This window comes from Homalodisca vitripennis, chromosome 3 (genome assembly GCF_021130785.1).
Source record: "Homalodisca vitripennis isolate AUS2020 chromosome 3, UT_GWSS_2.1, whole genome shotgun sequence".
Classification (NCBI taxonomy): Eukaryota; Metazoa; Arthropoda; class Insecta; order Hemiptera; family Cicadellidae; genus Homalodisca; species Homalodisca vitripennis.
Window position 1 is genome coordinate 205,534,680 of NC_060209.1, and position 144,179 is coordinate 205,678,858.

Consider the following 144,179-nt stretch of genomic DNA (forward strand, 5'->3'; position numbering starts at 1 on the left):
ACGCACCACTGCTACACGCACCACTGATACACGCACCACTGCTACAACGCACCACTGCTACACGCACCACTGCTACACGCATCACTGCTACACGCACCACTGCTACACGCACCACTGATACACGCACCACTGATACACGCACCACTGCTACACGCACCACTGCTACACGCATCACTGCTACACACGCACCACTGATACACGCACCACTGATACACGCACCACTGATACACGCACCACTGCTACACCACTACACGCACCACTGCTACAACGCATCACTGCTACACGCACCACTGGTACACACGCCGCTGGTACACACGCCGCTGGTACACGCGCCGTTGCTACACGCACCACTGCTACACGCACCACTGCTACACGCACCACTGATACACGCACCACTGGTACACGCGCCGCTGGTACACACGCCGCTGGTACACAGCCGCTGCTACACACACTACTACATTCTCGCCTAGGTGATTTCGTCAAGACATCAACCGATACAGATTACTATGACATTATACGCATAATACATTATTGATTATATAAGTAATCTTGAATATAGGAAATCCTTTATATCCCAAATTACAGTTCAGATCATATTATTGTATATTGACCGCATTATTATTTTGCTTATTATTAATTATTTCCTCATTAAAATTTTTTTTAGCCTCTTATCTGCACGATTCCCACCACCCTGTTGCTTGCTCTCTCTGCAATTGCTTTTATTTATTTGTTTTTGCTTGCATTTTAAGTGAAATTTTGATTTGTCTATATATTTTCCTTTAAATTAAGAGATTCTCAAAGTTAAAGACTTTTCCACATACATTTGGATGCACAATGTAAGACATATGTATTATTAGTAAAATAAAATTCATAGAATAGATGTACAGATAGTTGCTGGAAAGGAAGTCTCGTATTGCAATTCGAGACAAACAATCCTCCGGATGTAAGTAGATACGCACATCCGCCCAGACGCCGATGGTGAACAAACAGGAAATGCTTATTTGTAAAAACCGTTGCGACAATGTAAGGGACAGCCATGCTGATATGGAAAAATTGTTACTCACCAATTATGATGGAGAGATTTGGCAGAGGCGTGGTCAATGAGCTGGCGGGAGAAGAACATCAAAACTGAAGAACAAGGAGGAGAGGTGGAAGTGGAGGACGGGAATTCGTAAAGTGAAGTTCGGGAGTGTTTGTGTTCGTGTGCGGAAAAATATCTCTAGGCGTAATAAGTGTGAAGTGGAATAAAATGTAAGTAATTTTAAGAAACTTAGTATATTTTAGGGTTCATTTAATCATTTTCAATTCCATATCTATTTAAATGTTCACAATTTTCGAAAATATAAATTCATGTAAATGTTTAGCTATTTTAAAGAAAGTTTCTCATGTTAGTCCATGAACTCATTATTATTGCAACACTACAAAATTACTAGTAAATGTTATAATGAATTAAATTCAAAATAAATTGTAATGAATAATTTAATATTAAATATGTCTTCAAAGTATTAAGACATTAAGTTTTGTGCTTAATATGTCGATTGACCGCAATCAATAATCAAATTTAATGAAATGTTGTCACAAATAAATGTGTTGGTTCATTTGAGGGTATTTGTACTGCCAATCTAACCTATTATTAAATACTCTCACAGCAAACCCTTGCTCAAAATATGTCACAACCTTAATCTTAAACTAAAACCAACCCTACAAAACCTTACATGGTGGAGGCGCTAAAACTCGATTGGCATTCAAATTCCTCACATGGGGCGAGCACATAGTTTCATAGGGCTAGGTTATTAAATTAGAACTAAATAAATATTTATAAGAAAGTATTTAACTAAAATAGCCTACTTCAGTGGACAAACCACTCATTTACCTAAAAGATAAATTAAATTTCCAATAACTCAAAAATATTTTCAAACCCTTAATTAGAGTAACGCCAAGTAAACTAACGAGGTACGTCAATAGACATGTATAATTAAATGGAAAACCATACTACATGAAGATTTAATACCATTAGACACATATAGGACTTCCAAAAGTGACATAGTAAAAATATTAAATAAAAATGGAATACAATCTAGAGACACAGACACTGTAGCGGACCTCAGACCTATCCTAGCGGCACTTAAAAAACTTAACACGTATAAGCGCAAGTCACCCTAATATTAAAACCATCTTTAATAATTTAACTACACGAAAAGACTCACCTTAGTGAAGAGGACAGGGAAAATTATAAGGATCTTGCTACAATCGAGGATTTTCTAGCACAGAGAACAAATTTATACGATATAGTACATCATAACCCTGAGGCGGACATCAAGACACAAGCACCCCCAAACCTTAGCACAACATTACGAGCCACTCACACTACCTGACAGACCTAACACAGCAACCATGGGGGAAAACATACCGCTAATATCAGCTGGGACTTACACAGGTCTCCAGAGCGAAAATCCACAAGATTTTTTAGACAAATTCTTAGTTTGCAGCAGCTTCAAACAGAATGGACAGATAACACTAAAGTTAATTTATTCCCAGCGCATTTATCAGGCACAGCACTAACTTGGTTCAAATATTATAAGCAAAAACAACTAGGGGAAGCCATACAATGGATCAACTTGCTAAAAGTTTCATAGAGGCTTTCACTCCATTAGCACAAAACCCAGAGTCTACAAAATGATTTTAGAACACAAAATACAGGGAGAGAACGAGCCAACACTAACCTATTTTTTAGATATATTAACAACATGCCGAAGATATGACCCTACAATACAGGACAAGCAAATTATACATTTCATCATACAGGGACTAAAACCAGAAATCTGTGAACGAGTTATAGGCCTGAAAAACGACACCTTAAGTGATCTAGAGACTAATTTAAAAATTACAGAAACAGCTAGTTCTAACACAAATGAAAAACAAAGAAAAGATACAATAGGGTTGCAGCAAACAGACCCTATAGTACACCCTCATATGAACAAAACATCATCCATAAACTACAAACAGAAGTTAACACCCTAACCAATTTAGTAGCTACCCTAACTACAAACCAAATTTCAAATCATAACCACAGGTACGAAAGGTCTCCATCCCCGTATGAAAACTCAAAATATAAGCCAAGATATGATAGAACACCTAGTCCTCACCAGAATAGACATATGGAAAGCCCAAACTACCCCAAACAAACCCAAAGGCCACCTATGATGATTAAACACGTTACTTTCAGTGATAGGAGAAGACAAAACCATTCCCAAATACAACCTGCTAGACAAAATAGGTATTGCACTATTTGCCGTAAAGACAACCATAATACTGAACAATGTTGGTTCAAGCAACGTTCATTAACTTCTCAACCCCAAAGTAACCGCTTGGCACCTAAAACCAACACCAACAGCTGTTCTGCCAGGTACTGCAAGCGAACAAACCACAATATCGAATCATGTTACAAGTCTAATTATTATAAACAAAATCAACAAAAAAAAACGGGAAATAGGGGGAGGTTTATACTAACCCTTACCGAACTTCCCCCTTACTAAAAGCGAAAACAAATAACACTACAGATTTTAACCAAAGGAATCGACAAACTTACAAATGTATAAGGTCTATGACATTTACTCCAACTAACCCCAAAGTAATACCACTATCAACCCCTGGAAAGACCAGTTTCAGAAGTGATATTTTAAAGCCATAGATTATAATCAAGAATTCCCACCCTTAAAGAAGATGGAAGAAATTGAACAACCTATTATGCAAAAGCCTATACACACCATAAAACTTCAATCTGTGTTCAATCCAAACCCCAACCCTAAGCGAACCAAACCCCTCGGGGACAACAAATATAAATAAACCCAGCTTTACAAAAAACCTTGCAGTCTCAGAAAATTTTCACACGACAGACAACACCTAGCGTATTAAAGGGGGTAGCGCACGTAAAACAGGACCCAGATTGTAGTATGGGGGAGGTAAACACACATACTTGGATTGGAAGAAACCATTGACATAGACACTATACAGATTTTAAATCACATAGAGCAACAGAAGAAACAGAATATGATAGATTGTACTAACTTGCAAGAAATAACGCAAGACAGGATACACAGACCGAGGAAAAATAAAACATTATTATTAGAGGATATTTATGAACTCATATTTAATTGCGAAAAATAAAACCAAGAAGAAGATACCTGTCCTAACAATAGACGTAGCCTTGACCACAAACCCCTCGACATCCAGTACCCTGCATTATAGATACAGGATGTAACATAAACATTATTAGAGCAGACCTAGTTTGTGAAACAAAATTAAATACTAGCAACATACCCTCGTTGATATCGGCTAACGGTATACCATTAACAGTTTTGGGTTCAACAAAGATCGCCATATAAAAATTGGCAAAGTAATACTTGAAGACACGTTTTATGTGACACCTGATCTAAAACAGCCCTATATTGGTAGGAAACATATTCCTATTTCAGAACTGCGTGGAGTTAAACTATAAAAAATAAAACAATAAAAATTACCAAATATCAGATTGAACATATAATACCTATGAATGAACAGTGGCAGTTAGACATCAAGAATTTTTAAAAACACACAGGAATTAGAAGTACAGCAAGTAACAGAGGTAACAGCCCCACAAGACATAATTATAGCACCACATCAGCACACATTAGGATTAGCTCTTTAAAAGGTATAGAGTCTCGAACAGCCATCGAAACAGATAGGAATCTAAGAATAAAAAAGAAATGTCATGCATATCTTACAGAAGGGGAAGATGGTACAGATACAATTGTAAATATTTATAACGCATCAAATTTCCCAAAAAGGATACCCGCACATACTACGATAGGACATATACATTACCCAACTCTCGAAGCACAGCCTACCCTGGAACACCATACCACTACAACTGACACAGGAAAAACAATATTGACAGATAAGGACGGCATAGTATTTGATATCTCACCACATTTAACCCTCCAAGAACACAAACAAGTCCTTGACGTTTTACAAAAATACAGACACATATTTACAACAAAGGTAATCGATTTAACTCCTGCAAACATACCTCCTGTTCAACTCGAATTAAAACCAAATACGAAACCTGTAAACTCACCACCGTATAGGCAGAGTAAAAACAGAAAGGGAAAAATTAAACAAATTATTGGACGATTTAGTACAAGCAAAAATATTAGAGGAATGTCAGGATTACACAGAATATGCAAGCCCAGTATTTTTAGTGAAAAATAAAGATGGAAGCGACAGAATGGTAGCTGATCTCAGGAAGGTTAATGCACAGTTGAAACAGATGCCCACCCCATTCCTTCAGTAAACCTGGTTTTAAGCTCTTTGAACAAAGCGCACACATTTACAAAATTAGACCTTAAAAATGCATTTTATTCCATGGAGGTTAGGAAAGAAGATAGCACATCCTAGCCATAAAAACACCTGATAGACTTCTACAGTTTTGCCGACTGCCGATGGGAACTTTCAACTTCAACCACATTATTTAGTAAAGCCTTGTAATGCGATATTAAACCGTCACCTTTATAATAAAGTCATCTGTTACGTGGATGACCTAATTTGTTATGGGTGACTCATTTGAAAATGACTTACATAATCTAGAAACTATATTAGAAGAACTAGAAAAAGCTAATTTTTGAAACTAAATACAAAAAAGTGTAAATTTCTCTACAAAAGTGTAAACATTTTAGGACACGAGGTATCACGGGAAGGCATTTTACCCCAAAAACAGTCAGTAAGCTATCACCGCGAATTTTAAAAGAACTATCTTAAGGCAAAGTGAGACAATTTTTAGGATGTACAGGATTCTTGTCTCGCAGATTCATTCCAAAATTATGCCAAAATAGCACAACCCCTTACTGAGATAATAAAAGATTCAAATAAAAACATGGCATTTAAATGGACGGATCTATGTGAACAGGCTTTTATAAAAATCAAACAAATTTTGACAAACCCACCATTACTATCAACATTGGAAGGACAACAGGGAAGCACACATTTATGTAGATAGCAGTTTGATTGATGCGGATGCGGAGTACAGCGTTAGATTACAAGAATGAAGAAAAATAATAGAATGAACCCAATTTATTACATGTCAAAAAAATAATTCAAATACCCAAATGCGTTACAGCAATGCTGAACGTGAAATGCTAGCGCTAACCTATGCTGTGAACTACTTCAGAGAATTCATGCTTGGTAGACAAACAACAATATACGGACTGTGCCGCATTACAGTTTTATAAAAATTTTAAGCACACTTCCACTAGATTTAAACAGATTAGCACTGTCATTAACAGACTACACATTGTAGTAAAACATAAACGTGGTGCTACAAACGTGTTTAGCAGACGCCTTAAGCAGAAATCCTTTAGAACAACCTTTGGATGAAGAATTTACGGACGTGTGTTTAACTGTCAATACTTTAATACAGACAAATCTACCCCTACTACAAGCTCAAGACAGTTATTTTAAAAACAAATACGCCTTGCGATGACCTCACCTGTGGCGGTAAATAAAAAAATCAGACGGGCTTCAAGACATTACGAAGAAATAGATGGATTGTTATATTTCAAAACCTTCAACGGACAAAAACTAGAAACTTATTGGCTATACCCCCAAAAACAAACACAAGAAATATTAAAAATATTCCATGACAACCCCTACACGGTGGACACTTATCACATTACAAAACAGCTTCAAAAATAAAATTACGATATCACTGGCCGAATATGTACCGTGATATCCTCCAATATACAAAATCTTGTGAAGAATGTCAACTACGTAGGCCAAAAACGAACAAAAAATTACGGCCTACTACAAACCTATTCCACCCTCCATAAAACCCTTTGACAGAATAACAATAGACTTTGTAGGTAATATTTTACACAAAGTAATGGTTACAAATTATATCCTAGTTGCAACCGATGCCTGCACTAGAATGGCATTTGCAACCCCTTGTAGAAATGCAGATGCGAACACAGTAGCGCAAAAAATTATTAAATCTATTCTGCACATTTGGATTTCCTAGAATTATTAATCATGACAGAGGAACGCACTTATGAATTCTGTAATTTCACAGTTTACTAAATGCACTCGGGATTGAACAAAGGCCAGGCGCTGCTTATATGTCACAAGTACAAGGTGCGGTTGAAAAATACAACCACACGCTAATCAAGGCAATATCTCATTACGTTGTGGAAAAACCCCAAACTTGGTCAAAATACGTACAAATAGTTACCTTTGCCTACAACACGTCTGTAAACATTTCAACAGGCTACACACCGCACTACCTCATGTTTGGTTACGAAGCTAACTTACCGTCTGATTGTTATATATTTACAGGTTAATCCCGAAAAAAAAATGGTGTTGGAAAATATAGAAATTTTAGAGCAAATACGCAAAGATATGCCGAAAATCATGAAAAAAGCCCAGGAAGCGCAAAAGAAATACTTTGGACCGTGACAAAACTCATTTGGATTTAAACCCCGGCGATGAAGTTTAATTGGTCTTGTTTGTGGTGGTAAGTTTTAGAATTATGACACCAGAAAAACCAACCACAACCTGAGAAACCAGTCTACAAGACACCAATCTACAAGACACCAGTCTACAGCACTCTAACCGATCCCGACCACCCACGAGACAAATGAAGTCTTCACAGCACTTCCTTCTACTACCTCACAGCACTTGCCATGCCTCTCTCGACCACCTCTGCCAGGCACATCAACCCCAACATAGGAGAACCCAATAAGCCTCTAGTACAAATCTTCACAGGAGCGTACTTTACTCCAATGCCTCAGACACTACCTTATATCAGTTCCATACCTATCATATACAAAATTCCTTTCAACACACAGCAAAATTTACCTAAAAAACGAACCCTCTTTAAATTTCTGCCCTAAAAACCTCAACAACTCCCAAACCTATTGCAAGATACAGAACAACCTTTCCACATTACAAACCCCTCATACATCAACAAATGGTAGCAGAACACCTCCCATTCATCCAAAGACAGCAACCAGATAGAAACAGAAGATCGCTCACGTTCGTCGGGAGATTTCTTCGAATGGTGTTGTGACATTGCGACATAACACCAAATACATGACTTGGGCAGACAACCAGGAAGATGTCTACACAGCATTCTCAACACAACAACACTACCTACTCTCCGAGCTACCTGCGCATTCACCTGCTTTGTTCACAATCTACAAAGACAACACCACTTCCAGCTAAAACACGACGACAAAAACATAGTAAACAACATGGAACTCATTTTGTACATTTTATTAGCCTGGACTTCTATAATAACACTACTTCTTTTTATAGCCCTCTACTTCATCCACATTAATAACATCAAAATAAAAATTTCTGAAGCCTACAGTACATGAACGTGACTACCCAATGGATAACCTTAATTAGACTATAAGTACGATTCGTAGGTAGAATCGTCATTAAGCCAGGGGAATGTAAGACATATGTATTATTAGTAAAAATAAAATTCATAGAATAGATTGTACAGATAGTTGCTGGAAAGGAAGTCTCGTATTGCAATTCGAGACAAACATCCTCCCGGATGTAAGTAGATAACGCACATCCGCCCAGAACTGACGCCGATGGTGAACAAACAGGAAATGCTTATTTGTAAAAACCGGTGCGACAATGTAAGGGACAGCCATGCTGATATGGAAAATTGTTACTCACCAATTATGATGGAGAGATTTGGCAGAGGCGTGGTCAATGAGCTGGCGGGAGAAGAACATCAAAACTGAAGAACAAGGAGGAGAGGTGGAAGTGGAGGACGGGAATTCGTAAAGTGAAGTTCGGGAGTGTTTGTGTTCGTGTGCGGAAAAATATCTCTAGGCGTAATAAGTGTGATGTGAAATAAAAATGTAAGTAATTTTAAGAACTTAGTATATTTTAGGGTTCATTAATCATTTTCAATTTCCATATCTATTTAAAATGTTCACAATTTCGAAAATATAAATTCATGTAAATGTTTAGCTATTTTAAAGAAAGTTTCTCATGTTAGTCCATGAACTCATTATTATTGCAACACTACAAAATTACTAGTAAATGTTATAATGAATTAAATTCAAAATAAATTGTAATGAATAATTTAATATTAAATATGTCTTCAAAGTATTAAGACATTAAGTTTTGTGCTTAATATGTCGATTGACGCAATCAATTAATCAATTTAATGAAATGTTGTCACAAATAAATGTGTTGGTTCATTTGAGGGTATTTGTACTGCCAATCTAACCTATTATTAAATACTCTCACAGCAACCCTTGCTCAAAATTATGTCACAACCTTAATCTTAAACTAAACCAACCCTACAAAACCTTACAACAATAATAAACATTTTCCACAATTAATATCAGAATTTAAAAATGTTTTCTACTACATGGAAGGGGTAGTAGTTGTAATTGTTAACCCACTTTTGAATTTACCATTGATATTTATTATATTATAATTTTGTAAGTGCAGATGAGGAAGGCTTGAAAGATTACAACACAGCATCTGTAGTGTACAAGCTGTCTGATGAGGAGTACTTTGTGCCTTTCCAAGCTCTCCGAGTGTCCAAGATCACAGGATGGCTCCCTGTCCGTTATCCACAGGTATATAAATGAGCATCACAATCCAACATTGTTATGAAGCCAAATGGAGTAAGTTTTTGTTGGTTTTTATATGTGTATATTTAACAACTCAGCATTTCAATTACATCAAAATTAATCTTAATTTTTTAGTCAAATAATTACTTATAGAAAGTAGTTATAGTTCTTCTTTGAACTGGTCTTTCAATCTCAGACAACTCAAATTAAAAGAATCTTGTTGCACTAAGTGCGAAATGCCTCACCGCAACAAAATAGTGTGCAATATTTTGTCCTATGCTTGTGCACGAGGAACTCATTATGTCAGTGACCAGCTGTAACCGAACTGTGTTGCCAGAACGACAAGGAAGGACTGCTGCTGCTGGGGGCTACTGAGGAAGGTGTCATCAGCTACCAGTACGACGGATGGCGGTTTGTGGCCACAGGAGTATATTACGATAGGTCTGCCTTTGGGCCAGGACTGAAATCCATCAGAGCTTTCTACTACAACAACCGGACCCTCATCAGTCAGTATTCTTTCTAATTATTGATTAAACATAGTTTAATTCGTGTTTGGTTGGATAAGAACAACGTTATAAGTGTGATTGTATTCTGAAGATACCTCACGTGTATAATATTGATACATTGTGTCGCGTGACATGCTTCACTGAGATTGTATGCAACATTTCAAGTATATAACTCATCTCATTCTCGAGCTGACTTATGTACAGATATTGTGTCATCCTACTGAGTTATAGGCTTCACTAATGCTCAGCCACAAATATGGTTAATGGTATTCAAATTAGCACATCTGTAGCACATGTTAATGAAATACTAGAATCCTTAAAATACAATTTTCAAAATATGTGGAATTTTACCAATATTATACTAACTTGATGTAGCGGACACCTTTGTGACTGGGGATACCTTTTGTGTATCCACATAAAATAGCTGTGGTGGGAAGGGTTAATTTGATGTGAATGTTGAGTTTAGATTCCAGTCACTAACAGGGAGGTGAAATAGAGCTTGTATAATATTATAGTCAACTATTAATAAATATACAGGTGTCCCAGAACTCTTTTCCAATATTTTCCTGGACCAAAGACAAACAAAAATTTCATATTCAGACTTTCGGAAACTCAGTAATTACCCAAATAGCCGCCATTTTGTTTTTTCATTTAACTACTTTTTATTTGAGAACTGCTTGTTGTAATGAGTTGAAATTTAGTATGTAGCTTTATAATCTAACGGCCTAATTAATTAACATTTTAATTTTGTAAAAATTTATTTTCAAAATAGCGACTTCCTAAAAAGTTTATTGCATAAATATCTTAAAATTGCATATATTAAAAGTCACCATTATTACATTTTATTTTGAAAATGTTATTAGAAATCCAACGATACTAAGTTTAAGAAAATCGGATTATAAGTAAGGAAGCTAATGTGTTTTTACAAACCCCATTACTAAACTATATAAACTCTGACTTTGTGACATTAACGTGCAGGTGCTGCCAATAAGCAGAGTGGAAGGTACGAGTACAACGTGTTTAGTCCTGTGCTGAGGCACCATTCACTGATGGGAGAGCTGCAGAAGGAAGTGTCAGCCTGGGAGGAACAGATGAGGAGACAGGTGGCTGATGCACACTCCAGAGTGGCTGCCTTGCTGGAGATCGCTCTGGCCGCTCCCACTGTAAACGATCCTGTTGTACAGCTGGGTGACCGAGTCGTCTTCCATGACGTGGAAGTAGAAAATTTGATCACTCACAAGGTAGTGTCATAATAGTATCCGAGACTCGCATACGCTCTTTCAGAACACAGCTACAATGACAATTTTCACCTTAACCTCATTTGTGGTCATAGCCGAACACAATAATTGAAAAAGGTTCCGCCTTGAATGTTCTGATTTGATTCACTAATGGTTCAAAACATATTGGTGTGATGGGTCTCCCACAAGTAAAGAAACCCGACATTAAATCCCATACTTATCCTTGATATATTTAAATTATATTAGATTCTAAACAACTAATTTTCTGGCCAAATTTCTAGCCATACATATTTATATTCCTGAGACCACCACTGAAAAAGAACAAAAGATGTAAATGACATGTCAGAGCAGTTCTCCCATTTACTAAAGAAGGTCTTTAGACTTGATCTCCTGGATCTCATTAACACAATCCCACAGTTATGCTTCATCCCTATTTCTCTCACTACATAATAATTTTACAAATCCCTTTCATTCACAAATACTTTGGTTTTGTGAATTCCTCCCGCAGGTCGGCATTATTTTCACATTCACGTTCCTCTCAGCTCGGATGGCCAGTAGTATTGGTCGCAACCATTTCTCCAGCAGGTCGGCATTATTTTCACACTTACGTTCCTCTCAGCTCGGATGGCCAGTAGTATTGGTCGCAGCCATTTCTCCAGCAGGTCGGCATTATTTTCACATTCACGTTCCTCTCAGCTCGGATGGCCAGTAGTATTGGTCGCAGCCATTTCTCCGGCAGGTCAGCATTATTATCACACTTACGTTCCTCTCAGCTCGGGTGGCCAGTAGTATTGGTCGCAACCATTTCTCCAGCAGGTCGGCATTATTTTCACACTCACGTTTCTCTCAACTCGGATGGCCAGTAGGACTAGCCGCAGCTATTTCTCTGGCGTGTCGGCACTGTTTTACATTCCCGTTTCTCTCAGCTCGGATGGTCAGTAGTATTGGCCGCAGCCATTCCTCCGGTAGGTCGGCATTATTTTCACTCTTACGTTTCTCTCAGCTCGGATGGTCAGTAGTATTGGCCACTCAAAGATGTTTATTTTTGAATACCTAATTTGTTTTATGTTGTCCGTTTTGTGCTGCAGGCAGCCTTTCGGACAAGCATTTAACTACTTCTAACCTAGATTTTGACTATAATAATGCGTGATGTTGGTAATCCTGTTACAGCTGTATCTTTGTATTAGAGCGGCGTTTGTCACTACTAGTGAAGTGCATTATCTATTTATATAGTGTTTTTATTTGTGTTTTAATTCATTGCAGTGTTTTATCTGGCTTTTAATATTAAAATAATGAGTCATATTTTTTTAACATCTAATGAGTTGAGCGTATTGTTGCGTGAGGGCCATAATTCCGACAGGGACAATTCAGAACATGAAAGTGATGTTGATTTTTGCGGAAGAACAGTTGGACCAATTTCTTGTTAACTATGAAGGGGGGGGAAATTGAAATATGAGATGTATATGAGCAGAATGGAAATGAGCAAGTGGAGTAACTCTCGGACGTGTATGAGGCAGAAGTTGATGAGAATAACGAAGATTGCTGGTTTGGATGAAGAAGCAGGTGACGTAAACTTCACTTAATTTGTATAGAAAAAACATCAGCGGTTATAAACGTCCAGCGAATCAAATCCCTGTTTCTACTTTGGACTATTTTCAACTCTTTTTCACTGATAAGCAATTGTCTGAAGTAGTTAAGGAAACAAACCAGTACGCTCATGAAAAAAATTAAAAATGCACGCCACTCAGAATAAAATTTATGTGGTGGTTATGGAATGAGGTTTTCCAATGACTGGATTGATTATCGACCATTATTTAAAGATGGTTTCAACAGAAAGATTTTTACAAATGTTTTGGAATCTGCATGCCAGCCTCCTCCCACTGGACCAGTCTTAGGAACTCTGTCTCGTTCAGGAAAAATTACGAAACATTGTTTTGTAACTGGACAGAAATGTCAAAGACTACTATTTACCTGGGAACAAAGTGAGGGTTGGTGAAAGCACTATAGGGTTTAAAGGGTTAAAGTATACAACACGGATATGTCTACCAAATGGGGGATCAAAGTTTTTGTGTTATCTGAGTCTATCACAGGATATATTTGTGCTTTGGAGCCCTATTTTGACAAGGCTACAACTGATCGGATGGGTCGGCATGATTTAAGCATCACAAGTGTGAATAAGTTGAAACAAGCCTTCATTGATATGCCTTGGTCTGCACCGACCAGGAACTGTATGATATGAAAGTGCACTCGGCAGGGACTATAATGAGAAGTAGAACGGGGTTACCAGAACAGGTGCTACCAAAGAGGAATTGTAGAGGGATCAAGAATTTTAGTAAAAATTAAATCGAGGTGACATTTAGCAAAGAGGATAAGTTAATCCTTGGTATTATGGAAGGACACAAATGAAATAACAATTCTGAGTATGCTGTATGACAACTCTACCAAAACTGTTAGCATACAATAAAAAAGGTAGTTGAAGAAGAGGTGATAAAACCGTCACGTTATGTGTCGTGTGCCAACATATAACGAGTCTGAGTCTAAGGGTGGTGTAGATTTCTGATCAATAAATTTCTTCAAACTCGTTTACCAGAAAATCATTGAAATGGTGGGGCAAAATCTATTTCTGGCTTCTCGAGATTGAAATCTTTAAATCTTTCTTGTTGTACAAAATCAGTCAACATGAAAGAAAAATTAGACAGAACAAGTGTAGAAACGTGTTGGTGAAAGAACTGATAAAAATGTGAGAAATAATAAGAAACGTGGGAGACCATCACATTTGGAAGAAAATGAAGGAGTGAATAGGAAGTTGCATCTGCCCTATCTTTTAGAAGGGGATAAACAAAAGACTGAATTCAGTTAGTTGGGTCTGATGGTGTGTTCCTTGAACACGAAAGGCCTAAAAATAAAAAAGTATATTATTGGAGTGTTTGTTTTAAAATGTATAGAGAATTCCAATAAGAAAGAGTTTCTATAATATATTCACTAGTATTATTTATTAGTATATCTTCACAGTCAGTATCTATGTTGTCAGGCAATACACTTGAAAATGATGCATTCAGTACGCCTGTCAGAAAGTTATCAAAGTTTCGGTCATCAGGATATTCCATTTCGATAAAAACTATTGTGATACAAATTGGTATGCATTGTTATAGAGGGTATATTTACTACTACACAACTACAACTGTATTTATGTATACAACTACACAAATTTTGAGAAATGAAATTAGTAATTGCTTTTTTTTACCACGGCCGAGCAGTTGACGTAAACTATGTGCATTGCACATAGACGCAGCAGACACTTAACGATATTTCGTTACTTTGGTTGTGCGATGATCGATTTTCATACACAAAGTGTGACAGAATCACGTTATAGCAATCGGTAAATAATCATCGTAACATATGAACGTACACGAATATAAATCGACGAAAAATAAATCTTTTTTTTGCGATTTTAATGTCATCATACTATTGATAACAAGACTCTATTGCCATATTAGACATTCTTCAGGGTTACAATTTTAGACAAACTATTACAGGCATCAACCTGAGATGTGACAACGCACGGCACGGTATAGAAAACATTTTTGTTTCACATAACAAATTAGCCTTTTATTTAGCAGTTTCTTAGAAGCAAGTCCACTGAAATTTAAAAAATAAAACTATTAACTTTAGTAAGAAAGGTATTGAGAAACATTGCAACATGACAAATTGAATAAACTATTCAGTGATAAATCATTAATTTTGTATAGCCAAAGTTTTTTAATCGTAATATTAGAAATTAACTGACGAAAACTCCAAGATGCTTATACTTTACATATCAATGCCAAACAGAATTAATAATAATTATTATAAATTGAAAATGTTTGAACATAAAATTTATTGCTAGAGTAAAATTTGACCATGCTAGGGGCTTGATTGTTGCTGTGGGCAACCCTTAGAGGGTAATCTAGAAAACTATCACAAATCTATTTTATTTATTTATATTTTATTCCTAAAATATATGCAAACAAAACATTCTAGTGGGTAAAATAAAGGATTAAATTATTAAAAACTTCAAGTAAAATATTACTTAAATTACCTCAATATTTATTTTCTCTGATTGTGGACTTTCAGTTTTTGTAAATATTTGATTAAAATATGTTATAAACAAATTAAATGGGTTATTCCATAACCTCCTCCGTGAACCAGTAGTGTCGGTTCCATAGACTAATTGTTTGACAACAACCGGTTGCAGACAAGAATCAGAGAATCAGCCCAAGATACAAACCAGAAGCTGCGAACTCTTGAAACTCAGTTGATCCAGTTACACCAGAATCTGAAGGGTTTAAAAGCCAAAATTGATGAAAGCACTGTTCACTACAGAACAGTCTATGACGAAGGTAAATATATTCGTCCTTTTAATTATAGATCCATATTTAACCCTGAAACTGAAATGTTTAAGTTTAAACATTTCTTGACTGAAGATTGGCTCTTCACAATGAGGCCAACACATTTCAAGAATGTAATATTTCAATTTTGTATGAACTGGAAAACTTATTTGTTAGTAATAACAAACAACAATAAACAATTTTTCAGAGTTATTAATTTTATGGGGTGGTGACCCCATAAAATTAATAACTCTGAAAAATTGTTTATTTTTTATGTCAATCCAAATACAATTCTTTGCCTGTTTTGCTTATTTTTCCTTCTAATTTTGCTTATTTTTTCCTTCTACATTTTTCTAAATATACTTGAGTGATTCTCTTGGGTAAATATACTATTATTTGTGGGCTGATAAGATTTTTATTCTAAAGGAAAAGTATTTATTGTGAAGATATTTTTACCCTCTCTTCTTATATAATTTTAATACCATGATCATCTTTTATCATTGAATCAATAAACAGAATTTTTTTATTACAGTGTGACCTATGTTTTCTATCATGTAAGGGTTTAGAAACTGCAAAGTGATATTTAACAAATATGATATCAATTATTTCTTGCAATACAATTTACATAATTTCCCGAACTGTACACTTTTGTGAGATTTAGATACACACCGTAGCATTCAGAGAATTTTTATATTTTATTAGAGTTTATCTGGAACAGAAAATTTTCTGCAAGACACAGTGGATGTTAGAGGTTAAGTTTGATAAAACTGTTCTGGCTATGTTTTGTGTCTTGCAGTTGCAAAGGAGGCTAGTGCGGACATACTTTGTACTTCTCCTTGCCAAGAAGAACAGTTGATTGTGAGTAAGGTAAACGGCAAAGGATATGAGCAAGTACCTGGTAGACACAGTGGATGTTAGACATTAAGTTTGATAAAACTGTTCTCGTCATGTTTTGTGTCTTTAGTTGCAGAGGAGCCTAGTGCGGACATACTTTGTACTTCTCCTTGCCAAGCAGAACAGTTGATTGTGAGTATGGTAAACGGCAAGGATATGAGCAAGGTACCTGGTAGACACAGTGGATGTTAGACATTAAGTTTGATAAAACTGTTCTCGTCATGTTTTGTGTCTTTAGTTGCAGAGGAGCCTAGTTGCGGACATACTTTGTACTTCTCCTTGCCAAGAGAACAGTTGATTGTGAGTAAGGTAAACGGCAAGGATATGAGCAAGTACCTGGTAGACACAGTGGATGTTAGACATTAAGTTTGATAAAAACTGTTCTCGTCATGTTTTGTGTCTTTAGTTGCAGAGGAGCCTAGTGCGGACATACTTTGTACTTCTCCTTTGCCAAGCAGAACAGTTGATTGTGAGTAAGGTAAACGGCAAGGATATGAGCAAGTACCTGGTAGACACAGTGGATGTTAGACATTAAGTTTGATAAAACTGTTCTCGTCATGTTTTGTGTCTTTAGTTGCAGAGGAGCCTAGTGCGGACATACTTTTGTACTTCTCCTTGCCAAGCAGAACAGTTGATTGTGAGTATGGTAAACGGCAAGGATATGAGCAAGTACCTGGTAGACACAGTGGATGGTTAGACATTAAGTTTGATAAAACTGTTCTCGTCATGTTTTGTGTCTTTAGTTGCAGAGGAGCCTAGTGCGGACATACTTTGTACTTCTCCTTGCCAAGCAGAACAGTTGATTGTGAGTAAGGTAAACGGCAAGGATATGAGCAAGTACCTGGTAGACACAGTGGATGTTAGACATTAAGTTTGATAAAACTGTTCTCGTCATGTTTTGTGTCTTTAGTTGCAGAGGAGCCTAGTGCGGACATACTTTGTACTTCTCCTTGCCAAGCAGAACAGTTGATTGTGAGTATGGTAAACGGCAAGGATATGAGCAAGTACCTGGTTAGACACAGTGGATGTTAGACATTAAGTTTGATAAAACTGTTCTCGTCATGTTTTGTGTCTTTAGTTGCAGAGGAGCCTAGTGCGGACATACTTTGTACTTCTCCTTGCCAAGCAGAAACAGTTGATTGTGAGTATGGTAAACGGCAAGGATATGAGCAAGTACCTGGTAGACACAGTGGATGTTAGACATTAAGTTTGATAAAACTGTTCTCGTCATGTTTTGTGTCTTTAGTTGCAGAGGAGCCTAGTGCGGACATACTTTGTACTTCTCCTTGCCAAGCAGAACAGTTGATTGTGAGTATGGTAAACGGCAAGGATATGAGCAAGTACCTGGTAGAACAGTATATGTTAGACATTAAGTTTGATATAAAACTGTTCTCGTCATGTTTTGTGTCTTTAGTTGCAGAGGAGGCTAGTGCGGACATACTTTGTACTTCTCCTTGCCAAGCAGAACAGTTGATTGTGAGTATGGTAAACGGCAAGGAATTTGAGCAAGTACCTGGTAGAAACAGTGGATGTTAGACATTAAGTTTGATAAAAACTGTTCTCGTCATGTTTTGTGTCTTTAGTTGCAGAGGAGGCTAGTGCGGACATACTTTGTACTTCTCCTTGCCAAGCAGAACAGTTGATTGTGAGTAAGGTAAACGGCAAGGATATGAGCAAGTACTGGTAGACACAGTGGATGTTAGACATTAAGTTTGATAAAACTGTTCTCGTCATGTTTTGTGTCTTTAGTTGCAGAGGAGCCTAGTGCGGACATACTTTGTACTTCTCCTTGCCAAGCAGAACAGTTGATTGTGAGTATGGTAAACGGCAAGATGATATGAGCAAGTACCTGGTAGACACAGTATATGTTAGACATTAAGTTTGATAAAAACTGTTCTCGTCATGTTTTGTGTCTTTAGTTGCAGAGGAGCCTAGTGCGGACATACTTGTACTTCTTCCTTGCCAAGCAGAACAGTTGATTGTGAGTATGGTAAACGGCAAGGATATGAGCAAGTACCTGGTAGACACAGTGGATGTTAGACATTAAGTTTGATAAAAACTGTTTGTTCTCGTCATGTTTTGTGTCTTTAGTTGCAGAGGAGCCTAGTGCGGACATACTTTGTACTTCTCCTTGCCAAGCAGAACAGTTGATTGTGAGTATGGTAAACGGCAAGGATATGAGCAAGTACTGGTAGACACAGTGGATGTTAGACATTAAGTTTGATAAAACTGTTCTCGTCATGTTTTGTGTTCTTTAGTTGCAGAGGAGCCTAGTGCGGACATACTTTGTACTTCTCCTTGCCAAGCAGAACAGTTGATTGTGAGTATGGTAAACGGCAAGGATATGAGCAAGTACCTGGTAGACACAGTGGATGTTAGACATTAAGTTTGATAAAACTGTTCTCGTCATGTTTTGTGTCTTTAGTTGCAGAGGAGCCTAGTGCGGACATACTTTGTAACTTCTCCTTGCCAAGCAGAACAGTTGATTGTGAGTAAGGTAAATGGTGAGGAAATGAGCAAGTTTTTGGTCGACACAGTGGATGTTAGACATTAAGTTTGATAAAACTGTTCTCGTCATGTTTTGTGTCTTTAGTTGCAGAGGAGCCTAGTGCGGACATACTTTGTACTTCTCCTTGCCAAGCAGAACAGTTGATTGTGAGTAAGGTAAATGGTGAGGAAATGAGCAAGTTTTTGGTCGACACAGTGGATGTCAGGGAGCCGGTGGAGATTGATGAGTTAACATTTGAGAAGTTGGCACTGATCGATCCTCTGGATACAAGAATGATCAATGGGCATCCTGTCGACAATGTGATTGACTGGTCCAGGGAGGTGGTCTTGGATCATGGCCTGAAGGTTTGTTTTTTATTCATATTCTGGGGTTATGATTTTTATTGGACCTTCATTTATTATAGGAATCTGTGTGCTTGGTTTAATTTAAGTTTGACCATAATGTGTTTTAAGATTTTTGAAGAAGGAATATTTTACATTAATTTGTGTTCTGTTTTACCGTGTATTTTCAAACGTGCAACATTGGTAACTGTGGTCTTTTTTATTTGAAAAATTTGAGTCTTTTCATAAAAATCAAAAATTTCTGTTGGGGTGTTGTATTTAACTGTGATAGAAAACGTTTGTAGTAAGACGTAGGTAGGTTGACTTCGTATTGAAAATAAAACATTTATAACAAGAAATGACAAACAAAGTAAGTATTTTGATTTTTTTTCTACGACATTTGTATTGATAAATTTCCGTTTGAGACTTAAAGGCCCTTCTATGTGGAATTGTTCCAGAAGAGGAATGAAATGATTTTATGTTACTCTGAGTTGAAGTATTTACATAGAAACTTCCAGAAAAGTGTTACAATCGTTCAGTAACAATATATAATCAATGACTATCAATATGCTTTATTGTAAAGTACAGATGAAGTACATGTATCTCAAGTATTAACAATGTAAAAAAGTTCAACTAAGAAAACTGTTACATTTACTTTATATTTCAAGAACTTTCTATTTGAAATTGTAATAAGAATATATAATTTCTCAGTTTTTCTGGTTATATAAGTACATGGAATTTTAGTTTTACTGTTTCAAAAATAAATTTGATGTTGCTGATTATTTTTGGTACTGTTATTTGTAATTTGTTAATGCAAAGATTTGTATTACAGATAGAAGGAACATTGATATTAAACAACAACCTCACTGTTGGAGGTACAGTGGACGGAGTGTCTTTGAATAAAATTGTAGAGGAAGACGAAGATTCGCTTAAAGAAGGTAATTCCAGTTTACAAAGGGATATTGGTAGATGTAACTTTTCTTTGTGGTAGCTAGTATTAATTTGTGATCTCATGAAAGTACAAAATATAGTATAAAACATACTAACAGTGTGATTGTTCACCAGTGGTCGATACGTTCAACAAGACTCTAAACACAGTAAGGGCCTCTCAGTTGGTGCTCTTGGATGGCAAACTCTCTGAAGTGGATTTTCAAGAGTTTGTCAAGTCCACTCTCAAAACACAGGGAGACCAGCTTATCACAGGTGAGGTCTTGAGCACTTAAATTTTCTGTGCAAATTTCAATTGATTTAACTTGAAAGAACTTAGCTTACGGGGTGATTTGCTTCCCAAAAACATTTCATGTGAAGCTTCAACTTTCTCAGTTCCAACATTACTCAAAATTTAAGATTTTGGGATAAGTATAAATCAAACTTTAGTTCATCAAATTTTGGGTATTGATAACCGTTACTTTGGTTTCTTAACCTTTCTAAAAGTAGTAATAATTTATAACATCATTAGGTAGTGTTCTCTATAAATAACCTTAAGGAGTTACAAAATATATTTTTATGTTTAAAAATTATGGATTTTTTATAGTTTAAATTACACAAACAGTGAAGATTTTAAAATTTAAAGATTTCAAATTAATTTCAAATAGTTTTCTGTGAAAGAGCTCAACAGTAAAAAAACCTTTTAAGTAATTCCAAGAAGACATTTTTGAATCTATTTGATGTTTGTCTTTGTAAATAGTTAAGATTTAATTGGTAAATAAAATATTGCTTCATAAAATTCAAAACATAGACATTTCAAGAGAATTTGAAATTTAACTGAAGACTATTCACACTATTTTTGTATTAAAATATGTTAAGATGTATTCAAATTACAAATCTTATTCATTTATGCATGAATTATTACAAAAGCCTTTATGAAATATTTCAAGAATAAAAGTTTTGAAGATATATTTGTTTAACCCTATGCACGAAGGCAGTATTTATAATTTGTCCTCATAGCTCGTAAGGCCAGCACCACTGGCCACTAAACATAACACTTATTTTCCAATATTCTCTTAGTTTTATAATGACTGGTGAGTGCTGAAACCTATCGAGCAGCTTTATTTTAAAGTAATTTGTAAGTAAAGCAGCCAATTTTAAATTGGCCCATAATTCTTCTCTAAACATTGACTGTGCAAATAATATGAATGACACGTAGTGGTCTTATACACTGAAGTGATAGAAGCAATAGAAACCTAGAAAACTTTACTAGAAGATATGTGCTAACTATTTTTGACTACACATACGTACGAGGTGTGTTCAAAAGTATCGCGAATTTTGAATTTTCGCGGGTTATGTATATTCGAATTTCGATTTTTTTGTGGCGTTATGTTGGTACATATGTCTCTCACTTATGTTGACAATTTCGGCCATTTTAAATGTTCAGTTAATAGTTGACAGCTGCTTTGCTTGCACGTGTTTTGGTTCGTCTTCGATTTTTACTTAGTCAAAAAAATGGAACAAAGAACCTGTATCAAATTTTGTGTGAAAAATGAAATTAAGTGCGCGGATGCATTCCGAATGTTGTCTGTGGCATACGGAGAAGCTGTGTTTTCAGAAGGCCGAGAAGATGTGAACGACGAAGAGCATGCCGGACGCCCGAGCACTTCAACAACAGACGAAAAAATTGATGAAGTGAAGAAAATGGTATTGGCCAATCGTTGAATCACCGTTAGAGAAATTACCGAGGACCTAGGCATATCGATTGGCTCGTGCCATTCGATTTTAATCGATAATTTGGGCATCAAGTTCAAAAATGCTTTATTCACAAAATTTGATCGATAATTTGGGCATGAGACGGGTTGCCGCAAAATTCGTACCAAAATTGCTCAATTTCGATCAAAAACAGTATCGCATGAACATTGCTAATGAGATGTTGGAATCTGTCCGCGACGACCCGAATTTGCCCCATAGGGTCATAACTGGTGACAAATCGTGGGTTATAACATGGAATCCAAAGCTCAATCATCTCAATGGAAGCTGCCGCACGAACCAAGACCGAAAAAAGCACGCCAAGTTCGGTCGAATGTGAAAGTTTTGCTTACAGTTTTCTTCGATTGCAGGGGCATGGTGCATCATGAGTTCTTGCCACAAAGTAGAACGGTGAATAAGGAATATTACCTGCAAGTTATGCGTAATTTGCGTGAAGCAATCCGCCAGAAACGCCCAAATTTGTGGAAAAACAAAAATTGGCTTTTGCACCACGATAACGCCCCTGCTTACACATCCCTGCTTGTACGCGACTTCTTGGCCAAAAACAACACACTAATGATACCGCAGCCACCGTATTCCCCAGATCTGGCCCCCTGTGACTTTTTCTTGTTCCCGAAACTGAAGAGGCCCATGAGAGGACGACACTACGCCACGATTGACGAGATAGAGACGGCATCGAAGGAGGAGCTGAACAAGATACAAAAAATTGATTTTTTGAAGTGCTTCGAAGATTGGAAAAATCGTTGGCACAAGTGTATAATATCCCAGGGGGATTACTTTGAAGGGGACAAAATAGATATTCACGAATAAATAAATAATTTTTGAAAATACACAAAATTCGCTATACTTTTTGTGCACACCTCGTATGTATTTTTTAAAAGTTTTAATCCTTAAAAAAATGTAAAGAATGAGAAAAATGTAAAATTGTTCATGTCAGTATAAAACTATAAAGGCCTACTTTACTTTATAACATTTTATTTACATATCTTTATGAACAATATAAAGCGTCTGCAAGATGGTGGCAGGTGAAAAGTGTATATGTGGTGGCTCGTGCTCAAAAGCAGTGTTAGATAGGCATAATGCGATAATGTGTTATGGAATCTGTAAAAAATGGTGGCATATTGCTTGTGCAAGTATTTCAAAGCCTCAATACGAACCATTTTAAAAACATTTCAAGTATGCCAGGAATAAAATGGTACTGTGTTTCTTGCCTTCCAAATGCTGTTATCAAACAAAGTACCGAGTCTGCGTCGGGAACTGATCTGCATCCGTCGAACGAATCTGACTGCTCCGCGATTCTTAACGTTGTAGTGACAGAATTGGAAGAAATAACCAAAAATAACCTAAGTTTGTCTAAAAGGTTAAGTGAACTTGAAAATGAAAATAATGTGTTTTAGGACACAGCTAAATGAAATTATGCCGACATTTCCATGCCAACTCAAAAATTGAAACATCCACAAACGAATCCAAAGAACCGAATCGTTCTGAGAACGGTTTCAGGGAAAGAGAGAGTTGTTCCAATACATCGAACAGCGTAATAAATCCAGAAATAGGAATGGAACCTAATCTTAGTGAATATGTAAAATGAAATTACCGATGACAAAATTAAAACCCCATCTTATGTAGATATTGTTAAAAACCCGAACTTCTAAACGGCTTACAAATAGAATATGCCAAGATGTAAATAACAAAAATGTTGAAGTAAGTCTAGGCTCAAATAGTGACTCGGACACTACTCGGACTGAAACCTCTTTGGTTGCAAGTAACGATGTTTTTCTCCTTCTAAGACAGAAAATATGTTAAATAAAGATTGGCAAGCTGTTGGGCCTAGAAGGAAAAATGTGAGAAATAAAATAGGAAAGCTGGACAGTGAGGTTAGGAATGGACTTTGGCAAGGCTAATCTAGGCCTAAGCAAAAATAGGGTAAGCCCATACCCAGAGTCATCCAAATACAAAAAGAAACACTCTATTATAATCGGTACAGGTGATAGTGTCTCATCAAGCCTTCTCGGTGCTAAGAAGGCTTGGTTTTCATTTGGGAAAAGTCGCTATGGGAACGAGTGAAGAGGATGTTCAATGTTTTGTAAGTAAAGCCTTTCCTAATATTAGTTTTAGTGTTGAAAAACTTGAAAACAAGGGAGTAAACAAGAGCTTCAAGCTAGGAGTAGATTTTTTACATAAAGATAAGGTTATGGATTGTACCCGCTGGCCTAGAAATGTAACACTGAAGCGTTTTTTATTCAGAAACACACAAACTCTCAGTGTAACTTAGTTTCTCATTTGTCTAACATTCAGTCTAGTGATATTATTCTTCCTAGCTTAAACTCCCAAACAACTAGACATAGGCCTAAGTTAAAAAAAGCCTATGAAAAATTATAGCTCAGACAAGGTAATAGCCTCAATAAATGTTCAATGTTTAAGGACAAAAATGGAGGTTCTATCTTTCTTTATATTGGAAACTAGACCAAATATACTGTGCATTTCAGAGCATTGGCTAGTTAAAGATGAAATTGATGTGTACACCCAAATTGAAGATTTAATTTTGGCGGATGCCTATTGTAGACAGGAACATAAAAATGGAGGCACAGCAGTTTATGTTAAAAATAATCTTAGATATAAAAAAACTTAACCTTGAACAATTTTTTGTAAAGAACTAACTTTAGAAATTTGCCGCTACTGAGCTCTTGGACTCTTTAATGATCATCATGTCGATTTACCGCTCTCCTGATGGTGATTTTGATGAGTTTATTCAACTTCTGGACAAATGTTTTTACTTTTCTTTCTCGAAATAAGAAAAAACTTGTGGTCTGTGGTGACTTTAATGTACACCTGGAAGAAAAATCACGGGAAGAGAACATTTTTTTACAACATGCTCATTAGTCATGGCCTATACATTTCAAAAACAGACTACCCACAAGAGGCACAGCGTGCCTAGATTCCATGGCTACAAATTTTGATTCTTGGGATTATAAGGTGGAAGTCATTGAACCTATGATTGCGGACCATAGTGCAGTTATTATGACAATAAAGTCAAGTTTGGGAAATGGTAAACACAAAGAAGTTTCATGGCATGATAAGTATAGTTTTACAAAGCGCGTCATCAAGGATGAGCAGCTGCCTTTACTAAGGAGGGCTCTAAAAAACGTAAACTGGCCAATTGAATTGGGTGATCACTATTTATCTGAGCACTCCTTTGATAGATTTCTTCAAACCTTTAATTACAATTTTGATATATTTTTTCCATTAAAACCTTTAAAAAAAAATCCAGAAAACGGAACTAATGTCATTTTTAAAGATAAATCTTGGTATACAGCAGACTTGCGCAGACTTAAAAACTTAGTAGTTCTTCTAAATGATCATTATAAATCAGCAGTCTCACCAAAAGACCGTGATGAAGTACTATGCATTATATTGTAAAACAAATAAACAATACAGACTGGAAGTAACAGAAAGCTAAGAAGGCCTTCAACGTCCACACCATCAGGTCATCCTCCAACATGTGTAAAGCGGCCTGGGATATTATAAACTCACACAGACCTAAGAAGCCATATGCTTCCTGCTCAGAAAGTCCTGACAACATAAACAATTTCTTCATAGAGGCTGTTGAAGAGATAGTGACAAACCTTCCGGAGATGGACTTTAACCCTCTGTATATTGCAAAATAGGCCTAAGCCTATATTAGACCATGGTTAGAGGTGCGACCACTAGATATTATAAAAATAGTAAATAGGCTAAAGAACTCTAGAAGCCCGGATATCTATGGTGTTCCTTGCTTTGTTTTGAAAGCGGTGATCCATGAAGTAGCAAACCCTCTATCAGTAGTAATAAACAAGTGTCTTAGTCGAGGTAATCTTTCCAGATGCTTTGAAGATTGCACGCACAGTCCCCATCTACAAGAAAGGAAATCCTGAGGAACTGGCGAATTACAGGCCAGTTTCAGTTCTGCCAGTGGTGTCTAAGGTCAATGGAGTCAATAATGAAAAAACAGTTGGTTGATTTTTTTGAGTCCAACAATCTGCTCAGCAACACCCAACATGGCTTCAGAAGTGGAAACGTTCTACAACCACTGCCTTATTATCCATAGCATCAAAGATAATGGAAGCTTTCGAGGCTGGCGAATCAATGGCTCTTGCGCTCTGTGATCTGAGCCGAGCATTCGATTGTGTGCCGCATAAGATACTACTTAGCAAGCTAAATTCCTATGGGATCGAAGGAACAGTTCACAAAACTATTTCCAGCTATCTCGAAAATAGACAACAGAGGGTATCGCTTGGTGGGGCTACTTCAGGAAGTAGAGAAGTCATGCATGGAGTGCCACAAGGTTCCATCCTGGGACCTTTGCTCTTCTTAATTCTTGTGAATGATTTAAGACTGGGAGGCAGGGCAGTGCTGTTTGCAGATGACACTACGCTCCTGTCCAGAGGAAAAGCTGATACACTCCGTGCTTCAGGAAGCCGAGGACTTGTTAGCAGATGCCAAGAGGTGGTTCACCACAAACAAACTAAAATTAAACGAAGAAAAAACACAACTGATATTCTGTACTCTAAAAAAATGGAGATGTCATAGAGGACTGTGATGAGGCCGTTAAATTACTCGGTTTCTGGCTGGACCCGAAGTTAAATTGGAATTGCCACATAGAGACAAAGTCTGCACAAAACTCTCCAGGGTTATCTTCTTGCTGAGAAAACTGAGAAACGTGGTACAGAGCGGTGCCTGGTAACGGTGTACCACGCACTTTTTCACAGCCACCTAGCCTATGGTAATTCTGCTCTGGGGCCATGCATCAGCATGCAGCAGAATACTTGTTCTCCAAAAGAAGGCGCTACGCATCATTACATCTTCAGACCATCTGGAGCATTGTAGGCCTATTTTCAAACGCCTCAGGGTATTAACGGTTCAAGGCCAATATTGTAATGAACTCGCTTATATACGTAAAGGAGAATGAATCTCTGTTTGGGAGAAGACAAGATGTCCATGGCTACAACACCCGCCATGCAAAAGACCTAAACACCCTAAAATGTAGACTCAAAATCGTTGAACAGTTTTCCAATAGCACAGCGGTTCAAACTATACAACAGCCTACCGGAAAGCATCAGAAATATGAACACTATTAAGTTCAAGGAAGCCATATGGTCCGGACTTACAAGTAGGCCCTATCTATGCACTCAAGGAACTTGAAGATGACCCACTGTTCTAGTCCCTGCCACCATAAACCTTTGTAAATAGTGTATATAGTTTTTAAATACTTGACAAAATTGTTCTGAACAAATTGCAAACAGTTTTTAAACAAAATTGACACAGTCTATCTGGTTTTATCAGTCAAAGACGAAGACATTCAAGTATCAAGTAAGTTAAGTATACTTATAAGAGGTATGTATGTTTATATTTGTATTAGAAAGATTTACTAAAACCCAATTTAAAATTATTTTTCATTTCTTCTTTACATTTTAAATTATATACAAATAACGCAGATGAAATTGAAAAATAATTCCGATCTGGGAAAACAAACTCCCAGAATATGGCCACCGAGCTGGCAATTAAAGTAGCGTGGCCATCTGTACTAGCCATAATTTTAAATAATTAGAGAGAAAGAAAAAACAATTCAGTTGTGTCACATTAGGTTTATGTCAAGTTCTCCAAGATAACATTTCATTTATTGAATAATTGGCTGTTTCACCCACAAAAATAGCTGCCAAACCAATCCGCTGACATTTCAGAAATTCCAAACGCATCCAGTTTTTTTGGAGTTATGGTCAAGGCTGCCAAATGCTTTACTAAAGTCTAATAATACTGATGCACAGGTATTGCCATCTTAAATTTGATTCTTGATAAAGCCATGTAAATTATTTTCCAGGAAGTGAACGATAAGACAAGTCAGGACTTTTTCAAAAACTTTCAAAATTTTTAATACTGATATTGGCCTGTAATTACTAGCATCAGAGGTGCTACCCTGCTTAAAGAGGGGAATAACTTTTGCAAATTTCAGTTGTGTCGGAAACTTCTGAAAATGATCGGTTGATTAGGAGAGTTAGGGGTTCTGTCAGTTTATTAACATAGAATTTCAGTAGCTTTGAAGGTACTAGGTCGATTCCATAAGATTTTGATTTTAAAGAAGAAACAATCTTCTTTACTTTGTCTGATGTAGTAGGATAAAATGTCAAGGGTGGAACATTATGCTGGACAGGTACAAGGAGGGGTGGTTTTGGATTAGCTTCAAGAGCCTTGTTAGCAGCTGTCACAAATACAGAATTTAGATAGTCAGCAATTTGAGTAGGGTTAGTAATTTTCCCTAATCCTGAATCCTCTAATTCTTTCAGGTTATGTGGAGTTTTTGTTTTTCTTTCTCTATTTACTACTATATATATAATAATAATAATAATAATAAATTCGTTTATTTGTCGTAAAACATGTTACATGCATTCAAATTCAAATTCAAATTCAAAATTTCCTTTATTCAGCCATGTAACAGATTACAAGAATAGCGTCACAATAAAATCTCAATATAAATTTATAATTGCTATATTAAAACATAAAAATCAGTTTGACACTCACTGAAAAAGTAAGATTTGGCTATGTAGCCTTCTACAGAGTAAGTTAAAACAATTTTTAAATCAAGACAGTTATTAGTTAAGGTTAATTATTAGGTAATTTAAGGGGATTTTATACATTTCTAAACATACCCAACAATACTTAAATGTTACTTACATATTGAAACAAAAAAAGTCTTCAAAAGAATACAAGGATAATGTTAATAAATAATTTTTAAGTAGTTTTTTGAATTTTTCATAATTTTGCTCATTTTGAATATTGAGAGGAAGGTTAAACAAAAATTTTGTGCCAATGAAACCTAGTTTTCTTTTTCATAAAACTTCAGCCTATGTTGTTCCACATATCTGCTACGTCTTAAATTATGATCATGATGATTTAAAATACTAATTGGGTTGTTGTATTTTTTTACGTATAAAACAGTTTCATAAATGTATAGATCATAAACAGTTAAAATTTGAAGTTGAGTAAAGTATGGTTTCACTGTATCTCTTTGTTTTAGGTTAAAAATTATTCTTAGAGCTTTTTTTTGTTGTAATAAGATTCTGTCCAGATTTCTTTTAGTTGTGGCTCCGTATATTCCTATATTGTAAGACATATGGGAATTTACCATAGCAAAGTAGATGGCTTTCAATGTCTCAATGCTACACACCCTTGACATTTGGCGTAAAGCAAATAGACCGGAGGACATTTTTTTTACCACATAATCAACATGTTTCTCCCAACCCAAATTCCGATCTAATATTATTCCAAGAAACTTTGTATTGTCTACTTGATTCAATTTTGAATTTTCTAAATATATGTTAGGCTCAAATTGTAATCTTGATTGTTTAGTACTGAACGATACAAAATTTGATTTATTTGGGTTTTAGCAAGAGATTCTTGGAACTCAGGAAATCTTTAACAGTTAAAAGGTTTAAAAAAAAGACAAAAGCTCAATGTCTTCCTGTATTATTACCTGAAACCGTAATACTTGCATCATCAGCATAAAGGCATATTGAGCCTCCACCTGGAACCGTCCCAGGGAGCCCCTTTAAATAACAGAGAAATAAAAGAGGGCCCAGGATAGAACCTTGAGGAACGCCATGTTTAACTATTTTAAATTTTGAAAAATAGGTTTCTAATGTAATTATATTGACTTCCAGCATAGTTTAAAATGTGTTGGATTTGAGTACACTGCTGTCTATTCTTCAAATATGACCTAAACCAATTGTATTCCTTGCCTTTTATATTAAAATCACTAAGGACATTAAGCAACCCATCATGTGACACACTGTCGAATGCTTTGGTAAGATCAAGAAAAATTCCAATAACTTTTTCATTTCTGTCAATTGAGTTCTATAATCGATTCAATAAATTTAACACTTGCTGTAGCTGTGGATCTGCCTGGTCGAAAACCATGTTGCTCGTTATCAAGTAACTGATTTAGTTCCAAATATTTCATAAGCTGGTTATAAACTACTTTTTCATAAACCTTTGAGAATACAGGTAACAATGATATAGGTACTGAAACTTGATGGGTCATTTGTGTTTCCTTTTTTATGAAGAGGTATTACCTTAGCAATTTTTAATTGACATGGGAAAAAAACCAGAAATTAATGATGAATTAATAATGTGCGTGAGTGGCCTGGAGATGAGCGGGAACGATTGTTTTTACCAAAGCATTGGAATATCATCAATACCAGTTGAAAAATTTATTTTTAAAAGTCATAACAATTTTTTTTTACTGCATCTTCATTAACAGATTCAAAAGTGAATTTTCTTGAACTTTGTGTTTTAAAGGACAACTCACTAACAATTTTAGGTTGGATGTTTGGAATTACTAAATTATCTACAGCATTTACAAAATAATCATTAAAAAATATTGCTGACAAGGTTTGGCTCTGATACAGTTTTGCCCTCTACAACAATATGTATATTTTCATTTGTTTTAGTAGTGTTGTCAACTTCAGATTTTATAATTTGCCATGTTAGATTTTGATTTATTTGTAGAATTCATTATTTTATTATCCAAAAAACTGTTTTTTTTTCATTATCAATTTGCAATTTAACTTCTCTTTTTAACTGTTTAATTTTCTGTTTTAAAAATTCGGTTTTCAGCAATCTATACTCTTTTTCAAGTTTCACAATTTCATCATTTTTAATTTTTACATCATTTGAAATCCATTTAACATTGTTATTTTTTTCTATTGTTAGTAGTTTGGGAAAGCTAGTTTCAAAGGCATAAGCAAATTTACAATAAAAAACATTGTATTTAGTTTTCAACAGTAGCTTGATAAACATCTAACCAATTTTTCGTGTGCCAGAAGTTTAAAAAATAAATCTGTGTTAGCCTTCGTAAATTTCCTACAGTAATTTTTTTAGTTTTATGACCAAACTCATTTTCCAAACCATAAATTTCCAACAACTGTCCATCATGGTCTGATAAGTGTGTTATTATACCCGATATTTTTAACTTTTTACATTTAATGTTAGTGATAAAGTTATCTATTGCAGTTTCAGATTCTGATGTAACTCGGGTAGGAAAATCTACTTTATACTCGAGATCATAAGAACACAAAATATTAACAAAGGCATTATAAGTTTTATCCTTATTCAAAACATTTATGTTTAAGTCACCTGCAATAAGGATATTTTTGTATTTTTTGCACAATAAATCACAAAGGAAATCAAATTTATAAAAAAAAAAGATTCAAGTAAGCATTGTTGGGGGATCTGTATATACATACCAAGATAAATGAAAATGTGTTTTACAGTTATTTCTGATAAACAGCATTCAAATTCTTTCTCTACCAAAAGATTTTGTATGGCAGGAATTGATACTTTTTTACTCTTGATGCAATTTTTAACTAATATCAATACACCACCGCCCAAATGAATGACATCTACTAAAAAAGGAACACTTTTTGTAATTTTTTGTACATTTAAATAAGTAATTTCTGTAAATAAGTAATAAGTAAATTGACAAAGTCTAATTCAGCTACAGACTAAGTAGCATTGTCTCTAAATAATATTTAATAAGTATAATACATAAATATTATATATATATATATATATATATATATATATATATATATAAAACAATATAAGACATTAATTGTCTAGTTGATAATTATACTAGTTATATTATGAGTTTATCTTAAAACAATCATTAAAAGTCTATTTTGTTAATAGAAAAAAACTCATCAATATTATATAAAGGGTTTTTAACAGCCATTCATAAAGTTTATTTTTATAAAAAAATAATTCTAGATAATTTAGTAGACAGAAAATCAATGTGAGGTCCCCATGAAAGATTATTATCAATATGAATTCCTAAAATTTTGATTACACTACTTGATTCAAAATTAAAACTATTTTCAGGAATTGATTTTAAAGTAAACAAAATGTTTTGAGTTTAGTTTCATTCATTAAAAAACTGTTTTCTTTAAACCATATTGATGCCTTGTTTATTGTGGTGTCGGTTAATTTCTTTAGTTCATTCAGGTTATTACTACTATTGAAAAAAGTTGTGTCATCAGCGTAGAGAAGCGTATTAGCATCAACAGCCAATGTTATATCATTTATATATAGGATAAAAAGTAAGGGTCCAAGTACAGATCCCTGAGGGACACCGTACTCTATTTTGACTTCCTGTGACCAACTTCCTTTGATGTATACTTTTTGTGTTCTATTGATGAGGTATGATTTTATAAAATCAAGGGCACTCCATATATACGAGATATATCCATAAGGTCTTTGACTTATTTTCTAAGTAAAAGAATTTTGTCAGATATTACTTTATGCCTTAACTCTTTAAGTCATAAATAATAGGTTTTCTTTTTAGAGGCAGTGTCTTGCTTATGAGTTAACAAGCCATTTATGTTATACATAAACTGTGCTTGCAAAAAAACTTACGTAATCTTTCGGCTTCTGCATCAGTTATTTTATTTATTCTCTTTTCCTTCACTCTGCATTTTTTTAATGGACATGCGGAATTTATTACCATTCCTAAAGTGTTACTGATAAAATTGTAAGCTGTGTCTGCATTTATAACAGAAGTCAGATCTTTCCAAGACGCTTGTTGTCTTATTTTAATGTCATCCGGGCTATTGTTTTTACTTGCTGGTGGTGTAGCGCACAAAGCTGAGCTGTATGGTCAGAGATCCCTCGTCTAAAACTTTCACTGTCATATTTCCATCTTCTACATTAGTACACACGCAGTCTATTGATGATTGTGAAAAGGAGTGTTATGCGAGTGAATAGAAGAAGAACTCTGAACATGTTGTAAGTTTCTCAATATATCCTCTAACAGCATATTGTCCCAATTGACACTTAGAGAATCTATGTTGATGTCCCCCATAACAATTATTGGACACTTCTGTGTTAGTACCACTTGTATAGATTGTGACATAATTAAGAGTCCTCTTTTGTTTTTTATTACATTATATGGCTAGAAGCACTAAATAATACGGTGATAACCTGTTGTATCAGCCAACCATTTTCATCCACCAAGAAACATAAAATACTATAACCAAGTCAAAATTTTTACTTCAGTTTTTCATCTTTGTAGAAATAAGCAAAAGGTGGTTAAAGAAAGCCCAACATACAATTTAGCATTACCAAAACCATAAAGTAATGATGATTGATTTGTTTTTTTAGAGTTCCAGGACTTCAATAGGATTGAAGCAGATGAAGTAATAGCTAAAAGCGGATTATACAAGATTGTGACAGATCCATACTTGGGAGAAACTCCCTGCAAAGGGAAGGTAATTATAGATTTATTGTTAAAGTAATAAGTTGTACGGTTATTTTTTCCAAAAGGATTGAAATCGTTGTTTGTAGAGCATGAGACTGTGAAGGCTGTACAATTAGTGGTAGCATTTGATTTTAATTAATAGGTCACAAATACTAGTGAGGGAGGGAAAGAAAGTTTATACTAATTTTTTTAAGTGAAAAGTTTAATTTTCAATTTGTGTAAAATATATAACAGTCCCATGTTTATTAAAATTGGTTCATAATTAAAAGGGAGTTGGTTAGTTTTGTCTGGGCTTTTTATTATTAGCATATTGAAACATAATGTGTCATTGTAAAAATAAAAATAGTTAAAATTATTTTAGTTTGTTGTTTACTCAATACTTTGTAAGTCTCTTGAAACCATTATCATTAAAGTCTGCAACACGAGAAGATAGTCTGCTGTCATAACCATAAATTATTACTTTTTGAGGAAACTACATCCTTTAACATATCCTCAACTAAGTACAGCTTCTTCACAATTTGAACTGATAGGAGATCTTAGGATGGGCCCATTTTAGAAAACTAATTAATTACTTAAACATAACATTTTAATTACTAGCCCTATCTTGTCTTTATTAAAGATTTTTTGTTATCAATTATTTTTAAATAAGTAGTAGTAATATTCTATTATTTTTTTAATCAAAATTAAAGTTCTGTACACAAATAATGCTGTCAAATAACAATGTCATTATTACTGATCTAGTCTAATGTAAATAAAAAATTAAATAAATATTTATGGGAAATTTTGCAAAGAATTCTAAAAATATGTACTTTAATATTTCAAGACCCACTACTATGTTGTTAAGTCAAAATTCACTAAACCCTGTATGCCATAGAGTTTTAGAAAACCACAAATCAATAATGTCCTCTTAATGAAGAAAAAATAAATGTGCAACAATTGATAACAACATAATTTCTCTCATAGCTTGTTCTGTATGTACTGTTGCTTTGTATTGTCTTTTATTTTTCAGTCTTATGCAAACATTGAAGAGGGACCACTCAGTGAAATTAATGTTGACTTCGACATGGAATCAAATAATATCATAGAAGATGAAATAGAAATTCCGTGTAAGTTATACTTACTTTTCATAGTGTATCATAAAGTTTCACAAGTGAATATAAATATGGAGTTCCTGGCTCACTTTTGGGACAGACCGAAAAGCAATGTAAAATACTGTTCAAAGAACCATAAACCGCTGCTGTATAAACTCTGGTTTAAAGTACCATAAATCAGAAAATATCAGCTGTGTGCTTCTGTACCATAGTTCTAATTCTTTATGCTGAATCGCGGTAGGAAGTAGGCTCCTGTTAACTAGACGCGGTGCGTGGACATTGTTTGTTTAGTTGAACCGGTAATCAGCTGATCGGTCTACGTTCCGACCCGGCAAGCCTGGAGAGGGTCAGAAGTGTTCAGTCCAGTCTTGAAGCCACGACGAGAAGGTGTACCGGTCGAGTTAGATGCTGAATTTCTTTCTCTAACCCAATAGTTGGGATTTAGAGTAATTATTTATCGCGTGTAAATTCAAGTTCAAGTATTTAAATTTTTAGTGCGTTTTATTTTGCGATCTGCCTCCGTAATCTTCAAAGTAGTAAGTCCCGTACCAGCGTATAGTTAATATCTTTTATTTTATAATACTGTAATTAAAATTTCTAAAGTTTCCCATCTTTCAGAGTCTGAAAATTTAATTCAATTTTTTGAAGTATTGTGAATTAAATTTTGGTCATAAAGTAAATATCAAGTTTTGTGTTATATTAATTTTGAGTATTTTGAGAAGAGAACTTTTATTTTGTTTTGTTAATTTAAACCATTTTTGGAGAAGTATACATTTTTAGTTTAATTTTAATTTTAATACCTTTTAATCAGACTCTTAATTAGATTTGTTCGATTGAGTGAATTTTGAAGAAAATTGAATCAAAAGTTTGTAAACTTTGTAAACTTTTGGGTGAACTTAAATTTCGGAATAAAGCAAGTATTTCCGAAAAGTTGTTTAATTTATAAAGTATTTGCTCCATATAAACTCTGGTTTAAAGTACCATAAATCAGCTAAAATATCAGCTGTGTGCTTCTAAGCTGTTTTATTGAAAAATCTCAGTAAATATTTGAAAAATCTGTTGGAAATCACTGCTTGAAAAATTCTGAAAATACTCTAAAACTAATTAAAAATCTTTATTCTATAAATTTTATAGTAACACATTCTTTATCGGTTATTTTCTTTTCACCAATGACAGAAATTTTCTGAATTTCTAGAAAGTATAAAGAAAAATTGTATGAACTCGATAAATTATTAAAATATTTCTCCTTGGCTTTAATAATACGCAGTTCGTACTTCTTCACGTTTTTTACACTTCTTTGACTACCTTTTGTTTCAAACTGCTTTAGATTTACATTCCTTTGAAATATACAAAAGGTTTTTCTCATTCGTACTGCATTAATTTCCCTGAAAGAATTTGGGAATAGGAGAAGGAGAATGGCAATGGTATTTCAATCAACTCTAGATTTGTGACATCTGTATTTCAGCATAGCATATTTTACATCACTGAGGGTGTTAGTTCAACGCTTGACCTTGAAGTAAAGCTGATGAATTTAGAAGGTTTTTTTTTTTTTTTTTTTTTTTTTTTTTTTTTTTACGATAGGAAAATGCATTATGCACCGTCAGGGACAGGTGTTCGCCCTGGTGTGTGGGACTCTCACCCACTAAAAACCTACCGGTCCAGGCATTGGAAACCCTCTCGGGAACGCATCTCTGCAACTACTTCAAGAGGGTGCCATCGTTCGCCCAATGGGCATTACTTCATTCTAAAATCCACCAGCATGAGCTATTCTGGTGCTTTATAGCTGCTCTCTTCTTTTTTGCTTTAGCACCCTCTTGCAGAACGCAGCGACAGCGTTCCACGATTCGGGACTGGACAACATCTCTTCTATAAGAGTCTCCGGCGAAACATGCCCGATAGCTGCCTCCAGCTCCCTTCTCTCCGTTTCCCACCTTCTACATTTGAAGAAGGTGTGCAAGGCATCGTCCGCATCCGAATCCCCGTACTGGCATTCCGGACTCGGGATCTTCCCCATTCTGTTAAGGTAGAAGCCGAAACAACCGTGCCCAGTGAGAAGCTGGGTAAGGTAGAAGTCTACCTCTCCATGCTCTCTTTCGGTCCATCCCCTCAGATCACCTATGAGCCTAAAAGACCAACGTCCTCGACTCTCCATCTCCCATCGAGTTTGCCACTCATCCATTGTGTGCGAACGGGCAGTAGCACGGCTGACAGTGCCATTCCCATCGTATACACGCTTCCGCTCAAGAGCAAGAAGATCGATGGGAATTACCCCCGCAATCACAAGGACGGCCGGCTCCGAAACTGTACGATAGGCAGATGAAATCCGGAGAGCTCCTCTCCTCTGCACCGCCACGACCTTCTTCCTGTAACGCTTCTGCCGCAAGGCATCTGCCCATATCTCGCATTTAGAAGGTTAAAGCAAACACGATGAGCGGTCCTAGGGTGTCCATTACCCTGAAGTACAGCTGATGAATCTAGAAGGTTGAAGCAAACACGATGAGTGGTCCCAGGGCGTCCGTGACCCTAAAGTACAGCTGATGAATCTAGAAGGTTGAAGCAAACACGATGAGCGGTCCTAGGGTGTCCGTGACCCTGAAGTACAGCTGATGAATCTAGAAGGTTGAAGCAAACACGATGAGCGGTCCCAGGGTGTCCGTGACCCTGAAATACAGCTGATGAATCTAGAAGGTTGAAGCAAACACGATGAGTGGTCCCAGGGTGTCCGTGATCCTGAAGTACAGCTAATGAATCTAGAAGGTTGAAGCAAACACGATGAGCGGTCCCAGGGCGTCTGTGCCCTGAAGTACAGCTGATGAATCTAGAAGGTTGAAGCAAACACGATGAGCGGTCCTAGGGCGTCTGTGACCCTGAAGTACAGCTGATGAATCTAGAAGGTTGAAGCAAACACGATGAGTGGTCCTAGGGTGTCCGTGACCCTGAAATACAGCTGATGAATCTAGAAGGTTGAAGCAAACACGATGAGCGGTCCCAGGGCGTCTGTGACCCTGAAGTACAGCTGATGAATCTAGAAGGTTGAAGCAAACACGATGAGCGGTCCCAGGGTGTCCGTGACCCTGAAGTACAGCTGATGAATCTAGAAGGTTGAAGCAAACACGATGAGCGGTCCCAGGGCGTCTGTGACCCTGAAGTACAGCTGATGAATCTAGAAGGTTGAAGCAAACACGATGAGCGGTCCTAGGGTGTCCGTGACCCTGAAATACAGCTGATGAATCTAGAAGGTTGAAGCAAACACGATGAGCGATCCCAGGGCGGCCGTGACCCTGAAGTACAGCTGATGAATCTAGAAGGTTGAAGCAAACACTATGAGCAGTCCCAGGGCATCTGTGACCCTGAAGTACAACTGATGGATCTAGAAGGTTGAAGCAAACACGATGAGTGGTCCCAGGGTGTCCGTGATCCTGAAGTACAGCTGATGAATCTAGAAGGTTGAAGCAAACACGATGAGCGGTCCCAGGGCGTCTGTGACCCTGAAGTACAGCTGATGAATCTAGAAGGTTGAAGCAAACTCAATGAGCAGTCCCAGGGCGTCTGTGACCCTGAAGTACAGCTGATGAATCTAGAAGGTTGAAGCAAACACGATGAGCAGTCCCAGGGGGTCCGTGACGTTGAAGTATAGCTGATGAATCTAGAAGGTTGAAGCAAACACGATGAGCGGTCCTAGGGTGTCCGTGACCCTGAAATACAGCTGATGAATCTAGAAGGTTGAAGCAAACACGATGAGCGGTCCTAGGGTGTCCGTGACCCTGAAGTACAGCTGATGAATCTAGAAGGTTGAAGCAAACACGATGAGCGGTCCCAGGGCGTCTGTGACCCTGAAGTACAGCTGATGAATCTAGAAGGTTGAAGCAAACACGATGAGCAGTCCCAGGGTGTCCGTGACCCTGAAGTACAGCTGATGAATCTAGAAGGTTGAAGCAAACACGATGAGCGGTCCCAGGGCGTCTGTGACCCTGAAGTACAGCTGATGAATCTAGAAGGTTGAAGCAAACACAATGAGCAGTCCCAGGGCATCTGTGACCCTGAAGTACAACTGATGGATCTAGAAGGTTGAAGCAAACACGATGAGCAGTCCCAGGGGGTCCGTGACGTTGAAGTATAGCTGATGAATCTAGAAGGTTGAAGCAAACTCGATGAGCAGTCCCAGGGCGTCTGTGACCCTGAAGTACAGCTGATGAATCTAGAAGGTTGAAGCAAACACGATGAGCAGTCCCAGGGGGTCCCTGACGTTGAAGTACAGCTGATGAATATAGAAGGTTGAAGCAAACACGATGAGCGGTCCCAGGGCGTCTGTGACCCTGAAGTACAGCTGATGAATCTAGAAGGTTGAAGCAAACACGATGAGTAGTCCCAGGGGGTCCGTGACGTTGAAGTACAGCTGATGAATATAGAAGGTTGGAGCAAACACAATGAGCAGTCCCAGGGCATCTGTGACCCTGAAGTACAGCTGATGAATCTAGAAGGTTGAAGCAAACACAATGAGCAGTCCCAGGGCGTCTGTGACCCTGAAGTACAACTGATGGATCTAGAAGGTTGAAGCAAACACGATGAGCAGTCCCAGGGGGTCCGTGACGTTGAAGTATAGCTGATGAATATAGAAGGTTGAAGGGAACACGATGAGCGGTCCCAGGGAATCCGTGACCTTGAAGTACAGCTGATAAATCTAGAAGGTTGAAGGGAACACGATGGCGGTCCCAGGATCAAAAATCCAATAAAAACTTTTATGTTTACTTTTAACACGTAGAAAAGGTAAAACACATTTAACAAAAACCACAGAGCTTCACAACAATCTTTTTACTTTATAAGGCCATATCTTCTTTCTTCAACTCACAAATATATAGAAATCTTATAAATAATTATATTTTTTGTTAAATTTTGTTAAAATGTAGGAGATTAAACAGACGTGTGGATTCTATATGAGACTTTGCCCAGCAAAAAGGAAAGTTCTATATGAAGTTGAGATGCAGTGCAACCAACATGTTACAATGAAATGTCTCAATTCTGTACAAGTATTATGACTGAAGTTGTATATCAAGTGTTATACTCGGTAATGTATATTAAATTTGTGAAAAACAAGGTTTCTTTCAAAACTCGTGGCTGAAAACTACTTAACCGATTTAATGATATTTGGTAAATAGTAAATACTTAACTTTTTCTACCTAACTTATGCACAAGGGTGAAATCATCCTCTATTTCTTAATATTCATAGTAAAATAAATTGTTGTATCGGAAAAATCTGAAACTTCAAAAACAAGCGAGTTCTACTTACAATTTAATAAAAATAACAAAATTTTAAAAATCTAACTCAATCATTCCTTATTTTAAAACTCTTATATCTCATGAAACTATTATAGTTTTTTTATGAAATTTGGTATAAAAAAAATTTGTCAGTAAGTATTTTTTTTAAATCATCACATCCCATCCAATCCTTACAGTGACCTTAAAAAAAGATTCTCCTCATTTTTTATATATTCTTTTGAAATTAAAAATGAGTATCAGTGTCTTTGACATTTGTACCAAATATAAAACATATTTAACGTAGTGTATAAAATATTTCAAAAAAAGTATTGAATTTTTCTAATTACATCATATGATAAGTTCTCAGAAACAACAACAAAATAAGAAAATCACATTTATAACATTTCACATTTTAAAAACATATATTTATAATTATATTGTTCTTTAAAAACCATAAATATTTGTCAAACTCATTTATTGTATCAGACCTATTTGCTATAAATTATTTGGGATTGTAATACATTTCCATACTTTTTTAGTAAACTTTCTTAAAATCTCCATAATCAGAATCAGAAGTTTTATTGGCCATTAAGTACTCCAAAGATTACAATAGGCTTCGTCAAAATAACATTATTTTTTCAGCGTAATTCTATTGGTATAGTATAAATATATACTAGTTTCCAGTCATATCTATTACAATAAATATATAACAAATACATAAATCTACTCAAATAAATAAAACATAAAAAGCACAAAAAAACACATAAAGACATGGAGTTAAAATCTAAAATTTAAAAATAAAATATAATAAATTATGGACTATCCTTATATATATATATTTGTTATTTACAACATATCACATTTCATATACTCCTCAACACTGTAAAAATTCCTTAAGCTTAAGCCACTCTGACATTTTTGATTTAAATTGTTTGAAAGGTAAAGCTCTAACAAAAAGAGGAAGCTTATTAAATAGTTTTAACTGCTGGTATTTATGGCTTTTATAATATTTATCTAGCCTTATATTAGGAGTTCTTAGATTATCTTTTGATCTGGTATCATACTCATGGAGTGTACATTGTGTTTCAAATCTATCTTCATTTTCTTTTACATATATTAGGTTATAGAAAAATATAAGTACATGCCAAGGTCATAATTTTAAGCCTAGAAAAAATGTTGTCTGCAAGACTCTTGGTATGATAATCCAGCTAATATTCTAATATTCTAATTGCTTTTTTCTGCCAGACAAAAACGTTTTTTGCTGTACTGGAATTACCCCACAGTCGAATGCCGTAACACAAGTGGCTATGAAATAAGAGCCGTTGTACGTCATTAGAAAGTGTTTCTAAGTTTACACAGTACTTCAATTTTCTTAGCAGGAAAATTAACCCTAGATAATTTTTTTTACAGAGATTATCAATATGTACATTCCAGCACAGTTTACTATCTAGATAGAAGCCAAGTAGTTTTTACAGGTTTGAATAAACTATCATTAATCCAATGGTTTTTAAGTGTGAATATTATATTTTCAGTTTTGTTTTCATTTATTAAAAGGCTATTTGCAGAATACCAACCCCCTTTAGCTTGTTTCTAGAGATGTATTTTAATTGCAACATAACATTGGCAATATTCCCATTTGCACTAATCAGTGTGGTGTCATCTGCGTATAGTACAGATAGACAAGGTATATTTTACACTAAAGTCATTTACATAGATTAAAAAAAGAAATGGCCCCAATACAGATCCTTGAGGGACACCAGCTATGACATTTAAATACTCCAGATTGAGAATTAATTGACTTTAACAACCTGCTTTCTATTGGTTAGATAACTTTCTAACAGACTTAACTCCACATTCTTAATGCCATAATATTCTAGTTTTCTACATAATATACTATGGGACACATTGTCAAAAGCTTTGCTCAAGTCAATCAGACTAGAACCTATAACTAACTAACCTATCTTCAAAAACCTTTTAAAAATTACATCAATCATAGTTTCCACAGCCATTGCAGTGGAGAGTTTAGGCCTAAACCCATATTGATGGTCATATAGCAATGAATTATTTACAAAATAATTATGCAATTGAGATAAACAAACAAGATTCAATTATTTTACTGAAAACAGGCACAATTGCAATGGGTCAGTAATTCTCTGGTAAATTTCTGTTACCTTTTTTAAAAACTGGGGTGACTAGCTGATTTTAGACAATCTGGAAACTGACCTTTAAACATAGTTAAATTTATCAAGTAAGTAAGAGGCACTATTATCACATTAAATTATATGCTTTATTACAAAGTTTGAGAGCCCATAAATATCCTCACTGCGTGTATTATTTAACCTATTTACAATAAATTTTACCAAACTATCATCAATCGTGTTCCACTTAAAATTCAAATTCTCTTTATCAGGGAGAGGAAAATTATGCAAAAAATCATTGTGAGTTAAACCATTTACAGAATTTATTGTGTTGTTAGTTAATGGTACATTAACAAAATAACTGTTTAACTCTCCTGGCAAGAGTGGTATATTTTTTGAGATATTTGATTTCTTAACTCCAGATTCATTTCTTACAATATTCCATGCCATTTTACATTTATTTGGAGCATTTGATATTAAATAATTATTTACAGAAATTTTTTCTTCAGAAATAGTCTTATTGTAAATTTTCCTACATCTCTTATATCTATCCTTATCAACGGTATTACAACTTTTCTTCCACTTATCATATAAAATTAACAAGTAAGCTCTCATATTTTGTAGTTGAGGTGTGAACCATCTTTTATAACGTTGTCTTGAATTGCCCTTGCCTTTTACACTGACTATTGGACAGTTGTTATTTAAAATATTAGACACAATATTTACAAAGAATTCAAATGCTAAATTTACATCACTTACAAGATACAAAGGAGTCCAGTCTGTATCATTTTTTTAAACTTTCAGTAAGGCTAAACAATCGGTCCCTTGTAAGAAGTCGTGTTGTTGATCGTATGTCATTACATTGTTTTGGCCTAACTTTATTTAAGTCAAACTCAACCAAGACCCCAGCATGGTCTGATACTATATCCTGGTTAATGAGAGAACAACAATATAGCTCCTGTTTGACATTTGTATAGACATTATCAAGACAGGAATAGTTTCTGGTTGGCTGCTCATTCACATAATATAGGTTAGTAGACCTAAGAACATTAAAAAAAATACCATACTTCTGATACATAATTCTGAAAGACCTCCTGAAATGTTAAAATTTTGTAATTCATCTGGATAATAAGAACCATTCAATTTTACTAAATTTTTTACAAATTCAAACTATCAATTTTGATATTTCTTTACATAATTGAAATATGGAATAAATAAGTTGTTCCAAAAATACCTGTTTGTTCATTACATTTTCAACCTAGAAAACTAAACATAATTTTTGGAATTTTTGTAATTTCATCAATTGATGAATTTTACTTGTGATTTTATAATCAATCATGGGAACTCTAATTGCAATTTTTCTATCAACTGGCATGTCATTTTCATGTTCAGTTTGTGTGTTTAAAATCACATCATCATCTTCAGCTCTTATAAAACTAATGCAAAATCCAGTAGCGTAGCCAGAAATTTCGTTTGGGGGGGGGTCCCGAAAATTTGGGTCCGAAACCGGGGATCCGGGGGACGTTTGTGTGTTAATTTGCCAATGTTAAAGGTAAATACCAAAAAATTTTTTGGAGCTTTAGTAACTACGCCTTATAGAAAGTGGAAAGATGTAATAGGCAAATTCAACTCTCACAGCAACTCTAGTACCACCAATTTTCTTGTATAGCTACAGAAAAACTTTACGAAGTTCAATTCTGGCCAAATAGAAGGCACCAAAGTGATGTGGATTCACTGGATAAGAAAGAAAAAGAACAAAACAGAGATTCACTCAAGCGTATAATTGACACAACTATATTCTATGGAGAAAATGAAATACCCCTTTGGGGACATTGGGCCACTGACGGCCGAAAACCCTTTAGAAAAGGAGGGCAATTTTCGAGTGTTGCTCGGGTAGCCTACAGATCAAACTAACGGTCGGAAATTGCACCGGAAAACTCTACTGATTAGAAGTTCGGCTACTTTGGAATTCACTGATTGAGGTATTTATGAATGAGTTATAATGACGATTTTTTTTGTATCATTACACTGTAGACGAGTATATAATTATCGGAAAAAAATCAATTTCGGTCGGAAATAAAATACACTTGAAAAACTCTAATGATTAGAACTTCAACTACTTCGGACTTCAGTTATTGAGGTAAAACGTGGGTATTTTTTATTGAGTTAGGACGACGACTTTTGTTATCATTAAACTGTACCTCCACTACCTATATAATTATCGAGAAAAAATCACTTTTCGGTCGGTAAATACCGAAGAAAAGCTCTCTACAGATTCAAGTTTTGACGATTTTGGATTTCACTGGTTGAGTGTTTAAGGTAAAGTGGTACTTATAATTATGTTACGACATTGAATTTTAGGTATTAATCCAACGCCGATTAATAAATTTATAATTATCGAGAAAAAGACTAAAATAATCACTTCCGATCGGAATATATTAAGGAAAATGAAATAATACCTCAGTCAGTGAAATCCAAAGTAGTCGGAAACTTCTTATCAGTAGAGTTTTTTTCCGGAGTATTATCCGACCGGAAGTGATTTTTTTTCAATTTCTCTTCGATAATTATATAGGTATTAGTCGGCGTTCAATTGAATACCTAAAAATCAATGTTCTAACATAATTCTAAGTACCACTTTTATCTCAATGACTCAACCAGTGAAATCCAAAATCCTCAAAATCTGAATCATTAGAGCTTTTTCCTCGGTATTTTTCCGACCGGAAGTGATTTTATTGTTTTGTTTCTCGATATTTATATATATATATATATAATATATATATATATATATATATATATATTAGTCGACGTTGAATTAATACCTAAAATAAACGTCCTAACATAATTATAAAGTACCCACTTTTTACCTCAACCAATGAAAATCCAAAATCGTCAAAACTTGAATCTGTAGAGAACCTTTTCTTCGGTATTTACCGACCGGAAGTGATTTTTTTTTTTTTCGATAATTATATAGGTACATTGTACAGTTAAATGATAACAAAAATCGTCGTCCTAACTCAGTCGAAAACACCACATTTACCTCAATCACTGAAGTCCAAATTAGTTGAAGTTCTAATCAGTAGTGTTTTTTCAAGTGTATTTTCCGACCGAAAGTGATTTTTATATAATAATTTTTTTTCGTTAATTATATACACGTCTACAGTTTAATGACACCTAAAATCAACGTCGTAACTTAATTCTAAGCAGTCATTTTACGTCCTCAAGACGAATTCGAATGAAGTGGTCGCTAATTTAAACTGTATCGCCGTGTTACGGTCCAGGTTACTCTGCGACGTCACAGTGAACCGCGCCCTATAGAAATACCGTGATTTACTCTACACTATCCGAAAGGCCCGAGCCCAAATGTATTGTTTGATACTTTATGATTTAAACGAAAAGGACAATTATATTTTTAACAACGGTCACTTTAATCAATTAAATCAATCAATTTAATGTTTGTAGACAAGAGTAATAATAACTCTCCTTTTTTCTCCTGCTCCATGCTTTATTTTTTTTATATGTCTTAAAATTTCGGGGGGGTCCGGACCCCCTGGACCCCCCCCTTCGCTACGGCCACTGGCAAAATCCATATTTATAGATAGGAAAATTTACATTTTCAAAGAATTCTTAGCTGAAATGTTTATTAAATACCAACCGCTTCAAATTGTCTAAATTCAAAAGTCGATTCAAAACCATTTGAAAATACATCACTGTTGGAATTAGTAGTTCCTTTAATTGTACTTAATTGACCTCAGTTTTCAATTTTTTTTTATCAATTTATTATATTTTCGTACTTCAATTGGAAACAAAAACTGTATAAAATTATCAATTAATCTAACATCATTTGTTCCAAGATATGCTTGACCATCCTGTTTTGTTAAAGTTCTACAAATATAAAAATGGAATTTAGACAAGCAAACATTATCTCCAAAATCAATATTAAACTCACTTTTTATTTGGTTCATTAGCTATCCCAATATTACCTGAGTACTTTTGGTAATCCTTTATTTATTTAAAAAAGAATTTAGGATTTACAAAATTGGCTTTTTCTAGTGTTACATTTAGCACATTTTCCAGAAGTTCTTTTAACTCCATTAATATTTGCATAATATTTTATATTATTTGTAGCAGTTTTTATTTACAGCTCACACAATATGTGAGCGTCATTTATACAGGAAATTTTAAATTGAGTCATCATAACCATTTAATCCATTAAATCTGTTGTTAATATTTTCAAAACTTATGTACATTTTCCTTATAAGTATTAATATGTTCTTCTAATTTATTCAATTTATTAAAATGTGAATAATGTCTAGCAATTATTTCATTAAGAAATTTACCATTACTTTCAAAGGTCTTAAGAACATCATCTTGAAGTGTATTGAAATCTTGATCGAAATTTGTAAATTTGTCATTAATTTCACCAGTCAGATGAGCTTTTAACTTTCATAGACTTCTGTTGTATAATATTTAACATGTTGCTATTGATTCTCATAACTTTTTCTAGTTCATCAAACATTTTAATATGATCACCTAATTGCTCTTTTACAATAACATCAAACAGATAAATTCCTTTACTAACACTGCTAATTCTCCTTCCCGTTAAAATCTAAGGCATTTGTTACATTTGGATTATTTATATAAACATTATTGATGCTTTCTGATAATTTTAATGATTTTAAAATTTGTTCTTTAACAACAACACCATGTTTATCAATACTAGGTTTTACACCAACAACTCTTCTTTCATTGGCTAAGCTCACATAATTTTTCTCTATTGTAATTGCATTAGTTATCTTATCAGCTTCTACGATATGAGACATTAAATTGTTACAAAGTTTCTCCGCTCCAAATCTTTTTCAACCACCACCTTTATCCACCACCTTTTTCTTTTTATGAGTCACCTGTTCATTGTAGATCTTATCTACTACAATAATTATGTAACGTTACGTGACAATAAATTTCTGATTTCTGATTTCAACTTTACAATATTTCTTTTGAATTCACCTTTCAAATATTCTATTTTTACCTCAAGTAAGCTATTATGACCTATTAACAAACAGTACAAGTTGTTGAAAGAAGACATTGCTAAAGAACTAATATTTAACATTATATCTGGTAAAGGAGATCATAAAGCAATATAAAATAGACAAAACATCTTTATTACATGATCATAGAGAACAGTAATCGACTCATTACATTTTTGTTTACATAACAAATAAAAGTGATAGCAAACCAATCCAAAAAGAAAATAAATATTCCTGAGATACAGCCATCACATGAGACATGCATTATTACTGAGGAACAAGTATCAACTGCAGAAAACACAAAATTACAACAGGAATTTGAAAAATCTTTAAGTCTCATTTGTGGTAAAAAGAAATGCTCAGTGGTGAAAAGGAAAAGTGTGCAGGGACGCTTTAACTATGTGTTCTTTGCTGCAAGATAAGACAACCTCAAAGACTGTTACTACAAATAAGTACAGCATATTTTGTATGGACAAGAAAATAATTTGTGCTCAAGAAAATGGATCATATGATAAAAATCGTTTCATTAACAACCGTATTAAGAAAAATATTACTTGTACTGATACATCCAACAGTGGGTAAACTAAAACTGGTATGAAGGGTACAAAATCTAAATTTAAGTTTAAAATTAAAGTGAACCTTTCTTCAGATAATCAAGGTCTACTTTTGTCATCAAAATTGGAGGAGCTGAGTAATGGCAAAGTGAACTGCTTTGGGTATGTGCGAGCTAACACTACTCTGACTCAAGTGGCTGACTCTGCTTCTTTATGGGATGATACTAGTCCAGTCATCCTCTTAGGAGGAAGTAATGATACAGTGAAACCATACTTTTCTCAACTTCAAATTTTAACTGTATATGATCTATACATTTATGAAACTGTTTTATACGTAAAAAAATACAACAACCCAATTAGTATTTTAAATCATCATGATCATAATTTAAGACGTAGCAGATATGTGGAACAACATAGGCTGAAGTTTTATGAAAAGAAAACTGGTTTCATTGGCACAAAATTTTTGTTTAACCTTCCTCTCAATATTCAAAATGAGCAAAATTATGAAAAATTCAAAAAACTACTTAAAAATTATTTATTAACATTATCCTTGTATTCTTTTGAAGACTTTTTTTGTTTCAATATGTAAGTAACATTTAAGTATTGTTGGGTATGTTTAGAAATGTATAAAATCCCCTTAAATTACCTAATAATTACCTTAACTAATAACTGTCTTGATTTAAAAATTGTTTTAACTTACTCTGTAGAAGGCTACATAGCCAAATCTTACTTTTTCAGTGAGTGTCAAACTGATTTTTATGTTTTAATATAGCAATTATAAATTTATATTGAGATTTATTGTGACGCTATTCTTGTAATCTGTTACATGGCTGAATAAAGAAATTTTGAATTTGAATTTGAATTTGAATGATAGTCTAAATGGAAATTTTCAGGATATTTATTCTAACTTGGAAATCAAACTGCAAGATCTTAGTAAGAGCAGGACCATCTTAGCAAGGAACTCAAAGCACACCGATGGGATGTGTCCGAGATATGATTAGTGAGATTTTACTACTGAGGTTTTTGCTGCAAACACTGTAAGATTTCAAAGCAACACTGAGGCTTCAGTTATTATTATTACTCATGATGAAAGATCTACAAGGATACTAAGTAATGGTATGAGCTACTCACAATTCGTCAAGGAGCTTTGAGAAGATATTAGTAGTTTTAGTTCTGAAAATCTTGCTCAGGACTTTGAACAGATGAGTGTATTTCCTCCATTACCTACGGCTAAACACTTTAGGAGAGTTCAACTGGAGGAAACAGCTACAGATAGCAATTCAACTCAAGATGATTTAACTTTACAGTTATCCCAAGTGTCCAGTGTCATTGTTGTAAGTCAGTTTTTGCTCTCAAGTGGATTAGGGATTAACGGTCCAAACATAATTTTTTTCAATTTGGTCCAGTTTTTTTGTTTCTTCTGAAGTTACGTTTGCCATTTATTTAGAAAACTTATGAAACGTGAACTTAAAAACACACTGGAAATAATAATTGTCAGGATAGATAATGCCAACTGCATATTACACTAATCAGTCATTGGAGTGCTACGGATGCCATTAACACACTGGAAATAATAATATAAAAGTAACATTTGTATTTGTTACCGTACTTTTAATAACTGACATTGTAGATGGTGCTAACTGCATATTACACTAATCAGTTATTGGAATATTACAAATGCCGTTAACCACACTGGAAATAATTATTGTCATTATAGATGGTGCTAACTGCATATTACACTAATCAGTTATTGGAATATTACAAATGCCGTTAACCACACTGGAAATAATTATTGTCATTGTAGATGGTGCTAACTGCATATTACACTAATCAGTTGTTGGAATATTACAAATGCCGTTAACCACACTGGAAATAATTATTGTCATTGTAGATGGTGCTAACTGCATATTACACTAATCAGTTGTTGGAATATTACAAATACCGTTAACCACACTGGAAATAATTATTGTCATTGTAGATGGTGCTAACTGCATATTACACTAATCAGTTATTGGAATATTACAAATGCCGTTAACCACACTGGAAATAATAATATTACAGTAACAATTGTATTTGTTGCCTTACTTTTTAATAATCGTCATTGTAGATAGTGCCCACTGTGTATTACACTTAGTGTTTGGAGCACTACTGATGCCGTTTGGAACATAAATTAATATATTATTTTGCAATAATATTTGTAGATATTTATCACTTGCTTGCACCATTTCTTTTTTTAACTCAATCAGTTTGAAAGTGGTCATTTAATTCTAGTGAACATTAAGTGACGTTAACGAGAAAGCGTTTTGTTTGAATCATGTTGTACTTATACAAAATAAAAAAAAGTTCAGTTAAAATTGTAGAATAATTGGACAGACAAAAACAAATTTATTACTAACAAATTATCTTTTTCAGATGATGTTGTTTATCATGGAACAATAATAATTGAGAATGGAACACTGGCTACTAAAGATTTTATCGATTCCAACAGAAACATTTCTGCAAGAAACGTAGTGAACCTGGGAATTCCCTTGAATAAGACAGTGATAGACAAACACTTCATATTCAAATCACCATTTAAGGTAAGATTTATCATTGTTCTACAGTTGTATAGAGATCAGAAAGCATAGATAACTAACTGGTCACACATCATGACAACACATGAGGTTTGACAAAAATTTAAAAAAAATGTTTAATTTTCTGAATGTTTATTATTTGTTTATGTTTTTTGTTTGTTTATTAAAGATTACCTGAAAGGAAAACTTACTTATTGTATTAGTACATTACTGTTTTTGCGATAGGGCATACTCTTAGAATAGTATTATCAACATATAGAAATCCAGTGCCTAATGTCTGGAACTAGAGGTGGGAAAACTGTGATCTCCCTCAACTGTGGAATACCTCAATACTTTCCAGAAGAAGTGAGGTTAAGGACATTCCCTGGACATTTTTGAATATGTGCAGCCTCACAGTGTTTTTATGTATTACTGAGGTGCAGAGAAATGTTCATAGAGAGGTACCAGAACGCTGTTCTGGTGAGTTTACCATTAATGTGCAGCATACGAATATGTTTGTACCATCGAAATTATGCTAAATACAATTTATAGGAATATCCGTATTGTCCTAATTTAGTTTATTGTGTACATTGTAATTCACGAAAATGCTGTGAATGTTTAGGAATGTGTAAATGTAGCCTACTGATTTATGACTGTAGGGAAGCAAATTAAATTGTATGTCAGGTGAGAAATCAATAAATAACCAGTGCTTTTCTTTCATTAACATTTTGTTTTATGATACAAGCTGCGACACGTGGATGTAACCGTATCCCATAGCTGGTGCACCAATTTATAAGGTACGGCTATGTGTAAAACGGGTAGAGCTTAAAAAAATATCTTGTTTTTCCTTTATTTTTCGAAGAAATAAAAAACAAATTTGACTTTGACAAAACCAGAATGTTTATTAAATCTCTAAATACACCCTAATTGAAACAAGGCCAAATTTTCTTCAGCGCTTTAAGGGTTAATTAATATCATGGTTATTGAAGTGAGTATTTAAAACAAATTGATTAATAAGACTAAGACTGTTTAGTACAAATAATGTGTGATCAGAAAGATTCTAGACGTGTCAATCATATTCAAATAGTAGTTTGTATAAATGTAAATTTTTCTGGAGTTGGTAACACTATTGATGAAAGTGCTGCCAACCTACCGATTCTTGTTCTTAATGCCATTGAAAGGTTCTGATATTTTCTGATAAAAGACTGTGTTTATAAATAGTATTTTTTTTTTTAATTTGCACTCTTACCAAACAAGATATTCAGAACATGTTGGTATTCATGTAATTAGATTAGATAAATCCTTTTCAAAAACCAATTCTTACTATATTTCACATATTCTATTTAGAAACATATGTAACAAATTTCAGAACTTAAATTTATTTGAATCAGGCAGTATTACAAAATTTAAATATAATGTCACAGAACTGTTGTTACAAATTGGAGTCCAAGGATCTGAGACTTTCATTCACTCAGACTGGGGACCAACCTGACCTTGACCCCTCCTCATCCCCCGGCGCTCGTCATATCACAGTCTTGTGTATGTGGTCTTAATTCTACCGATGGTTTTGTCTAATACGACAGTATTATCTCTTATCTCCTTCATCACACAACTACATTTCTACATTTTATGCCTTAAAACCTTATAACATAAACTTTTTAGTACGACTCTAGCCTACACACAGGCTGCTTGCCCATGTAGGCTAATTTCCATTGTAGAATATGTGTTAATATGTAATATATAGTTTACTTAAATTATATAAATAATATTTATCCAACTACTGTATTTAAAATTAAATTGTTTTATTTTATCGCCACTTAGTACTCGTATATTAAAAGGGTAATTTACTATTTATCAAATGTAAATAAATATAATATCTTGGTGTATATGTTTTTGGAAATAAAAAATGTTTCTATTCTATAATACGGGGATTGCAATAAAATATTCAAACTTTCAGAAAACCTTCATTATGTGACTGAGCTAAACAGGAAGGAGACTACCTCAGCCCAGATAACACGGGGATTACAATAAATTATTCAAACTTACAGAAAACCTTCATTATGTGACTGAGCTAAACAGGAACGAGGTTACCTCAGCCCAGATAACACGGGGATTGCAATAAAATATTCAAACTTACAGAAAACCTTCATTATGTGACTGAGCTAAACAGGAAGGAGACTACCTCAGCCCAGATAATACGTGGATTACAATAAATTATTCAAACTTACAGAAAACCTTCATTATGTGACTGAGCTAAACAGGAACGAGGTTACCTCAGCCCAGATAATACGTGGATTACAATAAATTATTCAAACTTACAGAAAACCTTCATTATGTGACTGAGCTAAACAGGAACGAGGTTACCTCAGCCCAGATAATACGGGGATTGCAATAAAATATTTAAACTTACAGAAAACCTTCATTATGTGACTGAGCTAAACAGGAACGAGACTACCTCAGCCCAGATAATACGGGGATTGCAATAAAATATTTAAACTTACAGAAAACCTTCATTATGTGACTGAGCTAAACAGGAACGAGGTTACCTCAGCCCAGATAATACGGGGATTGCAATAAATTATTCAAACTTACAGAAAACCTTCATTATGAGACTGAGCTAAACAGGAACGAGGTTACCTCAGCCCAGATAATACGGGGATTGCAATAAAATATCCAAACTTACAGAAAACCTTCATTATGTGACTGAGCCAAAACAGGAACGAGACTACCTCAGCCCAGATAATGCGGGAATTGCAATAAAATATTCAAACTTACAGAAAACCTTAATTACGTGACTTACTATACAGCTGTAACCAATAGATGTGTTCTAACCCACACCGTTATTTCGCTGGAACCAATAACGTCCTTTATAGCTATGCAAATGCGTAGTGTGTCACCTAGAGTGTTCCGCTCCCTCACACATAAGAAACAGGAATCGTATCTTCAGTGTAATTTTGTACATGCCTTTTAAAGCATTATTGATTTTTTTTATAGCAGATAATCAGACTTCTATTGTACATTGACTTTCGGAGTGGCGCTCCTTCACTTCCACCACAGATGAGAACAATGCTGTTTTTGTTTGAGCTATGTGTGCATGGACTATCATTGATATTATCCTGATTTTGGAATAAATACAGGAGAGTTTATACCATGTCTTCATGATTCAAACTCATCATATTTGAATGTAGTTTTAAAATGTTATTCTTTGGACAAATTAAGAGAGAAAAAACTTGTCCATATATACAGTTTGCCTGTCAAATATGATAGCTTTTGGAAGAAAATTGTGATAGATATGTGTTTTTTACAATCAGACAGAACATCATTTATCCAAATCGGCACTGTTAAAAATCCAAAAATAAATCTAGCCTTCTGTCAAAAAGTAAGAGCAGACCCTGATGACAGTTACAAAACAGTAACCAGATGCTCAGAACTCTCACCTGCAGTGCTACCAACAGCAGGAAGAGAGATTTATCCCTTTGTAAACGCCCGCTTGAGTGTACGTAACAATTTCAGGAACTCCACTCCTCCTTGTTTATTATTGTACACTTTGAATTAACAGTGTTTGTCTTTAGGCTGAAAACCTGACTGTGGACACCATAAATAATGTAGATCCGGGGAGCCTGATGAACGTAGACAGTTCAGAGCCTGTGGTGGTGAGAGCTAGGAAGGAGTTTCTGGGTGACCTTGTGATAGACGGCAGAGTCCAGGTAGAGGGAACTGTCAACGGTGTCGACCTAACTCAAGAGATAGATGTAGCTGAGGAGCTGAAAACCGTTCAACTGGATACACTTACTGTGCACAGGTATGCTGTCACCTTCAGCTGAATCTCTCACAAATTGTTTGTTACTCGTGTAAGCTTTTCATGATATCAGCAATGAAAAAAATTTCCTATTTATAATTACAATGATTTATTTTCATTATTTTTATTTTTTCTTGTTGCCACATAACACCATATACAATAAGTAATTAATTACCTTATGTAGGTGACATGTCAGTTTGTTAAAAATACTTAACCTAATTTAAATGTAAATAAATTAATATAGATTGTATAAATTTAAACATATAGAATAAAATTTAAACATAAAACATTGAACATTAAGCATTAACACATTCGCTGCAAGCAGTAACTCTGAAATGAGGTCAGTGTGCGGCCACCACTCGAGCTATCGCAACGCTGTATATCCCGTTCCTCAGAAGATACTTTTCCCGCGTTTGTATGCACTTCGTTTTCACATAAGACTTTTTCAATATTTTAAATGATTTTTTAAGTTTTTTTTAGTAGTAAGTCATTGTATAACATAATGCATCTTCCCCCAGGACCAAGTGGTGTACAATAACTAAATGTCTAGGTGTACAACAGAGCCCAGTATTGAGTTCAGATGATGAGAATGATAACATGGATGATGTGGAGTACCAGACAGACTCGGAAGTTGAGGATCCCGATTATGAGACCAATCCACCCTTATGGAGCTCTCACAACCGGATTGGAATGAAAGTTATTCTCTTTACTAGACAGGAAGGATTTTTAGTTTCTTTGCCAGATGACAAATCTCCAATTAGTTTTTTCACATTACTTTGTAGATAGTTTTTTTAGAGGGAATTGTTGAGGCATCCAACAAGTACGTACTTGAATACACTTTTTCACATTTTTATTAACTTTTACATTCATTTTGGTTTATACATTTACGTATAAATATTGTTTATGTTTGTCTAAAACAAATAAAAAAACCCCAACACAACATGAACAAAGATACACAATGTAAATAATTATTAAAAACTTATTGCTTTTCAGTCAAGAATTCATTTACATTGTAGAAACACTTTGCCAGCAAATAGCCCTTCACTTTTTTCTTAAATACCTCAATACAATTCTCTACGCAAATTATTATACAAATGAATTCCTCCATACTCAGGCAATTTCTCAAAGATTTGTGTTTTGTGTAAAGGATAAATAAGAGTACTATTGTGTCTGGTGGAATAATTATGTATATTTTAGCATGAATTGAAATTTGATATTTTTCTTGATCATAATGTGTGTCTGGTATATATAAATTGATGGAAGAGCAGTTTTAAGTATCTAAAACTGGTCTTGCAGGATGCATCATACTTATAAGAGATACGGCTTATCTTTTTTTTAATTATGAAAAGCTTGTTTACTTCAACTGAATCACCCCACAATTCAATGCCAAATAATATTAGGTAGGAATATACATATGCGTAGTAAACTGTTAACAGTGTTTTTGTATCTAGTTTTGAACACAGAAAATAAATCAGAAAATATGCATTACTGCTTGATAACAAAAGAACATGCTGTCTCCAAGTAAAACTCCCATCAACGTCAACACCTAAAAAACGTTATAGTTTTTGTTACGTTAAAGAGATGTCAGAATTAGAACAGGGTGAAAAGGACCGTGTTGAGTAAAAGACCATTTGCTTTGAATCAATTATTTTATTTGTAAGAGATCCTAAGAAATAAGCCTGTCCAGTGTGATTTTGTGATGATTAGAAATGAGAGCAGTAGGATACTATTACTCCCAAGATAATCCTAGGATGATGTGTCGATGATAACAGGCATACATAGTTATATTAGAGTTTTTTACATTCGTTGGCATATCATTGATGTAAATAAAAAAACAACAGTGGTCCCAAGATAGAGCCCTGGGGTACCCCTAAATTAATTGTTTCATATCTCTTAGAAGAAATCTTGTTCTCAAGAGTCACATTTTATCTGCGGTCATTGAGATATAATTCTAGCCATCCCAATGCACCATCTCGGACACCATAAAAATTCAATTTTTTTTAACAATATTCTATGTTGAACACACTCGAAAGCTTTCATAAGATCACAGAACACAGCAGCAGTAAACTGTGAACAATCAAAAGCACTCGCCACTCTAGAAACCAACTCATTAAGTATTGAGGGTTCCTCTCTAGTTTTGAAAACCAAATTGCGAAGAATGAAAACATTCATTCTAAGGGGTTTTTTATTTTGGGCGGGTAGAAGTTGGCAGCCTGTGTTGGCCATGTTTTGGTGTCAGCTGCAAGTGTATTGTTGTTCAATGAGTGCTGCCATTTCATGACACATCATGACAAGTTACACGATTGAGCAGCACGTTCAGATGATTAAACTTTATTATCAAAATGAGTGTTCACTAGTTAAAACGTTACGTGCGTTGTGACCATTTTACGGCATATGCAGAGGCCCTTCAGTGTCAACTCTTCAACATTTGATAGCTAAATTCGAGAAGACCGGTTCGGTAACAAGCAGCCTACACCCAGACGTCAAAGGAACAGCAGACCTATCAAGAACGTTGCCGCTGTCCATGAAAGAGGAACCCGAAACTCGCAAACTTCAACCAGGCGAATTTTGCATCTGGATTTAGGCCTGCATCCGTACAAAATCCAACTGACCCAGAAGCTCAAAGTTTATGACCATAGACAACGCCTTTTGTTCGCCGAGTGGGCTTTGGAGCGTTTGGAAGAGGACCGTAATTTCGGCTGAAAAATTATCTTCAGCGACGAAGCACATTTCTAGATGAATGGCCATGTTAACAAGCATAATTGCCATATATTGGACAACGCCAACCCACATGAGGTTCACCAGGTAGTGATGCATCCACAAAAAGTTACCGTTTGCTGCAGATTTTGGGCTGGTGGTGTGATTGGTCCGTACTTTTTTTTAAACAACGTTTGAACGGTACAGAACGACGATAACGAATTTCTCTTAGCCCAAATTGAACGATACGGACATAAACGACATGTGGTTTCAGCACGTGGCGCTACGTGCCACACAGTGAACGACACTATGAACTTTTTGCATGAACGATTTGAGGGTATGGTTAAATCTCGCAGAGATGTCGTGAAATGGCCAAGATCGTGCGATTTGACGCTCCTAGACTTTTTTATGGGGTTTTCTAAAGTCGCAGGTCTATGTCAATAGGCCTCATTCAACCGATGAACTTAAGATCAACATAACCCAGGCCATAGCTCAAATTCAACCGGATGCGGCAGAGTAATTGGAAATTGAACCACTTGAATCCTTACCATTGTGAGATACCGCGGTGGACATTTGAACGATGTTATATTCCATACATAATGGCATACATGGGCCTTTCATATGAAAAATAGTCATACATAGCTTGTTTTTTATTTCATCTCAATATCTACCCACCCAAAATGAAAAACTCTTTATTCAAAATGACTGGAGAGTTTGTTGAGAACTACAGCTTCCAACACTTTAGATATTGCAGGAAGAAGATTAATTGACGATAGTTATATAGTTAGGTTGGATAATCTTTTAAAAATTGGTTTTACATTACTGTATTTAAGAGCATCAGGAAAAACTCCAGTTTCAAAACCATGTCTTAAAAACATTTAGGTCAGTCACAGATCTAAAAGTTGTCTATAGATTACTAGGTCTATTGTGTTTTTGAAGAAAAAAAAGAAGATTGTATAAAATTAGGAGACAGCTTAAATTTACTGAATACATCCAAGAAAAATGAGTTAAATGCATCAGAAATTTCAATTTGTTTACTGTGTAATTTATTATTTATTTGTATTTCAGTAATAAGAATGTTTTTTTTTTTAAAGACCCTGTTTCTTGTTTTACAATATTAATTAATGATATTATTTATAATAGGTACTACTAATGGTTTATTACCACTAATAACTTTGTTAGGTTCCAAACTTATGGTACTTTAAAGTTTGATACTAATGTAATGCAAAGTAAGTGGTTTAAAGTAGTTGGTATATCAATTTTTCAAACTCTGCTTCAAACTAAGCCGTGTTGGTAAGCAGGGATAATGTACTTTCACCAATCTATATTTAATATGAAGTTTCTTTTAGGAAAATCTATACTGAATATAAATTATAAACAAGTAGTATTAACAGATAATCATATTATTTACAATTCATTAACATTGAGGTACTACGTCTAAGTTCCTGAAGTAAAACATTTATGTGAGACGAGTTCTTATTTGCAGTGCAGCGATAAACTTTATCCCCATGTTAAGAGTGGAGTCTCAGATGTATGGATGGTAGCTAACCAGTCTGTGCTTTTAATGTTTACCCACTTCAAAAGTAGCCGAAGTAAAGAAAATAAACTTGATAAACCCCATACAAACTGAGCTCAGGTGTCCGTGAATGTGAAGCAAAGAACACATGAGACCTGTGTCTGCAATGTAATTTTCTCATGAGCAAGCCCGGCACAAGCTAGTCTGGTGCCCTAGACAAAATGCATTTTTGCCACCCTAAATCATAAACTCGATCGCTCCTCTCTCCCTTTCTAGAACACTACAAGAAAAACAGGACTTCTTCCATGGCATGTTTATGTAACAAAATTGTAATTACCAAAATAACAGGATCTTTTTAGTGTATTTTATTTGAAAAATAAACTTAATAGATCAAAACAAAAACTACTGTTTTGCAATTTAGTAGAAAGAAATTAATTTTCAAAAGTTTACATAGAATGAGGAATAGGAATGGGGATATAGGAATGATGCTGCAATACGACTCGTATCAAGACATGAAACCTTTGCTTCAAAGTTACATCCAACCATAGTGTCATCGTAGCTTGTGCCCCCCCACCCCCTTCCCCATCAATAACACTGGCACAGCGCTGTCATCACTAACGCGTAACTTGACAAAGGTTTTACACTGGCATGATACTCCAAGTACTTGATGCTTAATATGATTAAAATAACTCAAGCTTATTTTATTTAACATTTTTACTCTAAAAAAGTACATTCATTTATTCAAATTTTTATTTTTTCTGTTTTTGCCACCGACCTAGTTTTCCTGGCGGACACGATTGTACTGTCAATTGCCCATTCATGTTATTGCCAAAATGTAAATAAACAAACTCCTACACACAGTTTAAGAAACATTATATTGAATATTGCCTATAATCATTGAATCTTTGTGCAGTATAAACGGCAGCAGCATCACAGTTAATGGAGTAGACTGGAATCAGATTGTTAAGGTTAGGGAAACTGGGAAAGTGTATGTTAAGAGAGTTGAGGTTGAAGAAGACACATCAGTGGGCAGCATTATGGTGCGAGGACACATCAATAACTATAATTTGGAGAAACTGTTGCAAGATACTGTATACAATGATGGTAAGTGTCATATAGCAAATCTTATCTGTTACCATGTACACATACCCTATCTTAATATTAAATATGCTTTATAAGTTTGGGAATCTTGAACTGTCACGTTAAAAACAAATTCTCACTGACGTGAGCCATTTAACTAACACCTTCACTGCTGGTGTATAGCCTGCTGAGTGACATCGGACATAGTATACAAGAGTCCTTGAATCACCGCAGTAACCCATCTTGCGATGATCCTTCAACATTTAACCATGCATTGATCGTCTCCCTGCAACTTTGCCAGAATTGCTCGGAGATCGCAATACTAACATAAACAATAACTTCAAATTTTTCGGTTGACCATTGTTACTGGCCAGATTCTGAAGACTAAGACTTTTAAAGATCCAGATCTGTTGTTAACTTGTTTTAAGTATTTGATTTGTAACAAATTCGCAGTTAAGTAATTTATCGAGATATGGCTTATATTTCTGTACAGAAACTAAGACGTTACCAGAACACAGAGATGCCGCCACATGAGCAGGTGCCATCTTAAAAACGGACAATGATAACCTCTGTGTTTCTTGTCCTTTATATATATTTAAAAATAACATCGTAGTACCATGCCTCTACGGTACTACAGTAAGGTGTCAGCTGCAGTCAACGTTGGTGGCTTATTGCCAATATTTGTTAAAACACGTCATAAATTGCTCAAACATTTCATATTTATATGTTGTTTTGTCTATGTTAGATGTTTAATAACTTTTTAAAGCACTAAAAATTCCTGTAAAATAACTCATCAAGTTTTTTGAACTCTTTTACTTGGAAAAATGAAAAAAATAAAATTTTGACAGACTAAAAGAGTAATAGTTTTACAAGGATTTTGTGTAGGTTAAAATTGACCTACAGGAATAGTATGGTGCACTGGGTGTGCATAACGGCCACAAGTAATATATTATTCCTCCATCTTGATATAGACCACTACAAAGCCAAATAGATAGAAAATGGGCATGTTCAACAAAGTCTTTACCCCAAACAGAAAATGTTGTAACTATCGTAATTTAAAAGCAATTTTTTCCAAGCCTTTAGTTAAAACTATATGAGAAAAGGTTAACTATGTAATGAATGAGTAATTTACGAGTAGAAATATACATGTATGCATATCTATCACTACAACTGTTAATCCCAAAAATTTTTTGGAATGAAGCATAATTTTGTTTTTAAACTGAAAAATTTTATCTCATCACTTAAGCTATTTGGGGCAGTTATTTAAGACAGATAACCATTGATCGGAACACATTATGTTATTATGTAACATAAAATAAATGTTGGTTTTCTAAGATTTGACATATATTATACATCCTTAATGTAAAAAATTATGATTGGCATTACCACGCTAAAATAAAATATTTTGTACCGATTTCTCCAACTTCCTGAAACATTTAATCTAATGAAACTGTTATTCATTTTCAGGTAAACGTTATGAGATAAATGGAAATAAGCACTTTATAAGTAAATTAAAAATATCCAATTTATCTGTGAACACATTGAATGATGTTGATATGAACAAACTCAAACCCAATTTTGTTTGGAAAACTCGTCTGTCTCACGCCAAAAGTGTTAGAGTGGGGAACTTATCATATACTGGTAAGTACTTTAACGTTAGTGGTCTTTCGGAGAGTGCTAGCAATAACAAATTATTTTAATACTAACAACTCAGAATTTTTAAAATAAATAATATGTGTCTTACAGAGCCAAAAAAGATTATTCTTATTGCTTAATCAAGTACACGTTATTCCAGTACAGTACATTTTTATTTTGTCTCTGGATTTATATTAAAAAGTCTGTAATTCATTGCATTCACAAGATGTCCTGCAGACAGAACTCAGATTATTGTCATTAAGCATCTTTTTTACAATGGTGCAATAGACATAGTCAATGTTAGCAATATGCGTTGTAGGACATGATGAAGACATAATAAGAACAATAAATGTTAATAAATTGACAACCAAGTTTTTAATCTAAAATTCCTTAAATCATAGATGACTATAGAGTAATAGTTTATGTATATCAATAATTAATTGAAATAAGTTACACAAGAAGGAGGAGGAGCTCTTCTTATTGGAATATCAATTTTCTATTATTTTACAAAGAAAACTCACAATTCTCCAATAATTTGTGAGTTTTCTTTTGTAAAATAATAGAAAGTTACACAAGGTTTATTTGATTTTATTATTTTTCAAATCAAATCTTCCTTTATTGCCATTCAACATATTACAGGCTTCGGCATGAGTCAATAATCATCCAATATATAACAATCTCCTTAACACTATAATAAGATTTGCACATTAAAAACATCTTCAAACTCTTATTAAATATCAAGTCATTTCTATCCTGAGGTAGACGAGGAGGGCGTTGAAATATATTCTTGATATACTCTAACAAAACTCAATGTTTTCCTCATTAAATCCCCAATCATGATGGGAATAGTTAGTGAAGTTCTGCGTGACTTTGACAGGGAAGCTGGATGGTATAGTCTCTCAGGACTTTGGAGAGTGGCTGCTGACAGAAGGAGACCAGACACTTGCTGGCTCTCAGATGATTGACACCTTGCAAGCAGACCATGTGACCATATCCCCATCAGGTCACCTCAACAACGTCAACATCCAAAGACTCATCTCAGATGCTATATTCATCACAGACAACATCACCTTGGACACTGTCATCTTTGGTAAGAGAATCTTTCATGGAGTTCAGATCAAATACAATTAAGCTAATATTTAGTTTTTCAATACCCAAATAGTGGTCAACTGGTAGTCTGCCCAGCAATAGCAAGTATGCAATGCTCGTATTTCAAGTACCACCACGTTCCACTGCAATAGCATCTGTCTTATACGTCATCGTTATTTTAGCTGTAGTTTGAAAGTTATTAGTAAAATTTGAGTTAGTTTGTTTTTAATACGTTGTAGGTCAGCCTATTACTGTATCTGTCAAGAGTTGTAATCACCTTGAATAGCATTTCACCATCGTTGCAGAGGGTCCAGTAAGTGCAGCTGAGCTTTGGGTCGGTGGGAGGCTGAGTGGACTGCGACTGCCAGAAGATGTTGTACTGTCTGACACCAGCTCCAGGCAGCAGATAGTGGCCCACAAACATGTCCTGGGCAGTGTCACAGTCCTGGGTGACCTGCGACCTGTTGGTCTTCAGTCCTCTTTCTCCCTGGCATCGTACTGTGACATGCTGACACAGTCTAACACTTCACTCGTAGTTCAAGGTCAGTTACTTCTTAGCGTTATGGGTACCATAGTAAGAGATATATACCTAAAAATCATATTGTATGACAGAACTAGTAGACTTGATTTTGTATTAATGCTGCTTGGATTAGTGATTATTTCACTACCATATCTATTCTGCTGTTAGGTATTAAGAGTCTATTGTAGTAAAATGAGCTTAAATTTTTCCCCATAAGAAAAATGTTAAACTTCATGCAGTTTTACACCCTTATTTTTAGTCATAGAATTATGGGAGGGGTCTCATTTTAAAGATATAACTAATATGTATGCAAATGTATTTTAGTTTTTTTTATATATTCATGGTTTATTCACAATATTTCTCATACTTTGTTATACTTCTTCTTTTAAATATTAAATAAATATAAACTTTACAAAAAAAGTTTGGATGCGTGTTAATTATTCTCTAAGTTGAGACATTTTCCGTAACACTGTGATCAAACATAAGGGTGTAAAACTGCATGAGGTTTAACATTGTTCTTAAGGGTAAAAAGTCAAGGTCATTTACCTTCCGATTCCCTTTTTAATTCACTCACTAATATTTTAAGTTTGTATTCAAGCTGGTTTGTTTTTAAATAATAGAGCCTCATCAATTAAGTTGTATCTTTTTTCTATGTTTGTAACTTAACACGTTCACTACCAGGCGGCTGGCCGGTCCTTACTCACAGACTGATGGCCTCATCGATATCCTTACTGACAGACTAGAAGAAATCGTCATGTTGTGCTCCATAGACCACAAATAAAATGTTCTTGAAATGAGTTTTTTATGCATAATTACCTATGCGATATGTCAGAATTTAGAAAGAAGTATGCGTTTATTACCAATAAGAGTACTTTACAGGTGGTACATATGTGAGCCGCTGAGTCAACAATGTATTTTTTGCTATAGACCAAGTGGCTCATATGAGCGTTAGCGTATGTTTTGTACTTTTTGCAAGTTTTTGCAGGTAAAAGGACCAAAGACAATTTTATTGCACATGTTTTAATTCCTAAAAATTTTAATATTTAATATTTATAAAGCCAATCTTTTATACACAAAAGACCATAGGTTATTACTGATTTTATGTGAAAATCTTTATACGTGATATCAATTAACACAGCATCCGTAAAAATTGAATAAAAGAGAGGTCAATTTGAACTTATACTAAAACTAAATTGATACAACACACTGTTCAGTCCATCTTATTGTGCCATATGTTGAAGAACATTCTGGCATACATAGCCCAAACTGCATGTTCCTGTCGTATCCACAGGTTGAACATATTATATAACGACTGGAGCCTGATGTTGTTGTGCCATATGTTGAAGAACACTCTGGCATACATAGCCCAAACTGCATGTTCCTGTCATATCCACAGGTTGAACATATTATATAACGACTGGAGCCTGATGTTGTTGTGCCATATGTTGAAGAAACATTCTGGCATACATAGCCCAAACTGCGTGTTCCTGTCGTCTCCACAGGTTGAACATATTATATAACGACTGGAGCCTGATGTTGTTGTGCCATATGTTGAAGAACATTCTGGCATACACAGCCCATACTGCGTGTTCCTGTCATATCCACAGGTTGAACATATTATATAACGACTGGAGCCTGATGTTGTTGTGCCATATGTTGAAGAACACTCTGGCATACATAGCCCAAACTGCGTGTTCCTCTCGTCTCCACAGGTTGAACATATTATATAACGACTGGAGCCTGATGTTGTTGTGCCATATGTTGAAGAACATTCTGGCATACATAGCCCAAACTGCGTGTTCCTGTCGTATCCACAGGTTGAACATATTATATAACGACTGGAGCCTGATGTTGTTGTGCCATATGTTGAAGAACACTCTGGCATACACAGCCCAAACTGCGTGTTCCTCTCATCTCCACAGGTTGAACATATTATATAACGACTGGAGCCTGATGTTGTTGTGCCATATGTTGAAGAACACTCTGGCATACATAGCCCAAACTGCGTGTTCCTCTCGTCTCCACAGGTTGAACATATTATATAACGACTGGAGCCTGATGTTGTTGTGCCATATGTTGAAGAACACTCTGGCATACACAGCCCATACTGCGTGTTCCTCTCGTCTCCACAGGTTGAACATATTATATAACGACTGGAGCCTGATGTTGTTGTGCCATATGTTGAAGAACACTCTGGCATACACAGCCCATACTGCGTGTTCCTCTCGTCTCCACAAGGTTGAACATATTATATAACGACTGGAGCCTGATGTTGTTGTGCCATATGTTGAAGAACACTCTGGCATACACAGCCCATACTGCGTGTTCCTCTCGTCTCCACAGGTTGAACATATTATATAACGACTGGAGCCTGATGTTGTTGTGCCATATGTTGAAGAACACTCTGGCATACACAGCCCATACTGCGTGTTCCTCTCGTCTCCACAGGTTGAACATATTATATAACGACTGGAGCCTGATGTTGTTGTGCCATATGTTGAAGAACACTCTGGCATACACAGCCCAAACTGCATGTTCCTCTCGTCTCCACAGGTTGAACATATTATATAACGACTGGAGCCTGATGTTGTTGTGCCATATGTTGAAGAACACTCTGGCATACACAGCCCAAACTGCATGTTCCTCTCGTCTCCACAGGTTGGAACATATTATATAACGACTGGAGCCTGATGTTGTTGTGCCATATGTTGAAGAACACTCTGGCATACACAGCCCATACTGCGTGTTCCTCTCGTCCCCACAAGTTGAACATATTATATAACGACTGGAGCCTGATGTTGTTGTGCCATATGTTGAAGAACACTCTGGCATACACAGCCCATACTGCGTGTTCCTCTCATCTCCACAGGTTGAACATATTATATAACGACTGGAGCCTGATGTTGTTGTGCCATATGTTGAAGAACACTCTGGCATACACAGCCCATACTGCGTGTTCCTCTCATCTCCACAGGTTGAACATATTATATAACGACTGGAGCCTGATGTTGTTGTGCCATATGTTGAAGAACACTCTGGCATACACAGCCCATACTGCGTGTTCCTCTCATCTCCACAGGTTGAACATATTATATAACGACTGGAGCCTGATGTTGTTGTGCCATATGTTGAAGAACACTCTGGCATACTTAGCCCAAACTGCGTGTTCCTCTCATCTCCACAGGTTGAACATATTATATAACGACTGGAGCCTGATGTTGTTGTGCCATATGTTGAAGAACACTCTGGCATACATAGCCCAAAACTGCGTGTTCCTCTCATCTCCACAGGTTGAACATATTATATAACGACTGGAGCCTGATGTTGTTGTGCCATATGTTGAAGAACATTCTGGCATACATAGCCCAAACTGCGTGTTCCTGTCATATCCACAGGTTGAACATATTATATAACGACTGGAAGCCTGATGTTGTTGTGCCATATGTTGAAGAACATTCTGGCATACATAGCCCAAACTGCGTGTTCCTGTCATATCCACAGGTTGAACATATTATATAACGACTGGAGCCTGATGTTGTTGTGCCATATGTTGAAGAACACTCTGGCATACATAACCCAAACTGCGTGTTCCTGTCGTATCCACAGGTTGAACATATTATATAACGACTGGAGCCTGATGTTGTTGTGCCATATGTTTGAAGAACACTCTGGCATACATAGCCCAAACTGCATGTTCCTCCCGTCTCCACAGGTTGAACATATTATATAACGACTGGAGCCTGATGTTGTTGTGCCATATGTTGAAGAACACTCTGGCATACACAGCCCAAACTGCATGTTCCTCTCGTCTCCACAGGTTGAACATATTATATAACGACTGGAGCCTGATGTTGTTGTGCCATATGTTGAAGAACACTCTGGCATACATAGCCCAAACTGCATGTTCCTCTTGTCTCCACAGGTTGAACATATTATATAACGACTGGAGCCTGATGTTGTTGTGCCATATGTTGAAGAACACTCTGGCATACATAGCCCAAACTGCGTGTTCCTCTCATCTCCACAGGTTGAACATATTATATAACGACTGGAGCCTGATGTTGTTGTGCCATATGTTGAAGAACACTCTGGCATACATAGCCCAAACTGCATGTTCCTCTCGTCTCCACAGGTTGAACATATTATATAACGACTGGAGCCTGATGTTGTTGTGCCATATGTTGAAGAACACCCTGGCATACACAGCCCAAACTGCATGTTCCTCTCGTCTCCACAGGTTGAACATATTATATAACGACTGGAGCCTGATGTTGTTGTGCCATATGTTGAAGAACACTCTGGCATACATAGCCCAAACTGCATGTTCCTCTCGTCTCCACAGGTTGAACATATTATATAACGACTGGAGCCTGATGTTGTTGTGCCATATGTTGAAGAACACTCTGGCATACATACACAGCCCAAACTGCGTGTTCCTCTCATCTCCACAGGTTGAACATATTATATAACGACTGGAGCCTGATGTTGTTGGTTACCCTGCAACGGTGACATTGCAGTCAGTTGGCCATCTTTACAGGGAAGTGCTTAGCTGAAGAACGTCTGGCTGGAAGTTGAGGTCCAATTGGTTAAGTTGCAAGTATCTTCTAATGATTACATCTCTGAATTCCAATTATGTAATCTCATGGCTCAGTTTTGAAAAAGGAATGTACTGTTCCAAAGAGCAGCGTTTACCAAGTGAAAACGTAAAGATTTTTGAGGGGTTGAGTAGTAAGGCATTATCTGATTTTTCCGATCGACACCACTCATCCACGCCTTTCTTGTTTGTGACTGGTTCCATCACTGGTCCATCTGTGGTGGTTAAAACATTTCATTTATCCCGCCACTTCATAACAGTCATGTCGCCCTTGTGACGGTTAATGTATTCCGCTTTTCTCAAGTTTGCTTCGACAACAGCAACAGGAGTACCTGCCCTATTCGACTGAAGTGTACCACTCATATTCATTTGAGTGGCCATGAGGTGTTCAGTAAGTTCTACACTATGTAGAAATTTTCCATGAAGATGGTGTGTCCTTTTCCGATGTAATTCTCCATCAACTTGTTCACAACTTCAAATGTGTGTCCTATCACTGGGTTTATGAAGGTGTTTTTTCCTTCATAAATCAGTATGTTCATTATGTACCCATCAGATATACACGGTTCTTGTAACTTAATTGTATACTTGTGGGACTTGTTTTTGATGTATTGTCTAAATGACAACCTACCTCTAATTGTTACCATAAGACAATTTTGGTTATTAATTCATCGTCAAAGATATTAGTAAAAACTTGTAGTGGGTCAGTTGTTCACAAGTGTACTTGCTCTTGCCCCGTAAAGTAGGGAATGTGCAGTTCTTTTGGTATTCTCCCAACAGCCTTGAACGGCCTCATAGTCGTCGTGAATTGATTGAACAACACAATCAACATTATGATCAACCGAGATATCACGCATTTCTACAAGATCAGGTGGTTTAAACAGTAGCATGAAGAACTATGACACATAGACTTTAAGTCTCTGGTAAACTCGAAATTTTGGAGACACCATCAAGTTTCTTGACTTAAGTTCAATATCAAGAACTTTTTTAAAAGACATGTCCGTGATAATGAGGCACTTGGACTTCTGTACCAGAGCTGGGGCAGGAGGTGATAACTTGTTATCACTGTGCACTTCATTCTCATCCAGCATCTTATCAAATTCTAACAGGTTTTCTCTCAGTAGCTGTACTTCCTTTTCTGAACAGTTAGTTTACATTGCAAGGTGTGAACTTACTTAGTTAATAGCTGTGCATCTTTTATCAGCTCTTCGTTGGAAGCTGGGTAGCAGGGTAGGGTATAATCAATTCCATAAGCTGATCATTGTTTTAACCAAGGTTTTGATTTTCAGGTTTAAAATACTAATTTCTTTTAAATAAGAGGCATTTTCCTTACCCAGCTTTTTACAACAATTGGCTATTGATTGAAAAGACTTTTGTTTGTTCATTTAGCCCATTAACTGATGAGTTCTGTGATTGATTTGATTTCTCATGTAGCACTGGTTCCATGTTTTGCTTGTTTGGATCAGCATTTGTTGTTGAGATAATAATCTTTGGGCTAAGGATTGTATTACAATTTAAACTATGATTTGAAACAATTTTTTCTTGGGATTTTATTTTACTTACATAAGCTGCCTTTTACTTATTTAGTTGGTCTTCAAAATCTTATATTAGTTCCAAATTAGATTTAATTTTGTTTTCTAAAAATGGTCTTCCCATATTATGTTCCTTTATTAAGTGTCAAGTTTTGAAGAAGAGGTTAACTATATGCTCCTCTGAGTCTACATTTATCCTGTGCTGTGTTTGCGTGTAATGTGATGCTAGGTGTGCAAAGCAGACGTATGTTATTCAAGTTGTTTTTGTTTTAGTCTTTTGTGTGCTTCTAATACAATGGGCATTTAAAAATCTCATTGATAATACTTAAAGATGTTAATATTTCACTTGGGAATAGGTTATGTCCAGTTGAGTATCCATTTTACACACTAAAACTTGAATTATTTGAGGAGTGATAAGCACTGACAAACTACACATCCTCCATCTTTATCCCTCTAATAGCCAAGACAAGTGGTGTACTTGGGCTTACAGAATCACAAGAGGTTTTATTTTATAACAAAACAATTCTAGATTAACACCATGTGACTAACACGTCTTTGAAAGTCAATTTTTTCACATGTTTTATAAAATTGGATGTATCTGGTTAGAAAATCAGTTTTTTAGATTATGTGGTTTGGTGAAACATGAATTCAGTCTTTAATATAAACAAACCCAGAAGAAAAAAAATACAGAAATGCATTGCTATAGGGTTTTTGACTCAACCCGTATTTCTGAAAACATTTTAATGTAGTGGTGGCAAAGCAGTAATAAGGGGATAAGATCTTATAACACATTGTTGTAACATTCTTCACAAGTAAAACTACAATTTCATTCATATTGAGATTTGTATTAAAAAAAGCAATATTATATTTTTTATTGCAGGAAATGCAGTTCTTAAGGAAGAACCTTTTATTTCTGATTTTATAAATAATAGAAATTGGACTGACTTGATGAAACGAGTTTGGTTGAGACATGACGACAGAATTATCCAGGAACCAGTGCTTTTCTACAAAGCTCAGTTCGGTAATTTGGAAGTGGTAAGACCAATTTTATTGATATAACTTTAACAAATTTATCCATAATAAGTTAATTTAGCATCATAAATGTTTTGTTGTATGAATGATCTTATCCAGATCTAGAGCTCAAGTTCAAGTCTTCTGATCAGTTTATCAATACATAGTGTAAATTAAAGTCGCTTTTTGTGTTGGTCTGTTTGTGTATCTACATTTTCATTTTAATTAATATTAAAATTTTCAATATTTACATCTTCAATCCATAAAATACAATTTAAAATGAGAGAGAGGTTTATAGATACTTAATAGAGTTGAGTGCCTTGTTGGTTAAATAATCTTTGAGCATTTTTTTTAACATTTGGGACATTTTCAGTTTTTATGTTTTGTGTATATATATTTTAAAAATTTATGTCCTATACATGTAGGTTTTTTTCAAAACACTTTAGCCTATGAGCCGGGATATCCTCATATTTTGCTCTAGTGTTGCAATGTTGACCAGATGTCTTAAGATTTAAGGTAGATTTTTTGGTTTTTCGCTGTGATGATGGATTCAAAAATATATTGATTATAAACAGTAAAAATATTCAAATATTTAAAGTTTTCTGAATGAGAATGAACAACATCGAAATACAAATTTTTCAAAGTTATTAGGTCACAGTAATAACTCATTCTCGTTAGTGCATACGTATACACCAGAATTTATTTTAATTAAGAGCTTATGAACTTGTTCTTTAGATGATGATCTATTGTTAACCCTAGAAAATTTGTGCCGAAATTGTTTTTTCTTTTCAATATGGATGAATCACAAACTATTGTTGGGTCCTTTAACATTCTATTTTGGGGTGTCTTTCTTGAATTTAATAGTAAATTGTGGTTTTTCAAATAATTTCCAATATCTTCCAATTTCTTAATTGTGTGAATTTTAAATTATTCTAGAGATTTTGATGACATCACTAGGTTTGCACTATTGCCATAAGGGTAAAGCTCACTATTTGGCTTATGTGCCAGAGCCTTGTCCATGCCTCTCAGGTAACACAGGGACAGCAATGGACCTAAGATAGACCCTTGAGCACACCAAACCGTAGAGCATTATATTAGAAGAGACTAATAATTTTACTATGTTTTGATAAATGGGTAATCTCTATATATTGAGATCTGTCAGAGAGGTAAGATTGAAACCAATTGAGAGCGCTTTTTGTTACTCCTAGGACTTTCAATTTTTCTACGAGCTTAGAGTGTTTTACACTATCAAAAGCTTTTGAGATATCCATGAATAACCCAATTGTATGTTTCTCTTTATCAACTGATTCAATAATTGTTTCGATAAATGACACAGCAGCACTCACAACTGACCTTCCGGATCTAAATCCATGTTGTTCATTTGTTAATGGAAATTGTGTATACTTGAATGTGTTTGCCAATCTCCGTACTGAAGACATCAAGAAGTAGTGGTCTTAATAGTTTCAATTTATGTTATATAATCAGTAATTCTATAGTAATATGAGTGATGTGGCAAGTTTGTTTGTTTTAAATAGTGACCTGTTGGAAAATTGTCTGTGCTCGTAAGGTTGTAAATACAAACCAATTATTAGAAATCTGTCCTAAATTCTAACCTGGCAGTTTTATTAATTTATTATTTTTAATTTAGGGTCATTTGTTCGACTTTTCACTTCTTTACATTGCATAAAGATTCATTTACTTCTTGAACTCCTGTTTTAATAAATTATTAATTAAGTTTGAAATCACAATTTGGTGTGGAATCCTAATTATTCTACAGTGCGTATGAACAGGTTTTCACTAACAATTTTAATTGACTGGTAGGCCTTATGTCCCATGATAGTCCCAGTTTGTAGCTAAGTTGGTTTGTAGCTAAGTGACCATCTACTGTACTGAGAGATGGACCTCAATTATCTTTTTTCCTGTGTAAATGTCTTTTATTTATTGTCATTTTTAACATTTAAGAGATATAACAGGTTTTTGTGCATGATCATTTAAACATTATTATTAATTATATTTTAATACTTTAAGTGTTTGAATAATTGCTCCAAGTGGTATCACTTAATTTTACTTCATTGAGTGATGAATATTGTAGACCAATAAAAAATTAAATGGGTTTACAATGTATGTTTTCCGATTGGGGAAAACCTTACACTAGAAAAGGAAACAACAAAATTTGTTACTGGCGAATTGGTTCTAAAACTAGAAAACCTAAATTAGGTTATAAAAACATTGACTGAGGAAGAAAATGTTGCTATGTGCTGATAGCCACGGACGAGATATGACCTGGAACTAGAACAGATCTCTAGATACACATGAAGTTCTTAATACATCTGAAGTTAAAAAAACAAAATATCAAAGAGTAAAGAAGGCAATCCCAAGAAAATGTTGCTATGTGCTGATAGCCACGGACGAGATATGGCCTGGAACTTGAACATATCTCTAGATACACATGAAGTTCTTAATACGACATCTGAAGTTAACAAAACAAAATATCAAAGAGTAAAGAAGGCAATCCCAAGAAAATGTTGCTATGTGCTGATAGCCACGGCCGAGATATGGCCTGGAACTTGAACATATCTCTAGATACACATGAAGTTCTTAATACATCTGAAGTTAACAAAACAAAATATCAAAGAGTAAAGAAGGCAATCCCAAGAAAATGTTGCTATGTGCTGATAGCCACGGACGAGATATGGCCTGGAACTTGAACATATCTCTAGATACACATGAAGTTCTTAATACGACATCTGAAGTTAACAAAACAAAATATCAAAGAGTAAAGAAGGCAATCCCAAGAAAATGTTGCTATGTGCTGATAGCCATGGACGAGATATGGCCTGGAACTTGAACAGATCTCAGAAGTTATTGGATATATTTGGATATAGGTGGAAGATCTGAAGAAATCCTTGATTTATACAACATTGAGGGAGAAACCCTGCAAACAGATAATGTACTTTTTATAATATGTGGTACAAATGATGTTCCAAAAAATGACCCAGGGACAGTGTTAAATTCAATAAATAAAACTTTAGAAAGAGTTCAAAGCAACCAACACGTAATACTAGTTCATTTACCAAAGAGGTACGATCTAGTGGAACTGGTCATTTGTAAATAAAACAGTTAATGAAACAAATGTGAAGTTCAAAGCTCTAAGTCAAAATTTCTTAAATGTAATACGTGTGGAAGTCAAGAAGAAAAAACTACATACTGGCCATGGAATGCATTTGATCAGTTATGGGGAAAAATGGCTTAGTAAGCAGATATGCATCGCAGTAAAGAACCACAAAGAGTCCAAAGTAGATGAACAGCCAATAGAACCTGTTTCTCAGCCGTCGGAAAACTCCTCATCACTGATTCAGAACTCCAACCTTCAGAGAACTACAATCCACAAGGGACTTCTTTAATATATATTATCTGAGTATATTAAATCGATCCTAATCTGAATATATTATCGATTAGGAATAAATTGGACTCTTTTAACATTTGGTTACATGACTATGATTTCAATATTCTCACATTGAATGATCATTGGCTGGATGCACAAGAGCATGAATTGTACATTCCATTAGGTTATAACTTAGCCAGTAGTTACTGTACACAGCCTCCTCTGGAAGGGGGTGGCTTTTATGTCTTTATCAAAAAGAAAATTAAATTTCAAGCCATAAGTATAAAAGTTTTGTGTGGATAAAGGTTTTCAACTGCAGCGATTTGCCTGCCAAATTTGAGCAACAATCATACACCAGATTCAGACATTAATATACTTTTAGCGTGTTTTCAATATGTTATACAATTTCTAAACAAAAAGTATACAAAATCAAATTACGTAACATCGAGTGATTATAATGTAAATATATTAAAAGATTCCAATTATACTAACAACTTATCAGATCTATTAATATCATACTGCCTGAATAATGAACCCACAAAGTTAGATGCTGCTTAGACAATATTATTACTTATCTGCCGAGTCATTGATCCTCATTCATCCGATCATGCTGGTGTGCTTGCTGATCTTTATAACTTAGTTGTTTCCCGAGTTTTTAATAATGTCTATTTTAGAACAGTATGCAATATTATTTTCGGGGCAACCGAAAATATTCGCAACTTGCCAGATAGCCAGTTGAGCTGGGTTAGAAATTTCAGGGTTAGAGAATTTAATAAAACTGTTATTTATTGTTAGGAGTCAAATCAGATGGCCCTGCGGAAGAAACCGATACTTCCAAAAATATTGGGCTTATTTCGTCATGTCAACTCCAATAAAATTTTGAAGTAGAAAAAAAATTTTGTTTTAGGAAAGTTATTGTTCAAGCGAGTTCGATTTTCGAAAACAAACTGTGATCCTAGTATTTCCAAAACTAAACCAGTATACTGTATTGTTTATTAATACGTCGGTCAGTGAGTAATTACTAGTAGGCTGAGTAGTCTCCACTGATAACTCGGTCGGGGAGTCGTATACAGTAATTATTGTAAGAGCCCTGGTCGAATGATTAATCGCTTAAATAATGATAGTTAGTAGAAGCAAATTAGAAAATTAAAGCAAAAATATAAATAACAGAAGGTAACTATGGCAAACAAAAGCAATATTCAAATAATACTAATAGAAAATATACAGTCTTAAAAATTAAAGATTAGCCATGCACCAGTATCACAGTGCAACTACTATATACATAAAGCAAGCACACAATCGTTAACTTAAAAGTATTTCTAAGAGATGCAAAAGCTAGAAGATTTATAATTTAAAAATAGGTGAAACTGTATTTATTCTGTAGGCAAGCGTATGACTCCAAAAATATAATATCAAGTCTATTTTTATCAGGCATATAATTTTGGGAAAAAATACAAAATACAGTAATCACTATGCAGGCTTCTTCTACCATGTGCAAGCTAAAATAATAGTAAATGAATTGAACCATGCATTAAGGCTACTAAGCTAAATTACTATGAATATTAGGGCTCTATGAGTATAAAAAAAATTCAACACTTACCCTATCTGCACAATTCACCAGAAAAAAATTAGCTAAAATATCGTTAAGTAAATATTTTTGTAGGAGGTTATTGGGGTAAGGGTGTCAGGACGTTCGCCGAAAAAGAAAGGATTGCGAGTCCCAAAATATATGAAGGAGAAAAATAAGGATAATCACTTACAAAAATTTAAATAATTAGTAACATGAAACATTAGATTGAATTTCAAGAAGGGGAAAAAAATATTTACGAGTAGATTAGAGATTTGCTAAGAAAATTAATAATAGTAAGACAACAGAATTATGGTCGAGGAAACGTTATACCTAATATAAAAAAATCACATTGATTGAGCATAAAATTTAGTTTATAAGTAGGGGTAATATTAATGAGTTTGAACATAGAAGTGTATATAATGCTGCTAATAAGCTATATACAACAAAAATTAAACAGGGAAAGTTATTAGCTAATTGCAACTTTATTAACAACTCTCAAAACAAGTATAAAGCTGCTTGGAAAATTATAAAAACAAGGTTTCTTTTAACGCTAAATCTGAGCATAAACAAATATTTGATAAAAATGTTTTTAATGAATATTTTATAAATGCAACTTGTAAAACTAACAATGTCTGTTGAAAGTGTGGTAGAAAATGTTATCTTAGATTTTGAGGACAAAAACTTTGCATCTGCTTTGCCAATTGATCTATTAAAGGCATTTGATTGTATTTTGCATGATTTGTTGTTAGAAACATTTGTCTGTTATGGTGTGAAAGGAAAGGATCTTAGTTTAATAGCAACATATCTAAAGGATAGAAGGAAAATTGTTGTTCAAGGAAAGGACCGATCTGAAATAAAAACTAAAAAATAGGTGTCCCACAAGGGTCAGTTCTGGGACCTTTTTGTTCATAAATGCTATAAACGATTTTGCTTCCAATATGCCTTGTAAATCAGAATTATATGCTGATGACACAACGCTTATTAATTTAAATACTTATATGGTTGCCTTGCATAGTGAACAAACCTTAGCTATGAAAGTATCTACTAAAGGGTTTTCAGATAATTTTTTAGTTGTTAATAGTAACAAATCAGAAAGTATTATTTGCTCCCTGCATAGTACAATACAATCTAAAAATGAATCAATAAAATTCCTAGGTATTCACTTGGATTCAAGATTTAGTTTAGGGTATTCATATCAATAATTAATGTTCAAAATTAGCTAGGGTTACATATTTAACATGCAGGTTGAAACACTGTGTAAGTACAGATATGTTGTTATCAGTATATTATGCATATTGTCATTCACATTTGCTCTATGGTATTATTCTGTGGGGTAATAGTGGAAGCTCTAGCAAAGTATTTGTAAAGCAGAAAAAAGTGCTACGTATAATGGAAAATATACCTCAAAGACAAAACTGTTTACCGCATTTGCTTAATGTATTGTCTATCAGACTTTAACAAAGTAGTAGTAGTGATTTAAATATGAAAGTAAATTGCCAGAAGCAGCCTGGATGGTAAATATTAGTCGCTTTAAACTCACTTTAAGTAAACAGTTGAAAGCAGAAGCTTTTCATTCCATTGTTGATTATTTAAACTGTGATATTAGTAAATAAGTTTTTAAATTGTATGTCTGTATGTATTCATTTAGTTTGTGTGTTGAATTTAAATAAAAGGTTTACTGGTTTTATTTCATAAATAATTATATATAGGTTTTAATTTACTTTTAGTATTCAAATAATTCAGCATTACCAGAAAACCAAAATTTTTAGTTACTTAAATTAGTTTGTATACTACTAATAGTGATTTTAAACATTTATTCATGTTAACAATTTTGACGATGTGCACTTATTTTTAAATGTTTAATAACAAATAAAAATCTTGAATCTTCATCCTGTTTTTTTTTTTTTCAGGAAACCATAAACAGTAAAAGTGTAAAAGAAGTGCTATCAAACTTAGTGAGCTTGAGCGAAGAGCAGACAATCAACGGTACACTCTACTTCTCCAACGTGACAATGTTGGACGGTCTGGAAGTGGTGACTGGACACGTAGAGAGGCACATCCAAGGTCTACACCTGCAGTCATTTATTGAAGATGTCATGCTTGACGGAGAAGATCAACACATTTGGGGATATCCCAATTTCAAGCAACTTATTGTTGATGGTGATTTTTTCACATAATTAATCATAGTAGTTATGACGTGCTCTGTAAAATGAGTAAAATTTTGATGAAATTTGTTTGTTTTAGCTGAATATAAGAAAACATAATAATCTTTTTAATTAACCCAAATAGGTAATAAGTCAAACAAAACTGTATCAAGATATTAGAAGAAAAAGTCAACTTGAAATGTCATGAGAGATGACTCAAGGGATCCCATCCATGTCAGTGAATCATTAGTATAGTCTTTGCAATTTTGCAGACAATTTCGAAAAGCACAATGATTTAAATAAATATATAGGACAAATTCCTTCCTTACACCCAAAATTTATAAGAAGCTCAAATAAGAAATTAATACATTATGATAGTCACAGTGAAGTATTATAGTAGTCCATGAGCTGAGAGGCAATTTGCATTGTATAAACACAAGCTGGATTCTCTTGAAATTGATGGAGGAATTTGGTGAGGGTATCAAAAAAGTAAAAATAAAAAAATAAACTTTATCTGTCTATATTTGTTTAGCTTAAAACACTTAAAACCAAACACATAAATAAATCTCAAATCAGTGTCAAATGATCATATATAAACTCTTAAAGTGGTGACTATCAGTATATTTATATATCTAGTTGTAAGATGATGATATAATTATAATACGCTTTCATATAAAAAAATGATATTGCCTCCCAGAAGTTCCGCTTTAGGCAATCAACTGTTTCGTTCTGTGGCTGCAACAGAAACAAATACAATCATTAATTCTATCTCTCTTCACCGGATCACCACAGACAACCTGAATCTCTTCTCTGTTGTCTAACCTGCTGTTATGTTGTCCTAGGTGAACTGCGGGTATGTTAACAATCTAAACCTGTCACAAGACTTGCTACTGGCCAACATTTTGAACAATACCATCACTGGTTCTCTCTCTCTCTTCACCGGATCACCACAGACAATATGACACTGTTATCTATTGTCTAGCCTGCTGTTATATTGTCCTAGGTGAACTGGTCTCCAGCGGGCATGTTAACAATCTAAACCTGTCAGAGGACTTGCTACTGGCCAATAGTTTGATCAATACCATCACTGGTTCTCTCTGTCTCTTCACCGGATCACCACAGACAATCTGATACTGTTATCTATTGTCTAACCTGCTGTTATGTTGTCCTAGGTATACTGGTCTCCAGCGGGCATGTTAACAATCTAAAGCTGTCAGAGGACTTGCTACTAGCCAATAGTTTGAACAATACCATCACTGGTTCTCTCTCTCTCTCTCTCTTCACCGGATCACCACAGACAATCTGATACTGTTATCTATTGTCTAACCTGCTGTTATGTTGTCCTAGGTATACTGGTCTCCAGCGGGCATGTTAACAATCTAAACCTGTCAGAGGACTTGCTACTGGCCAACATTTTGAACAATACCATCACTGGTTCTCTCTCTCTCTCTTCACCGGATCACCACAGACAGTATGACACTGTTATCTATTGTCTAGCCTGCTGTTATATTGTCCTAGGTGAACTGGTCTCCAGCGGGCATGTTAACAATCTAAACCTGTCAGAGGACTTGCTACTGGCCAATAGTTTGAACAATACCATCTCTGGTTCTCTCTGTCTCTTCACCGGATCACCACAGACAATCTGATACTGTTATCTATTGTCTAACCTGCTGTTATGTTGTCCTAGGTATATTGGTCTCCAGCGGGCATGTTAACAATCTAAACCTGTCAGAGGACTTGCTACTAGCCAACATTTTGAACAATACCATCACTGGTTCTCTCTCTCTCTCTCTTCACCGGATCACCACAGACAATCTGATACTGTTATCTATTGTCTAACCTGCTGTTATGTTGTCCTAGGTATACTGGTCTCCAGCGGGCATGTTAACAATCTAAACCTATCAGAGGACTTGCTACTAGCCAACATTTTGAACAATACCATCACTGGTTCTCTCTCTCTCTCTCTTCACCGGATCACCACAGACAATCTGATACTGTTATCTATTGTCTAACCTGCTGTTATGTTGTCCTAGGTATACTGGTCTCCAGCGGGCATGTTAACAATCTAAACCTGTCAGAGGACTTGCTACTAGCCAACATTTTGAACAATACCATCACTGGTTCTCTCTCTCTCTCTCTCTCTCTTCACCGGATCACCACAGACAATCTGATACTGTTATCTATTGTCTAACCTGCTGTTATGTTGTCCTAGGTATACTGGTCTCCAGCGGGCATGTTAACAATCTAAACCTATCACAGGACTTGCTACTGGCCAATAGTTTGAACAATACCATCACTGGTTCTCTCTCTCTCTCTCTTCACCGGATCACCACAGACAATCTGATACTGTTATCTATTGTCTAACCTGCTGTTATGTTGTCCTAGGTATACTGGTCTCCAGCGGGCATGTTAACAATCTAAACCTGTCAGAGGACTTGCTACTAGCCAACATTTTGAACAATACCATCACTGGTTCTCTCTCTCTCTCTCTCTCTTCACCGGATCACCACAGACAATCTGATACTGTTATCTATTGTCTAACCTGCTGTTATGTTGTCCTAGGTATACTGGTCTCCAGCGGGCATGTTAACAATCTAAACCTGTCAGAGGACTTGCTACTGGCCAATAGTTTGAACAATACCATCACTGGTTCTCTCTCTCTCTCTTCACCGGATCACCACAGACAATCTGATACTGTTATCTATTGTCTAATCTGCTGTTATGTTGTCCTAGGTATACTGGTCTCCAGCGGGCATGTTAACAATCTAAACCTGTCAGAGGACTTGCTACTGGCCAATAGTTTGAACAATACCATCACTGGTTCTCTCTCTCTCTCTCTTCACCGGATCACCACAGACAATCTGATACTGTTATCTATTGTCTAATCTGCTGTTATGTTGTCCTAGGTATACTGGTCTCCAGCGGGCATGTTAACAATCTAAACCTGTCAGAGGACTTGCTACTGGCCAATAGTTTGAACAATACCATCACTGGTTCTCTCTCGCTCTCTCTTCACCGGATCACCACAGACAATCTGATACTGTTATCTATTGTCTAATCTGCTGTTATGTTGTCCTAGGTATACTGGTCTCCAGCGGGCATGTTAACAATCTAAAGCTGTCAGAGGACTTGCTACTGGCCAATAGTTTGAACAATACCATCACTGGTTCTCTCTCTCTCTCTCTTCACCGGATCACCACAGACAATCTGATACTGTTATCTATTGTCTAACCTGCTGTTATGTTGTCCTAGGTATACTGGTCTCCAGCGGGCATGTTAACAATCTAAACCTGTCAGAGGACTTGCTACTAGCCAACATTTTGAACAATACCATCACTGGTTCTCTCTCTCTCTCTCTCTTCACCGGATCACCACAGACAATCTGATACTGTTATCTATTGTCTAACCTGCTGTTATGTTGTCCTAGGTATACTGGTCTCCAGCGGGCATGTTAACAATCTAAACCTATCACAGGACTTGCTACTGGCCAATAGTTTGAACAATACCATCACTGGTTCTCTCTCTCTTCACCGGATCACTACAGACAATCTCACATTGCCATCTGGCTCTCTGGTGGCTGACGTTGACCTTGAAGTTTGGAACTCTTCAGCTGTCAAAAGATCAGTTGATAACACAATTACTGGCAATATAGTCTGTAAAGGTGATTTTGGCTCTTCCAGTGGAATTAAGTAAGTTATCATTGTTGCTGACATTACTCATTGTTGTATTCTGCACTTAGGTTTGTTATTTCACTCTCTTACCCTATAATGATATACGAGTAATTTGATTTTATTTTTCACTGACATTTTAGTTTTAGGATCTTATTTGTGTCAAATAAATAACAATTTTGGAAAATGCCTGTCCGCATACAGCATTGATAATTGACAAGAGATAAAAAATATCTGACTCTCTGGTGCTATCTAAGATCTAACAAGAGAACCATTAAGTTGTATCATTATGGTATTTGACATTTGATAAGATATAAAGAATGTCTGACTTTCTGGAGCTATCTAAGATCTAAAAACAGAATCATTAAGTTGTTTTATTATGATATTTAACAGTTTACAAGAGATAAAGAGTGTTGGACTCTCTGGTGCTATCTAAGATCTAACAACAGAATCATTACGTTGCGTTATTCTTTTGGCATATTCTAAACACTTAAGTTTCTCTGTGGAATTAAAGGTTGTTGGTAGGAAGCTTAGCTGGTTTTTGTTACATTTTGTGGTTAGTAGTAACAGAACAAGTGGATAGTAGGATATTATCCTATATTTTTCATTTTATATACGGTATGCCACTCTGGCACTTTTCGTAATACCAATATCCACCATACTTAATTTCACATTCTTTTTATGTTGTCAGTAAAAGAAAATTACTAAACCATATAAATAAATATACATTGAACAAGAATAATTGGTTAATATTCTTATTGTTGTGTTATTTATTTTTTATCTAAACAGGCAAATGTTGATTCAGCGTCCAGTTAGCACAACATTCGGCTTTGCTCTTGGGAAAACTATAAATTGATTTAAAACCTGCCAGATAACACGTAAAAATTCCTGAGGTCAGATCACGAAATGATTAAGACAATGAGAATTGTAATTTCCTAGGAAATCCTTGAAATGGTCATTATTCCTGAATTTGGGCCATCTTTCTTCCAATATTTATGTGACAGATACTTCTCTGATGAAATCTAAGGTGCTAAAGACAGTTTACATTGTCGAATATTTTTAAAGTGGCTTTAGATTATTATTCATGTTGTCTCGATACCCAATAAAACCAATATTCATAAACCAGATTATTATCATAATAACAGTGCAGAATTGACAATTGCTCAAGTTTTAATTTACAAATTACAGAACCATTTTGAGAGGGATATCTTTTTATTTCAGAGTTGAAGGTCTAGTGAATGGTATCCGTTTTGACAAAGACCACGTGATGTTGAGGAAAAGTTCCCAGCGAGTTACAGGGCTTAAGATGTTCTCCTCTGGTGCCAAACTGGACATAAACAGGCTGCAAGTTAGAAGATATCTCAACAACATAAATATTACAGAGTTCTATGACCAACAGGTACGAAATGTTGCTTTAAGCAGGGTGCCCACTGCACCAGGTCCGGCCAAGTCCGGAGACCGGCCTGGCCTGGTCAGCCCTTTTTACGTTAATACCTTGATATCTACTCTATCAGCGAATTTTAAAACAATTTAGCATTTTTAGAGTAGTAGTTTACTACAAATATGAATAACAATAACATTAATTATATTTTACCATAAATGACAACAGTGACAAACTCAAACCAACTTTATATATCATGTATATTATATTAACTACAAAGCGTAATCGAAAACGAATAAGATCTATTAAATTATACCCTATAAATTCAATCATTCTTGATAATCAAAATAATGAATATACGCTCATAACGTAACAAATATTGTATTATGTTGATATTGTGAAACAGATTATTTACAAATTTGAAGAAGAAACAAGGGAGACGAGCATTGTAAGGGAGATATACTCAATAAGCAACTCCTTCCATTACTATAATTTTCATGATGGGAGAAATAAACCTTATAACTACAAACCGTATAATTTTTAGTTAAACAAACATACCTCCAAGTAAGCCGGGCCGGGCCGGACGCAGTGGGCGTGTACCCATTTGATTGCATACATTTTGACAGAGTATAACAGGTCGGTCCGGGCTGGGCTGGTCCAAGCCGGTTGCAGTGGGCGTGTACCCATTTGATTGCATACATTTTGACAGAGTATAACAGGTCGGTCCGGGCTGGGCTGGTCCAAGCCGGTTGCAGTGGGCGGGTGTCCATTTGATTATTGCACACATTTTGACAGAGTATAACAGGCCGGTCCGGGCTGGGCAGTGCCGGGCCGGTCGCAGTGGGCAGGTGTCCATTTGATGCATACATTTTGACAGAGTATAAAAGGCCAGTCCAGACTGGGCAGGGCCAGGCCGGTCGCAGTGGGCAGGTTTCCATTTATTTGCATACTTTTTAACAGAGTATAAAAGGCCGGTCCGGGCTGGGCAGGGCCGGCCCGATCGCAGTGGGCGGGTGTCAAAATCAAAATAATCTTTATTCATTAATTTGCACAGTTTGTACATCTAATAGTGTCAAATTAATGAAAAAAGTAGTCAAATTACAATATATAATTGAAATGTAACGTTTATATTTTAATTTTTAACCGATACCTAACAATTATTAATTAAAGAGTATGCACTTACTATTATAAAATTTAATATTTTAGTCTTAAGGGAAAAAATATAATAAAGAATATAAAGTTAATCCTACCGAAAACTCTTTTGACTTTCTTTTAAAACAAGTAAATTTACCCTCACTTTTTATATAATGAGAAATGTTTCTTAAAAATGTATTTCCTACATGTAATGTATATTTTTATATAATTCCAAACGATGACAAGGGATCACAAATTCATTTTTATATCTGGTGTCATAGTGATGCACCACATTACTGCTACTGGTGGATGTCTGATGTTTAACATACATGATGGCTTCAACAGTAAAAAGTCCATTTATAGTTAATATATTTAATTCCTTAAAACGTTCTTTGGCAGATTCAAAACATTTTAATTTTTAAATGGTTCTGACAGTTTTTTTAAAACTTTTAGTATTGCATTGAGATTTTCTTTTTTAGTAGCCCCGTATACACACAGTTCATATGTAATGTGAGACTTAATGTGAGAAAAATAGATACGTTTTAAGGTGTCAGTACTGCATAAATCAGACATTCTTCTTATTGTGTACAAGCCAGAATTAATCTTATTTATAATAATTTTCGTGTGAGCATCCCACGATAAGTTATTGTCAACTGTTAGCGCCAAAAATTTAACTTCTTTGGTAAATACTATTTCTTTTCCTCTTCAATTTCAATGAGTGGAGTAATTGTTTGTTTATTTTGTTTTGTTTTAAACTTAGGCATTTTGTTGTATCCGTGTTTAGAAATAAATCGTGACAGTTAAAAAATTTTGTAAATTAGCCAATTCAATATAGGATTTAATTTCTATCTGTTCTTTTGTTTTACTCGATATTTTTAAATTAGAATCATCTGCATATAGACATAAGCTTGTAGATGGGTCAAAGCTTAGACAGTTTTTTTACGTTTTTCAGGTAACAAAGGAAAAGGAGTGTTCCTAAAATAGATCCTTGGGGTACTCCTAGCTCAACTTTTGACAATTTTGATTTGTATTTCAAATTGAAGTTATTTTTCAATTTAACATTTATTTCTACAAATTGCTGCCTGTTTGATAGGTATGATTTAAACCACTGTAATGCTTTTTCACTCACGTTTATTTCTTTCAACTTGAGCAGCAACATGGGATGATACACACTGTCAAAAGCTTTTGACATGTCCATAAATACTCTGTTTACCTTCTCATTCTTATCAATAGATTCAATTATTCATCGAACAAAGCTTACTATAGCTGTTATGGTAGACCTTTGCTTTCTGAAGCCATGCTGTATATTGTATATCTTCTAACCAATTGTTAGACTCCAAAATATCAATTAATTTACTATGCACTATTTTTTTAATAAATTTTAGAGATTAAGGTAACAATGATACTGGCCTGTAATTACTTTTATCCTTAGGAGCATTCTTTTTATGAATTGGGATAACTTTTGCAATCTTTAAAAAGTGTGGGAATTCAGTACATATAAAAGAAGAATTTATCAAATGAACAAACACTTTACAAATTTGTTGTTTTACCAATTGTATAACAGTCATGGGAATATTATCATATCCACTTGACTGCTTATTTTGAAAAGAATCAGTTACCTTGAGAACATCATCCTCATTATTTCTGTGAGGTAAAAGAGTTTTGGTATATTATAATTAACATTGCTAGGCAGGTTACTTGTCCTATAAACTAAGCTATTGTACATACATTTGTCTAAATTCAAATTTTCATTTGGCTTTCTTATATTTAAAAAGTATGAATTAAATGTGGTACTTATTTTAAGAGAATCGTTAATTACTTTATTATTTTCTTCAGTTATTATATTATTACAGTAATTTTAATTTTTCGTTTTTACAATTTTTACAATATTCCAAGTTGTTTTATTTACATTTTGGGACTTTTTTATTTTTATATTATAATAATCTTTTTTTTGCAGAAGCTAAGTTTTTCGTGTGTACTATCTATTTTTTGCTTTTAACACACTGAGCAATTCTTTATTCTTACTTAACCTGGCAATTTTGTTTAGTTGAATGTTCTCCTTTTTTTAATTCTTTAAAGAAGAATTTACCCAGTTATTATGATAAGATTGTTTAATTTTAAATTATTTTGGAGGGAATGCTAAGTTAAAATAGTAAGTTAGTATTCTGTAAAAAGTTATAAATTTTTCATTGGTTCGAGATATAAACACATCTTGCCATGATTCCTCTCTTAAGAATTGTTCGAACAGTTTTATATTTTCTTGACAAAAATCTCTTTTTGTTTCAGTTGGTATAATTAATTTGATCCATTTGATTGCATGTGCTTCGACTTTACAAAAAGTTCGTGCTGGGCCGAGCTGGTCCGATATACTGGTATAGTTTATATCCTGTGTCAGCTCAGATAGTAAGGACTGACATATTCCTGTGTTCATATGGCTGCAATAGGCTTTAACGGGTTAAAACTTGGCACATAGGTTCTTCCTGGTTCAAGGAAAAACTGTATTGATTTTAGGGTCAAAAATTAAGGGACAATGTGTCCATCTGACTGTGTGTACTTTACTCCATTCATCAGTTTATATTTTCTTTATTTGCATAGTTCATAACTTAGCATTGTGAAAAATGATCTTCCTTTAAAACTGAGCAATTATAAGCCGAAATAAGTTTGTTGTCTTTTTAATCTGTTTTGAGGTAAGTTTCCTTATTCAAGTTGTTTCTAATACTTTTTAGTTATTTATCATATTTCTCAAGTTGGAATAATATGTTTGTTAAGTCAGTTCAGCTTAAATTTTTACTTTAAGAACTTAAACAATAAATTGTTTCTTAGCAGTCTAGAGTAAAATGTTGTTAAACTATTTGTTTTAAAGGATAGGAATAGAAAAAAGTTTATTTATTGTTATTGTAAACCACACTAATCCTACTTAAAAAAATTCGGAACTTCTGATGGTTTGACTCAGGTAAATGAATTTCAGTCAAACCTCAATGTAACGAACCTCAAGGGACCGGACAGAAAATTCGTTATATCGAGTATTTTGTTATAATGAGGTTAGGTTAGATACAATTTTGCTACATAGAGGTTCACAGACCATCAGCTCGGTCGTGTTAAAAAATTGTGAAATCGTATGCTGTACTGTATTTAAATAGTGTGTATAATTGAAATAAAAATTGCATTTAATTTGGAACAATGAAACTTTATGTTTATTTTTTGTTTTAATTAAGAATACAGTATGTAAAACAGAAAAACTGTAATACAGTAGCTATGTATTTTCAAAACACATTAAAAGAAAGTTGATAAGCAATCATGACCTGAACAAAATTTAAAAATCTTACGCTAGAGGTAGTAAAAATACAGTAAAATAAGATACAGTACTCATACTGTACAGTATTACTAAACTGAAAATTAAGAATTTTTAAAGGTTAAATGGCATAATCTACATTTTATGTTTCAATGGCATCATTATTGATACTCTTTTCACCCTGTTTGTTAGAGAAAAAGTCAGTAATAGTAGTCTGCTTACGTTGATAATATCCAATGAGCAATCCAATTCAGTTATAGATTTTACCACACTTTCACTCAAACCAACCTTTTTAAGAAAAAAAAACACTTTAGAACACCAATGGTCTCACGAGCCTCTTTTAAATTCGGGTCAGGCATTACACAATATGGTTCATCGTCATCGTCATCTTTGGCAGCCACATTTTTGTCTGGAAGAGAGGTCACAGAAGAAATGATGTCAGTGTCCATCAACTCCCCACACACAGCCACGTCGTCATCAGAAGTAACAAAGTTTTCGAACTCTGTATCCATCTCTAGCTCTAATGCTTCTTTGACTGTTTCCCAACCCAAAATTCGTTATATCGAGGTTGTGAGTATGCTTTATTCGTTATGTAGAGGAGAAATTTGCATTGATTCTTATGGAGACTTCTAGGGGATTTAAAAAAAATTTGTTATATGGAGGTTTGACTGTACTCACGTGGCGATTGAATTTGAATAAATAATTTTAATTTCTAATCTTTACTCACTTACACAGTTGGCCTTTAAATTAATTATATGAAATAATATACAAAAAAATTTCAGCTCCATAACTTTGACGATTTCTATTGTAATAATATTTGATTCCATTTTCTGGGCTCAAAACCTTAAATTACTTGGTTGGTGACAGGTCAGATTAACTATTAATACTGAGAAAATTGGTTTCTTTTAAACTGGCATAATTATGTGACCGACAATGACTTATATTAATTCTGAACTCATAGTTAACATATGTTTAATTTAGTAATAACAATTTACAAATGGGGTGTTACATGATAGTTTATCTACATATTCATTGATATTAAAATACTATATATATATCACATATCACTTAGTTAACTGCATATGGTGATTGTTGGGGCGGGAGGGACTCAGAAACTAGAACAGAGCTTAACCTCCACATCTTCCAAGACGACATGACTGACATAGTACCCGTTATCCTTTCTCATGGGATCTCCACAGGAGACAGCTCCTACCCATCCTTATCCTGTCATTTCTGAAGCAGCATAAAGGTCCTTTTAGGGCTAGGTGCCATTAAGGGGTTTCCTCATCTTATTCTGAGTAAAAAATTGAAATGAATCTTGAATCAAACTGAGAAGGGGAAGATAGCTTATTAGAAAGCATTCATTAGCAGTTATTTAAAATATGTGGACAGTTTAATGCATGACTATTCTTAATCTTCTTGTTAATCTTTGTTTACATGCCAGTATTATTAAAGGAATGCGCTAAAACAAACCTAAAAACACTTAAAATAATTTTTATTGTGAAAGTACATACTTATGTCAGCACCACGTAAACAATGAGATTTTTGTAAGGGGGTTATTTATATACCAATGGCATTTTACTAAACCTTTTTTATGGGAAAACTGTCGAAAGCCAGTAACCCATTTATTGACTTCCCTGGGAATCAAACCCATGACATATTGGTTAGAGAGCCACAGCCTTACCATTACACAACCTTTGATAATGAATGGAAAACTACCATTAGTCCTTCAGTCTGATACAGTTTCTAGTGAGATTAGAGGCTGACAGTATAGGCTGACTTTGATGCTCACAATGGGCCACAGCCTTACCATTACACAACCTTTGATAATGAATGGAAAACTACCATTAGTCCTTCAGTCTGATACAGTTTCTAGTGAGATTAGAGGCTGACAGTATAGGCTGACTTTGATGCTCACAATGGGCCACAGCCTTACCATTACACAACCTTTGATAATGAATGGAAAACTACCATTAGTCCTTTAGTCTGATACAGTTTCTAGTGAGATTAGAGGCTGACAGTATAGGCTGACTTTGATGCTCACAATGGGCCACAGCCTTACCATTACACAACCTTTGATAATGAATGGAAAACTACCATTAGTCCTTCAGTCTGATACAGTTTCTAGTGAGATTAGAGGCTGACAGTATAGGCTGACTTTGATGCTCACAATGGGCCACAGCCTTACCATTACACAACCTTTGATAATGAATGGAAAACTACCATTAGTCCTTCAGTCTGATACAGTTTCTAGTGAGATTAGAGGCTGACAGTATAGGCTGACTTTGATGCTCACAATGGGCCACAGCCTTACCATTACACAACCTTTGATAACGAATGGAAAACTACCATTAGTCCTTTAGTCTGATACAGTTTCTAGTGAGATTAGAGGCTGACAGTATAGGCTGACTTTGATGCTCACAATGGGCCACAGCCTTACCATTACACAACCTTTGATAACGAATGGAAAACTACCATTAGTCCTTAGTCTGATACAGTTTCTAGTGAGATTAGAGGCTGACAGTATAGGCTGACTTTGATGCTCACAATTTGATTCATATATGTTTACAATCTCACGATTATCTTGCAGCTGGTTTTAATCAAAAAATTTATGTTACAAAGTTAATACTCTTCAAACTTCGAATAAAGAAGAATCATACCAGTAATAAACTTGTTATCACTACAGCTGGATCAAAGAGAGAATCTCCACAGCACTGGTTTCTGAAAGTTTGTTGGTTTACACTGCAAGTTATCACTACAGCTGGATCAAAGAGAGAATCTCCACAGCACTGGTTTCTGAAAGTTTGTTGGTTTACACTGCAAGTTATCTCTACAGCTGGATCAAAGAGAGAATCTCCACAGCACTGGTTTCTGAAAGTTTGTTGGTTTACACTGCAAGTTATCTCTACAGCTGGATCAAAGAGAGAATCTCCACAGCACTGGTTTCTGAAAGTTTGTTGGTTTACACTGCAAGTTATCACTACAGCTGGATCAAAGAGAGAATCTCCACAGCACTGGTTTCTGAAAGTTTGTTGGTTTACACTGCAAGTTATCTCTACAGTAGTAATATTATGCTTTTATCTCTCTTTTAGGTTCCCTACACTGCATAGCATCATGGATTAAAACCACGAACCCGGAAACATTTCTTTCTTTTTGTAGGCACCTACACTATTTTTTATAAACATTATAATTAGAGATAAGACCCTCAACTGCAGTATTGATTGAGACAAGTAGAAAGAAAGTGCCCAGTTCTAAATCAAACCTCTTTGTGTAATCCCAAATAATCCCTGAGTGGAAAGTAGTTATTTCATTAATGTAAGGTGGCTTTTGGAGGTCGATCACAACTTGTAGTCGTTTACACTTTTGCAGCAATATCTCTCATTTATTTAGATGTGTGTGAGACAGGTGATAAATGAAGGCAACATAACACTGAGTGGTCCCACGAGGTTCACTTCTCCCCTGCACTGCAATAGTGTGTCACTGCCCGAGATATACCAAGGACACAACCTAACCTGGCTGGAGGACCAGCTGGCTTGTCCGCTGCCGAGGGCTAGCTACCAACGTAACCTGGCTCAGTTACTGGACATGAAACAACTGGCAGAGAAAAGCTTAGCAGGTGTGTACCATTAGGTGAACTGTTGTGTATCAAATATGGAAATTGATTTATTACTTTTTGAACTTAAAGAATAATTTAAATTTTACTTTTTTATGATTTTTGTTACAATTACAACAAATAAGTAGCATAATAGAAAACAGTTGTATTCCTTGCATTTTAGTTTTCTTTTTTTCATTTCCTGAACAATAAGTTTTATATTTTGTATTTTCAGTATAAGTTTTATAATTGGAAAAGCCTACCAAGTTTATAGTCATACAGTCAATATTCAGTAATCTCAACATTTCTAACTCGAAGTTTAGGATAGAATGAACTTCTTCAGGTCGTGCTTTCTACTTGAAGAGCATCACAAGAATGAGAGATATCCAAGGAATGGTATTGTATGCAGTACCTTTCCAAACATATGACGCTACACTTGTAGCGGCTGTCAGGAACCAAAGTAACAGAACATCTCTGTCTTTGCTGCACTGAAAAGCCTGTTACAAAATGTTCTATAAATCTGATTCCTTTCTTCTCCAGGTCGTGCTTTCTACTTGAAGAGCATCACAAGAATGAGAGATATCCGAGGAATGGTATTGTATGCAGTACCTTTTCAAACTGATGACGCTACACTTGTAGCGGCTGTCAGGAACCAAAGTAACAGAACATCTCTGTCTTTGCTGCACTGGAATGCCAGTTACAGAATGTTCCTCGATAAGCCAGGTAATCAGGTATTTTTTCAGCAGGAAAATTTATTTGAATTTCCATAATTTTCTTGTTGAAAATTATTAGTACAAGGAAAAAACCTAACATGTTCAATGCTGTGACTGAAAGTTAATTATTTAATTTCAGCTTCGAGCTTAAAGAGAATATAACTCGCCTTAAACCTACATCTAACATTCTAAAGTAATTTGTAAAACAGTTATTGCTGCAAAACTAATAAAATAAAATATTTAAAATTTTGAACTAGATGCTATCTTTTTTTGATGCTGGTGGTTTTCTTAGATATAACACTTAGTACATGATATTATTGGACATATGGTGGCAGGAAGGAGTGCTGGCTAAGCAAATACTTGATTTCATTAATATATTATTAGATAATATATAAACATACATACGTTGTACATAGACCAATTTTTAAACTTTTTACTCCTTTTTTAATTTTACAACAAAATTTGTTTTTTATACTTACTGAGGTATACTTTTTGAACCATACCTTAGCTTTATACAAGAATAATAACAGTTATATAACCATATATGCGGTGTTACAATAAAAATAGGAATTTTCATTTTATTTAAAAATTAAGATTTAGGATCAAATAGTTGTTTTTAATTTATGAATGATTTAATGCATATAATATTTTGCCATACACGACGGAGAGCAGTAATATTCAGGAGCCATCGGCAATAGTACTGGAACAGTGGTCAGTGATATCTCCTAAAGTGTCATTATGTTGTTTTAACTGTAAAATATGAGAGGAAATAAATAAATAATTACTCCATTTAACTCCCTTTCTTGTACACAGGAAGTACAAGACATATCCTGAACACGGTCCCGTCTGACTTCCAGTCGGTTGTGATGTCCAGTGGCGAGATGGCCGGCTACGTAACCAGAGTCCTCCCTCGTTCTGGTACACTCGCTTCTTAGTTACATTTACTGTGTGAAATTAGAGTAAAGTTTGCTTTTGTCCGCTAACGTTGTTGTGTTTTGGATGTTGACTTAATATTTTTTATTATCTCATAACTACTGCATGCACAAAATGAAGATGGTCCAAGCTGGCTAGCATTTTGTGAACTTTTTGGAAGAAAAGTAATTTATTAGTTTCATCGAATTTAGCCACATTTAAAATAAATGGAAAAATTAAAGACAACTGTATTTAATAAAATAATGCTAATCATCATGTAACCATACAGCACCAGACATAACAATATGATGTTAATTGTCTTCAAGTAATACATTTGGACCAATTCGTATAGCTTGTTTATAAATCATAATATTATAAAAATAAACTGTTGATGGTGGCTGTTTTAGAGTTAATAAACTGAAACCTTACACACTGTACAAGGTCGCAGTGTGATGCAATGGCTGCTATTCTTATCGTTCGTGCCAATAGACCTCTGAATTACAAAGCACTATTAGTTACTGTGTATGAAATTGTTTTTTTTTCTAATGAAGAATTATAATAATGAGTATAAACCTAAAAAGTGATTAGAGAACAATGAAAATTATGTTAAACCATTTTCCAAAACCTTACAAAATACTTTTATACAGAGAAGTTTACTTAAGTAAGCAATAAATCTTACTTTATTTTTAAGGTTAAATAAACCAAGGCATTTGTAAAGTCATATAGAGAAGGTGGTATTACTTTTGCTCCGCATATAATGTGTTTCACAAATTCAATTGAACGGTGAGTATGATACAAATAAAGGAATGCATTTTTTGTAGCCATTTTGAGATGAATATATTCTAAATAATATCATCTAAATTTCAATAGTTGTACAATCCCACACAATATTCAAGTTCTATGCAGACAAGTTTTAAAACAATGTGTGTGTGTGTGTGTGTGTGTTTTGCTTAAAAAGTACTATTGATCTTTTTACTTCACAGGAGGTCATGGGGAATTTTTCAGACTGAAGAATAACAAGCTGGAGAACTTTCCTGTGAAAGGAGGACAGCCCAGTAGCCAACTGTTCTCCTTCCGAGACAATGTGGGTAAGACTTGCTTCTTGTTGGTGACAGACATCTGCAGTGTGTATTGCACCATGAACAAGACCCACAACGCCCAACTACCGTCGTTCCCCTGTCATCACATATCTCAGGTGAGTTTCAATCACTTTGTAAAGTGAATAAACTTCATTCAGTGGAGCTATTACTGTGATACAAACTGAGCTTTTTGGACATTAGGTCTCATCGTTTCAGCCAATGGATCTTCAATGAACCCGTTAACCTTCTGTGTAGAAAATAGCAACTCACGAGTTAGGTCGTAAGGTTCCATTATAGCAGGACTTACAAATGCTAAGATAAATACGCATTTCTTAAATAGGAAAGCATTTAAATAATGTCTACATTCCAAATTCCAAATTTTAATTGTTTTGTCATCTCCAATTGTGAAGAGATTGAAGGTAATTCCTCTTACACAGCCATCATGTGCTTGAATATCGTGAACACATGTTCTTTGTGATAAATCCCATAATCATACCTCTCCATTGAAGTCACCACTTGAAAGCAATGCCGATCTAGTTGGATGCTTTCTTAAACACGATATTCCATCTCTATGACCATCCAAGTTGCCAATAAATGGTTTGGCAAATAATATTTCTAATTTAACAGCATTTAATGCATGAACATACTCACGAGGAGCTTCAAAGGGATGTAAACTAGGATCATAATTGCAGAGAGCTTTGAATATATCTGACTTTGTTTCTCTTAAGTAGTGGTCGGTATTTCTTTTCAGTATCTTTACCTTGATGTTGATCTTAAATTAATAAATGTAACCTAAACACTACTTTCACAACTAACCTAAACATTAAACACGGACAAAACATAAAACACAAACGAAATACTAAAAACATGTCAGCTGAAACTATCACTCTACTCTGCTGCAGATGGACAAGTAGTTTGCTTCTTGAGCAGCTTTCTTGTACTATGTTTCCAATTGTTGGTTTATTGAAGTTATGTCCAGTGCTGCTATGGCTAGTCATGATGTGTTATTTCTGTTTTACAAAAAAAACTGAAACTGGGTTAATGAGCTTATACAATCCCGTTTGGAAAGTTAGAGAATATAAATATCAAAACTATGTAGCAATATAGTATCACTGAATATATTATCATGTACAGCATGTTTAAAAAATGTTAGCAAATATTTTTGAATATGGTTCAGTAGGTGAAAATAAACAAAATCATTCCTATAACACACTATGATTTATTTCACTTTGTTTAGTAAATATGAAGGGAACAGGTTTTTCCGGACACTTGCCATTGTTCAGTGATACAAAAAATCATAAACACTATGATTCGAGATCTGCAATCTGATCTCTTCTCCAAGTAAATAACTAACCTAACACATAATTACAAACTAGGTTAAAATAAACAAATCATACCAGAGCGTTGTGACACGGCTAAGTCAGGAATCACAACCACCATGTGGTTGTGTCAACTTCACTAACTGTAAAACATGCACATAATAAATAAACTAAACACAAGACTAACTATTAAAACTAAACTACAGAATACAGGTCACAATAGGTCTGCCACCACCTATGACTGTCGACTGTGACTCCTGATTTACACGTGTCACAACGCTCTGCTATGATTGCATTGCGGACGATGGCAAGAGTCCAGAAAAATCCTGTTTCCTTCACAATCTTTCCATTGTCAAAAGCAAACTTCAAACTTAAGAGTTATGTTGACTGAAATGGATTAAACAATATTAGTAAAAATATGTTTATCCTGATATTTATCATCCGTTCATAACAAATAAGGCGTTACTATTTTTATCTTTTACAAATTGTATTTTATGTGTCTTAATAATTTCTCTTTTTGTTTGCTTTCCATGAAATTATAACTGAAATTTTTTAAAGCTACCAATTTGAAACTATTAACGATAGATTTATCTTTCAGCTGAATTAACATCCTAATAAGACATACAAAATTACAACATGGTAATGTAAACTGTTTCAGGGGCATGGTGTGTTAAACTCAGAAAACTCAGAGAGACACCAAATAAAGTAAAATATACAAATTGAATCATATCCTAAAATATTTACACACGTTCATGAACACCTTGTATAATAATAGATTTTAAAAAAGCCTTTGACATGGTAAATCATGAGATTCTTCTCAGCAAATTAGAGTCAGCTGGGATCAGAGGAGTGGCTCTAAACTTGTTTAAAAGCTTTATCATAGGAAGGAAACAACAAGTAAAAATAAATACCACCTTTAGCAACCAACTAATTGTCCAAAATGGAGTACCTCAAGGATCAGTGATATCAGCCACCCTATTTCTAATTTTTATTAATGATTTATTATATTAAACCTTAACTTCCATGGACACATTAACAATTATGTGTCTTAATAATTTCTCTAATTGAATAGAAACGGCCGTTCTACTCAGAGAATGAGTTTATGGACTTGCTCCAGTGAATTGCTGAAATTTATTATAATTTTATTTATTGACCATTTGACGTGTAACTGTTCTCAAAGAATATGTTAATAAAGAAATTGTCTAATTGTCTAACGCTTTTGCAGATGATATAGCTCTTTTTTATGCAGAAAAAACCTTATTGTATTAAGTGATTTAATAAATTTGGATCTTTTACTACTCAGGAAATGATGTTTCACTAATAGAATGCAAGTGAATGTGAATAAGACTAAATTTGTTACTTATGATTTTTTTTCGGTTTTGAAATACCCTACCCGTTGATATTTTCATTCCTCAAGCTGCAATTTCCAACTATGTACATGTCAATCATTAGAGCAAGTAAAAACTATTAAATACTTGGGAATTCTATTTGATGAAAAACTTACGTTTGAGCCACACATTCTAGATTTACACTCCAAATTACGATCACAGATAAGAAAATTTTACTTTTTGAGAAATTTTTGTAACGAACAATTATTAAGAACACTATATTTTGCCCTTATTAATTCAAGATTACAATACGCCTTGCCATGTTGGGGTGGAACATACAAAACCTTAATTGGCAAGTTAAGAATGACTCAAAATTACTTCTTACGTATAATCTTAAAAAAAATCTAAAATAACACATTCCTTTCCATTATACCAACATTTAAAAATTCTACCCATTCAGTACCTATCCATTTTTAAAGTCTTGAGATTGTTTTTTATTAGAAGCGGAAATAGAGAAAATATTATGCCTAAACACCCACATAGTACAAGAAGTTGTGTAAATAATTGCTTCAAACTGCCTAAAGTTAATAAAGCTATTTTCCGATATTCCTTTCAATATTTGGGACCCAAATATTTTAATAAACTACCATTACAATTCAAGAGTACGAAAAACCTCAATCATTTTTGTAAGCAAACAATCACTTGCCTTTCTTCTCAGCAGGATGTAGAATATTTTAACAATGTATTAGTTTAAATATAGTGTTCATTTTCACAATATAAAGTATAATATGTATGTGCGAGTATATGTATGTATGTATGTATGCGTTAGTATAAATGTGGATGTATATGTATGTATGTGTGCCTATTTATGCATAATTTTGTCATTTTAGTTACTTTTTCTCTTTCTATTATTTAAAAAATCATTTATACTATTTATTTTCACTAATATATATATATATATATTCTTTTTTTTTTTTTTTTTTTTTGAAACCCTCAGATGTTACGGTTGGCGAAATACTAAGTACAGTTATTATAATGCTAGACTCTGATTCACATGTTAAAACTATATTCTTTATTTTTACAACTGGCCACACTACTGGTTAAAGTGGCCAGTATATTTCTCGCCTTTTTCATGCATGTATTTATGTAATTATTTATGGGAAATAACATTCATTTATTCATAATCTGACAGATTCACACAGCTGTTAATACACATTGCATTGTTGATACAGTCGCTGCTGTGTTACAGGCCACCCTGCTGACAACAAACAACTCTGTGTACCTACTGGGTGTTCAAGGTGCCCCCAGCAACTCTCTGATCGTGTGTTGCTGTCCGTGATGTGACACCTGTTAACACACATTGCATTGTTGATACAGTCGCTGCTGTGTTACAGGCCACCCTGCTGACAACAAACAACTCTGTGTACCTACTGGGTGTTCAAGGTGCCCCCAGCAACTCTCTGATCGTGTGTTGCTGTCCGTGATGTGACACCTGTTAACACACATTGCATTGTTGATACAGTCGCTGCTGTGTTACAGGCCACCCTGCTGACAACAAACAACTCTGTGTACCTACTGGGTGTTCAAGGTGCCCCCAGCAACTCTCTGATCGTGTGTTGCTGTCCGTGATGTGACACCTGTTAACACACATTGCATTGTTGATACAGTCGCTGCTGTGTTACAGGCCACCCTGCTGACAACAAACAACTCTGTGTACCTACTGGGTGTTCAAGGTGCCCCCAGCAACTCTCTGATCGTGTGTTGCTGTCCGTGATGTGACACCTGTTAACACACATTGCATTGTTGATACAGTCGCTGCTGTGTTACAGGCCACCCTGCTGACAACAAACAACTCTGTGTACCTACTGGGTGTTCAAGGTGCCCCCAGCAACTCTCTGATCGTGTGTTGCTGTCCGTGATGTGACACCTGTTAACACACATTGCATTGTTGATACAGTCGCTGCTGTGTTACAGGCCACCCTGCTGACAACAAACAACTCTGTGTACCTACTGGGTGTTCAAGGTGCCCCCAGCAACTCTCTGATCGTGTGTTGCTGTCCGTGATGTGACACCTGTTAACACACATTGCATTGTTGATACAGTCGCTGCTGTGTTACAGGCCACCCTGCTGACAACAAACAACTCTGTGTACCTACTGGGTGTTCAAGGTGCCCCCAGCAACTCTCTGATCGTGTGTTGCTGTCCGTGATGTGACACCTGTTAACACACATTGCATTGTTGATACAGTCGCTGCTGTGTTACAGGCCACCCTGCTGACAACAAACAACTCTGTGTACCTACTGGGTGTTCAAGGTGCCCCCAGAAACTCTCTGATCGTGTGTTGCTGTCCGTGATGTGACACCTGTTAACACACATTGCATTGTTGATACAGTCGCTGCTGTGTTACAGGCCACCCTGCTGACAACAAACAACTCTGTGTACCTACTGGGTGTTCAAGGTGCCCCCAGCAACTCTCTGATCGTGTGTTGCTGTCCGTGATGTGACACCTGTTAACACACATTGCATTGTTGATACAGTCGCTGCTGTGTTACAGGCCACCCTGCTGACAACAAACAACTCTGTGTACCTACTGGGTGTTCAAGGTGCCCCCAGCAACTCTCTGATCGTGTGTTGCTGTCCGTGATGTGACACCTGTTAACACACATTGCATTGTTGATACAGTCGCTGCTGTGTTACAGGCCACCCTGCTGACAACAAACAACTCTGTGTACCTACTGGGTGTTCAAGGTGCCCCCAGCAACTCTCTGATCGTGTGTTGCTGTCCGTGATGTGACACCTGTTAACACACATTGCATTGTTGATACAGTCGCTGCTGTGTTACAGGCCACCCTGCTGACAACAAACAACTCTGTGTACCTACTGGGTGTTCAAGGTGCCCCCAGCAACTCTCTGATCGTGTGTTGCTGTCCGTGATGTGACACCTGTTAACACACATTGCATTGTTGATACAGTCGCTGCTGTGTTACAGGCCACCCTGCTGACAACAAACAACTCTGTGTACCTACTGGGTGTTCAAGGTGCCCCCAGCAACTCTCTGATCGTGTGTTGCTGTCCGTGATGTGACACCTGTTAACACACATTGCATTGTTGATACAGTCGCTGCTGTGTTACAGGCCACCCTGCTGACAACAAACAACTCTGTGTACCTACTGGGTGTTCAAGGTGCCCCCAGCAACTCTCTGATCGTGTGTTGCTGTCCGTGATGTGACACCTGTTAACACACATTGCATTGTTGATACAGTCGCTGCTGTGTTACAGGCCACCCTGCTGACAACAAACAACTCTGTGTACCTACTGGGTGTTCAAGGTGCCCCCAGCAACTCTCTGATCGTGTGTTGCTGTCCGTGATGTGACACCTGTTAACACACATTGCATTGCATTGTTGATACAGTCGCTGCTGTGTTACAGGCCACCCTGCTGACAACAAACAACTCTGTGTACCTACTGGGTGTTCAAGGTGCCCCCAGCAACTCTCTGATCGTGTGTTGCTGTCCGTGATGTGACACCTGTTAACACACATTGCATTGTTGATACAGTCGCTGCTGTGTTACAGGCCACCCTGCTGACAACAAACAACTCTGTGTACCTACTGGGTGTTCAAGGTGCCCCCAGCAACTCTCTGATCGTGTGTTGCTGTCCGTGATGTGACACCTGTTAACACACATTGCATTGTTGATACAGTCGCTGCTGTGTTACAGGCCACCCTGCTGACAACAAACAACTCTGTGTACCTACTGGGTGTTCAAGGTGCCCCCAGCAACTCTCTGATCGTGTGTTGCTGTTCGTGATGTGACACCTGTTAACACACATTGCATTGTTGATACAGTCGCTGCTGTGTTACAGGCCACCCTGCTGACAACAAACAACTCTGTGTACCTACTGGGTGTTCAAGGTGCCCCCAGCAACTCTCTGATCGTGTGTTGCTGTCCGTGATGTGACACCTGTTAACACACATTGCATTGTTGATACAGTCGCTGCTGTGTTACAGGCCACCCTGCTGACAACAAACAACTCTGTGTACCTACTGGGTGTTCAAGGTGCCCCAGCAACTCTCTGATCGTGTGTTGCTGTCCGTGATGTGACACCTGTTAACACACATTGCATTGTTGATACAGTCGCTGCTGTGTTACAGGCCACCCTGCTGACAACAAACAACTCTGTGTACCTACTGGGTGTTCAAGGTGCCCCCAGCAACTCTCTGATCGTGTGTTGCTGTCCGTGATGTGACACCTGTTAACACACATTGCATTGTTGATACAGTCGCTGCTGTGTTACAGGCCACCCTGCTGACAACAAACAACTCTGTGTACCTACTGGGTGTTCAAGGTGCCCCCAGCAACTCTCTGATCGTGTGTTGCTGTTCGTGATGTGACACCTGTTAACACACATTGCATTGTTGATACAGTCGCTGCTGTGTTACAGGCCACCCTGCTGACAACAAACAACTCTGTGTACCTACTGGGTGTTCAAGGTGCCCCCAGCAACTCTCTGATCGTGTGTTGCTGTCCGTGATGTGACACCTGTTAATACACATTGCATTGTTGATACAGTCGCTGCTGTGTTACAGGCCACCCTGCTGACAACAAACAACTCTGTGTACCTACTGGGTGTTCAAGGTGCCCCCAGCAACTCTCTGATCGTGTGTTGCTGTCCGTGATGTGACACCTGTTAACACACATTGCATTGTTGATACAGTCGCTGCTGTGTTACAGGCCACCCTGCTGACAACAAACAACTCTGTGTACCTACTGGGTGTTCAAGGTGCCCCCAGCAACTCTCTGATCGTGTGTTGCTGTCCGTGATGTGACACCTGTTAACACACATTGCATTGTTGATACAGTCGCTGCTGTGTTACAGGCCACCCTGCTGACAACAAACAACTGTGTACCTACTGGGTGTTCAAGGTGCCCCCAGCAACTCTCTGATCGTGTGTTGCTGTCCGTGATGTGACACCTGTTAACACACATTGCATTGTTGATACAGTCGCTGCTGTGTTACAGGCCACCCTGCTGACAACAAACAACTCTGTGTACCTACTGGGTGTTCAAGGTGCCCCCAGCAACTCTCTGATCGTGTGGAAGTTGTCTGGCAAGAGATTCTTCCAGGTATTATCGATGCATCAGTTCAACCCTGTCAGCATTGCTGCCACTACGACCACAGGCCCCCACATCGCAGTAGCTACGAGGCATCTGGTTGGCAACACTCATCCTGAGACCATTGACATCTACAGGTGATCATAATTATCAAGAGTTTTGATTGAAAGTCAAACGTTTGACTTTCTATTTTCTTGGAAATAAGAAACCAAGTACTGATCCATTCTCAGTGTCCTGGTAGAATATACATATATTCAAGTAGTAAAGATGAATACAGTAAAGTTTCAGTGCTCTTTAATATTAATCTTTTTTACAGTTATTTACAGTGTTTAATAAACATAAAGTGTTTTAAAGTGCTCAGATGAGTATATCTTAAATAAGTATCAATTAAATTTTGAAATACTATTTAAAACCTAAATAAAATTAATTATACAAATATTACTTACATATAGAATTCAAGAAGCACATGTTTTTAACACAAATTTCAAAGCAATTAATACACTTTAATCATATTCTCAGCAAGAAGAAATTTGTTCTTTGTATATAAAGATTTGAACAGTCCTTCAAATTTAACTTAAGTTTAAGAAGAATTTCAATTTTTTTAATAGAAAGCAGTTGAGTAGTAAAAATTCAAGAGGAAATTGGTATTGAATTGAGTAGTTATTTCCTGTTATCAAGAGTAGACCTGTGTGGCAGGAGTAGCTCTGATGTTGAGCTGATGGTCTGTGCACTTTACCGGTTGGTTGTCTTATCAGCTGATCAGTCAACAATCCTTGTTGCTTGTTTGCTGTTGGGGTCAGTAGGTTGATGCTTTCATATAGGCAGACACAGTGTCCTTTTGTTTACTTTTTAACTGAACTACAGTAAGAACTTTAAAACTGTTACAGATTGATTTATAAATGTATTATTGATATTTATAAGCATAAAGCTAATGTTTATAAATTAACCCATTGGCATGCAGTGATGGAAGCGATCCGCGCGTAGAAATGTGGCCACAATCACGCTGTGACGGAACGCTTCCACCATTATCTTTGACTACGTAGTTGGCCTATAGTCTGCTAGGTAGCAGCACCAAACAGTCCGTGAATATTGTTCATAGCCTTCATGAATAAATATTCAATGTTTTGAGTTGGCTAAACTTCGTAAAACATGTTGCTTTTATTTATAGCCAGCTGATGTTTGTTATTGTTTTGACAACGGAGGTTAGTCGTAGTCGGGCGGCGCAAAATGGCAGGATTACGCAGCAGTGAAATCGATCGTCGAAATTATAAACGAAGATGGAGTTTTACTTAGTGACAGTGATAGTGATTTTGTTCCTAGTGATATAGACCTGGACCTGGATGACATTGTTCTGGAAGAATCAAGTGGAGCTTTCTGCAGACGAATTTAACTTTGAAAACGAGGAGTTCGACCAGAGTAGATTTGGGCATAAACAATAATTTAGACGATATTATTGAGAATGTTGCAGTCGGGTCATTGGGGCTAGAAGCACCTAATGACTATTTAGATTTAGCTGAACCATACATATGGGAAGATGAGTCCAATGAACCATTCAATATTCTATTTTTTGGCCCAAATGTGGGCGTAAACATTGAAAACCCTGAAGAACTAGAATCTGAAGATTGACTGCTTTTCACATTTTTGCTGGTGACGATTTGTTTGATATGATAGCCATGGAAACAAACAGAATATGCCTCAACACCAATTTGCTGATATTTCTAGAAAAACAGCTAAAATCAGACAATAAGTGGACTGATTGTACCCCAAATGAAATCAAAACGTTTTTCACTCTTTGAATTATTATGAGTATAGTAAAAAAAAAAACCGAATCTCCAGGCCTATTGGTCGACCAGAAAAGTAATTGAAACCAAGATTTTTGGCAATGTAATGACCCTGAAAAGGTTTCAAGCAATAATGCGATTTTTACATTTTTGTTGATAATAATCACACTGATGATTCTGACAAACTAAAAAAAATCAGGCCAATTTTGACTTACTGGAATGAAAAGTTTAGGAAGAACTACACTCCTAACAGGAATGTTTCAGTTGATGAGAGCCTGATGAAAATCAGGGGTAGGCTCCACTACATTCAATTCAATAAGAGTAAGAGGGCTAGGTTTGGAATAAAATTTTTACAAACTTTGTGAAGCTGCAACTGGTTACTGCTCGGCTTTTGAGATCTATACTGGGAAGAAGATCTTACCAACAGGGAGTTTGGCTAGCGAGGAGATTGTTGTGCAATTATTGCAGCCCTACCTAGGGAAGGGTACATATGTCACTTAGATAATTGGTATTCCTCACCCTCTCTTTTTAGTCGTCTTTTGGGTGAAAACACCTATGCTGTAGGAACAGTACGCACAAACAGAAAAAACATGCCAGCAGAAATAAAAACAAAAAAATTAGAGAGAGGTGAGGCAATACGCCGAAGTAGAGAAGGCCTGTTAGTTTTTGAAGTGGATGGACAAAAAGGAGTCTTAGTTATCAGTTCAAGACACGAGGACATAAACTTTCAGGAAACTGGAAAATATACTCGTGAAACACCAGAACAACCCCGTAGAGCAATCATGAAGCCTCAGGCCATTATGGATTATAATAATGGCATGCTTGCGGTTGACAGACATGACCAAGTACTTTCCTACAATCCAATTATGAGGCGATATGTGAAAGGATATAAGAAAATATTTTTTTATCTCTTTGAAATGTGTTTTATTCAATGCACATGTCGTGTTTTTCAGCTGTAAGTAATAAGAAAAAACAACATTTTTCTGAATTCAAAACTAACTTGGCAGAACAATTGAATGAGAGAGTTGAATTGAGACCAAAGCCTTCCACTGGCAGGAGATCTGCTCACAATCCAACAAGGTTACACGGAAAACACTTTCCAATGACGATCCCAGCAACTGCAAATAAAGAGTTCCCTAGCAAGAGATGCTCTGTTTTGTTTGAAACATGTTTTGAGGAAAGAAGTCCACATTCAGTGTAAGCAGTGCCTCGTTCCACTGCACTTGGACGGGTGCTTTGAAGTATATCATACTTCAGTAAACTACTAGAACTTCCTAGTGTCAGTGTAGACCTATGTACTATATCTTGTAAATACTGTAAACTATTTTAGCTTTTTACTTTCATATTAGTGATGTTTTAGAAAGACTTTTGGAACCTAACCCATGGGACACATTTTTATTATCATGGCGGAGCGTAGGTAATGTACTTGTACAATAGAATAGTGTACATGTTTATATATCTATATAAAACATGCTTGGTAAAGTTTTATAATAATAGCTCTTTGTAGTTCCAAATTATATAAATTTTATTGTTCAAAACAACCAATTTAAAGAAAAATAGGGTAACCACCAGGCTTTGGGGGTTAGCCTACATCCTATAATCCAACTTTTTGTAATTTTTTTCAACCTGTAGCCAATAGTAAAATTATGATCTAAGTATCATCCACTACTCTCCTACTTTAGGGCAATACCATGACCCCTTTTATGAAATTTGTCTAATTTTGAAAATACTTTTTGCCATTTACTGATGAATGAAGTCAGTTGGGGAGGTTAGAAAGTTTTCTATTATTTTTTTACTGAAAGTAAAAAATTTTACAAAATATTTGTAAAAATCAAACAACTTTTTATAAAAAGGGTTCAAGGGCCCCCCTAAATGGGTGAGTAGGGGGGTGAAACTTAGATCACAATTTTACTATTAGCCATAGGTACACATCTGCAAAATTAAAAAAAAAGGATTATAGGAAGTGGCTAACCCCCACACTCCTTTTTATGACTTCTCAGGGGTTTTTAAACCCCCACCCCCCAAAAGGAATTGGTAGTTAAAAAATTGTCGGTTGTTTTTTCCTAAATTAAACATTAAAACCCACATTTTTAGAAAAAAATTGGTAAAAATCTGACAACTTTTATAAAGGGGGGGGGTCCATTGGGCCCTCCTAAAGGGGGGTTATGGGGGTTTAACTTATATCATAATTTTAATATTGGCTACAGGTACACTCCTGCAAAATTTCTAAAAAAAATGGATTTTAGGAAGTGGCTAACCCCCACACTTCTTTTTTATGACTTCTCAGGGTTTTTTACCCCCCCCCCCCAAAGGAATTGGGAGTTAAAAAAATTTTCGGTTATTTTTTTCCTAAAGTAGACATCAAAACACACATTTTAGAAAAAAATTGGTAAAAATCTGACAACTTTTATAAAGGGGGGGGTCATTGGGCCCCCCATAAAGGGGGGTTATGGGGGGTTTAACTTATATCATAATTTCAATATTGGCCGCAGGTACACACCTGCAAAATTTCAAATAAATTAGATTATGGAAAGTAGGCTAACTCCCAGACCCGAGGGGCCAAAAAAATAAGATTTCCTCAGTGCTAAGTGTAATTTAAAAAGCAGCATGCCAATGGGTTAAAATAAGAAAACCTGAAACATTGACAACAATGGGCAGCAACAATAAAATTGAACCAAAATATCACATAGGTGATAAAGTTTTTGCCAAAGTAAAGGGGCACACACCATGGCCTGCTGTAATTGAGAGTTTAGCACTTAATTCAACATTACCAAAATACAATGTTGTTTTTTATGGCACAAAAGAAGCTGCACTAGTAAAAGAAATTAACATATCCTCATACCTAGAGAATAAAAACAGATTTCTAAAGACAACAAACAAAAAATTTATGAGTGCAATAAAAGAAATTGAATTCAGCTTTAATAAAAACAAATCTATAAACAATTCTTTACCAAATAGTTCTGTAGGAAACTCATTTCCAACTAATTGCTCTAACAAGGAAGAAACACCTTCAGCTTCAATTAGTTTTTTACACCTTATTTCTCAGTCATCTCCAACTAATGAGGTTTCATTTTCAATTGACCTCTCCCAGAACAAATCCCAAGAGTTTAATAAAGAGTATAATACTTTAAACAGAGCAATTACCCCAACACAGCAAATAAGTACACCTGCTACAAGTACTTTAAACAAATGCCTTATGAGTCAGTCAATACTGAATAATGATTGGCTTACAGATGATCCTATTAAGGTATATTATGACTTGCTAACAACACAAGTAGTTGGTAGCACAGACATTTTTTTGATGGACCCTGTAATATCACAAGGAGTGAAATGTTTAGAAGACATTGACTATCTCATTGAAGACCTCAACTTAACACAGAAAACTTCTATTATTATTCCAGTGAATAACTCGCCGGCCATTGACATTCCTGGAGAGTCTGGCTCCCACTGGAGTCTGTTACTGTACATTAAAGATCAACACAAATATGTACATTTTGACTCAACAGGATCTGCCAACTTTGAGCATGCTCTCCTTATTGCTTGTAAACTAAATACACACATGGGAATCAAAAACGATGTTAATATTTCAGCAATCCCTGTCCCAAAACAATCAAATGGCCAGGACTGTGGTGTGTATATGGTGATGTTCACTGAAATTGTCTTGCAGCTTATCTCAGAAAAAATACACTGTAAAGAGTGGGAAAAATGTTTCCCCTATGTAACTGAGTGGGAAATAGCCAATAAACGGTTTCAACTAGCTATGTTGTACAGTAATAACACACAAGTTAAAATAAAAGCCAGCACAATTAAAACAATGATGTTAAAACCTACATTCAACCCTACAAATCACGAAAAACACACACACAAAGAAAATAAGGGAACCCAAGTAACAAGCAACATAAATAACAATAACTGGACTCAAGTAAATTATGGAAAACGAAGGCAAACTTTCTCCACAAATAATGTGACCACTGACAGCAGCAAAAACCGTGTAAACCTCACAAATCAGTACAGTTGTATAGACACTGACGCCATTAACAACTGTGAAAATGCTAAAAATGACAGTTTGTCTGATGACACATCGACACAGCAGCATAGTAGATTACTTGCTAAACAAATTTGAAAACAACACCGTCAAGGAAATGCGCATACAGAACAGAGAAAGCAAATTGGAAATAAGAATTCAAAGCTTCATGTAACTTTTTGCTCTGACAGCCAAGGAAGGAATGTCCAAGCCAAAATTGAAAATTTTAGTGGCAACAAAGTGGGTGCTTTTGGTTATGTTAGGGCAAATGCTGGATTATTGCAAGTACTGGAGTCATGTACAATTGATCAAACAAAAACTGTCATCATAATGGGAGGTACAAACGACAGTGTAGATGATAACCTGCACAATATTTACAAAGATCTTGAACAGAAATTAACCGCCATAAGTAAGTCTAGAACTGTGTTTATTACAACCATTCCAAAACGGTTTGATAAACCTAGTGACCATGAGGACAACAAGAAATTAACTCTATTAAACAACTACATTGGAGAGTTGGTTGCCAGAATTGATAACACCAAACTGTTGAATTTGGACCAACTTAAAAGGTACCATTTTACAGAGTAGGGGTTACACTTAAACAATAAGGGAAAAAATCATCTGGCCAACCTTATTATTAATACCTTGAGTAAGGAATATAATCTAAATTTGAGTCCAGGAAACCTCATTGGAAAAATAAAAATCACTGAAGCACATATGGGCAAATACATAATAAAATCGGTTACGGACAAAAAAAACTGCACTAGCTCACTGCATTTCTGCAGATATAAATCAGGAAAGAAACATGAGTGCAGGAGTAGCCGTTATCTTCAAAAACCACTTTGGAAGACCTGAACCATCAGATTTTCTCAACAAACATTTAACCTGCCAGACTGTCACAATGGACCTACTGTGTATTGGTTGGTGACCAAAGACAAGTATTATAAGAAGCCATCAATGCAGGATTACAATCTAGCTTTCAACAGTCTAATTCAAGATTTTTTAAATAAACCACTTGAACAACTAATATGTTCCCCCATGGGGTGTACAAGAGATAAGATTTCAATTGATATTTTTTCAAAGAACTTGGTGCGATTTCAACAGATGACTGGAGCTAATGTAATACGGTTGTATATAATGAAAAACAATAAAACTCACTATGGAATAAGAAGAGCTTTCCAGAATTTTTCAATGAGTTACGCTCATCTATTGCAAGTTACTATATTCAAACTTGTTCGAGTGATGCTTTGAGTCCGTCTTCTAATCAAGATTTTCCACTATCTAACCCTGAAGAAGTTGATGAGACCAGCTTAAGGGCAGCACCAGTCAGCGAGGGGAATAGTCTGATATCTGTCTGTCCCTGACAGCCCTACTACACACCCCAGCCAGCAACCACAAGTGCAGTACAGTGAAGAAAGTGTTACTGAAAGGTCAAAACACTCTTTTAGTAATGTAAGAGACTCTATCATAAATAACACAAAAAATAAACCTGTTTTTTTAGAGAAAAATTTAAACCCCATATAGATACTAGCACTTTTGTTGTATTCCATCAAAATATAAGAGGACTTCAATCGTCTATAGAATCTCTCGAAATAACACTTGAAGAAATTAAACCTGACGTAGTTGTGCTTTCAGAACATAAAATGGTTCAATCAAATTTGGAAAGATTAAAAATATCAAATTATAGAATAAATTCAAGTTTTGCCCGTGAGAGATCTCGAGGTGGTGGTGTCATAATTTTGTCAAAAATACATATCAAATTTAAACCCATTGTCATTCATGAAATCAATCAAGTTCTCTCTGAAACAATTTTCGAATGCTGTATGGTAGAATACAAAGGAATTCTTCCAATAAAAAATTCCAAATTATTAATTGTAGGTTTTTATAGAAACCCAATAGCAAATAATGAATCAAAATCAATTGAAAAACTCAATAAAATGTTTAAAATTTTATTAAGAAAAAACTATAACATTGCTGTTTTAGGAGACATAAATATTGATGTGATGGAAAACAGCAGAAATGCTATGGATCTCGATAATATGTTAACGGCTAATGGGATGAGGTATTTGGTGGATTTTCCCACTAGAATCACAGATAGATCAGAAAGTACGATAGACAATGTGTTTACGAATATTGAAAAGAAATATGTTTGTGTTTCAGGGTTGAATACCCAACTCTCAGATCATGATGGTCAGCTATTATTTATAAGTTCAGATAGTAATATCTCTAAACCACCAATAGTAAAACTAGAATACTTAAGATTGTTTTCTGAAATAAATACTCATGGCTTCATACAATCATTAGAATGTGAATCGTGGATAGGGATGTATATGTCGGAACCTGACTGTAAATATGATATTTTCTATGATTTATTAATGTTTTACTTTAACTTTCATTTTCCTAGGAAGTTGTGTAGAAAACAAGGGAAAAATAAACCATGGATAACTTATGATCTGAAATTAGAAAAACAAAAAATAATAGAATTTAGCCAGTTAATCAGAAATTCAAAAAATAAATGTATGTCTTCAGAATTAAGGAAGATAAATAAGTCTTATAGAAAAAAGGTTTACGAACATAGAAAGAATCATTTTAATGAAAGGCTTAAAGTCTCTACTAATGTAAGTAAGACTATTTTGGGAAATTATTAACAATGAAGTCAGTAATAAAGAACCAAAAATTAACAATATTAAGATAAAAGTAAATGGTGAAACCATTGACAATCCTTTGACAGTTTGCGAAAATTTTAATAACTATTTCAGCAACATTGTAGAAAACAGAATTCTCCCAAAATTAAATTTTGATACATCTGACAAGCTCTGTTTTACTGAAAATAGCCATGTTATTAGCACAGAAAAATGTTTTCGATGTAAGCCGATTGATGAGGAGGAAGTAGAAAAAATAATTAACAATCTAAAAAACAAAAAAAGCAGTGGTTTTGATGAAATATCGATGAGTCTAATTAAGAAGGCAAAAAAACCATTAATTAAACCAATTACTCATCTTATCAATTCATCTTTTATTTTAGGTAAATTTCCATCAAAATTAAAAATGTCTAAAGTTATACCTTTTTACAAAAAAGGAGACAGAAGGAATGTTGAAAATTACAGGCCAGTATCACTCTTACCTTCCATTTCCAAAATATTTGAGAGAGCTATGTGTAATCAACTTGTAGATTATTTGGAAACAAATAATTTAATTCATAATTGTCAACATGGTTTCCGCAAAGGGAGATCAGTGACTACAGCAGCCACTTCCTTTATTGAATCAGTAATAGATGCTTTGGATTGTAATAAAAAAACTGTTGGACTTTTGATAGATCTTAGCAAAGCTTTTGATTCTATTTCTCACTCCAATTTACTAGAAAAATTATACAAACTAGGCATTAAAGGCAAATCTTATGACTGGATTAAATCCTACCTTGAAAACCGTAAACAGTTTGTTGAATTAACCTATCTTGATGGTAAAAATATCGTAAATCATTACAAATCTAGTGCAAAACTCATAAAACATGGTGTCCCTCAGGGATCAATTTTAGGACCAATACTATTTGTTTGCTATTTAACAGATTTTCCAGAACTCTGTTGTTCAAGTGGCATTTGCTTATATGCAGATGGCACAAGTATTAATATAAATGAACCTTCCTGGAATGATATAGAAATTAAATTGCATAAAATATTAACAGACCTTTCACAGTACTTTACCAAAAATAACTTATTGCTTAGTCTTGAAAAGACTAATCTCATCTCCTTTCAAAAAAGAAACATTAAAAATAAATCTGATCCAAAAATCTGTACAGGTGATTTTGAAATTAATCAAGTAAATGAAACAAACTTTCTAGGTTTGAAACTGGACCATAGCCTCAGCTGGGACGCACATGTCCAGAAGGTTATGTCAAAAATATCATCTGGTGTTTATGCATTGAGCAAATTAAGACACCTATGTGATCATAATACACTGAAAATCGTATATTTTTCTTACATTCATTCAATTATCAGTTTTGGAATCTCCTTATATGGTGCAACTAGCCAAAAAAATCTTGATTCTATTCTAAAAATGCAAAATAGTCTATTAGAATTATTCAGAACCTGAAACCAAAAACCTCAGTTAAAGAACACTTTTCAAAATTAAACATTCTTACAGTTTATGGCCTTTATGTTTACGAAGTAATTGTATCTTTAAAACAAAGATATCATGATCAAATATTTAATAGTGATTTTCACAAGTATTACACCAGACAAAGTAAAGATTTTGCCATTCCCACTCATCATTCGGCATTTTTTTGCAAGAAACCTCAGTATGTAGGAATTACATTTTTTAACAAAATTCCAGAACATATTAAGGCTGAATCATCATTCAATAAGTTTAAAAAAATACTTAAGGATTACCTAACAATCAAAGTATTATACTCTTTTAAGGAATTATAAATGCAATAAAGTAAAATTAGCCTAATTTTAAGAAATGTTGAATACTTAAGTTAATGACACTATTCAATGTATTGACTGTAATACCTATGAATAAAGAATTATCTGAATCTGAATCTGAATCTGGTGTTTACACTGGCCTTCAAACAATGAAACAGCTGTTATTGTATTGTGTAAATATACACTGCTTCCTCTCAATTTGCAGGGCTATTGTGTCGCTGGTGGCCAAAGGTGTTCTCTGTGTTGGGTCTGCAGTTTACAACCACATCCTGTCCCTTAGCTCACCAGGCCACTCTTATTTATCCTCACTATTTTCCAATCCTTATCCCGACATGGCTGGAAAGTGTTGCAATCTCTCGGTCAGATAAGGAACTAACTCGTTGTTAAGATTTTGTGTCCAAGTGTAGATGCTATAGTGTGTCCTATCAGTTTATTGAAATAGTAGTGCATTTGGTGAGCCAAACATCAAAATATAGAAATTAATTTATATTCTTTTGATATTAAAAACCTGCTTGAGGCTGATCATATTTTTATATTTAAAATAAAAATACTTTTAAATTAGGTGAAAAGTTGGCTTGAATTATACATACTACTTGGTACATTTACAAAAAAAGAATAACCAACTAATAAAACCAATTTTTGAACTTAAAGCTGATAAACGTTGATAGTGTTCGAGAATTGCATTGAAATCCAAGTGATGTAGAGCTCTGTAAATATGGTTCACAATGACATACATGGTAATACAATCACCGAGTGGACTAGCCGTACTTAGTGGCCTGCTGTAATGCTTCATCATTTGTTTCCAGAAGCCAACAAAAGAGAACCAAATTTATTAATAAAATACAAGTAAAACATTTCAAATGTAAATCCCTTTAAAGTTACCAATCATTTTAAAGAGTTTCCAACAGTAAACAAGTTATGAAAATTAGAGATCACCATCTTCCCTAACCAAATTGTGACAAGTCACAGAAACCGTTATCTAGCTTAGCCTCGTGTTCTATTCTATGGACAAACCTGGTCTTATTCGTTAAAGGGAGATGATTGATGAGTTAAATGAATACAAAAATATTTCTCTTCCATATGTCACTGATAAGAAGTTTATCTGTAGTAAATGACCTTGGTACTATGGGGTGTCCCAGCACTATCTGTCTTGTGGGTGGTTGGGTAGAGGGCTGTAGATCGGGCACACTGGGTGTAGTACGCCCCTGTTAAGATTTGTACAGGAGATTGCCTTGGTTGTTCTATGTTCTGGGTAGATGAGCTGGCAAGGGTGGTCAAGAGAGGCGTGGCAAGTATTGTCTAGACACTATCAGCCTTGTGGTTGGTTGGTTAGAGTGCTGTAGGTCAGGCACACTGGCTGTAGTACACCCCTGTGAAGATTTGGACAAGAGATTGCCTTGGTTGTTCAGTGTTCTGGGTAGATGAGCTGGGAAATGTTGTCAAGAGAGGAATAGCAATTAGTGTTGTCTAGACACTATTTGTCTTGTGGGTGGTTGGGTAGAGGACTGTAGGTCAGGCACACAGGGTGTTGTCGGCGTTGTGAAGATTTGTACAGGAGGTTGGCTTGGTTGTTCTATGTTCTGGGTAGATGAGCTGGCAAGGGTGGTCAAGAGAGGCGTGGAAAGTATTGTCTAGACACTATCGGTCTTGTGGGTGGTTGGTTAGAGTGCTGTAGATTGGGCACACTGGGTGTAGTACACCCCTGTGAAGATTTGTACAGGAGATTGCCTTGGTTGTTCTATGTTCTGGGGTAGATGAGCTGGGAAATGTTGTCAAGAGAGGAATAGCAATTAGTGTTGTCTAGACACTATCGGTCTTGTGGGTGGTTGGTTAGAGTGCTGTAGATCGGGCACACTGGGTGTAGTACACCCCTGTGAAGATTTGTACAGGAGATTGCCTTGGTTGTTCTATGTTCTGGGGTAGATGAGCTGGCAAGGTGGTCAAGAGAGGCGTGGAAAGTATTGTCTAGACACTATCGGTCTTGTGGGTGGTTGGTTAGAGTGCTGTGTAGGTCAGGCACACAGGGTGTTGTCGGTGTTGTGAAGATTTGTACAGGAGATTGCCTTGGTTGTTCTATGTTCTGGGGTAGATGAGCTGGCAAGGGTGGTCAAGAGAGGCGTGGAAAGTATTGTCTAGACACTATCGGTCTTGTGGGTGGTTGGTTAGAGTGCTGTAGATCGGGCACACTGGGTGTAGTACACCCCTGTGAAGATTTGTACAGGAGATTGCCTTGGTTGTTCTATGTTCTGGGGTAGATGAGCTGGCAAGGTGGTCAAGAGAGGCGTGGCAAGTATTGTCTAGACACTATCGGTCTTGTGGGTGGTTGGTTAGAGTGCTGTAGGTCAGGCACACAGGGTGTTGTCGGTGTTGTGAAGGTTTGTACAGGAGGTTGGCTTGGTTGTTCTATGTTCTGGGTAGATGAGCTGGCAAGGGTGGTCAAGAGAGGTGTGGAAAGTATTGTCTAGACACTATCGGTCTTGTGGGTGGTTGGTTAGAGTGCTGTAGATCGGGCACACTGGGTGTAGTACACCCCTGTGAAGATTTGTACAGGAGATTGCCTTGGTTGTTCTATGTTCTGGGGTAGATGAGCTGGCAAGGTGGTCAAGAGAGGCGTGGAAAGTATTGTCTAGACACTATCGGTCTTGTGGGTGGTTGGTTAGAGTGCTGTAGGTCAGGCACACAGGGTGTTGTCGGTGTTGTGAAGATTTGTACAGGAGATTGCCTTGGTTGTTCTATGTTCTGGGGTAGATGAGCTGGCAAGGGTGGTCAAGAGAGGCGTGGAAAGTATTGTCTAGACACTATCGGTCTTGTGGGTGGTTGGTTAGAGTGCTGTAGATCGGGCACACTGGGTGTAGTACACCCCTGTGAAGATTTGTACAGGAGATTGCCTTGGTTGTTCTATGTTCTGGGGTAGATGAGCTGGCAAGGTGGTCAAGAGAGGCGTGGCAAGTATTGTCTAGACACTATCGGTCTTGTGGGTGGTTGGTTAGAGTGCTGTAGGTCAGGCACACAGGGTGTTGTCGGTGTTGTGAAGGTTTGTACAGGAGGTTGGCTTGGTTGTTCTATGTTCTGGGTAGATGAGCTGGCAAGGGTGGTCAAGAGAGGTGTGGAAAGTATTGTCTAGACACTATCGGTCTTGTGGGTGGTTGGTTAGAGTGCTGTAGGTCGGGCACACTGGGTGTAGTACATTCCTGTGAAGATTTGGACAGGAGGATGCCTTGGTTGTTCTGTGTTCTGGATAGATGAGCTGGGAAATGTTGTCAAGAGAGGAATAGCAATTAGTGTTGTCTAGACACTATTTGTCTTGTGGGTGGTTGGGTAGAGGACTGTAGGTCAGGCACACAGGGTGTTGTCGGCGTTGTGAAGATTTGTACAGGAGGTTGGCTTGGTTGTTCTATGTTCTGGGTAGATGAGCTGGCAAGGGTGGTCAAGAGAGGCGTGGAAAGTATTGTCTAGACACTATCGGTCTTGTGGGTGGTTGGTTAGAGTGCTGTAGATTGGGCACACTGGGTGTAGTACACCCCTGTGAAGATTTGTACAGGAGATTGCCTTGGTTGTTCTTGTTCTATGTTCTGGGGTAGATGAGCTGGGAAATGTTGTCAAGAGAGGAATAGCAATTAGTGTTGTCTAGACACTATCGGTCTTGTGGGTGGTTGGTTAGAGTGCTGTAGATCGGGCACACTGGGTGTAGTACGAAGATTTGTACACTTGGTTGATGTTCAGCTCTTGGAAAGTATTGTCTAGACACTATCGGTCTGTGAGATTTGTACAGGAGATTGCCTTGGTTGTTCTATGTTCTGGGGTAGATGAGCTGGCAAGGTGGTCAAGAGAGGCGTGGAAAGTATTGTCTAGACACTATCGGTCTTGTGGGTGGTTGGTTAGAGTGCTGTAGGTCAGGCACACAGGGTGTTGTCGGTGTTGTGAAGATTTGTACAGGAGATTGCCTTGGTTGTTCTATGTTCTGGAGTAGATGAGCTGGCAAGGGTGGTCAAGAGAGGCGTGGAAAGTATTGTCTAGACACTATCGGTCTTGTGGGTGGTTGGTTAGAGTGCTGTAGATCGGGCACACTGGGTGTAGTACACCCCTGTGAAGATTTGTACAGGAGATTGCCTTGGTTGTTCTATGTTCTGGGGTAGATGAGCTGGCAAGGTGGTCAAGAGAGGCGTGGCAAGTATTGTCTAGACACTATCGGTCTTGTGGGTGGTTGGTTAGAGTGCTGTAGGTCAGGCACACAGGGTGTTGTCGGTGTTGTGAAGGTTTGTACAGGAGGTTGGCTTGGTTGTTCTATGTTCTGGGTAGATGAGCTGGCAAGGGTGGTCAAGAGAGGTGTGGAAAGTATTGTCTAGACACTATCGGTCTTGTGGGTGGTTGGTTAGAGTGCTGTAGGTCGGGCACACTGGGTGTAGTACATTCTTGTGAAGATTTGGACAGGAGGATGCCTTGGTTGTTCTGTGTTCTGGGTAGATGAGCTGGCAAGGGTGGTCAAGAGAGGTGTGGAAAGTATTGTCTAGACACTATCGGTCTTGTGGGTGGTTGGGTAGAGTGCTGTAGGTCGGGCCCACTGGGTTTAGTATACCCCTGTGAAGATTCGTACAGGAGATGAGCTGGCATGGGTGATCAAGAGAGGCGTGGCAAGTGGTGTCTAGACACTATTATTCTTGTGGGTGGTTGGGTAGGGTGCACACTGGGTGTTGTCAGTCTTGTGTCAGAATTCTAAAACTCTTGTATATCTACATGTTATATATATTTTGTAGGTTTATATTTCATAATTCATATATATAAATTTATGGTTAGTTTTTATTTTCGTAGACATTTAATGCCCTCTCGATGGTAATAGCTCTATGTAATAGTTGCTATAATGCATCTTAGTCTAGTGTTCTTAAATAAAGTTTGTAATTATGTTCATATACAAGACTATTTTATGAATAAGGAGATTATTCAATATATTACAAGACGATATTATGAGCCATTTTTTTGAGGAATAATAATATTCCTTCTGAGTGCTTATACTGTCAAATCAAGGTTATATTGTTTATTAATTAGCAATATTGACATAAGCAATATACTATGTTAGGTATATCTTAGGTAAATATATATATATTATGCCAAGTTGGGGTATGTTTTGTTTGTTGTCATAAACAAGCACGAGTGGTGTCCGACGCGTGGTTACAGCTCTGCGATTCCAGGCCCTAGAGTTCGCCAAAGCTGTGCACAAGTCAATACTCCCTTGTGCTAGTATTATAGACAGATATTGTGAGTGACACACAAAGATACGTTTGGCGTCTATCAGTCTGTGGCGTGGGAACAATGCTGGTAGTGCGGTTTGTGTCTGGTATACCAGGCTCTGTGCTGGGATGTGTAGGGAGTCTGAGTGCGTTTTGGTGGTTGTGTTCACACAAGTGTTTCATGTGTGATATCAGTGTCTTGTGCATTGGATATAACACACGGATTTTATTTTCTTTTTGTTACGTGATAACGTATACACTCTCTGAATTCACGTATGGTTTCTCTTATTGAATACTAAAATAGGTGTCTTAAATTCCTAAAGTTTATATCTTTGTTTTGGTTTGAGTAACTTACTTAACTTATTTACATATTCAGTAAATACATTCTACATTCATTATTATATACTAAATTAGTTGTCTTAATTTTCTAAAAGTTAGGTATTTACGGTTTTCTGACACAAAATCGAGATTTTGAAGTGCATTATTTCATCCCGTTAGATGTACTTCAGTCCCGTCATGGTTTGAGGTGCATTATTTCATCCCGTTACATGTACTTCAGTGCCCGTCATGGTTTGAAGTGCATTATTTCATCCCGTTAGATGTACTTCAGTCCCGTCATGGTTTGAGGTGCATTATTTCATCCCGTTAGATGTACTTCAGTGCCCGTCATGGTTTGAAGTGTATTATTTCATCCCGTTAGATTTACTTCAGTGCCCGTCATGGTTTGAAGTGTATTATTTCATCCCGTTAGATGTACTTCAGTGCCTGTCATGGTTTGAAGTGTATTATTTCATCCTGTTAGATGTACTTCAGTACCCATCATGGTTTGAGGTGCATTATTTCATCCCGTTAGATGTACTTCAGTGCCTGTCATGGTTTGAAGTGTATTATTTCATCCTGTTAGATGTACTTCAGTACCCATCATGGTTTGAGGTGCATTATTTCATCCCGTTAGATGTACTTCAGTGCCCGTCATGGTTTGAAGTGCATTATTTCATCCCGTTAGATGTACTTCAGTCCCGTCATGGTTTGAGGTGCATTATTTCATCCCGTTAGATGTACTTCAGTGCCCGTCATGGTTTGAAGTGTATTATTTCATCCCGTTAGATGTACTTCAGTGCCCGTCATGGTTTGAAGTGTATTATTTCATCCCGTTAGATGTACTTCAGTGCCCGTCATGGTTTGAAGTGTATTATTTCATCCCGTTAGATGTACTTCAGTGCCCGTCATGGTTTGAAGTGTATTATTTCATCCCGTTAGATGTACTTCAGTGCCCGTCATGGTTTGAAGTGTATTATTTCATCCCGTTAGATGTACTTCAGTGCCTGTCATGGTTTGAAGTGTATTATTTCATCCTGTTAGATGTACTTCAGTACCCATCATGGTTTGAGGTGCATTATTTCATCCCGTTAGATGTACTTCAGTGCCCGTCATGGTTTGAAATGCATTATTTCATTCCGTTAGATGTACTTCAATGCCCGTCATGGTTTGAAGTGTATTATTTCATCTTGTTAGATGTACTTCAGTGCCCATCTTGGTTTACAATTGAATTTAACAATATAATTAATCAATCAAACCGTAATCAAGTTAACCAGTCCCTCAACATTTGAATTATATTAAATTGGTAGTGTGTAAATTGCTCTTGTGTGACTATTCAGTGGTTTTACACACATAGTTATCAAAAATATAATGTAATGCATCACTGTTTGTTGATAAATCGTAAAGTAACTTGGTTTGTTATTTATTTTTGAGGTGGTCACTTTGCAAGCTGAAAGAAATCTCTGTAAGTTTTACAGAAGAAGTCATCTAATATGTTGAGGTCCCTTTGTATTTTACTTTAAATTCTCTTGTAGAATAGTTTCATTCTGGCAACATGTATTGCTGGTTCTGTTAATCTTCCCCTGTGGTATATTTCTATAGCTATGTCACTTCGTTTAATATTTTCTTGAACATAAAAGGTCCTCTAAATGGTGTTTAAAATTTATTATATGGCGTGAATTTAATTGTAATAGAATGATTTAAGGAAACAATCACTTATCAGTCCTGGGAGGAAGTGCTCACTGATTTGAACTTCACTTGCCCATACAGGATATCTCGCAACAAGCTTATATAACTGCATATGTATAACGACTTGGATTGTAGATATTAATATTTAGACATCCAAGATGATTAAAATTTTAAAAATTCCCAATCTTTTTTTCCCAAAATTTTAATTTAATTTAAGTTTTAATTAAAAAATGAACCAATGTAGCTTTAAAAACGCTACAATATGACAGAGAGATGAGTGAATGGAAGAAAGCCTTTACTGAAGCATGTGACAGATTTATTTTGACTGGATGATTGGAAGACAAAGTAGATTCAGTTCATAAATAAAAGCTTTGTAATCTCAAGCTTAGATCAATAAGGCAATCTGTCAACGAGAAATATATCTGAATCTGCAAACAAGAACAAAGCCATCTGTTAAATAATAAATGCTGAAAGAAAGACATTGAAATACTCAATAGACTCCAAAAAACTCAACTCTCAAATACTCACTAAAAGGAGCCAATGAAACAATCCAACATTTCTGAACATTTCAACAACTACTTTATCAATGTAGTCGAAGATACCTCGAAGGAAATAGTCCCCCCCCCCCCAAAAAATATACAACCCTTAATAATACTTTTACCGTTGAAGATGATCCTAGGATATTTGTTCCAACCACAATAAGCAAAGTTTAGGCGATCATCAGAGGAACCAAATCATCTCCTTTGGCTGGTGTGGAAGAAATCTCTTCAAGGATCATGAAACTTTGCGAGGAAGAACTGTTGGTTCCTTTGACCGATGTGATTAATGAGACTCTGGCACATGGAGTGTTTCCATTTGAAATGAAAATCTCAAAAGTAAAAAAAATGCAAAAAGATGAAATCAAGAATTACAGATTGATCTTGTTGCTTCCTACATTCTCAAAAGTCTTGGAGAGGGTTGTTTTAAGAAGACTTCACATCTTGAGAAAAATTACATTAATCTTGATGGACAGCATGGCTTTATTCCGGGCTGCTCGACAATAACAGCTCTTAGAGAGATTATTGAGTGCATAACTCATGTTTTGGAAGCTGTGAAAACAATCATCATCACATCCCTCAATCTGAGCAAGTCATCCGGTTGTCTCAATCACAATATGATTCTAGACATACTCAAACATCTTGGAGTTGTCAGAATAGCTCACTTTTGGTTTAAAAGCTATCTAAGCAGTCAACTGCAGCATGTGAAGTTAAAGGGCACCATCAGTGGTATCACAACTCTAACTAGATTGAAGCCACTAAATGTTAAGAGAGGAGTCCACCAGGGCTCGGTCTTAGGACCAGTGCTATTCGTTTTGTTCACAGCTGATCTTCCTAACTACAGCCATCATGTTTGCCGATGATACCATGCTCCTGTCTAGCAATAAAACAGCAGAACCACTGGACGTGAACAACTTCATTGCAGTGAGCTCGGGTCAAGACTACTGTATCAGCAATGATCTGGTCTTCAATAAAGACAAAATTCCACAACTAATTATGGGAAAGCTTAAAGATGAAGTCACTGGTGCTACTTACATTCAAACCCTGAGTTCAACAAAGCACTTGGGTGTGATCCTTGATTGCAAACTCTCTTGGAGTTGTCATGTTGACTCACTTTGCATGAAACTGAGCTCAGTAATTTCCGCCTTGAAGCTTATTCGAGCCATCAGTACGGCAGAAATGACAAGAACAAGCTGCCACGCCCTCTTTGAGTCCCATCTCAGATATGGTATAATATTCTGAAGAGGGACAAAGCAAAACTTGAAACAAACGATGGTGCTCTTCGATCCATGGCAGGTCTACAGCTTTCAAGAAATGGCAACATCCATGGCTACAACACAAGGCACAATATCCTTTCTATCCTGAGAACTTCTATTTTCTCAAAAAAGCCCTTATATGCTGGAGCAAAGCTAATTCAATATGCTCCCACAATCAATAAAGGAAGGCATTGAAGAAGAGGCTCTGGCAATGGCTTGAAGTCACTTCAATATACAGTCTAGACGAATTCACCACTCGTGTAAGACCTCATGTCAGTGATGACAATTGAAATACAAAAAAGTTGCATTAAAAATAAATTGTAATTATTAACTGTTATCTGTATCTGACATATGGCAGGTCCATGGTGTGTGCAGTAATCGATCGTGCATATTCCCCACTACATTTGTCAAGTAGCTAGTTTGCGCTGAGCTGCTGTCGCATAAACATGCCCTCCTTTATTGATTTTCCCGCCAAATTGAATTGAGGAGTGTTATTTGTTTCCTGCAAGCAGAAAGGAATAGTGCAGCAGAAATCCATCGGAGAACGTGTATGATTGTGCTTGATGGTTTTTTGCGTGAATCGTGTCAAAAGTTTGAAGATGGTCAAATTTCAAATTCATGGATCAATTAGAGAAATGTCAAAGCTGAAGCCATTCGATGATTTTTGTGAGTGCCAGTCAATATCTTTGGCTTTCTATGTACACCACTCACGTACTGTGCTGTGCGCCCCTTGGACCTGCCACATGTCTGGTCATCATGGTGCGAGTGCCAGTCAATATCTTTGGCTTTCTATGTACACCACTCACGTACTGTGCTGTGCGCCCCTTGGACCTGCCACATGTCTGGTCATCATGGTGTGAGTGCCAGTCAATGTCTTTGTCTTTCTATGTACACCACTCACGTACTGTGCTGTGCGCCCCTTGGACCTGCCACATGTCCAGTCATCATGGTGTGGGCCCTTGCAAGAAGATATTTCATTCAAAACTAAAACCAATTCTGCCTCATATATAATCAAAGAAATTTTAACACTTTCAGGCCCGGCAGTGTACATTAACCTGCTGCTAGTTACCTGCTAAACTCACATGAGGCTGAGAGTGTTAATCGTGATTATGTCAAACTTAATATTGTTTAACTGCAACAGGTTCAAAGAAGAATTACCGGAGCTCCAGCTAGAGCAGCGGCTCCCTACAATATCTCCGAAAAAGGTGTTGTTTGCTGAGCTCCCATCGGGTGAGTCCGTTTTGTACGTCGCATCAGACAACCCTGCATCACCCCTGGAGGTGTTCTTGTATCGAGGAATCCTGGGCTACCTGTGGTTTGCAGTGGAGGCCTCTCTTCCTTGCCCTGTGGATGTTCACGCTGTCACGGACCACGACCACAGGCACTTTGTCATTGTCACATCTGATAAGAGAGCTTGTGTGCTACAAGCACAATTCGAAGGAGAATTTGCGCCTTCCAAAATTTAAATATTTTGTAATGGGTTTTAAGTGTCTAATACAATTTATTTGGTAATAAAGCATTGTATAGTTGGAGAAGTCAAACATTATGTAATTCACCAGTATGTTTTAAAATGAAATTTAGATGTGTAATTTATTATAGTACTTGTTGTTCAATCTTTGTTACATTGTTTTAACGATCATAGTGTTAATTTACTGTAAAATCAAATAGCTACAGTAGCTTTTATTTCAAACTTTTGAGAATATAATATGTGTACACATTTGTTATATTTTGTAAATCACATATAGTTGATAGTTGTAAAGAAGCTGTATACAGTGTTTTGATACAACTAAGAATCGATTGCTATGCAATTATTTTGTATTGTTTGCCACAGTAACTAACATAACTTTAAGTATATTACTTATTTTGTTAAAATCTGTGATTTTATACAAGAAACTATTGATATATGTGTAAAGTATGTATTGTTATAAAAATAAAGCTTAATTAGAAAATTATAATTTAGTTACCATTATTGAATCATTATAACGTTGTAATCAGTTTACCCCCTGTCACTGAGATGTATCTTGTGTTATAGTGCAATCAGTTTACCCCCTGTCACTGAGATGTATCTTGTGTTATAGTGCAATCAGTTTACCCCCTGTCACTGAGATGTATCTTGTGTTATAGTGCAATCAGTTTACCCCCTGTCACTGAGATGTATCTTGTGTTATAGTGCAATCAGTTTACCCCCTGTCACTGAGATGTATCTTGTGTTATAGTGCAATCAGTTTACCCCCTGTCACTGAGATGTATCTTGTGTTATAGTGCAATCAGTTTACCCCCTGTCACTGAGATGTATCTTGTGTTATAGTGTAATCAGTTTAACCCCCTGTCACTGAGATGTATCTTGTGTTATAGTGCAATCAGTTTACCCCCTGTCACTGAGATGTATCTTGTGTTATAGTGCAATCAGTTTACCCCCTGTCACTGAGATGTATCTTGTGTTATAGTGTAATCAGTTTACCCCCTGTCACTGAGACGTATCTTGTGTTATAGTGTAATCAGTTTACCCCCTGTCACTGAGATGTATCTTGTGTTATAGTGCAATCAGTTTACCCCCTGTCACTGAGATGTATCTTGTGTTATAGTGCAATCAGTTTACCCCCTGTCACTGAGATGTATCTTGTGTTATAGTGCAATCAGTTTACCCCCTGTCACTGAGATGTATCTTGTGTTATAGTGCAATCAGTTTACCCCCTGTCACTGAGATGTATCTTGTGTTATAGTGCAATCAGTTTACCCCCTGTCACTGAGATGTATCTTGTGTTATAGTGCAATCAGTTTACCCCCTGTCACTGAGATGTATCTTGTGTTATAGTGTAATCAGTTTACCCCCTGTCACTGAGATGTATCTTGTGTTATAGTGCAATCAGTTTACCCCCTGTCACTGAGATGTATCTTGTGTTATAGTGTAATCAGTTTACCCCCTGTCACTGAGATGTATCTTGTGTTATAGTGCAATCAGTTTACCCCCTGTCACTGAGATGTATCTTGTGTTATAGTGCAATCAGTTTACCCCCTGTCACTGAGATGTATCTTGTGTTATAGTGTAATCAGTTTACCCCCCTGTCACTGAGATGTATCTTGTGTTATAGTGTAATCAGTTTACCCCCTGTCACTGAGATGTATCTTGTGTTATAGTGCAATCAGTTTACCCCCTGTCACTGAGATGTATCTTGTGTTATAGTGTAATCAGTTTACCCCCTGTCACTGAGATGTATCTTGTGTTATAGTGCAATCAGTTTACCCCCTGTCACTGAGATGTATCTTGTGTTATAGTGCAATCAGTTTACCCCCTGTCACTGAGATGTATCTTGTGTTATAGTGCAATCAGTTTAACCCCCTGTCACTGAGATGTATCTTGTGTTATAGTGCAATCAGTTTACCCCCTGTCACTGAGATGTATCTTGTGTTATAGTGCAATCAGTTTACCCCCTGTCACTGAGATGTATCTTGTGTTATAGTGCAATCAGTTTACCCCCTGTCACTGAGATGTATCTTGTGTTATAGTGCAATCAGTTTACCCCCTGTCACTGAGATGTATCTTGTGTTATAGTGCAATCAGTTTACCCCCTGTCACTGAGATGTATCTTGTGTTATAGTGTAATCAGTTTACCCCCTGTCACTGAAATGTATCTTGTGTTATAGTGCAATCAGTTTACCCCCTGTCACTGAGATGTATCTTGTGTGTGGAATCTACTTTCTTCTGAATTTGAGCAAGAGAAGTACCCAAGATTCTTGTGTTAGAGTGCAACCTCTCCATTTGTTAGTTATTGTGGAGTCAGCAGTAACTACAAATTACTGACTACTGACAAAAACTGTTAAATTGTATAATTGTTCAATGAATTAAATAATTAGATTACACGGCCATATCACCGGTTAGTGCAACCTCTCCATTTGTTAGTTATTGTGGAGTTAGCAGTAACTACAAATTATTGACTACTGACAAAAACTGTTAAATTGTATAATTGTTCAATGAATTAAATAATTAGATTACACGGCCATATCACCGGTTAGTGCAACCTCTCCATTTGTTAGTTATTGTGGAGTTAGCAGTAACTACAAATTATTGACTACTGACAAAAACTGTTAAATTGTATAATTGTTCAATGAATTAAATAATTAGATTACACGGCCATATCACCGGTTAGTGCAACCTCTCCATTTGTTAGTTATTGTGGAGTCAGCAGTAACTACAAATTACTGACTACTGACAAAAACTGTTAAATTGTATAATTGTTCAATGAATTAAATAATTAGATTACACGGCCATATCACCGGTTAGTGCAACCTCTCCATTTGTTAGTTATTGTGGAGTTAGCAGTAACTACAAATTATTGACTACTGACAAAAACTGTTAAATTGTATAATTGTTCAATGAATTAAATAATTAGATTACACGGCCATATCACCGGTTAGTGCAACCTCTCCATTTGTTAGTTATTGTGGAGTCAGCAGTAACTACAAACTACTGACTACTGACAAAAACTGTTAAATTGTATAATTGTTCAATGAATTAAATAATTAGATTACACGGCCACATCACCGGTTAGTGCAACCTCTCCATTTGTTAGTTATTGTGGAGTCAGCAGTAACTACAAACTACTGACACCACACCACCAGTTGCTACATTATATAAGGTTTTTTATAAATATGTTGTAAATGACAATATTCCCTCACGGACCATTCTTGTCATCAAGGTAGAGATGTGACTAAATATTGTTTAAAATAGAAAAAGTAATCTTGCCAAAAACAAATATGTGTGACAAATTGTGAAATGTAAGATGTAAGTCATATTGAAGATAATAAATATGTTTTCAAACAAAACTGATATTCCTGAGTTTATAGAATATAAAATAACTCTTGTAGGGTGCAGTATATACTTTCTTAAATAAAATTCCTTACTCACTAAGCCCAAATTTTGAATATTCAAAGCATTACATATCTAAATTATCAAATGATAATTTAAGGTTGCATACACATTATTTTGTTCATCTTTACAAACAAATAAATAACGTTTGTATTCATTTTTTCTAGCTCTATATTATTCACATTGAACTAAAATAATGTTTTAATAGTATTTTAAGACAGTAAAATTTTATTAAATTGAGCCAAAACTGTTTGAAGTTCAAATAAAGTTTACTTTTAAATAATTCTTATATTATTTCATGGATATTTATTGCAAAACAAAATGTATTGTACTGTGAATTTTAATAATAAAGAAATTATTCTATTTTACACATGATATACATCTGTTTTATGAATAGAAATAATGTGTTTAATTGTAATCAGCCGTTCATAAAACTGCAACACTTAACATTTCTTTAAATTTTGAATTATTTCTCAAATTAAAGTTCAGAAAACATTCCTGGGGGAAGAACATTCCCCACAGTGAATTAGCCACTTCAAATGGTGTAAGTGCGTATTTCGGCACTACTTATAAATTCTGACAGTAGAATATTATATTCATATTTTGTTTCTTAGAATCAAATTAAAGATTATTGCTTGAAAAAACTATAAACATTTAACCTTATACTGTATGTACACATAGAAGTATCACCGGAACACTTGTGAGACCTGGGGACTACCATTAGCAAGACAAATGTCAGTGAGGCATCTGGGTTTGATGTGTCTTAGCACCTCACTATACTGTGTGTGAAATACATAAATTATATTGTATGTACACATAGAAGTGACAGAAATGTGCATCAAGACTCAATGAATTGTGTAACACACTGAAGTTACACACAAAGAACAAAACACAAACATGGTAGGTCTCGAGTGTAGGTACTCAGGAGTTCAATGCAGACTTCTTACTTCCCTTCTTATCAAACTGTAAACATGTAGGCCTATCTTCATTAAAACGTGTTGAACACAAGTTTCATATTGTCATTAATGCACTTTTCGATATAAGGGGTAATTAATTACAAGGAACAAAATTAAATTTATTCACAGCTACTGTTTTAGTTACGTACTAACAATTTTATAGCAATCTGACACTACCGATTAACGAATACGTGTCAGTCTTACCGAGGATGATAACTCAAATGTTCTCCGCTCTCCCAAAAAAGACAATAACAAATAATGGAGCCTATGAGTTAAAAATAAGTATGCCAATTGTGACGTAAATTGTCGATTAATTGTTTGGGATTGGATAAAATAAATGAGAACATCAAGAGAATTTTAACTAAATTTATAAAGTGTAAAGTTATAATTTGTAAATAATTTGTCTTTTTTTAATTGTTAGATATTTTGAAAATTTACTAAATTCCAATTTAGAAAGTTAGTATTGATTAGTATGAAGGAACAAATGGTCTTTTATAGACCTTCTAAAATATAAAAACTTGTATAGAGTAACCTGGAGTAGCTTGCCTTTATTTTATCCTGTTATCCTTTGTTGATCATCCACTGCAACAGCTGAATAAGTTTTGTTCAAAGAAGCGATTGACAGCGATGAACATCAATCGGAACTTCCCAAGCAGGCAAGTCGTTAATAGTCACCTGTCGCCCGAAAAACAAACAGTTCCTGGACCCCCTCCCCCAGTGCAGACACCCTTCTTTTTTAAATATAAACCATAAGTTGACTTTTTTAATTTGTTTTGTACTTATAAGTTGCAAAGTATCTCTGAAAATATTTTTCTGAATGAAATAAATTATTTTATTTCAAATTTGCCACACAACACAGTTATAATAGATAACTTTAAATATAAATTTGCTTAGTTAAAACCAAATAGTTAACAGTTATTTAAACATTTTACACTGTGGAAGTTTTGCTCGGTTTATGGATAAGCCTGCATGAATTACTGATAAATCTGAAACGTGTATAGATCATATTTCTATCAGAAATAGATATATAAGTAATTTTAAGAGCGAAGTATTTGATGTAAATTTAACACACCATTGTTTATTATACTTAAAAATAGAATTCTTTTACAAATGCAAAATTTCAAATTTCAATTAATAATTCCTATAGAATCTATAAAAATTGATTATGATATATGATGACAAGCTAAAAGATATCGATTGGCCATATTTGTATTGCAAAAATGATAAGAATTTGTCTGTTAAAAGTTTTCATGAAGTTTTGTTAATAGTAATAACTTAAGTAAAGCTGTTTCAATTAGTCCTTGGATAAACAAAAGGCTTTTGAGACAAATAAAAGAAAATAAAAAACCTTACGATTTACATTTCAAGAACTAGTTTACACATTTTTGTAATAGACTGAATCTTGAAATCAATTAAATAAAGAATAAATTTTACTCCAAGTAAATTGTAAAATTTCAAGGTTATTCGGCAATGCAATGGAAAGTTATTACTCGATTAGCTGGTAGAGATACAAAGAAATGTGTTGAGAAAGTAGAATTACTTAATTGCAAGATCATTATAGAACTGGAAAAAATTGTGAAAGAAACAAACAAATATTTTATAGCGGCCCAGTCCGATGTAGAAGATAATAGAGTATTTGCTGCTCCCATAGCCTCGATTCGCACAGCTCGTTATTTATTTTGCATCACTAACTACTGAGTATGATGTACATTTTGTCATCAAATATTTAAAAAACAAAAATTCATTTGGTTTTGGTAGCCAATAGACAATAGACAAATATTTATTGTACAATACGTTTTCTGGTATCACAATGTAATAAAAACTGGTACATAGTCAATGATTAAAAACTACATAACAAAACTTATTCTAAACATTACTTTCATACTTATAAAAAATCACTTTTGATTGATCTATAAACATTAATAAAAACATCCAAGGCTAAACCCACTGTACATATTTTTTAAGATATATTTTTACTATTCGTTTTTATCATAAACTATCTTCAAAGAATTCATTTACACTATAATATTTTTTTTGATAAAGTGCTTCTTTTAATTTTTTTGTAAATGTAGATAAGGGAAGTTTTTTATATGCCTGTAGAATATTATTATACAATTTCAAACCTAGATAAAGAGGACTAGTTTCAAATTTTTTTAGTTTATGTGCCGGATATTGAAACAAATTACAATTTCTTGTGTGAAATCTATGATTAAATTTGTATTTTTCAAATTGATCAGGATTCTTATGTACCAATTTAAGCATTTCAAAAATGTATATACATGGCAAAGTAAGGATGTAAAATTTTTTAAATAATGGTTTACATGTTGTTCTTGAGTTGCAATGACCTATTGTTCTAATAATTAACTTTTGACTAATAAAGAGTTTTTGCACATCTGAGCAATTACCCCATAAAGTAATTCTATAACTCAACATCGAGTAAACATGGGCATAACATACAGCTAAACCAACTTCCAAAGATGTTATTCGAACTAGTATACTCAAAGCATACCTGGATGAGTTAAGTTTCTTATTTAACATATTGATATGGTCAGAAACATTTAATTTAGTGTCTAAATGTATGCCTAAACATTGTACTATGTGTGTATTATTACTAAACCTTTTACAAAAATGATCATTTCTTAATTTAAAGCATAATATATTAGTCTTGTCTCGATTTAACAACAGACTGTGAGTAAGGAAAATTTTGTGAAGTTTGTCAATGACATCTTTGGTGTCAAGTTCTAAGTCACTTAACATTTTTCATCTAATTAGAGCAGTTGTATCATCTGCATATAAAAAGGGCTACAAACTTCGTTAGGGAGGTAATTTGGCAGATCATTGACATAGGCAATGAATAACAATAATATTGACCCTTGGGGTACACCATGTTTTACATCTGCCCAATTAGAACAATATTTTCCTGGTCTATTAGTAATAACTGTCCTCTTTTTACAGTTATATAAATAAGAATGTAATAATATAATTAATATGTTATAATGTATATAATTTAAGAGCTGTGCCTTTGACACCCATTCTTCTTAACTTTGTCAGCAGCAGTGTATGGTTTACACAGTCAAAAGCCTTAGATGTCACAGATAACCCCTGCAGTGTAACTTGACTCATCCAAGGCTTCAATGGAACTGTTTACGAAAGAGAACAGAGCTGCTTGTGTACTAAAATTTTTTCTAAAACCATACTGCTCTTTACATAATTTGTTATTAGATTCTAAAAACTCAAAAAGTCTGCTATGGATAATTTTTTCATAGATTTTTGAAATCGAACTTAGAAGAGAAATTTGTCTATAATTGTTTATTCCACTATGTGAACCCTTTTTATGTATTGGATGAATTTCTGATAACTTCAATAAGGCAGGAAAATATCCTTCACATAAGGAATTATTTATAAGTCCACTTAGTACATCAGAGATTGTATCAACAGACCATGTAAGTATCTTATTAGGGATCTCATCCCATCCACTTGAACTACTGTTGCTCAGATTTAAAATGATATTTTTTACCTCAGTTTTGTTAGTGGGGCGAAAAAACTTGCAGCTCAATGTCATTTTGTTCACAAGTAAGATAATGTGAAGGGTGTAATATGACAGAAACTTTTGGAACTTTTAATATCTCTACTATATTTGTATACTGATTGTTGAAAAGTTTAGCTACATATATCGGGTCATCTATCTCCTTATCATCAATCTTTAATTTAATGTCTTCTTTACTGATTTTATTAAGACCTAGTTCATCTTTAATTACATTCCACATTGCCTTATTTTTGTTTTTAGAATCTATTATATAAGAACTATTACAAGATTTCTTCGCTTCCACAACAGCCTTATTGAACACTTTTTTATATTTTTTGACATAGCTTAGAAATAAAGGATCTGTAAGTACTTTGATTGAATATGAAGCCTTCTTTTATGTTCAGAGGATTTTATGGTTCCCTAAGTAATCCATTTCTTTGGTTTTCTCCTTTGCTTGGAAGAAATAGCCTTGGCAGGAAAAATTTCATCAAGAGACAGCTTGATTATAGATAAAAATCTTTTATAACTCTCATCAACAGACTTGTCAAGAATGAATTATTCCATATAACAGGATAGTCTGTCCACAAATAAGGGAACTTTTTTTATTGGAAATAATTGCTTTTTAAAGATGTAAGAGTTATTTTTATTTTTTATATTTTTGCCTTTAGGCAGCTGAACAAATAAAACATTATGATCAGACAAACCTAGGTCAATATTTGTATAGCCGTTGTGTGCATAATTGACACCTGTTAAAATATTGTCAATACATGTTTTAGAGGTCTTAGAATTCTTGTAGGTTGCCTTACATTTAGTGAAAAACCTGAATTAATGATTAGGTTCTCAAAGTACTTGACGGTAGAGTCATCCACCAATACATTTATATTGAAGTCTGCTGCAATAATTACTTGTTTTTTTAGAGTTTCCTTTTGTAAACAATTTAAAAGGGCCCTGAATTTACCTAAAAACAAATTAGTGACACAACTTCCAGGGATTCTATATATAGAAACTACTAGTAGATTTAAACTTTCTATTTCTACAAACGATCCTTCAAAACATAGTTCCTCTTTAAAAATATTTAAATCATTCCTTACTTTTATAAGAGGGAAAGATTCATGGACAAGATTGCAAGAACCACCCCTTGACGTGTTTCTAAAAAAACCATCCGCTAATCTAAAGTTGGGTATTTTGTTTAAAACACATTTATTTTCCTTATCAACATTATGCTCATTCAGGCAAATAATTTTGATTGCACTGAAACTTTTAATTATTATTTCCAAACTTTCATACTTCGATTTTAATACTTTGAATGTTACAATGCAGTAAAAATCCATCTTTTGATTGTGTTAGTACTTCGTGAATATTTTTGTCAGTTAAAAAGGTTGTTGCGGAATTGATTAAGTTTTTGGAAAGATTAATTTTATGACTACTATTTACAGGAGTAGAAAAACCAAGAAATACTGATCCATCACTATCACTATTAGTACTATTACAGGGAGATAATAAAGAAATGTTATAATTTTCATCACAACTATCATTTACACAGTGAGCTGTTGAGAGATCTAGTGCTTCAACAACACTTGGGCCATTAATCCCTAACCCATTTGAGAGCAAAGACTGACTTTCAACACTGACACTGGACACTTGGGGTAATTGTAAAGGTAAATCATTCTGAGTTGAACTGCCATCCTGAGTTGAACTGCCACCCGCTGCTGTCTCCTCCAGTTGAACTCTCCTTAAGTTTTTAGCTGTAGGTAGTGGAGGAAATTCACTCATCTGTTCAAAATCCTGAGCATGATTTTCCAAACCAAAACTACTAATATCTTCTCGAAGCTTCTTGATGAATTGTGAGTAGCTCATACCATTATGTAGTATTTTTGTAGATCTCTCATCATGAGTAATAATGATAACTGAAGCTTTGGTGTTGCGTTGAAATCTTATGATGTTTTCAGCAAAAACCTCAGTAGGAATCATATCTCGGACACATCCCATCGGTGTGCATGTGAGTATTTTAAACTTCCTTGCTTTAAAGTCATCTGTCAGCTGTATGAAGGCCTCATTATAAGCAATTTTTGATGGTTTACTGTAGTAATTAGGCTTAGTTACAAGACCATAAAAAGCAGCTCTGTCTACAGAAGTCTGGTATGTCAAGTTTTCACGGAGTAGGTCCGAAGAACATGGTCCACCAAAATGCTTTCTGAACGAGACAGCAACTCCAGCACTCATGTGTTTATCATTATTAAAGTCTCTGGATATACAGTGAGAAAAAGCATGAAACTCGTTATGTTTCAAGTTGTTAATAACATAGTCCATATCCCCCTCAACAATATTGATACTGTTTTGAGGATGGCCTATAAGCCTATCAAAGTTTGAAGGTTGCTCCCCACATTTTTCATGTTTGGAATTTGTAGTCGTAATCTTTTCTAAATTTCCAAATTTGTTCCTAGACTGCCACCAGAAAAGAGCATTTAAAATTACATAAGCTAATTTTGATTTACCTCTGTTGTTTAAGTGGAGGCCGTGAGCGGTATAATGAAACCTCTTGAAACCACCCAAATTAATTAGGAAGACATCATCCAGCCTGTTTGTTAACTCAGTAATGTAGCTATTGACAAGTCTCAAATCATTGTTTTCTGCACTGCTTAAATCTTTGTCATATCTAATTGGAACTGTAGTAATAAAGACAGGCCTGGTCTTACCAAGATGATGGAGTTTTATTTCCAAATTAGAATAAATATCCTGAGAATTTCCATTTAGACTATCATTACTTCCTCCTAAGAGGACGACTGGACTAGTATCATCCCATAAAGAAGCAGAGTCAACCACTTGAGTCAGAGTAGTGTTAGCTCGCACATACCCAAAGCAGTTCACTTTGCCATTACTCAGCTCCTCCAATTTTGATGACAAAAGTAGACCTTGATTATCTGAAGAAAGGTTCACTTTCATTTTAAACTCAAATTTAAGTGTTGTACCCTTCATACCAGCTTTAATTTTCCCACTGTAAGATTTATCAGTACCAATATTATTGTTCTTAATACGGTTCTTAATGGAATGGTTTTTATCATATGATTAATTTTCTTTTGTACAAATTTCTGAGAGTCCATCCAAAATGCTGTACTTATTTGTAGTAATAGTCTGTGAGGTTGTCTTATCTTGCATCAAAGAACACTGATAGTTAAAGCGTCCCTGCATAATTTTCCTTTTCACCACTGACCATTTCTCTATACCAGAAATAATACTCAGAGAATATTCAAACTCCTGTTGACATTTTGTGTTTTTTGCAGCTGATACTTGTTCTTCAGTAAACTTGCATGTCTCATGTAATGGCTGTTTCTCATAATTATTTATTTTCTCTTCGGGCTGGTTTGTTTCAAGATCACCTCTGCCAGATATGTTAAATATTAGTTCTTTAGCAATGTCTTCTTTCAACTCCTTGTATTATTTATTATATGTTAAGTAGATCATAATAGCACGCTTCCGAATTACATCTGAGTCCCTGACTTCAAGATCACCAAAGCATGCCTCAAAATCAAAGGTCTTATATTCTGTCCGAGCTGATATTCCCATTCCACAAAAATAAGCAAGTATATACCGCATTCAATACCATTTCTCTGATGTGGAGAGTTCACTACGTTGAAAGAACATGGTCCCGATGAGCACATATAAGGCTCCAGCTTTGTGAATACAACTTTAGCATGACTCAGATTATAATTCTTCATTGAATCAATATAATAAAATGCTTCATCTGCCCTGCTATAAAATAGTAAGCTCCAATGAGAACCATTGACCTCCATTGCTCCTTTAGAATCGTTAATTGGAATGAAAACGTAAGATTTACCAATCATTTCAGGTTCCAAAAAACTGTCAATATCATTAGTACACTTAATACCTTGGATTATATTTGGACTCATGAAATAGACATCTTTTATTACATTGCTTTGAAGCAGGAAATCGAAGTACAATGAAATTGAGTCATCAAGAATCCATTCATTTGCCAAGAGTGTATTGCATACTGTAAATTAAAATTTACATAATTTTCATGTAGGCCTAGGTTATTGTTTTTGTTATTAAAATTTTTGTTAGGACTATTAAGCTGTTGTTCAAATTGTGTTATTTGCAGTTTTAGGGCAGTTTCCAGGGACTTAAAGTTATTTATTTGGCTCAAAAAATTGATTTTTTCTTTATCTGCAATTTCTTTTAGTTGATCAATCCTGCTGTTAAGAATACAATTTTCCTTCCTTAATTGGCTTACTTCACTTTTTGAAGTAGTTATACTGTCATTGAGTTCATTGATTGCATTATTTTTATGTTTAACATCTTCAATATAACTTGATAAATCCTGAGTTAATGCCTTAATAATGTCCTTGTGTTTTTTTACATCCACCTCAACATCTGCCTCTAGACAGACAGACAGTTCAAGCTCCTCTAACCGCAGTGATTTTTCATTTTGTAAGGCCTTTTCGATGTCAGTACATTTAGTTTCTAATTCTTCATTCTGTGCTTTTAATGAATTATTTGTTATTACTGTGTCATTGTATTCTTCAAGAATGTTAGTAGTCACTTGCAAAATATTTATAAAGTCATTAGATCCGTATCTGTCATCCAGCTGCCCATACATACTATGCAACTTACAAGTGTGCTCAGCCACTTTTTCCTCCAGCTGGCTGTTTACCAAATCATTCTTATCAACAATGAAAAGCTCCGTCTCACAATTTAAGTGGATTTCATTGGAGTATTCAGCTATGGATTTTTCAATTTCTTGCAGTGCTTTATTAAATTTAAAATTTTTTGTTTTGGGTTTTCCAAACTTAGCTTTATTTTTGAAATAAAAACACAAGTCAGATGATTTTAATTTTGCCGATTCATGAGTGCCATAAAATTCAACATTGTAAAATGTACTTTTATCTTGGTCTACAATGTCTGTGATTCTAGCAGGCCAAGGTGGAAACCCCTTTACTTTTGCAAATACCCTGTCTCCAGCAGCAAAAGCGATTTCATCATCATTTTTCATTTTTAACATGATTTTCAGTTTTTTTTTTAATTACAAAAAAGAATTAAATAAAGAGCACTCCACGTTTGAAATCTATATATATAAAAATGAAACTGTTCGTGTGTAACAGCATCACTCACAAACGGCTGGACGGATTCGCCAAATTTTTTTTTTTAATTTGTTCGTCTTGATCTGTAGAAGGTTATAGGATACTTTTTATCCCTTTCCCGATTCAGGATTCCGCCCCACTGGTTACAGAAATACCCGTAAGAAATGCATTGCAGCAAACATATGTTATTAAGTGAAAGAGTCTTTTCAAATTTTTAATCAGCTGTTCTTTGTAAACATATATAATGCGACAAAAAATATATTTATATATAAATTTCTTTACACTTATAGTTTTAAAGCATAGAGTAAGCTTAAGAGAAACGACAAATTTTGTTTAAACTGTTTCTGCAATCATAATATATAAAAATGAATGTTTGTGTGTTTGTCCTTTATAGACTCAGAAACTATTGGACCGATCACTATGAAAATTTGTATTTTTCTATGTAGAAGGTTTATACGCAATGCCCATTGATGTAACTAACCACCAGGCTGTACTGCAAGATATAAAAGTTATCAAAGCGCCTGCACATTATAAACTGCAATTACAACACAGTAGTTACGTATATTAAAATATCCAAACACTATTTGAAGGCAAAGAAATATACGGGCAAAGCTTAAGAGACGCGTGCGAAGCCGCGGGAAACAGCTAGTATGCATTAAAAATGGATTATATATATATATATATATACATATTTTTTAAATTTATTTATTTGTTTTTGTTTACTTAATTTTTTATTTATAACTGATGCAAAAAGTTATTGCTCTCTCTGAGAGATTGAACCGGGGATCCCAGCAGTAGTAAATATGCACTCAACCAGTTCAGCTGTCACACTGATGGATGATATGAAATAAGAAATGAGATTGTCCTTGAGGTCAACCTTGTCTGTTCATGTATATAGTGTCAGCTTGTGCTCCCTCAATGAAATTGACTAAATTACTGTCGTGGGGTCGTAGCTTAAATGTTTTTGTAATAAAAAATATAGCTAAAAATTTAAACAAAGTTTAGTTCAGCAAATTTATAAAAAAACAGTCATCATTCAAAATTGACAATCTTAAACTAATCAGCCTTTTGTCAGTTTTTTTTTTTTTTTAAATCAGATAAAATTATGAAAATTCATATTTTTGAATATTTAGATTTAATAAACTTTTTAAGTGAAAATCAATTTAGATTTAGGACAGGGAAATATACTGAAGATGCCTTACTCAAAGTTATAAACATAATATATAGAAATTGTATTAATGGAAACTAAACATCTGGTTTGTTTATAGACTTTCAGAAAGCTTTTGATTTAGTGAAGCATATAATTATTTTAGGCAAACTGGAAACAATCTGTGTCAGAAGACAACACTTAACTGGTTAAAAAGTTTTTTTTAATTGGTAGAAAACAGCAATTAAAGATAAATAATGTTTTAATTTCATCCCCCGGAAGAAGAGAAGGCCAGTTCTGAACCAGCCTCTCCAGTCAAAGCAGGCAGGGGGTGGCACACCCTTGTTGAGGCTAGCAAGAACCTCTGATACTTAGGGAACGAACCCCACAAACTCCAACAGTTATCTCCTGCAGTAGACTAGACCTATCGAATCACCCTCCACTCTCGACTCCAGAATATCGACATTTGCAGTAATGTGCAGCTCCTGGACATCATAAGGTTGCCCAGATTTAAGTGACACATCGATTTTTGCTGTGCCCAGTGGTAGGTTCAACTGGAAGGTATAAACCAGACAGAAGTGATCCCTGTTGGGTCTGTATCGACAATTACGAGTTACCCAGAATCACTTTGTTAGATTTAAGACAAGAAAGTCTCCCCCTCCATTGTTTCGAAAATTAAATATTTTGCCAATCCAACATCTTTTCATTTTCAAAGTATTAAGAATATTTTGTACAAGAAGCGGAAATACGGGAACAAACAATCTGGTTTATAACACTCGGCTGATAAGTTCCAATACCTTTCGCACTCCTAAAGTTAACAAATCATTATTTAGACAATTGTTTATTTTTGTTGGACCTAAATACATCAATCAATATCCTTTTGAAATAAAAAAATAGTACTAATGTTAAGCTACTTCTTAAAAAAATAAAAGTTTGGTTATTTGCAAATGAAAGTGTTGATTTTTTAAAATAATGTATTTGAATAGACCTAGACTAAACACTTTTATTAGTCTGGAAGTTTAGTAATTGTATAAGATATAACTATAGGATAAATGCTTAATCTTTCAAAAGTAGAAAGAGAAGATTATTTTTACTACCTTTATTTTATTATAAATTTTGAATGTTATGAGATGATAATATACCCCAGGAGGACACAGATGGCAAGTGACCTTACATCGAGATAAGGACTAGACTCAATTACATTGTTATTATTATGTAATCACACTGCAACAGCTGTACTTGTAAATATGTGGCATTGTAAGTTCTGAATTGCTTTCAGTTTCTTATTCTCTACTTTAATGTGGAATAAACATCATTATCATTATTTTATTGTGTTCATTTGACTTTTAGGTTTAGAATTCTTAAAGGTTATTAGATAACAAAGTTAACCATAATCCTTATTCAACTTGATATATTTTTACACTAGTTTTTCTTTTGACAAGAGCATTAACATCAGTCATTTGTGCTTTTTGTAAACATTACGGTTCTGATGTGGCCAATCAGATTGGTTAGTGGATTCATTTTTTTCTGTTCATTTGTTAAAACAAAAAAGTCAACCTTATTAAAAAGGCTAAATTATTTAAGTATGTTATTTTACTTTTTCCAGACATTTTTTTATGCCCCTCGTAAACAAAGAATTAAATTTTAGTAGTTTATGTGACTCTAGCTAAAAAATAGATACAGAAAATTGAACAATGAGATGCTTAGTTCAGTTATTTTATGTAATAATTTAAACATACCATGATGCAGTACTGGCTCTTAGGTTTATTTACATACTCTAAAATTGAACAATGAGATGCTTAGTTCAGTTATTTTATGTAATAATTTAAACATACCATGATGCAGTACTGGCTCTTAGGTTTATTTACATACTCTAAAATTGAACAATGAGATGCTTAGTTCAGTTATTTTATGTAATAATTTAAACGTACCATGATGCAGTACTGGCTCTTAGGTTTATTTACATACTCTAAAATTGAACAATGAGATGCTTAGTTCAGTTATTTTATGTAATAATTTAAACATACCATGATGCAGTACTGGCTCTTAGGTTCATTTACATACTCTAAAATTGAACAATGAGATGCTTAGTTCAGTTATTTTATGTAATAATTTAAACATACCATGATGCAGTACTGGCTCTTAGGTTTATTTACATACTCTAAAATTGAACAATGAGATGCTTAGTTCAGTTATTTTATGTAATAATTTAAACATACCATGATGCAGTACTGGCTCTTAGGTTTATTTACATACTCTAAAATTTAACTTCTACTAAGAAAGAAAATCTTTCCATTTTTTATTCTAGAAATATGACATTTTAAACTCAGCTTAAAACGTCTATAGTGAACATGTTCATGTTTTGCTATAAATAGATGTTTGTGTTAAAAGCAATTTTGAATATTAAAAATTTATAATATTTGAAATTATATACGCTAACTAGATTAAATTGGAGAAGGATGTGAAAAATGGGCTATCTTCTGATCACAGAACCTCGTGAAATCGGTCGCAATTATAAAAGTCATTCGCATATCAGAAATTAAAAATTTTTATTGTTGATTACAGTTTAAGACTTAGATTTGGGGCGAGGGCCACAGTAGGTGGCGAGTTCAGCGATGGTGCAAGCTTTGGAGCAGCATTCGTCCGCTACGCCACGCGTTTGTCGCCTCAAGTATCCGGGAAACATGGCGAACGCCCTTGTGCGAGATTGGAATGGGAAGTTGTTGGCAGTGCCAAGATCATCCATTCCCATAAAATGCATCATCCAATCCTCGTGCACAGAACTACTGTCAGCTGAAACATAAATCACACAGCACATAAACATATTTCAAAATGCAATTAGTTTTGTTAAAAAAATGATTTAAATACAATTAGAGAACGGTTATAGTTCTCAGATACTAAAGTTCATCAATTCAAATTTCTTGATGATTTATTGGACATATGCCCAATACAAACTCTACGTTGTTTATATTTTGCCTTAGTAAATAGTAGATTAGAATACGCTATAATTTCTTGGGGTGGAACGAATAGATCCACGATAAAACCTGTGGAGAACATTCAAAAATGGTATGTTAATTAATTGTAAAGAAAAGATTAAGAGAACTATCTCATGTATGTTTTGTTTGTATGAAAATGTTGCCGTTACGTTGTATTTATATATTTAACTTAAGGTTTTAAAAGCTTTTTATTTAAGTAGTGAAAATTTACCAAAGAAATGTTAATTTTTTTAGACAAGGCCTTAGAAATGCTTGTAATTTTAGAGTTCCTAAATCTAATGTAACTTTTCATACAAAAACATTTAACTACACAGGGCCAAGAGTTTTTAATAGGTTGCCACAAAATATAAAAAAATATTACAAAATAAAATAAATTCCTTACAAGTTTAAAACTTGGCTTTTAAGTATGGACATAAGGTATCTTTGAACTATTATTCAATAAGTAATTTGTTTTCTCTTATAATGTATGTTACTGTGGTATGTAAATATGGTAGTGTATTAAGTTTCTTTAAAATAAACGTGCTTCAGTGTATAAAAGAAAACCTTTAATATTTATCATTTTGGTTTGGTGGTCTGTGGGATTGTTAAAAACATATTTTCTTTAAAATAAGTGTATTCTGTTTATTTTTAAATTCACAAAGGGTAATTTTACGTTTTGTTAATTCTGTTTGGTACACCATAAAGAGTGTAACAATAAATTAATTTATGGGATTACCGTAGTAGTTATAAATAGTTATAGTGTCTGCAACTGCAAATGAACTCTTTATCTAAATGATGAACTTATGTGATGGAATCCCTAATCAGGCTCTGCCTTTGGGACCCTATTTTCCTATTAAAATTTTATTTGATTTTTCAAAACAGAATTTTATTTGACGTTAGTATAGATTTGTAATACTCGTATGACTTTTGTCTTGGTACTAATATTTGTGTTTTTTAAGGAAATAAATAATTTATTCATTTACTTCAGTTTCAATTAAAAAGTTTTATTACAAAATTAATTGTGACCGCTTCCCGTATCCATTATCCTACAGACACTGTACCTGGTCCACTGCGTTTATAGATGCCATCACAAATGAGCATGAGGGTGCCTCTGAGTTCTGGACCACAGTAGTGCTTGCGGGAGCCTCTCTTCTCCATTGGAAACATTTCATCGTCATCCGCATAACTGAGGACCAGGCAGTACGCAACAAGCAGGAAACTCTTCATCTGAAACAACTGTTTTAATAAAAATCCTAACAATAATTTCTACTCAATTTTGTTTTGATATAAAAAAAACAAGGCTTATATAATATACCACTTCAGATATTGCTCTATCTAGGAGCCTCTGGGGACTGTTTGAGTCTGGATTCATCTGGTCTCTTGAGAGCTACTCATCTAAATCTGGTTCCAATAAATCTCTTTTAGCTTTTTTCCTCTAACCATAGCAACTTCGGCCTGAAAGAGTTCTCAGGCTTCCAGCCTCTGGAATTTCTGGCTAATGGGAGCTTCTGTAATCTGGAAGTTCTCGTCTTTGCAATTTCCTGTCCTCCAAGACCTCCAGTTTTTTGGAAGTATCCAAGCTCTGTTAACTTCTAGGATTTCTATAATCTAGAAGTTCTAGGTCTCTGCAGCTTACAGCCTCGAAAAGCTTTTCAGTTTATGGGAATTTCCAACTTCTGGGAATATTTACCCCCTAAGAGCTCTTGACTCCAGGAACTTTCATCCATTGAAATGTCATCCATTGTTTATTTGGTTTCTAGAAGAAGTGTATTTGTGATGTATTAAAAGAAGGTGTATTGAAAATAATTTATATTTAGAGACTTTTCTGCCTTCCATCCAATCGAATACATCACACTGTTGATTAAAGTTATTCAACATAGTGTTCATGTTAATTTAATTAAAATCCATGTTCCTAAAAGAAGTATGTAGCAGTTGGATATAAAGTAGTTTTGATTTTTAACTTAGTCATTTTTGAGTAACACTTTGCCTGGAGACCCGTGATAACGGAAACGTCTGATGATGATGATGACTTTGCCTGGAGAACATAATTTGTTGTATAAAACATTTGTCAATTTTGGCTTAGGTTGGGTTTTTCTTTTTTAATTTCAGAGTAACAGCTCTTCAACATAACTTCCTTGAATCTTCTACAAAAAATATCAAGAAAAATATTGAGGAATTATAGGCAATGTTCTACAGTGTGTATATCTACAGTGTGTATATGAATTCGGACGTTCAAGACACTTTTCTAACGATTTACAGTTTAAGTTAGTATCCAAGTTTTATCAAATATCATTTAAGACAATGAAATGTTTTCCAATAAAATATATACAAAAATTACATTTATCTAAAAATATATGTGACTTCCTTCAGCTGTGTATCATAAACACTCAGTAACAAATTCATATATATATATATATATATATATATATATATATATATATATATATATATATCTGATGCCCCCAAATACCACTTGAAATGCCAACAATTCCTTGTGAAAGCATTAAACATTTTTTTTAAATTATTTATTTTGGGAAGGACTTAAAGGTCTGGAAGTAAAACATTTTCAAAAGTGGAAAAATTGATCCAGCTGAAAACCGATTTTACCTCATAATCCACTTCGGCCTCTTTTGACTCACTCTGTGTGTGATAAATATCACATCTTTTTGAGTCATCCATAAGTGTTTTTCATCAAATCGAGGTATGTACGTTAGGATAGATATTCTAAGACATTAAAGAAAATGTTTTCAAAGAGTGAACTAAACTTTTGATTATGATATTGATTTGAAATTTGACAACATAGACTTAAAAACTTTTAAAAACCTAATGTTATTTAATTACTTATCCTAAATATGTTCCTTTTAAATAATTATATGAGTTTCTATAACCTATAATTCCTCTCAAATTTGCTTAGAATGTGTGTATTCAGTTGGTAAATGACCTGCCATCAGGTAGATCAGGAACTCATATCACGCACAGCCTGCCCCATGTTGGCACTTTCCTAATGAGAAATTAGGACCACTAGGTGTGAACGACACAGAAAATGGAATAGCTAAATATATTACACCATTACTGAACTCACCTTGATGTTCCAATAGGTTGCTTCTTGGAAGAATGAGGACTGCAAAACTGAGGAATTTCTTTTATATTAAGTGCATAAGGGTGATCCCAAATCTGAGAAGACAGCACAGATTGGATGCAGTCTGGTGAATAATTTGTTTAATGAATCCAAGGCACAGAGTGTATTCTGAGAAACTGCAAGGATATCCATTAGTTGGTGATTACTTTATTTATGACTCAACCTCATTCTCGTGTTTATGATCATGATGTGATGAGGTATTGGATGCTATTTATGGATGAAGTTTGAAACAAGTAAATACATAAACGTCTGTGCCCGCATGCAAAATTTTAAATAGATAAATTGAGTCCAAAAATGAATATATGTAATGTCCAATTTACGTACTAGTCCATTTTATTTTTCAATGAAGAGGCCATCTTATAGGTTTGGTAGGTTATATTAGTTTTAAGATAATTTATGTCCACATTGAAAAAAATACCAACAGACTTAATGAAGAAAATAAAATTGACAGGATAGGATTCTGGTACCCACGATATTGATTTTTTTTCATCCACTTGATTATCTCTATATATGACAACTCAGAGCAGCTCACCACATGTAGTGAATGTTTACATCGTTGGGAGTTAGCCACATTCATGAGTAACCCGAAAGAGGTGATCAGTTAAAGCTGGAGATTAGGTTTGTCAGGAAATTAAGACAACCAAAGCGGGTGGCATGCTCTCCTGTGAATGCATAGTATACATTTGATAAGGGACAGTTCATGTATTATTAACAAATATATATATATATATATATATATATATATATATATATATATATATATATATAAATTACAAAATCAAATTTAATATATTGTACATACTATGTGTAACAAACTCCATTGAATGATTAAACTGAAAACTATCAGATATTATTTGCTAAATAATCTTCGTTTGAATACACTTTTTGTTTTAATCAGGCTTTAAGCTGAATTCCAACTTTTAAGATAATATTCAGTATGTCTAATGATATTTTATTTAAAATGTTCGGTCCACCATACCCGCGATAAATAAAAATATTTATTAATTATGACTAATGTAATAATTATGGCTGGTCTTGTCCTAAGATATGGTGGCGTCAGAACATTAATTTTCAGTTTTGTGGCTAATTAAATTTAGAGCTTATACATAGGTATTTATTTAAAATAGAATGCAGAAGAACCTTTATTTTGGTCAAAACAACAACGGTACCAATGTATTATGAACATTTAGGTGTACTTAACTTGTTCATATAAATACAGCAATGTATGAAAGTAAGCGAGTCTACATAGGGCACATGGCGTGCCGACCACCGTCTACAGGAAGATTGACTCCGGTGATGAAGTTGGCCTTCTCACTGGCCAGGAACAGGATAGCGTCTGCGACCTCACCGGGCTGCCCCACTCTACCGAGAGCGTGGTGCTGCTTGCTCTTCTCCAGGAACTGCTGATAACTCTCATCGTCCATCCCACGGCGACGCTGCAGCTCCGTCACTATCACTCCGGGATCCACACAGTTGACCCGGACCTGCTTCCCGGCCAGCTCCAGAGCCACGCATCGAGTGAACTGGTCCACCGCGGACTTGGACAGACTGTAGGCCAAGAATCCCGGGAACGAGCGGATGCCCGCCGTGCTCGAGACGTTCACGATGTTCCCTCGTGATCGGGCGAGGTACGGCACCGCTAGCATCGTCAGGTGGTAGACCGATCTCAGGTTGGTGTTCAGGATCTCGTCATACTGCTGCAGGGAAGTGTTTTCGATCGAGCCGGATCCGGAGATTCCAGCGTTATTCACGAGAACGTCGAGTCTGCCGAAGTGTTTTACGGTCGAGTCCAGAACGTTCTTCACGTCGGCTTCCACTGCGACATCAGCGATCACCGTGAGAGGTTTCATTTTACTCACTTTCTCACACTCTGAAGCGACGTTTTGTAAATTCTGTTCATTTCTACCTGTGAGCGATAACTTGGCTCCGGACTTGGCGAATTCCACTGCGGTGGCTGCTCCGATTCCAGAACTAGCTCCGGTGACCAACACGACTTTATCGGAGAACATGTCTACCTCTATAGTCTATAGAACCACACTAAACTACTGTTGTATACGAGTTTCACGTATGGCGCAACTGCTTAAGTATCTCTAATCTAATCAGCTGTTTTGTTATCTCGTGGTAAATAAGAATACTTCAGTCACCTATCTATTCAGGAACTAAATCTGTAGCGTTTTATTGTTAACTTATAGAGATTGATTAGTTGTCATTGGTTGTTTAAATGATTAAAATATCAATGTACTGCACAGTACTTCATTTGTCTCAAGACTTAACTCAATAGAAAATAATGATAAATTTTAATAATTTATTAATAACACTTTTATACTTATATATTGTTTTTAATTAAAAATTGTCTTAAAACATTTACATTTAAAAACATCTAAATGTGGAAAGCTTCTTTAATTTGGTATTTGAAACGGTTTTCTTAAAAAATATCAACTTAGAGCTTATTTCACAATCTTGTAAAAATGTTATCTGAATTGCCCTTTTTTGTCTTGTAGTACTCCTTGATTCTCAAGTGAGTGCTGGATGCTAAATTGTGCGCATGCTCAGATCTTACAATAATATATTATTGTTATTTTTTATATTACATCATATGTTTTATTGTGTGAACCTCTAAAATTTTAATGTTTTAGGGTGTTTATAAGCCAATTCTCTAGCAAATTTTGTCTAACTGAAAAAGATTACGAATTGGGATTTAAAATATTGGCCAGCTAGCTTATAAAAAATGGTTTGGTGCTTCAATTTTCGGGTAGATTCTTAGGTCATGATATCTAATACAAAAATGTATATAGCATGTATTTAAAAAAAAGACCTTATCAGGCAGACTTACAGTGTAAGGCTAGATTTGTTACATACGAAGGATTTTTATAGGATAAGTGGTTCCTTACAATTCATAAGCTTGTGATGGTTTAGTAGGCTGGAAACATACTTGAATAACTCTAACTTAAGGTCCAAACCAATTTTGTGAACAGTCTGTAGTCCTGTTTCACCTTGGTTTTTATGGATCTGAAATGAAATGGAAAACGTCTTTATTATAGAGGAGTGAATAAT

General features: G+C 35.2%; 3 protein-coding genes across 5 annotated transcripts; 1 reads left to right on the plus strand and 2 right to left on the minus strand.

Moving 5' to 3' along the window:
- The first annotated feature begins 9,489 nt into the window (after positions 1-9,489).
- On the plus strand, positions 9,490-121,371 carry LOC124358048. Its single transcript, XM_046810329.1, has 25 exons — positions 9,490-9,641; positions 9,973-10,141; positions 11,120-11,382; positions 15,614-15,758; positions 19,234-19,493; positions 20,302-20,407; positions 20,535-20,672; positions 33,357-33,463; positions 34,463-34,559; positions 49,929-50,095; positions 53,641-53,870; positions 58,994-59,184; positions 60,628-60,801; positions 61,673-61,885; positions 62,190-62,426; positions 69,408-69,562; positions 76,404-76,653; positions 80,065-80,326; positions 81,527-81,704; positions 89,518-89,728; positions 90,245-90,427; positions 91,231-91,335; positions 92,313-92,524; positions 100,077-100,306; positions 120,561-121,371. Exons 3-25 carry the CDS (start codon positions 11,191-11,193, stop codon positions 120,883-120,885), a joined length of 4,368 nt encoding a protein of 1,455 aa, XP_046666285.1. The 5' UTR covers positions 9,490-9,641; positions 9,973-10,141; positions 11,120-11,190; the 3' UTR covers positions 120,886-121,371.
- Positions 121,372-137,539: 16,168 nt separating this feature from the next.
- Positions 137,540-141,837, minus strand: LOC124358050 (LIRP-like). Of its 3 annotated transcripts, none has more exons than XM_046810331.1 (3): positions 141,658-141,837; positions 139,048-139,213; positions 137,540-137,804 (listed from the first exon to the last, which is right to left on the minus strand). In XM_046810331.1, the coding sequence occupies exons 1-3, from the start codon at positions 141,700-141,702 to the stop codon at positions 137,578-137,580; spliced, it is 438 nt and encodes a 145-aa protein (XP_046666287.1). In that variant the 5' UTR covers positions 141,703-141,837; the 3' UTR covers positions 137,540-137,577. The 3 variants fall into 3 exon arrangements, with proteins under 3 accessions (XP_046666287.1, XP_046666288.1, XP_046666290.1); XM_046810332.1 differs by having other exon boundaries at positions 141,069-141,801; XM_046810334.1 differs by having other exon boundaries at positions 139,048-139,222; positions 141,069-141,801.
- Positions 141,838-142,254: 417 nt separating this feature from the next.
- Positions 142,255-143,195, minus strand: LOC124358049 (3-oxoacyl-[acyl-carrier-protein] reductase FabG-like). The gene has a single exon (XM_046810330.1). The coding sequence runs from the start codon at positions 143,132-143,134 to the stop codon at positions 142,367-142,369; it is 768 nt and encodes a 255-aa protein (XP_046666286.1). The 5' UTR covers positions 143,135-143,195; the 3' UTR covers positions 142,255-142,366.
- Between the last annotated feature and the right edge of the window lie 984 nt (positions 143,196-144,179).

Bases quoted from the DNA above. Each gene is read 5' to 3' on its own strand.
- LOC124358050 (XM_046810331.1), bottom strand. From the start codon at position 141,702: ATGAATGTGGCTAACTCCCAACGATGTAAACATTCACTACATGTG. The intron at 139,214-141,657 runs GTGAGCTGCTCT...CAGTTGTTTCAG, and splicing joins GTAAACATTCACTACATGTG to ATGAAGAGTTTCCTGCTTGT. The intron at 137,805-139,047 runs GTACAGTGTCTG...TTTATGTTTCAG, and splicing joins CTATAAACGCAGTGGACCAG to CTGACAGTAGTTCTGTGCAC.
- LOC124358049 (XM_046810330.1), bottom strand. From the start codon at position 143,134: ATGTTCTCCGATAAAGTCGTGTTGGTCACCGGAGCTAGTTCTGGAATC.
- LOC124358048 (XM_046810329.1), top strand. From the start codon at position 11,191: ATGGGAGAGCTGCAGAAGGAAGTGTCAGCCTGGGAGGAACAGATGAGG. The intron at 61,886-62,189 runs GTAAGAGAATCT...CCATCGTTGCAG, and splicing joins CTTGGACACTGTCATCTTTG to AGGGTCCAGTAAGTGCAGCT. The intron at 80,327-81,526 runs GTAAGTTATCAT...TTTTTATTTCAG, and splicing joins GGCTCTTCCAGTGGAATTAA to AGTTGAAGGTCTAGTGAATG.